The 130,979-nt window shown below is 63.6% G+C and overlaps 10 protein-coding genes, 1 long non-coding RNA gene and 2 pseudogenes across 35 annotated transcripts in view; 4 read left to right on the top strand and 9 right to left on the bottom strand.

Annotated features, from left to right (window-relative positions):
* Positions 1-7,368, bottom strand: part of STK11 (serine/threonine kinase 11) — a 13,747-nt gene extending 6,379 nt beyond the window's left edge. For 2 of the 4 annotated variants that reach the window (XR_001594625.2, XM_016126649.2), the window contains exons 1-3: positions 6,319-7,368; positions 745-828; positions 15-104 (exon numbers count right to left, since the gene is read on the bottom strand). Coding sequence is in view for 2 of the 4 variants with exons in the window: in XM_016126649.2 (XP_015982135.1) it covers positions 15-104; positions 745-828; positions 6,319-6,608 (464 nt within the window). In the remaining 2 variants the exon portion in view is untranslated. Of the gene's footprint in view, positions 1-14; positions 105-744; positions 829-2,461; positions 6,295-6,318 lie in introns of those variants that run through there. The other 2 variants (XR_004955008.1, XM_036234226.1) reach the window with 2 other exon arrangements.
* Positions 7,369-12,702: 5,334 nt separating this feature from the next.
* LOC118612723 lies at positions 12,703-12,818 on the top strand (annotated as a pseudogene).
* A 2,007-nt stretch (positions 12,819-14,825) lies between these two features.
* On the bottom strand, positions 14,826-16,496 carry RPS15 (ribosomal protein S15). Its single transcript, XM_016126629.2, has 4 exons — positions 16,429-16,496; positions 15,949-16,034; positions 15,061-15,295; positions 14,826-14,977 (listed from the first exon to the last, which is right to left on the bottom strand). The coding sequence occupies exons 1-4, from the start codon at positions 16,429-16,431 to the stop codon at positions 14,864-14,866; spliced, it is 438 nt and encodes a 145-aa protein (XP_015982115.1). The 5' UTR covers positions 16,432-16,496; the 3' UTR covers positions 14,826-14,863.
* A 2,497-nt stretch (positions 16,497-18,993) lies between these two features.
* On the bottom strand, positions 18,994-39,862 carry DAZAP1 (DAZ associated protein 1). 5 transcript variants are annotated; one of them, XM_036234222.1, is made up of 13 exons: positions 39,667-39,858; positions 33,503-33,543; positions 32,706-32,872; positions 32,359-32,424; positions 30,683-30,790; positions 29,541-29,589; positions 26,502-26,584; positions 23,904-24,057; positions 22,992-23,021; positions 22,752-22,892; positions 21,797-21,973; positions 19,892-19,948; positions 18,994-19,850 (listed from the first exon to the last, which is right to left on the bottom strand). In XM_036234222.1, the coding sequence occupies exons 1-13, from the start codon at positions 39,693-39,695 to the stop codon at positions 19,708-19,710; spliced, it is 1,245 nt and encodes a 414-aa protein (XP_036090115.1). In that variant the 5' UTR covers positions 39,696-39,858; the 3' UTR covers positions 18,994-19,707. The 5 variants fall into 5 exon arrangements, with proteins under 5 accessions (XP_036090115.1, XP_036090114.1, XP_036090117.1 ...); XM_036234221.1 differs by having other exon boundaries at positions 30,683-30,793; positions 39,667-39,855; XM_036234224.1 differs by having other exon boundaries at positions 18,994-19,948; positions 39,667-39,857.
* A 3,595-nt stretch (positions 39,863-43,457) lies between these two features.
* APC2 (APC regulator of WNT signaling pathway 2) lies at positions 43,458-62,424 on the top strand. Of its 3 annotated transcripts, none has more exons than XM_036234217.1 (15): positions 43,458-43,537; positions 49,640-49,798; positions 49,936-50,026; positions 50,150-50,330; positions 51,503-51,611; positions 51,720-51,836; positions 52,320-52,397; positions 52,594-52,692; positions 53,175-53,550; positions 54,054-54,149; positions 55,110-55,249; positions 55,663-55,740; positions 55,939-56,055; positions 56,427-56,641; positions 57,537-62,424. In XM_036234217.1, exons 1-15 carry the CDS (start codon positions 43,484-43,486, stop codon positions 62,422-62,424), a joined length of 6,798 nt encoding a protein of 2,265 aa, XP_036090110.1. In that variant the 5' UTR covers positions 43,458-43,483. The 3 variants fall into 3 exon arrangements, with proteins under 3 accessions (XP_036090110.1, XP_036090111.1, XP_036090112.1); XM_036234218.1 differs by lacking the exon at positions 43,458-43,537 and adding an exon at positions 46,615-47,015; XM_036234219.1 differs by lacking the exon at positions 43,458-43,537 and adding an exon at positions 48,765-48,941.
* Positions 62,425-64,754: 2,330 nt separating this feature from the next.
* CUNH19orf25 (chromosome unknown C19orf25 homolog) lies at positions 64,755-67,748 on the bottom strand. 2 transcript variants are annotated; one of them, XM_016126659.2, is made up of 3 exons: positions 67,620-67,748; positions 67,404-67,535; positions 64,755-66,219 (listed from the first exon to the last, which is right to left on the bottom strand). In XM_016126659.2, the coding sequence occupies exons 2-3, from the start codon at positions 67,531-67,533 to the stop codon at positions 65,993-65,995; spliced, it is 357 nt and encodes a 118-aa protein (XP_015982145.1). In that variant the 5' UTR covers positions 67,534-67,535; positions 67,620-67,748; the 3' UTR covers positions 64,755-65,992. The 2 variants fall into 2 exon arrangements, with proteins under 2 accessions (XP_015982145.1, XP_036090113.1); XM_036234220.1 differs by having other exon boundaries at positions 67,652-67,748.
* A 2,376-nt stretch (positions 67,749-70,124) lies between these two features.
* Positions 70,125-75,998, bottom strand: PCSK4 (proprotein convertase subtilisin/kexin type 4). Its single transcript, XM_036234203.1, has 15 exons — positions 75,804-75,998; positions 75,422-75,526; positions 74,096-74,188; positions 73,892-74,020; positions 73,735-73,811; positions 73,553-73,641; positions 73,119-73,291; positions 72,806-73,018; positions 72,387-72,487; positions 72,204-72,307; positions 72,017-72,134; positions 71,562-71,741; positions 71,350-71,474; positions 70,973-71,095; positions 70,125-70,853 (listed from the first exon to the last, which is right to left on the bottom strand). The coding sequence occupies exons 1-15, from the start codon at positions 75,996-75,998 to the stop codon at positions 70,342-70,344; spliced, it is 2,337 nt and encodes a 778-aa protein (XP_036090096.1). The 3' UTR covers positions 70,125-70,341.
* Positions 75,999-76,835: 837 nt separating this feature from the next.
* Positions 76,836-80,899, top strand: REEP6 (receptor accessory protein 6). 2 transcript variants are annotated; one of them, XM_036234216.1, is made up of 5 exons: positions 76,836-77,053; positions 79,541-79,634; positions 79,711-79,849; positions 79,973-80,141; positions 80,435-80,559. In XM_036234216.1, exons 1-5 carry the CDS (start codon positions 76,939-76,941, stop codon positions 80,542-80,544), a joined length of 627 nt encoding a protein of 208 aa, XP_036090109.1. In that variant the 5' UTR covers positions 76,836-76,938; the 3' UTR covers positions 80,545-80,559. The 2 variants fall into 2 exon arrangements, with proteins under 2 accessions (XP_036090109.1, XP_015982175.1); XM_016126689.2 differs by lacking the exon at positions 80,435-80,559 and adding an exon at positions 80,727-80,899 and having other exon boundaries at positions 76,839-77,053.
* Positions 80,900-84,898: 3,999 nt separating this feature from the next.
* On the bottom strand, positions 84,899-92,652 carry ADAMTSL5 (ADAMTS like 5). 12 transcript variants are annotated; one of them, XM_036234209.1, is made up of 12 exons: positions 91,508-92,652; positions 91,092-91,164; positions 90,891-90,982; positions 90,599-90,659; positions 90,336-90,444; positions 89,137-89,264; positions 88,523-88,634; positions 88,099-88,185; positions 87,810-87,973; positions 87,310-87,661; positions 86,696-86,964; positions 84,899-85,368 (listed from the first exon to the last, which is right to left on the bottom strand). In XM_036234209.1, exons 1-12 carry the CDS (start codon positions 91,561-91,563, stop codon positions 85,354-85,356), a joined length of 1,518 nt encoding a protein of 505 aa, XP_036090102.1. In that variant the 5' UTR covers positions 91,564-92,652; the 3' UTR covers positions 84,899-85,353. The 12 variants fall into 12 exon arrangements, with proteins under 12 accessions (XP_036090102.1, XP_036090101.1, XP_036090099.1 ...); XM_036234208.1 differs by having other exon boundaries at positions 86,696-86,866; XM_036234206.1 differs by having other exon boundaries at positions 85,329-86,866; positions 87,310-87,381; positions 87,463-87,661; positions 91,508-92,649.
* Positions 92,653-94,107: 1,455 nt separating this feature from the next.
* On the bottom strand, positions 94,108-98,649 carry LOC107500894 (annotated as a pseudogene).
* Positions 98,650-100,789: 2,140 nt separating this feature from the next.
* LOC118612487 lies at positions 100,790-105,321 on the top strand. Its single transcript, XR_004955007.1, has 3 exons — positions 100,790-101,586; positions 103,153-103,390; positions 104,193-105,321. It is a non-coding gene; the product is annotated as an uncharacterized LOC118612487 (long non-coding RNA).
* A 2,825-nt stretch (positions 105,322-108,146) lies between these two features.
* On the bottom strand, positions 108,147-115,199 carry MEX3D (mex-3 RNA binding family member D). The gene is made up of 2 exons (XM_016126688.2): positions 114,536-115,199; positions 108,147-109,646 (listed from the first exon to the last, which is right to left on the bottom strand). The coding sequence occupies exons 1-2, from the start codon at positions 115,062-115,064 to the stop codon at positions 108,259-108,261; spliced, it is 1,917 nt and encodes a 638-aa protein (XP_015982174.2). The 5' UTR covers positions 115,065-115,199; the 3' UTR covers positions 108,147-108,258.
* Positions 115,200-118,564: 3,365 nt separating this feature from the next.
* Positions 118,565-126,945, bottom strand: MBD3 (methyl-CpG binding domain protein 3). Of its 3 annotated transcripts, none has more exons than XM_016126632.2 (6): positions 126,674-126,945; positions 122,024-122,183; positions 121,419-121,556; positions 120,765-120,855; positions 120,289-120,466; positions 118,565-119,371 (listed from the first exon to the last, which is right to left on the bottom strand). In XM_016126632.2, exons 1-6 carry the CDS (start codon positions 126,781-126,783, stop codon positions 119,179-119,181), a joined length of 870 nt encoding a protein of 289 aa, XP_015982118.1. In that variant the 5' UTR covers positions 126,784-126,945; the 3' UTR covers positions 118,565-119,178. The 3 variants fall into 3 exon arrangements, with proteins under 3 accessions (XP_015982118.1, XP_015982119.1, XP_015982120.2); XM_016126633.2 differs by having other exon boundaries at positions 126,770-126,941; XM_016126634.2 differs by lacking the exon at positions 126,674-126,945 and adding an exon at positions 124,218-126,314.
* Positions 126,946-130,979: the final 4,034 nt, after the last annotated feature.

The following is a 130,979-nucleotide window of genomic DNA, read 5'->3' as shown; positions in this document are numbered from 1 at the left end:
GCGGCCGCGCTCACCCGTGAGCCTGGCACACAGGGAACCGCTTCTCGGGCACGCTGTCCAGCATCTCCTGCATGCCGCACACGCAGTACTCCATGACCATATACGTGCGGCGCTAAGGAAAGCACAGCCCGGCCAAGGCCCACCCCAGGCAGCGCCTGCCCGTGGGGAGCGCACAGGTGCTCATGGGGACAGCTGGCGGGAGGCCCCGGAAGGTGCTGGCAGTGGGAGACGGGGACCGCGGGGCCAGGAGAGCCGAAGCGGCCGCGTCTCTAGGGCCAGGGGGAGGAGGACCGCAGGGCTGGGCCCGGCAGCCCAGGGTCAGGCCGAAGCCCCGCCCCTGGCTGTGTGTCCACCGGGGACAGCCCCGAGACAGGCACGGAGCGCTGCCTTGCCGGGAACCCTGCCACAGCACCAGCGGGTCAGTGCTGGGCCTCTCAGTGGGACCTGGGCCCCATGCGCCGCCTCTGGGCGCCGGAGCCAGCCAGGGCCACATGCTCTGGAGGAGCTGTCCCCTCAAGAAGGGCCAAGACCAAGGACATTCCCGGGTTCCCCTAGAATGATGAAGCTCCCACCCCCACAGCCCGGGCAGGGGCCGTCACTGAGACTGAGGCCGGAGAGCATCCCCCCTGCAGACACGGCACCCGCGGCTGGCCGTGTGCCACAGGGAGAGGAGGGGAGAGTCGCCCCCGGCCGGCTCGGGAATGAGGGGACCACGGAGCGCAGGGCCCCCGCCGCCAAGGATATATCTTCTGCTTCTCCTCATTGCACAGCACGTCCACCAGCTGGATGACGTTCTTGTGCCGCAGCCTCCGCAGGAGCTGGATCTCCCTGCAGAGGGGAGCAGGCGTCAGCCAGGGCCTGGGCGCGTGCGGCCCGCCCTCGGGCCCCCGAGCACCCACGGGCCCTGCCGCTGCTGTGCCTCGTGCTGGTCTGAGCGGGGGCCTAACAGGGACACGTGAATCCACTGCAAACACACAGCCTGCTCTGCAGGAGGCGCGGCCACACGGGACAGCAGCGCGAGGGCCTCTGTGCGGCACGTCGGGCTTGCAGGGCCGTCCCGGTCGCCAAGGGCTCCCTTCCTCTCCTGGCGCCCTGCGGCCCTCGCTGCCCCGGGAACAGGTGTGGGGAAAAGGCAGCCACACCAGCCCCGTCAGAGATGACACCACCGTGCCCCACCCACCCGGCACCAACCACACTGCCGGCCTGCGGCCAGGGCCAGGCCCAGCGCTGCCTGCTCTGCTCGTGGCCTTCCAAGCACTCTGAGCGGGAGAGAGGCCCACAGCCGGGGCAGCTGGTCGGCGGCGCCTTGGAGGCTGAACAGCCACCAACTGACCCAGCAATTCCGCTCCAGCTGCGTGCCCAGGCGGGCTGCACGCACACAGCAGAGCGCCCCACGTGGGAAGCAGCCACGTGTCCGCCGCGGGGGGCAGGCCCGCGGCCACGGCGGCAGTGGCTCCACGCGGTACACACTTCCCAGGACCACGCAGCTGCATAGGCTCTGTGTCCCCAATTCCAGAGACAGCCGAGGCCCAGAACCATCCCACGGGCTGTGTCCCCCTCTGCCCACTGTCACCAAATTCTGACGCAAAGCAGAAGATGATGCACTGTCCCCTGCAGCAAGACAGCTGAGCACCCCTGCTGACGTCAGTAAAGCGTGTTCTTAAAAAGAAGAACAACAGTCCACAGGCTTCGTGTGCCGCCCAGAGGGATGGGGGTGGGCAGTCCCCATCCAGTCCCCGGATCAGAGCACTCTGTGCGCATGTGCGAGCCCCGGCGCTTACACCGGGGAAAGAGGGACATGCCGTCGACCTCGCGGAGACCCCGCAGTGGTGGGAACCACGTGCCCTGGCGGCGGGACTGTGTGTGCAACCGGTGACAGTGACCGGCAGGGTCACTGGAGACTTGGAATCAGCGCGGCCCGAGGCGTGAGTTAACCCAGAGGCAGGGGCGCGGAGGGGCCTCCGCTACCATCTCCACGCTGCCGACGGCTCCTGGGAGTCGCCCCTCTGACCAGGAAGGGAGAGCGTTTGATGAGAAACGGAAAGCCGAGCGGCTGGCAGGAAGCGCGGGGGGCAGCGGGCCTTCCGGGCGGGAGAGGCGGCGGCGGCGGCTGCTGGTTCTAGGGACCTGCCCGCGGGCAGTGCCCCGGCCAAGGTCTGTCGGTGACTCAGCGACTAACCAGAGGGAGACCGCAGAGCCTGGCCATGAAGCTGGTCACACACGCGGAGGCGTAGAAAGTGGCCGCCTCCCCGGCCAGCCAGGGGAGACGGGGTCCCCAGGGCCGGGAACCACCCACTCTGCCCCCTCCACCCAGGGGCAGGCCTGGGCTGATGGCAGCTCTGGCGGAGGGACACTCAGCAAGACGTCCCCATCCCCGCCGCTGCGGCCGCCCTGCTGACGCCTCGAAACACAGGGCACGGGGCCCTCGAGGCCGGAGGGGACTAAAATCAGGGGAACTCACGTAAGCACAAGCCAACACAGAGCCCTGCCCGCGAGCGTCCACACCGACCGAGGCGGACGCGGCCCGTGCGTCCATCCTCGGTCCACCGCGCCGCCCACAGGGGGCAGCGTCACTCGGCCATGAAGAGCAGAGGACGGAGCCCGCACACAGGACGCTCGGGAGGAATGCTGGACGCACGGGCCCTGCGGCGAGTGACCCCGCCTGCGTGACACGTCCACGACAGGAAGTGGGCGAGTGGTTGTCGAAGGCGGGAGGGGGTGGGGTGGCTGGAGATGAGGGTTCCTTTGGGGTGATGGAATGTTCTGGAACAAGGTAAGCGTAACTATTTCACGATCCATGAAAGTACCAAATGCCACCAAATTGGATGCTGACGGTGAATTTTATGCCATTTAAATAATATCTCAGTAAAGCCATTAAAAAAATAAACTAGGATTCAGCCGCAGGGCGGACGTGGGCTAAAGGGCAGCCCCAGCTGTGACATCGAGCACACGGCACGGGGCCACCGCCTGCACACGGCCACACTCGCTCCACGTCAGGGAGTGTCGCCCCCCCGCCTGCCGGGGGGGCCAGCACCTGCGTCAGCTGCCAGGACCCGAGGGGGGTGAGCCGTGCCCTGCTGCTGCTGCCCGTGGCAGCTGGCCCGTCTGGCATCCCAACACTGGGACCTGGTGGCGGCCAGTCCGAGCCTCTGGTTCTCCACGTGCTGAACCCCAGCCATTCGCCACCCAGACCCAAGCACCCGCCAATCAGCAAGGAGGTCCCAGCCTTTGCCAGGCCCAGCCCGGAAACTAGTGTCCTCTCACAGAGCCACCACCCCTCTGCCAAGGACCCGGCCACACAGGAAGCGGAGCAGCCGAGGGGAAGGGACGGCCCGAGTGGCCGAGCACATCGCTCTGCGTGGCTTCCCAGGCACGGACGGCGGGCAGGAAACCAGGAAACCGGTCTAACCGGGAAGGGGTGGCGGGGAGACACAGCTGCCGCCAGCGCCGGTGCACGGGCTGGGGGGCCGGCGGTCTGGACAGACAACGTCAGGCGCACGCACACGCCCTCTGACCCAGAAACTCCGCTTCCGGCGCCGTGCCCTCCAGATGCCCTTGGGCCTGTCATCCGAGTGGCACACAGCAACTCGCAGATGCAGCAGACGCGTCCACAGCACAAGGCGGGTCAGACCCACCATGGGACAAAAAGACAGGTCCGCTCAGGCTGCGGGACAGGCAGCCCCAGGACTTCGCAAAGCCCTGAGTGGGAGCAAAACTCTTTCACATTTCTAAACAGTCGATGAAAAAACAAAAAACCCCAAACCACAAAGACCTCCGTGTGGTGACCCCGGAGGGCTCTGCACACCGAGTTTGGGCTGTGGTGTCTGAGCAGCTGTCCTGCGGCCCAAGCACAGCCTACAGGGCTGGAGCCATTCAGCCTCTGCACCCCGAAGCAAGCCCACCTGGGGGGGAGCCCCGCTGCTCCCCACACGAGGGAGTGGGGCAAGCCCACCAGACGCCCGTCACAGCCTGGATGTGTGCGTCCCCACTGCTCATCCGAAAAAGATACAGACACGACTTATTTTTTAAAGGGACTTTTAGGGCCCTCCCGGAGGCCGACTGCAGCTTGCATGGGGGGTGGGGGCGCCGTCAGGGTGGCTGGCAGCGCTGCGCCAGGGAGCCAACGCTGCTCCCCCTCAGTGCCAGGGACTTCTGTAGGTGGCACAATGGTCCCAACCTTGGTTGCGAACCGGGTGGACAGACCGTTCAGGGCCCGCCCTGCGCCCCGAGGGGCCCCGGGACAGGGGGCCCCCTGCGCACAGGTCCAGACGTGAGCTGGAGCTGGAATGGGGCGCGGGCACAGTGCCCTGCTGCTGCCAGCCACTGGCCTCCCTCGCCTCAGTCTCCCTCCAGTTCTTCCCATGGACACTGAGGGACCCAGCTTCATGTGGCCCTGACATCACACACCGTGCGTCTCTACAGGCTCCTGGGACCTCTGCTGATCCTTCGGGAGACCGGGAGCCGGACGCCAGTGCTCTGTGGCCCTCTAGCTGGGTCTGGCCATTTGTGTCTCCAGTGGAGCATGAAAAAGCTCTCAGTGATGAAATGCCCTCCAACCTGACCTTGGCGTGTGCAAACTGCGCCTCAAGAATGGGTGCCTTCCTTACAAGCACAGTACATGCTAGCAAAGCGGGCTCTCGCCCGCCCGACACCACTCCGTCATGGCAGGCTCTGGGACCTCCGGGACCCGCTGCTTTGCTGCCGCCCATCAGCGCTCTGGTACAAACCAGGCCTCGAGGCCCCCAGGTTGGCCAGCGGGGTGGGCTTGGCTCACTAGCTGCACAGACCGACCACTGCTGGAACCCAGACCCTTGGGTGGGACTCTGGGGCCACCTTGGGGGCTGCTCCTGAAAGGCTGGGGCCTGGCGTGCACGGCGGCATGGTGTCACGGGACCAGCACCAGAGCTGACGGACCGGCGCCCACTCTCAGCCAAGTGAGAGAGTGGATGGAGCCTGTTCCGGGAGCTGGGGGTGAGGCCTGGGAGGAGCCGGGGACAGGGTCAATTTCTGGGGGCAGCACCCCCGGGGCAGGAGCACGCTGTCCCCACCGAGCGCCACAGCAACCCCACGCGCTCCTGGCTCATGTGGACACCTGACTTAGTCAAGCGGGGCTTTCTAACTTGAAAGTGAGGCTCACTTGGCCCTCAGGAGGACAGCGGCTTCTCAGGGCCCCACCTCACAGGGGGAGAGACGGGCCCAGAGCGCTGACGCACTGGCCCTCGGGCACCGGCCGGCCGCAGGAGTGCTGTAAGAAGGCCTCACTGTGCCACCGGCCCCGCCCACTGCCTTGCCCACCACGAGGCCCACCTGCTGGAGCCCAGGCAGTTGGGCCCCAGTTCTCCACTCTGCCCCCCACTTCACCTCCCGGGAGGTCCCAGAGCAAGTGCAAATGGCTCAGCTCGCCCTCCAGCGGGGAAGAGGGAGGGGAAGGCAGAGCCAGTGAACAGCTCCCAGGATGGGCTTGGCAGGCGCTCAGCTGTCCAAGGTCACAATCAGTCCTGCGCCTGGCTCCTTAGATAAAGCCCTCCTGGGAATCTAGAGGCTGGGAGGAGTGCGGGTGTGGGCAGGGCGAGGCCCCACACCGGGCAGCAAAAGGAGGGGCGCCCCCATCCTGAGACCGGTGAGAGGAAGGCGGCAGGGCGCCCACCGCACAGACCCTAGCCCCTCTGAGGCGCACGGGAGCTGCCGGCACAGGAAGAAGTTTGTGTAGGAACTTCGCCAGGACACAAGCAGCTCCTCTCTGGGAGCCGCCAGGCCTGCAGTCAGGGGTGTGCAGGTCACACCCCAGGCCGCTGGAACGGCAGAGTCAGCCGAGTCCCACCCCCTGCGTCCTCATAAGCCGGTGCAAACAACTGCTTTTGGCAACCGCAGAGCTCCCCCACAACAGCACACACAAATCGTGTTTCGCCTGGCGCTGGTACCGGCCGCGGGCTGGGCGGAAGACCTGCCGGCCGCCAGGGTCATATCCGGGCAGAAACTCGGGGCCAAACAAGCACCGACTGGCTCCACGGGACACCTAAGTTCTTTGGTCAGCTGGGAGGGCGAGGGGGGAGCAGGCGCACCCCTGTGGAGGAGGGCTTTGACACTGGTGCCCGAGAACCCAAAAGCACCAACACCCAGCACCAAAGAGCTAGCTCACTTCCTTCCCTAAAGTACTTAAACAGGTCCCAGCCACACACTCCCCAGCGAGGAGCACACAGGAGCCAGCTGATCAACTCCGGTTCAGAAAAAAAGGAGAAAAGAAGGGAGGGAGAGAGAGAAGAAGACAGGGAGGAAGGGAGGACGCCACTGGCACCCCCCGCCCCAGCCCACACTTACTTCTTCACGTTGGCCTCCCCATTGGGGATCCTCCGCAACTTCTTCTTCTTGAGGATTTTTACCGCTCTCCGGCACAGCGTCTCCGAGTCCAGCACCTCCTTCACTTTCCCGTAGGACCCCTCCCCCAGCAGGTCCCCCATGAGGTACTTGCCAATGAGCTTGGCCCGCTTGCGGCGGGGCTGATAGATGACCTCGGTGGAGTCGATTCGGTGGATGAACGTGTCCATGCCCACCGACATCAGCTCGCCCTCTGTAAACATGCCCAGCTGCTGCGGGTCCGCCACATCCATCCTGGACCAGAGGCCACCGACTCCGGCCGCCGGCGGTCCCTTATCCCCTTTATGAATTCCCCGGTGAGCGGTTCTTCTTGTCTCCCCCAAATTCCCTTCTCCAAAAGAAAGTCAACGAAAACGGAAGGAAAGAAAAAAAAAAAAAAAGAAGAGGAAAATCCTTTTTTTTTTTTTAAAAGAAGCGATTGTACTAAACGTGAGTTCAAGAAGCGTGCCTGATCCGGGGCCCGCGTACCCGACGGTGCGCAGCGTCACAAGTTTGGGCGCCACCCGGCCTGGCAGCTCCCGGTCGGGCCGGCGCGTCCACGGGGGCCCTGGAGAGGCCGATGGGGCTGCGAACTGCTAGGTCATCCTCCAGGGACCTTAGACCCTCGGACAAACACGGACGCGGCAAAGCCAAGTCTTCTCCGGGCCGTCCATTCCCGGCCGATCACGGTGCGCGCCCGGAGTACCGCGACGGCCAGTCGTTCCCGGGTCTCCCAAAGCAGGGCAGACGAGCTTCGCAGGGAGCCGGGGCGTCTGCCGGCGGCCCCGCCGTCCTGGGCGTCCCGAGAACCGGCAGGTGCCTTTCCGGCTCAGTCTGCTGCCGCCGGCCCCGGGCGCGCGTCGCGCGGTAGGGAGGCCGCCCGGGGCCCTCCCGCCGCAGGGAGCAACTTCCGTCGAAGCCGGTCTCCGAGGAGCCCCCAAACCGGCCTGGGATGCCCGAGCGACCGCGCGGGCCCGTTGGGCGCCCCCCGCCCCAAACGGCAGCCGGCGCTCGCTTTCCGTCCCGAACGCCGTCGGCTGCGGCCCTCGGGGCGCGGGGAGCCCGCGGAGCTTTGGACGGCCGAAGCGGCGCAGGCCACAGGCCCCGGGCCGGGGGTTCCCGATGCCAACGGAGCCCTGGCGGCGCGACCCCCGCCGCGGCCGCCGCGCGCGTGGAGCAGGCGGGGCGGTGCGAGGGCCCAGCCCATGCAAGGCGGCCGCGGAGCTGCCCGGCGCCGCCGCCGCTGCCGCCGCCGCCCGCGCCCCGGCCTCACTCGCGGGCGTCCCGAGCCGCCTCCCCCTTCCGCGCCCGACACGCCGCCGCCATCTTGTTTACCTCCCGCCCCCGCCCTGCGCCGCCGCGCCGCCGCACGCACGCCGCGGGCCCGCCCCTCGCGGCGCCGACGTGCCCGGCCTTTGGCCGAGCCCACGGGCCCGGCCCCGCCCCCTCCCGCACCGCCGCCGTCGATTGGCCCGTTTGGAATCTACCCCCCCCCCCGGCTGGCACCCGAGCGGATTGGTTGCGCTCGGCCCCACCCCGGGGGCAGGTACGGCTTTGTTCATTGGCCTGCGGAGAAGCCCGTCAAAGGGAGGGGCGGGAAGCGGGCGTTGGGAGGTGAGGCTGTGGCATTGACCTCAGAGGGGTTTGGGACTGGGGTCGGCGGCCGTGAACATCGACGGCTTTCTCCAAAGGGCCGTGGAGTGGTAGGTGCGGTCCTTGATATGGGTTTAGCCTTCGTGGGCCAGGACAACGGCTCGGAGACCCATCAGGGTGCCTGCCAGGCCCGCTCCCTTGGTACCCCTCCTTGAGGTGAGCTCAAGGGTCAAAAAGTAGCCCAGGGTGGCCAATTTATTGCAGAAAGCCTCGATTAAGCATCTCCCGGGCCGGAGCGGGAGAGGTGCGCGCTTGACGGTTTCTTTCCTAAGGAACGGGGGTGGGGGGGGACAGTCCCAGCAAGGTGTTTTAGCTGAAAGACAAAAAGTTGACCAACTGCAGCTTGATGAAGTTGAAAATACCTCCTTTGTAACAGGCTCTTTCTGCCTTTTACCGCTAGAGTATTTTGCTAGTACAAACTGTTTTGTGTGAAGCTCTTGATTCACAGTAGCCGAAAAGCGAAAACTAGAAGCTGACAAATCATATTTGGGTTCCAGGTTGGGGATTCTGAGCCTATGACCTGTAACTCTCTAAAACTGTGCGAAATTGAGTGTGCCCATGTGCATAGTGCTGGAGACAACCCTTGAGTCTCATCGGATTCAGAAAAGAATGAGGCGATTGGTGTGGCGTTGGGAAGAGTAGGCGGCACCAGCCGCACCAGCGAGCCTTAACCAGAACACGTGGATCAGCGCAAAATTCCTTTAGAGAGGTAAATCACAGAGATCAGGGCAGAAAACAAGGAAGTAAAGTAGAAAAACAGAAAAATCAATGAAACCAAAAATTGTTTTTTTGAGATCCAAAAATGTCTGCAAAACTGTAGGTAAACTGGCCAAGAAAAAAAGACCACTGATACTAGGAATGAAAGAAAGGATGTCAGTCGCCACAGACCGTGCAGATATAAAGGAGCTAAAATACTAGGGACTACTGTATGCCCATAAATTCAACATCCTACTTGGAATGGACCAACACCTTGAAAGACACTCAAAACGAAAGCTCACTCAATAATAGATCGTCTGCATAGTCTTACATCTATCAAATCTGTGGTGAAAAATCTTCCAACAGAGACAATCCTCCACAAAAGGTTTTTCTGCCAACAGGGGAGATAGTCTTTCGTGGAAACTGAGAGTGGGCTCCCCAGAGCCCGAGAAGCTGACATACGGTGAGAAGTTCCCGCCCCTGGTCCCTGATTGGTCCATTTCTATGCAACTGAGAACTCCCAAATTCTCACATTTTGATTGGTCCAAATAGCACCACCAGGATATAACTGTGCAGCTCTGGTTGGACAGGTAAAGTCTGATTCCTTCCTATTGGTTGAATTTTGATCCTAGGAGCTCACTTATAAAGGGGCTTCCTTAGGCTGGCAGCCCTGTCTGTAGCTTTTCCCTGGTGTGCACTTTGGGTGAGAGGCTCCTGTGGACAGCGGCTGCTGGCTCTATGAACTTGGACCCAGTAAACCACCAGGAGTCTTTCTTGGCTGGTATTCTTCTCTGGGTCAATGCAATTAAGACTCGGATGGTTTCATTGGTGAATTTCCACCAAATGTTTCAGAAAGAAATAACACCAGTTCTAAACAATCTCTCCCAGAAAACAGAAGAGGAGGGAATGCCGCCCAACTCAAATCCTTTTGGTAACTTCTCATTTTTGGATTGCTGGCTTATGCCCAAACTTCTTGGCATCTGGGGACCCTGCTCTCCTTCCTTTACAGTGCCACAGTTCCTCTGCTGATATGCAGAACATACAGAAGGGACTTGAGAAACGTCAGGTAGCCATCGCAGAAAGTCCTTGAAGGTGAGATCTGCCCAGAGGCCACCTCCTCCAAGAAGCCCTCCTGGTCATTCCCTGGAACTTAGTCCCTTTCCAGTTTGATTTTCTTCTTAACTGCTGACACTATTAGAAATTATCTCATTTATATATTTCTCTACCCATTTTTATTCTGTCCCTGGCACTAGCCTGAGAGCTCACTGGGGCTGGGTTTGTCTTGGTCACTGCTGTTCCCTGTGCAATGAGAGTTGTGCCACCCAGCATAGCAGCCACTGCCACATGTCTATTCAGCTCTTGTAATGTGGCTGCCTGGATTAAGACGTGCTGTGAGTGTTAACTACACACTGCGTTTCAAAGGCTTATCATGAAAAAAATATATACCAACATATTAATAACTACAATGAGAAAACACAATAACTTACATGATTGCATGTTGAAATGACATGATTTTGGATATATTCGACTGAAAGAAGTATGTGATTAAAAATTAACCACTTCATACCCAGAAGGATGGCTCTAATTAAAAAATGGACAATAACAAATCTTGATAAGGATGTGGTGAAAGAAGAACCTGAGTAGAAAACATGCAGCCGTGAGGGAAAAGTCACATGGCTGCAGTGCTCCCGTGCGGCCCGGCAACGTCCGCACGAAGACTTGTCTCCAGATGCTCACAGCAGCAGGGGTCAGGGAGCCAGACGAACCCATGCGTGCACTAGCACACACACCGTGCCCACCCCCAGGGGCACCACTGGGCCCTGAAGAGGGGGCAGACGCTAACACTCGCTACGTGGACAGACCTCGCACACAGCGCGCAGCCGCAGGCAGACAGCGGGTCTGTGGCGGCAGGGCTGGTCTTCAGGGTGGTGGGCTGTCCCAAAGCCCTCCCTCCTGTGCCCTCACAGGCAAGCAGACCGAGAATGGCGGAGGGGAAGCTACCTGCCCACAGCCCTGGTGACGGGGGACCTCGTGCCCAAGTGCCAGCCTGGAAGTCCCCAGGAGTCCTGTAAGGGTTCCAGCACCATCTGCTCAGGGTGATGCGGGCCTGGGGGCGCCCACCTGTCCTATCTAGCATTCATAGCAAGCAGGCCGGACCAGCACAAAATATTTTGGGGGCCCTTCCCATCATCACAGGGCCTGAGACCCCTGCGGAGGCTGCTCCAAGTCTCTCTAGGGACCCCTTCACTGGCCCCAAGCTTCCCCACAGAGGCCCTGTTAGGGGGTCCTGGTCCCACTCCGTCTCTGCAAGGGGGGATTAGCAGTGCCACATGCCATCGCTTGCGAGGCCACAGTAATGGCTGCGCCACTGCTAAAGGAACCACCAGAGGCAAAAACCGAGCAGCCGGCAAAGACGCTCTGGGCGGCCTGACCTCTGGGAAGGCAACTCAGGACAAAGGGGACTCGCCACAGGAGCGGGCGGCAGTGACGTTCACGACAGCTCTGGGAAAGAATCCTTCCCTGCATTCTCTCATCTTCACCTACCTGCAGATTTGTTAAGTTCCAAGGTCACAGGTGGGGCCCTGGGCCACAAGTGGCTGCTTCACATAAATGGAGGAGCCACGCATAGATGCTCATGTCCAGCTGACCCCAGACACTCCATTTCCTTGCTAACCCTTTACTTGCTTCAGCTCCAGTGCCAAGACCGCCTTTAGCCTTCCCTGCTGAGGACAGGGAAAGCCAACAGTCCTCCTGGCCTCGCCTGGCCTGCTGCCCCGTGTGGATCTCTTCCCACTTGGGGTGACTTCCTGGCCCCAGCACCAGCTCAGGCCTGGCCCCACAGAGTGCAGCCCCCAAAACAAGGTCCACCCCTCGGAGACCCAGCCCTGGTTGCAGGATAGGATGCAGCCAGGAAACTGGGGGGTCCGTGCGGACATGTGACCGCCAGGGAGCAAGCAGGGAAGGAGGCCCGGGCTCCCGAGGTGCACGCACGTGCACACAGGCTGAGTGATCCTTGAGACCCCGGGATTTCGAACCCACATACGGTCCCTCAGGGCAGTGACACCTGGATTGTCAACATTGTATGTTGCACCTTGTCAGAGATACAGTGGTGATGCTGACTCCCAGTCACCAACCCTTCACTCTCGGCTGGGTCCCGCATCTCCCACGTGGGGTCCAGCTCACTCTGTGGGGTCCTGAGCAGCACCCGTGGCCCCCCCACTCGCCGCCAGGAGCACCCCCAGTCGTGACAGCCACAGATGTCCCCAGACATCTCCCAGTGGCCCGAGGGAAATGTCACCCATAAGTGATACCTCTGGTTTAAATGTACATGAAAGTATGAAGAAAATGACATTTGGAATTTTGCTTCAGGACACTCCTGGACGTCATGCGTTTGGGAGCAATTGTCCCCATGCAGCCAGTGGGGTTTTAAAGCATCCCTGAGTTGAATGGTAACGCCCAGGAGATGAGTACACCCAGGTCCCCAGAACCTACGACCGTGGCTTCGCCAGAAACCAGGGGCCTTGCAGTTGTCACGGGAAGGTTCTTGAGATCGTGATTTCTCGGGTGGGCCATGACCCAACGCCAGTGTTCTTGTAAGACACAGAGCCACGTGGACGCAGAGGCAGACACTGGGGCGACTTGGCCACGTGTCCAGAGACACTGGCACCCAGGGAAGCCGAGAGAGGCAGGGAGGAAGGACCTTCCCCGGCAGCCAGCCCAGCAGGATCTGGATCGTGAGTCCGGCCTCCGGAGCGTGAGAGGATCGACCGTTGTTTTAAGCCATGCAATGTGGCCGCTCGTCACTGCTGCCCAGGGAGCCAACGCGAAGTTACTGAGAACAACTTACGACGTGAAGATGCATTCTTACAAAAACGTCTCTGTAATCACTACCATGATCAAGAAATAAAGTATTGGACCTGGTTCCAGTGTAGCAGTGAGCACGTCTGCTTTACATGCAGAAGGTCCTGGGTTCCTGTCCCAGTGGAGCCACAGTCCACAGTCTACGACTATACCACACTGAACAAGCCCGACATCTGATCTCGGAAGCTAAGCAGGGCTGGGCCTAGTTAGTATTTGGATGGGAGACCACCTAGGAAGACCAGGTGCTGTAGGCATAAATAATGAAATATATACATATATATATTTTTAAAAAGGCGAAGTTTGGTGCCTATAGCTTGTGCTCCATGTGCTACGCAGCATAGCTCCCTTGAGCTCTGTGCTCCTTGCTAAGAGCACCCAGGGCCCCTCATTGTGCACCCACAACAGCCCAGCTCTGAAGTCAGCTTTTTACCTGCTCACCAGCTGAGGGACATGGTTGCTTTTGGCGACTGATCTGTGCTGCGCTGCACACGTGTGCGGGCTGGCGTGTGGAGTTTTCGCTTGCATAACGCCCGCGAGCGGAATGGCTGGGTCGCACGGCCGCCCTATTTAACGTTCTGAGAAACTGCCACACGGCCCTCCGCAGTGGCAGCGCGGCGCCCAGCAGCGCCTGGTCCAGCTCGAGGTCCTCGCCAGGAGCCGGCTCGCTCCACTTCTCCGCGATGTGAACGGGCGGCCGTTTTAAACGCGGCACAAGCTCGCACACGTGCACGCGGAGTGACGGATCCTCCAACGTGCTCAAACGCAGTAAAGCGTGAACCACAGGACCCGGAACTAGAATTCAGTTTTTATCACAAAACCCCTTCAACTCTTCTCCACATCTGAAATGTTCACCAATGAACGCTAGGAAAACAGCATTCGGGGAGGAACAGAGGTGAAGCAAGACTGGCCAGGAGTGACATCACGGTTGAGGCAGGTGCGGGGTTCTGCTGCTTCCTCCTGCGTTAGAAACTCTGTGACATAAAGGAGGCCCACCACACTTCGCAACTATGAAGACAGCTACTATCAGAAAGCAATGAAAAAAAAACCCCACCACAACAGACGAGAAGTATTGGCGAGGACGTAGGTCTGGAAGCTCGCACCTGGCTGGTAGGGCAGCCGCCGCGGAAAACGCTACAGGTTTCTCAAAGAATTAAACAGAATTCTCATTCCATCCAGCAATCCTCTTCCAGGAACACAATCTACAAGAATCAGGAGCAGGACCTGGAAGAGAACTCCATCCGCGCATGCCCAAGTGGCATGATTCATAGCAGCCAGAAAGTGTCCCCTGTGGTGACTCCAACCTTCCACTGCTCAGGCTGAACCGTGGGTGTGACCCCGACTCTCCCGCACACTCAGGGACTCTTGGAGCCTCCCAGCTGCCTGGACAGTCACCACCTGGCTGGCTGAGGCATCCACAATCTCCCCTGCTCCCCTGCTGGGTCTGCACATCTGGCCCTCGCAAAGAAACGGATGGAATTAAGATGCTTCAGGAAGGAGGATTCTGAAGGACCCTTCTGCAGCACATCCTACAGGAGTGGCAATGTAACCCCACTCAAGCGACACCCTAATGCGTCCTGGCTAAAGCTCAAGCTAAGGCCAGGGGCTCCCGGGTCATCGGCTTTTGGTTGCTAAGACCATGTCTGCAAAGAGGAACACATGCAGGCAAGCGTGGTGAGGGTCAAGAGCACTCAGGGAGGCTGGGCAGGTGTGCACGGCGGGGGGGGGGGGGGTGAAAGGGGATGAGAATTAGGCCATGCCAAGGTTCCTACTGTTCATACACTCCAACTGTAGAAATCCACCAAGACCAGACAGCACAGGGGTCTGCGGGGCTGGGAGTGGCCACCATCAGCCAAGCACTGGCCGCCACGAAGGGCAGGACAGAGGCAAAACACTGAGCGGCGGAACCTGCCAGTCTGAGGTTAGAGGGTCAGAGAAAGAGACACACAGGCAGCACAGAACCCTGGCCAACCCCCTGACTTGTCACAAGGCCCTAGGTACTCGAGAGGTCCCAACTCCCCACTCCCCCTGCTAACAGCCAAGAGCGAGTGCATGACTGTCACTCTACCTACAGCAGAAAACTCAGGGACAGTCACGACTCAGCAGTGAGACACACCACACAATTCAAACCCGACCCGAGCGAGCATCCAGGTACGGCGAACCAGGCCTAGCCCCTTCTGGGGGGGCGGAGGGTGGGGTGGGAGGGTTGTTAAGACTCCCCCCCGCCCCGCAGAGCCCCAGACACTTGGAAGGAGGCGGCAGACTTGGACTAGAGGTGCTGGTCCTTTATTGGCCAAGCAGACTACTTGAGGGGAATGAAGCGGGAGGAGTGGGTGGCTCCGATGCCAGGCCGGCCATGCTTCACCGGCTTGTAGGTGATGGAGAACTCGCCCAGGTAGTGACCGATCATCTCGGGCTGTGGAGGTGAAGAACGCGCTGGTGTCAGGGGACTAAGGGTGGACAGGCCCCCGCCCGCCCAGGCAGCGGGGCTCCACGCACCTTGATCTCCACCTGGTTGAAGGTCTTGCCATTGTAGACGCCCACCATGCTGCCCACCATCTCGGGCAGGATGATCATGTCCCGCAGGTGCGTCTTCACCACCTCGGGCTTCTCCATGGGCGGCGCCTCCTTCTTGGCCTTGCGCAGACGCTTCAGCAGCGAGTGCTGCTTCCTCCGCAGGCCCCGGTTCAGCCGCCGCCGCTGCCGGGCGCTGTACAGCTGCATCAGCTGCTCACTGGGGACAGGCGGGAAAATGAGGGTGGTCCCGGCCCTGGTGGAGTGCCACCGCGCACCTGCATAGTTCCCGAGGTCATGCCAAATATTCAAGATGAACCCCGCGAATGCAACAACCCCCATATCGCCATCTAGAGATGCAAACACGACGTGGGAGGACAGGAGGCTCAGGTGAGCCGTGGCCGCCTGCTAAAGCCCCCAGAAGCCCCAGCCAACGGCAGCCTGCTGTGTGCCTCGGAAGGCGGGGCCTCCACGCCAGGGCCCACGCACACCAACCGGAGCTCCCCGCATCTGGGGGCCCGACCGCACCTGCCTGCCCCCTGGAGGAGCAGAGTTTTAAGAAGCACAAAATCAGACCCCCAGCGCCCCGCTTAGAAGCTTCAAGCTCCGGCCAAATCTTAGACTCAAGATCAGCAAACTCCTGCTCTCACGCCTAACCGCTGCCCGCTGCTCGGCACTGTTAAGACTCGCGAGCTGCACACATTTACGTTTCCAAACATAGAGGTGTCGACAGAACACGTGCCAATTACGTCAGTCAAACCTAAGCGTCTCCAAATTACGTTTTGCCGCCACGCATTCCCACCACCCGTCGACACTCGGTGTACGGCCGCAGGGCCCCTTCCCGCGGCCACCCCTCGCCGGGTTCCCTCTTACTAGGACATGTCCAGTAGTTGGTCCAGGTCCACGCCGCGGTAGGTGAACTTGCGGAAGGTCCGCTTCTTCTTCTGCTCCACTTCCGCCTAAGCAGGCCCGGGACAGGATGAGAGGGAGCCCAAGACCCGCTTCCCGCGGTCGCGGCGGGGTCACCGGGACCCAGGCTCCCATCGAAAACTGCGCTGCACCCGCCTGGGTACGGAAGCACGCAGGGACACAGCAGCTCGCGTACGCCCCAAGGCGGCACTAGCGGATCTGGGTTACGGGGGCTCGGCTGGGACACGCGAGCCGGTCCGGGCTTTCCCCGCCCAGGGCGTCCCGCCCCGCAACATGCCCGCCCCGCGCCCACATATGTGGCGGTCCCGGAAGCGTGCTGAAGGCTCCCGCAACCGTGCAGCCTAACTCCGGCCTCTGCGGCACGGCCAGAGCTCGGATGGCGGCGGATCGGTGCACACAGACGCGCCGAGGCACAGCACTCACCATCTTGTCGGGACTCCGGAAAGGACCGCCCGCTGTGCGCCTGCGCGGTTACCGCGAGCTCGCCGACGTGCCCCGCCCCTCGGCCGTGCGTGCGTGGGCGCTTCCGCTCGGCCCGCGGAGGACGCGCGCCCCCTGCCGTCCGGAGGCCAGAGCGCAGACTCGGAAGACAAAAGCGGTAGGAAGGGAGGCTGCGCTTTTGTTAGGGGCTTAGCCCGTCTGCAGGTTGGGGCGGGCCCGCTGGGGTTTGGGGCCCCTTCCTCAGAGTCACCGCCTGTTGAGCCTCATATTCGTGCTCTGTAATCTCCATGAATGGAAGCCGCCTAACAAGTGTTTATGGAACACACCTACTGCTCGCAGGAGATACCGTCAGGTAGGGTTCGGGTCCAGGCCTCCATGGCTAGAGTTGGCGTTCCAGACTGGGAGGCAGACAGTAAGGGACAAGGTCACACAGATATCAGAGTCAAGAGTTAAAGCCAAGAGAGGTGGGACACTGGCTTCTAATGCATGGTCAGAAAAGGCGTCCCTGATAAGAACCTGCCAGCCTTTCTTTAATAGACAAATAGAGGCAATAACAGTAATAGCAAGAAAGGAACAAGGGACCAGACCTAAATTGGAGTCCTGTTCCCATCTGTATACACTGGGGCTGAGTTAGTGTCCATCTGAAGGTGACTCGGGTACAGAAGTATATGATCCGACCCAGCAGTCCCACTTCTGGAAGTGAACCCCAAAAAACTGAGAGCAGCGATGACCATCTTTAGCACACGCTTGTCCACAACAGCAGGATTCATAATAACCAAGAGGTGGAGCAACCCTAGTGTCCATGGACGGGTGATGGACAACACAATGAGGTCCATCCACACAGGGGAATATCATTCAGCCTTGAAAAGGATGCATGTCCTGACACCTGCTCAACAGGGGTTGAACTGTGAACTTGTTATGCTCAGTGATACAAGCCAGACACATAAGGACACATCCTGTGTGACTCTACTCCCCAGAGGTCCCCAGAGCAGTCAGATTCAGAGGCAGAGTGTGGATGGTGGAGCCAGGGACTAGGGGAGGGGAGTGAGTGTGTAATGGGGACAGAGTGTCAGTTTGGGACGATGAGAAAGTCCTGGAGGTGGACAGTGGGGACAGCCGCACGACACGTGAATGTGCTTAAGGCCACTGAGCTGGGCACTTAACAGTGGTTAAAAACGGCAAACAACCAAACGGATATATAAACTCTCAGGGCTCTCAGATTTTCTAAGAAAATCACTCAAAAAATAAAGTGAAAAAAAAAATCATTAAAGGGACTAAAACGCTACACTAGAATATACTGATTTAATGCAGAAGGAGGGATTAACGGGGCATGAAGAACAAAAAAGACACATGAGACACGGTGAAATGACAGAGAACAACACAAGTGTGTCAGTAACAAGGTGAGAGGCTGGAGGAGCCACCCAGCGCTGCCAGGGTGCCTCCCCAGAAGAGCGAGCGGGTTGCAGAGGTCCTGGGGTAGAGACGAGCTGGGTGCCGGGTGCCGTTAAAAGAAAAGGCCGGCCCCACCCCCCATTGAGTCTCCCTCCAGTTGACAGGGGTTGGCTTGCAGCAGTGGCTTTGTGGGAAGATGGGCTGGCCTGGAGAGAATGGAAGTGTTCAAAGAAGCCGAGAACCTCCTCAGCCATCTCCACAATTCTGGGACAGGAGCCGACTAAACTCCACGCAAAGGAGGTGTCCCGCCCTGTCCCCAAGGGAGTACACCCTGTTTGGGGCTACAGGGTGTGACATGAGCTCCCGAGAACCCCTGGCCAGCTGGAAATTCATTGTTTGCACAATGGCCTGTACCAAGGCATTAATTAATTAATTTTGCTAATTTTACTAATAAAAGGAGCCAAGCAGGCTCCTTCCTGCTCCTTCTGTGAACCTGAGAACATGTTTTCAGCCCATTTGTGGTGGTCGGTCCCAGAAGCCACAGGACACCCATGGCACCTAACAAGGGCAGTCCTGCATGGGAGCAGGCTGACCCCCTCCCTTCTCAGGGCTGCAAATAGGGGCCTCGCTGAGCCCCGAGCATCTGGGGTTGCGAGGTCCCGGCATCAGTGGCTAGGAGGGCTTTGCTGGCCAGGCCCATGTCAGAACTCCCGGCCCCCTCCCCCCTCCAAGCCCCCATTCCTCGTCCAGATCTAGGGTCCACCCTTGAGGACTAGGGCTCAAAGGCCAGGAGTGAGCCACCCACCTCGCTGCCTGACACTGCCTCTCGGGCCCCACCAAGTGCCCTTGCCCCCAAGCTGCGTCCCAGGGCCCCGACTGGGTGTCCTACCGCCCACACCACCCACGTCAACTGTCCAAAGGTGAACAGCCTGCCCGAGGGCACAGTCCAGGTATCACCCTTGCAGGGATGGGGGAGTCCTGGCCAATCCCCACCCAGATCTGTCCAGCTGCCTCTTCCTCGGCGCTCAGTGAGTGGCCATGAACCCCGGAAACCGAAGCCCCACCCACACCACCCTACAACGCACACGTGCCACAACCCCGAGGTCCCTAGGCGGGCCACAGGTGGGCAGGGAAGGGACAAATGACACAACTGGGTTCTAATCCAAACGCACTTCTTTATTCAAACCAGGGTCCAACTGGTCAGCGGGGACGCCCTGAAGCAACGCGCATGCGGTCGGCTGCCGGGGCCTCCGCGCCGAGGTGCCAGCCGCGCCCGCCGCACACGCGGTGCGGGCAGGCTGGGCGGGTGCGGCCCCCACGGCACACCTGCGACACCGCCGGGCAGGTCAGTCGACAAAAGCAAGGAATAAACAAAAACAAACACACTCAGTAGACTGCTGCTTTGAGCTCCAGAGTTTCTGGACCAACGAGTCCCAACCCTCAAAGCCGGGAGCGCGGGGACCACAACGCCCCTCGCTCCCACCAGTGCCGACGGAAACCCTGTTTTAAATTAAAAAATAAGCCAGTATACATCGTAGAAAATTTCTCTTAAAAATCTCACAATTTGTAAATGTATATTTTTTCTTTAACATAAAAGTTTACAATATACGGTAAAACAAAAGGCTCAGGAAAATAATTTCAAAAAAAGGAAGAAAAAGAAACCTGAAGTTTTGAATTAAAGCTGAAGACATATTTTTTTAACCCTGTTGTTGAACCAGTGACTTTTTTTTTTATTGTGCTGATGGGTTAGAGAAAGAAATATATTTAAAAACTTCAGTCCAGACACCCACAGCCGCCTCCAAAAGCCTCGTGCCCGCCCCTCCCCCCAAGGTTGAATCTCGATTTTTTTTTCTGCCAAGTTTGTGATTGTCACGAGGTCACAAGTTTCGTATCCTGGGTCCCGCTGTCCCGCCGTCCTTTCGCGTGGCTCCGGCCGGCTAGCGTCGGTAGGGGTGGAACCCTTGCACGTTGTGGTTCTGCCCGCGTCCAAAGCCACTTCCGCCGGCAGGGGGCCCCCCTGAGCCAGGCACTGAGGGGCCCCCATAGGAGGGGGGCTGCTGGCTGGGGTCTGAGAAGCCCTGGCCAAAGCCAGCCAAGTCCTGTCCATAACCTGCGGGGTGGGGGAGTGTGGTGAGCGGACAGGGGCGTGGCCATGCCAGTCACCGCCGACAGGACCCGGGGTCCCGCTCACGCCTGGCACCGCCAGACCTCCAAAAGCATCTGTGTCCCGGAAGCCCATCCCCAAACCCCAGCAGGACCCTGTCTCCACACCGAGAGGAAAGAGGCTTCCTTTGAGACCTCACGGGCCCTCGCTCTGTCCTCTCTGCTCTCGGCTGTTCCCCGCCCGCCCTCACGTACTCAGTGGGGCCCTGGCGGCAGAGCTGCGGGCAGGAGAAGCCTCTGCGCTTGGGGACACATATCGCCCGGCCTGGCAGGTGGCCTGTGGGCTCCTGGCAAATCTGCCCTCGGGTGCAGTGCAGGGCGGACTCAGGTGCAGCTCTCCGGGCTGAAGGAGACATCTGGATGGCCCTGGCCTCCCTCCAGGATGCGCCCCAGACGCCAGACAGTCCTCCCTGCAGAGGTGGCCCACCCTGGTGGCTTCCATAAAACTATCCGAGTGGCATGGGGATTGGCGGCAACTGCCTATGAAGCGCGAGGCCTCAAGGACCCAAGTCGGCCACACCTGAAGAGCCTGCTAGGGCGGGCAGGTCCCTGCTCTGAACAGCTCCTGACCCTGCCGCTGACCCGCAAGGGCACAGAAGTGCTTCTGGGAAGGGGACAGCGCTGTCCTCAAGCCCTGCCCACCCAGACCACACGCTTCGGAGCAAGGCCTGAATTCCCAATCGGGAGCCAGCCTGAGCAGGGAGAGCTCCTGGGCCCGTCCCGCAAGGCCCTGTGGGTCCCCCCACCCGGGACGGCAGAGGAGGCCGTGTCCGCTGCGCGGGTGCCCACGGGTGGGGGCCGTGGGCGAGGAAGCGCCACCTACCTAGGCCACATCACTGCTCAGCCTGACCATAAGAGTGTAAACAAAGTATGGGCCCGAAGCCCGCCGGGTCTTGAGAATAGGAACCCAGGCCTGGCGAGAGACGAGACAGGGTGACTACCCCAGGGCGGCCCTGGCAGAGTGGGACAGACAGGGAACAGGCTCAGGCCCACACACGCCCAGCCCGGCCCGGCCACACGCACGTGCCTGGCACCGACACGGCCGCCGCAGGCCCAGCGGGGAACCCGCCCGCTGGCGAGCTCAGCCCCGCGAGGCCCCAGGGGAGCAAGAGTGCGACGCGGGGAGCCGGGGCACGTGGTCAGCCAGCGGGGACCACATTCGAGGGCAGAGCGGCTCGCCGTGCGGATGAAGCTGGAAATGCAGGCGAAGCTCTCACGGGAGCCCTCGGGGCCCAGGCCCCTCACAGCCAGCAGCAGAGGGACCCCAGCGCGGGGAGCCCCGGGCCATGCCCTTTCCTCTCGCGAGTTCCCCCACCTGCAAGGCCGCCACCCTGAAGACCCCGGCTGAAAAGCGCCTGCCCCACAACCAGCCCCTCGAGTGAAGCACGAAGCCAACGCCAAAGCCAGTACCTGCCCCGGCGCCGCCCCGCACGGCCCCGCGCCTGCTGACGCGCTGTCCGTGCTGCGCGTCGAGAACCGAGGCGCCCAATGGACCGGCCCGTGGGAGGTGCCCGAGGCCCCGCCGGTGACCGCAGCCCTCACACCACCCTCCTGGGGGCCCGGGCCTGGCCTCAGGGTCCCAAACCCACAGGCCTGGAGACACCGGCTGCTGAAACCACGCCTTCCTACAACTGACGTCCTGGCAAAAGCCCGAGCAACCGAGACCCTGACGAGTGTCCGACGCTAGGTCACATGATCTCACCAACAACCCGCCCCCTCCAGCATGGACCCCCAGAGCCGGAAAGGCCTGTGGGAAGCCGCCTGCGAGAGGACAGCGGGCAGCGCGGCCACTCACCGTACTGGCTGTAGGGGAAGTCCGGCTGCGCCGTCGGCGGCTTGCTCATGTCCGGGGCGGCCTGTGACGGGGGCGGCGGGAAGGCCAGAGGTGCTGCCCCCGGAGTGGCAGGTGGAGGGGGCACCCCCGGCGGGGCAAACTGGTCTGGCGGTGGAGGTGGAGGCCCGTAGCCAAAACCTGAAACGAGACAGACAGACACCACCCTCGCCCACAGCCCGACCACCGGGAGCCGCTGTGGGCCCCACCCACGGCAACGACCGACAGCAGCAGCGGCGAGCGTGCGAAGTGGGGGCGGCCGGGGCAGCGGGGTCGCCGCTGGGGCTCTTCACGACGGGGGCCGACGGCCCCGCAAAGGCCACGGCCGACCGCGCGCTGTCTGCGCTGTCCTCGGGCTCCGGGCGCCGTTTCTACCCACCTCTCAATCTGTCAGAAGTCAAACTCGAACTCGAGGTGACACACCTTTTCTGCGTAAGGCCACTGGTGGTCACGTCACGTGGCCCTGGGGCGGGCCACAGAACTGAACTGCCGAGCCCTGGGCCACTGGCCACTGAGCCTGCACATGTGGCCGGTCTACACTACGGCCTCGAGTGACAAACTGGGACCCAGGTACACAGCAGAACACAGGCTGTGGGAATGATGTGTGGCCAACCCGGGCCAAATGAGGGGACTGTGCTGTTGGAGACCCTCCCAGACATCTGCAGGAGAGAGGGGTAGGGGGCGTGCCCTACGCGGCGGGCTGGGCGGCAGCCAGACCCCCCTTCCATGAAGCGGGGCACAGAGAGAGGTGAACCGAGGCCTCGGCCCCTCAGCTCTCAGGGATCAGGTCCCGACGTCAGCAGACACAGCCACACCCCTCCTGCTCCAGGCAGAGGGGCCGAGACAGGTGGCGCCCCAACGACCCCCCACCCCACCCCCGTGTGGCGCCGGGCGGAGACTCCTAGGGCCTGGGACTCACTGAATTGCGGGGGGGCGCCGTAACCCTGTGGGAAGCCCTGTGGAGGGGGGAAGCCCCCGGGCGGGGTGGACACGATGTAGGACGTGAACGGTGGGGGTGGCGGCGGGGCTCCTCTTCCCGCGGGGGGCGGTCCGTAGCCACCTGGAACACAGTACGCAGGGTGAGGGCGCGCACGGCACGCACGGCACGCACGGCGCCCGCCCGCCCGCCCGCCACACTGCGCCGCCGCCGCTCCCTTACCGATTGCCTGTCCTGCCGGCACCCACATTCCTAAAGCGGGAAACAAGGAGGGTGGCGCGGCGTTAGCCCCACGCCAGGGGGTGAGGGCGACCCCGTCCTCCCGCCCCCAGAGCACAGTCCCCGTGCTGGCAGGGCCCTCCCGGAACCCCACGGGTGGACACGGTGGATGTCCCAGCCCCAGGACCGCCAGGGCGGGCCCAGTGATGTCTCGAGAATGCCAGGTATCGGCACAGGGCTTGCTGTCCCTGTCCGTCCGCAGCGAAGGCTGCCGAGAAAAGCCCTCTGGTCTGATGGCCCCAGCTTTTGAACAGTAATGTCGGAGGGGACAGAGGGGACGCCTACGGATCAGGCCTCAGGTAAAAGCGCGGGACCTCAGCTGCAGGCCAAATACAGGTCCTGCACCTGGCTGGGCGCAGCAAACGCTTTCACATGCTGCGTTTCATTCTACGGCAGAATGCAGGTTTTAAAAAGACAGCTCTAAAGACTGGACTAAAGCCTCAGGGCCATGCGGGTGGCCCTGCAGGCTCAGGGGGCACAGCTGCCCAGGACCCAGCAGGCCCACCTGGCCACTCCTCTGGGTTTCTCCCGTAGAATCTGGAGGGGATGACCTGAGCCTGCCCCACACCCCCCAAAGGACCTGCTGGCCCTGGCATCGGCCCGCAGCCCACGCCCCCGCGCCTCGCCGGAGAGGCGGCGCTCCAAACCCCGCCCTCCCTGTGGGCTGTCCGCCCCGTGCTCACTGCCAAGGACGGGGGTGACAGTGACAGTGTCTCGGTGCTCACTGCAACTCTGCCGGTCCCCAAGCTCACTGCCGAGGGCCACACCACCCTCGAGATGGGCCGGGCGGTGACCCAGGACCCAGGGAGCTGGTACCCACCCGCTAACTCTGGAGGAGGGTGCCACTGGCCTTACCTTGCGGGCCATATCCTTGCTGCCACGTGGGTGGGGGCTGGCCTGCCCAGCCATTGGCGGCGCTGGGCACAACCCGGCTCCCCCACTGGCTGGCCCCTGGCTGTCCGGGCGCCTGGCTCTTGTTGTCCCGGGGCTCGGCCCGTTTAACCTCCACCTAGACAAACCAAGCTCTGGTTCAGGGGGCCGCGGGGGTCCCGGGCCCCTTCCCCTCAGACACACCCTCAGGTAGCTTACGACTACACTTAGCATCTTATTACAACTTAAAACTAAATACTTAACTCTAAACCTTATTTAGGCTAGTAGTTTTTCCTTTAAAAAGTTTCTTTTGTAGTTTAATTACTTTATTTAAAAAATGTTTCTCAGGTACAACAGATGCGGCCGTGAAACGCTAAGCCCTACACGCTGCAGAGCCGGGAGCGAGGGCCGGGCGCCCGTGAGCGCTGGCTGCGTGACGAGGGGCTCGCGGGCGAGTGGAAGCCGCAGCGAGCGTCCTCCTTCAACGGCCTCGCACACCCGGGGGCAGAGACCAGGGCCGTTCCGACAGTCGCAGTCCTCGTCACAGGGAGCCCGGGGACCCCAGGGGGTGGTTAGGGGACCTCTGCAGGGCCCACCCGCCCTGCCTGCGCCTTCAGCTCATACCTGAGAAACACAGTTGGTTTACTTAGGTTTATTTAAAATGTCTAAAGGAAGATAAAAACTTACCTTCCCCAGGCTAACGCTTAGAGAATCTCAACTCAAAATAACGTCAGAGGGAATGGATGTGATAAAGAGAATCTTACATTACATCTAACGAAAAGTAAACAAACATGCAATAAAATGGACATTTGAACCAGTAAGCAATCTTCATACTGTGTTGGGTCAGCGGCCCAGGACTTCCTCTTTGGACCTGGCAGGAGCCGCAGCCGGGCCACGGGCAGGGGCCGCAGGGGCGGAGCGCGCGCCGCTACGCTGTGCGCTGACCGCCTCTCCTCGCGGCTTGACCACAAAAAGGTGCCCCGACGCCAGGGCCGCCTCGGCAGCTAAGAACTCGGGCCTTTTCTTGCTTCTATAGATTTTAATGAGACCACGAACCTGCCAGGAGTCACCTTTGGGGTCTCAACCTGGTGACCTACACATCAAGGACTCTCTAAAACCCCTTCCTCTCAGAGAACAAACAGGAAGTGGGGCAGAGGCTCAAGCACCCACACCTTCCTGACACCCCACAGACGGGGGGAAAAAATCTCCCTTAGCCCAAGGCAGCGGGACAGCGGGACCACGGGACAGTTTCCAAAGGCTCAAGTTAGTGAATCTGCACACATTCTCCTTAAGGGAATCTGGTTCCCGCTAACAAAGCGAAGCAAGCCTTGTAATTATAAAAATTCCTCTGCCCTCTTCTTATGGGTACACGGTGTCATCATTCTGCTCCGGGTTCAATTACAAGGGGACCTGAGCCCATTAGATAGAAGTCCCCAACGAAGAGCCAGCAGGGACCAGTGAAGGTCGGGCGACAGGAGCCAGGCTCCCGCAGGCGTGGGAAGCCATCTGTGCCCGCTCTGAGCAGCCCAGACAGCCTACGTCCCACAAAACGGGGCCGGAGCGGTGGCCCGGAGCGGACGCAGAGCTGGGCACAGAGGAGACCCGCCTGCCCCGAGGCAAGACCACGCTGCTTCTGAAGTTTAAACGCAGCAGGGACTTCAACTATTGAACGTGGGCTCCCATGACCTCGCGCTCATCGTTGGCGCGCATGCTCGAAATCCGCACGCTGCCTCTAAACTGGAAGCTTCGCTGCACGGGAGTGACACGTGTGCCTCCCACGTCCTTATGTCTGCACGGAATTCGTCTAGTCTGCACCCAAACCTGAGCCCCCGCAGGGAGCGGGGACAGCCCTGGCGCCACTCTCCCTCGCGTCTCAATCAGAAGGGCTGGGCGCGCTGAGCCAGACGAGGTACGGGTGGCACGCACCGCCAGGGTGCGCCGGGCAGGTTTCACAAGGACCCAGACTGGCATCCTGCAAAAATGTGGACCCCCAAGGCTCTGCTAACTGTGAGAAGTCCCACGCTGCAGAGTCCCTGCCAGCTCCTCGTCCACAGTGACTCCTCCAAAGCTCAAAGGGCCCGGGACAACGAGGAGCTAGGGGCGGCTCTCTCACAGTCACCTCCGTGGCAGCAACACAGTATGAAGATGGGACAACCAGAGGTCACTTGACTGCATGGAGTTAAGTACTACTGAGAGCATGTGGTTGGTACCGGGGTTTCACAGTAAGTGACCCAATTGAAAACAACCAATCCTTCAGGATGTTTACGTTTCTTTCAGTTTTACGGGGAACCTCTCCTCGAAGGTTCTCCACCCAGCACGGGTCGGATGGAACAATCGGGAATATGGGACAGACATCTGAAGGAGTGGTCACTGGAACCAAGCCTGAGGCAACCCGCAATTTCACTGGAGGCCCGCCCGGCCCGCCCGGCCCGCCGCCCGCCGCCCGGGCGCGCTGCAGGCCCAGCCCCACAGCGGCCACCCGCCCGGCTGTTTTCTGGGAAGGAGTCATCGTTTCCAGTGAAATCCCTAAGTTGCCTGAGACTTGGTTTGGTCTGAAGGTAAAATAAAACTACCACTACACACTTTTTTGCCCATGATGTCGTGAAAATGCATGTTGACAGCCTGGTCCACTGATTGTTCGTCCTCGAAAGTAATAAATCCAAAACCTAGCCAACGACGAAGAGTGAATCAAGGTAGCAGGGTGTTGTGACACAAAACAGGGTGATGAACAGTATCAGGGGCGGGCCGAGGGATCGCCCGGGGCTGCAGCGAAGCGAGCGAGGGCGGCGGCCGCGGGGCCGGCCTGGCGAGCGCCCCGGGAAGGGAGGGCTCCGCCGGACGCCCAGGGCCCAGCTCGGGCCGGGGCTCCGCGGGGACACTTTGGAACAGCCGGGGCATCTCTTAGGGAGTGGCAGCCCGGACGGCACGACGGCGAGGGCCGTAAACAAGGCAGGGAGCCGCACCAGTGCCAGAACGTTCTGTGGAAGAGCAGGGCGGGGCAGGTGGAGCGCTCCGCCTGGGTGCCGAGGGTGCTGCTCCGCTGAAGCCCAGGGTCCTCCCCCTCGGCTCGCAGTCCGCCTCACAGCCAGTGCTGACAGCAGCCACGTGCTGCCCTAGCGCGTTAGCGTACGTCTCTACCGCAGTTAGTGCCTCACTAGGCTTATCCAACGCCGTTGGGTAAGCCCAAGGAGTCCTGCCAAGGTCACATACGCATGTACACAGGTACCTATCTGTACGTATCTACGTAATAAAATACACAAAGATACAGGCCACGGTGGGTTCCAGCAGGCCAACTCTGCTGTCGGCAGCAAGAGCAAGAGGCACCATGTCCTCGAAAAGAGAATTTTAAAGGAAAAAAAATTTAGCATTTCCCAAACACAAGGAAGTGGCAGTATAAACGAAGTTTGGTTGGTCTGGGTGAGCGCGCCCGCCCGGCTAACGTGGCGCGTCTGGTCCTCAGTCCAGTGCGCCGGCTCCCGGGGCCCGCCTGCTGTGAGCACGACAGGACGCGCATGGCAGACAGCTGCCAGGAGACCCCGGAGGACGACAGATGGGCCGGAGGAAGGGCTGAGAGCTGACGGTGGGCGTGGGGGCAGAGGGCCACAGGGGCGGGTGCCGCGCGGCAGGCCTGTGCTGGACGGGCAGGGCGGCCATGCCCAGACCCCGTGGAAAGGGGGCAGGCGAAACCACAGCAGAAGGACGGAAACGGGAGAAGGCGGCTCGGAAACGCGGGGGACAGACTGGCGGGGAGGGACGGCTGGGGTTCGGGAGCCTTCAGCCATGTTCCCTGCACACGCAGGCACGGAAGCTACGCCTGGCGCGGGAGAAATGGAACTGTGAGAGCAGGGTGAGAGGGGCTGAAGCTGGGGGCGGGGCGCGGGGGACGGGCCGAGGTGAGCACAGGCAGCAGCGGGCGGGGCGGGCACAAGTCGGGGGCTCGCTGTCCAGCAGACGCACGCAGCACTCGGGCAGGGACACTGACTACGCTAACCCAGGGCAGGGCCTCCGAGCGGAGAAAGTGTCGGGGAAAGTAAAGTAGGCGTGAGCCCTGGGACACCCGCGGACCAGCCACTGCTCTGGGTGTCGCTCCCACCCTCTGCTTGCCTAGCGCTCCAGGGGACTCACGGGGACCCGCACAGCCCGACAGCTGAGGATGGTGTGCGCCACACAGGAATGCGGGCCCCAGGGCCAAGCCCGAAGCAGTCTCCCGGCCAGCCCGTGCAGCCTGCGCCCCAAGCCCCGGGCCCAGGGCAAGGACGGCAGGGGGCTGGAGGCAGGGGGCTGGAGGCAGGGGGTGGGGGGTGGGCCCAGGGAATCTAAGAGCTGCCCTCGGGGTCCCCACATCCTGAGGCTTCACAAGACCGGAGGCAACGGTGGAACACGGCACGGGTGATGAACGCATGTTACAAGGTAACGTTTTTCTCGGGGTGCAGGAGTGTCTGAAACCACGGGGCTCACACAGTCCATTAGGGCGCAAGAGGCGGTGACTCGTGCTTAAGGAGCCTGGGGCGGGGCGTCTAGGGACGCGTCTGTGTCAAGAGGCGACATCAGCACTGAGGAAGCGGCACAGAAACACACTGAAACTTCGTTTACACCCCACTGGAGCGAAGCCCGCTCCCTCCTCTGACTGCGGGATGGCCTGTACCTGTGTGATATAATTTAGCACCTGGAGAAGAGAAATCTAAAGAGAGATCGTTAATCACAAAAATTCACAGAGAGAAAGGAAAAACAGCTTACTTAACGTTACTGTATTTACTACGAAACACTTACGTATGTCACTAAGCATGTACGGCTACGTTAAAATTAAGACTAAGACTTAACAGCTTAACCGACATGAAGTGAGGAGACGTTACTTAAACCGGGGGTAGGAGGGTGGAGGTTCAAATGGCAAACTATTCTCCAGCATGGCGGGCGCACGCTGCGGGCAGGCGGGCGGCCCCCTCTCGGGGCCTCCGCGGGGCAGGGGCTGCCGAGCCCGGACTGGGCCCAAAGCGGCTGATGAACCACAACGGATGAGCGAAGGGGGGGGGGGGGGGGGGGGGGGGGAGGGGATGCGCAGCAGCCGCCACGGAAAAAGAAAAAAAAGGGCATGGAGATCGGGCGCCCACTGTCCTAGCTCCAGACATGCGGGGGTGGACAGCGTGGGGAGCCCTGGTGGGGACCCGCCTCCCGCCAGCCCCACTGACTGAGGGGAAAAATCAAGAAAAACAGGAAAAAAGCATGGGACGGGGAAAGGAAACTCCACGTTCGAGCTGAGCGGGCGGACTGACCTGACTGCTGACCACGGGGCGTGAGCTGAGGGTGGGGCACAGTCGTGACTGGGGAGGGTCACGGGGCAAAAGGACCACGGGTCTTCCAGGGCACAGTGAAAAACAGAAGCCATGTTAAAATCAATGTCAAGTCGAAAAAACTTCAGAAGAATGAGCCAGGGGGAAAAAAAAGATGGTAACGTCTGACCTTGGGAAGCACAGACAGCGGGGGCTGCACGGGGGGAGCCTGTGTTTTAATCATTTGTCTCCAAATCACCCTTTCCTGAGGCAATGCTCGCTACAACCACCACCTAATTGTGAGATAGTTTGCCATCTGAGGGGGAAGGTCAAGGACAAACTCCATCTCTTTTACCTCGAGGCCTCTGCTTCTCCGCGTCATAGATCATGACCACTTCTGTGACCTGCAAGAGAAACGGCCGTTTGAGAACCTGGGAGCCACGGCGGCCGCGAGCACCACTGGCTCCGACGACACTCGCGAGCCGGTCGCCTGCTGGCATGTGCCTAGTCTGGGGAGTCCCAGAGCAAAAGGCTGGCCCTTCGGTGCCAGGTCCACAATGCACAGGGCCAGGAGGCGGCCAAGCGCCCCTTTCACCCCCCAGGGCTCCCTCTCATTCTCGGATGCCAGGACGGAATGACACAGAGCGTCCCCATCACCCTGCTGACCTGGCCCTCCTGGCCTGTAACCCCTGCTGGCCGAGCGCGCCCCTGACCATACGCCCTGGCAGTCCTGAACCCGGGCCCCGGCCCCTGCACACGCAGGAGCCGCCTCGCACACACACTGCAGCACGCGCACACAGGGCCACCCTGCCGACAAGGCGTGCGAGTGGCGGAAGCCTGGGGTGCCCGTGCGGAGGCGCCACGCAGGCCGGCCCCACTAAAACCAAACTCCCTGTATGAACCCGATTCACTGCAGCCCCCACGAGATTCTAGAGGATTTTATCCTCTTCCAGAAAAACAGCGCCCTCGGGAATTCTGTGTCACAGAGAAGACCTGGGCAGGACAGGGCCAAACACCCTGTGTGGCGGCTGGCGTCCTTCAGGGCAGGAGAGCCGCCAAAGGGAGCATGGGCAGAGCCAGGGCCCCGGACAGCGGTGTCCTTGCTGCTGGTACAGGACCTGGGAACAGTCTCCGCTCTGGGACTCCTCCGCTAAGCCAGGCCAGGCTCGCCCCACCAGTGTGGGCACCTTGTTTTGGGAGCCGGGGCAGGTGGCCCTGGTCTAGAACATGCCCTCCTGCGACCAAGGGACAGCAGGCCAGCTTCTCCCCAACACTGTTCAGCGCTTTACACCACGCTGGTCACAAGCAGCCAGAGGGCCTCCCCAACACCGGCCTGGTGAGTTCCGTGACCACTGTCCTGGATGGTAACTGACCACAAGGGGGATGGGTGGGGCTCTGGTCCATTCTGGTCTGGGGGGTACGGGCCGAGAGCACAGAGCTGCCAGGCCAAGCCGCCCGGTGGACACGCGGCTCAGCCGCTCCCCAGGGGGAACTCACCACTCCGAACTTCTTGAAGTACTCCCTGAGCTCTGTCTCACCACAATTGTGAGGGATTCCACCGACAAATATCTTATTTGATTTACTGTTATCGCTCCTGGGTCCTTTCTGCTGTTTTGAGAAGAAAAAAAGGTTAGTCCAGGCGGGGAGCCCTCGGGGTGCTCCCGGGCGCACGTCTTGGCTCAGGGAAGCCACCTAATACTCTGCAACTCCACTGAATCCACAGGGGACCCAAAGCAGGCTCCCAGAGACCAGGACACCGGGCCCAGGTCACGGTGGCGCTCGCTAGAACCCCAGCAAGCTTCAGACCCGAAGGCTCAGCACCGTGGCACGGAGGGTTTCAGGACAGTAAGGAGGACGCGACGAGGAGCCACCCTGATGGAAACCGGCAGAGCTGAGGCCGCCTCCCTCGCTGGTACCCGACGATGACACCGGGACGGCCTCCTAGCAGACGAGCCACACCGTCGGGCGCCTCGTCCTCCACCTTCCCCGACCCCTGCAGCCTGAGGGACGGCCGCACACCTCGGAGGGAAACGCTCGCCCCGGCTGGTCACTCGGGGCAAGTGCGGCGGGGAAGGACCAGTCTGGCCTCGTCAGGTGGACCGGAACCTCAGCTCCGGCCCTGCCGCCCCTCCCAGAACCCCTTCTCCCTCCTATAGGTTCGGTCGCCCCAGCCGATCTGGGGGTGCTAAGGGCTCCCCACACGTGTGCAGGCCTGTCTTGCTAAAGCTGCTTCGAGCGCAGGACGTTAACACCGAACAGAACCCGAACGCTGCTGGAGTGCAGCCCGAAGGGCCATGAAGGCCGCCTGCGAGACGGCACGAGGACGTGCGCACGGCTGTGTGGCCGCGGGGACGGGCGTGGGGCCCGTGGGCGGTGGGGCCTGGAGAAGCTCCGGGGGCTGAGAGCGGGGCTCGGGTGCAGCCGGCTGTGAGGACGGCAGCGTCTGGGTGGCGCCCAGCCGTGCGCCGCTCTGGCCGTCCCACCGCTCATGACGCAAAACCTTTCCTAACAGCACGAAGCAGCAATGAAGGCGGTTCCGAGTGTCTAAGGCCCTGTCCCCCAGCAGCAGCTGAGGGTCCTGTTGAAATGCAGGTTCACGGTCCCCAGCCCTGCGGCCCAGATGAGGCTGCCGGGACCTGGGCCTGGTGCCAGAGCAGCTTCGGCCTAGTTGGGCCCAGCTGGACTCGGCAAGGACACGGGCATCCTGGGGGATGGTCTTCTCTGAGAGCTGGGAGGGGGAGGGGGCAGTGTGGGTGCTGGGCGACAGAAGACAAGATCTGCTCCCAGGGGCCCAGCACCAAGGGCCACACGTGGCTCCCAGGGAGTCCCCACATCAGCACAATATGTTGTCTGAATGAGCAGGCCCTTGGACTCAGCTGTCAACTGTGTGCCTGGACAGCGCAGCCCAGCCACCTGGCAGAGGGGGGAGCTGCTTTGGCCTTGAGTGGGAGGTGTCATTGTTTTTAAGGTAGACTAATAAGAACCGTCTCCCTGGCTATGAGACAATAAACTCACAGCACTGGATAAACCTGAACAATCCTCGGCTGCTCAAGTGTCGAAGGAGAAGGGCTCCTGTCGCCCTCAATGGCCGTGAGAGAGGCGGCAGACCAAAGGCACATGTGTCCTTTGAACTGGCTGCGGGACAGGAAAGGCTGCCCCGCCCGGCCCCTTACCCAGCCTTCCTTCGGCCGCGTCCGCTCCGGCTGCATCCCCCGAGGTGTGCATGGCTTTGGGTCGATCTGCAGGAAGTTTCAAACGAGCCAGTTGTGACTACGAGGCTATTTCCTCTGGAAGAAGGGTCAGCGACCACAGGCGGTGGCATAGTGCACGAGCATGGCACGCCCCCCCCCCCCAACAGTCAGTTCGCCCTCAGCAGGCCGCCTAAGCTCTGCGCCTTAATCCTTTCCAGTGAATCGAGGCCGGGGAAACATTCTTTACCAGGATCACCACTGACGCCGGGGCAGCAGCTTCCCAGGGCCAGTGAGGACAGCAGGGGAGCTCGGCTGGAGGAGGCACTTACATTTCGGCCGTCCAGTGTGTGCGGTCTGCTGGCCAACACCGTGCCCACACAGTTGGGGTCTTTAAACTTGACAAAGCCGAAGCCTCGAGACTGGTTGGTGGTCTTATCTTTCATGATCACGCAGTCCACGACCTCTCCATACTGGGAGAAGTAGCTGCGGAGAGTCTCTGCTCAGAGACGGGGGCAAAGCACAGACACACACGCCAGAGTGTGAACAGAGTCGCAGAGGGTGTGCGCGCACGCCGCTCTCCCGACTCACCGGCCTGACCTGGATGTGTAAACTGACTAGCAGGGGACAGGAGACACACAGGGAAGGACACACGATGTCTGCATGCAGACTAGCCAGGCTGCGGCTAAGGTGCCCAGGACGGGGGAGTGCGAGGGAACCGGACCACAGCGTCCAAGGCTGGCTGGGCCGCCAGCTTCTTCCTGCTCCATGGGAGCATCCTGCCGCCTGGCCCCGCCCCGCCCCGCCCCTCGCTCTGCACTGCACAGTCCTGCCTCAGCGACCTACCTCGGCCTGGAGCTAGGGACCCAGCCTTGAGCTAGGGACCTCCCGTATAACTCTTTTCCCTAACAGCTGCGAAACATCAGGACAAAATTAACCGCTTCAACGCCAATGTTGAGTGCCCTCTGCCCCTACTCACCCAATCGAATGTCCCCCTCCCCAAAAATCAAGGAAATAAATCAATCGAGAGTCAAAGAAACCCAGGGTAGTAGCAAAAGACAAAGTCACATAACTTGAAGGCCAAGGTTGAGGCCACCTGCAGCCCTTGGCAAGCGGCTGCGACACCTACCTTGGGTGGTGCTCCAGTCAAGACCGCCCACGAAGAGCTTCCTGCAATTCAACAAGAAAACATTGAGGGTCAAGGCGGTTCCCACCTTGAAGATGAGGCCCATCGGAGCCATCCCATGGCAGTAATCCACGCCACGGAGGGCGTCCGCACAGACGTGCTGACGAGTGTCGCGCCCATCGCCAGGCCTTGTCGGTTGCAGACAAGAAAAATGACTCCAAGGCTTGCCCGCAAGGCGGGGGCGAGTACTGTAACCCCCAGTGAAGAGCAGGTGCACGCAGACCACCCCCGCAGCGGGAGGGCATGCCTCGCGAGGCGACAGGCCTCGGCTTGAGGCTGCAGAGTGGATCACGCCTACAGTCAAGATCTGAGGCCACACATGACAAAGCAGAATGACCGCAGGGGCAGAGACTGCAGGGCGAAGCCCAGGCACCATGAGGTCACGAGCTAGGACCCACAGTCACTGGGAAGGCCCCTGGAGCTCCGGACGCAACACCGAGCCCCAGCCCACAGCCCACACCCCCACTCCCAGGCGGCCTGGGCTGGCCTTTCGGGCAGACGCACTAGAACTTTCGGGAAGAACCCCACCCCTGCGGCCTGGGCCCGGAGGCAGGCATGACAGAGGACGCGGGAGGCAGGATTCAGCAGCAGCAGCTCTCCGATCTGTCTGCCCTGTAGACTAAAAGGGGACACTAACACTGTCACCCTTGGAGCTGGGTCCAGGGGCTAACTGGTACTTCTGCAGACACCAGGGTGTGGTCCAAGCTCAGCCCCACCCCCCCACACACCGCCCCCCCCACCCCAGACGCAGGGACCCTCAAGGCTGAGCGCACTGCTGCTTCCTGAGGCTCCAAGAGAACGGCCAGACAGGGCGCCCCACCCTCCGGCTGAGGACAGACCCCGCGAGGCAGCAGGCGCACCCAGTACCTCTGCTCCATCTGGGGACTACAGCCTCAGTGTGCCAGCCACTGGCAGAATGCCTGCGACAGCACGCCTGTCAGGGGCTCAGTGCGACCTGCCTGTCCTCTAAGCAGGGGCTGTCCAGATTCAGTGCGTGAGGGACACTTCCTGCCACCAGACAGGTGCCCACTGCCATCCTCGAAATGCCAACACACAGGCCACCCCCCGCCCTGGCTGGGAGGCTGGAACAGGACCCAGGACATGTCTGGCCGTAGCTCTGTGAGCTCAGGCGGCAGCGGCCACGCCGACCGAGGCTCCCCCTCAGGCTTCCTCCCTCCCAGCGGTCTAGACTTGGGCCGCCAGCTGGGCCCCACTCCCCAAGGGCGGTCAGGCGAGGCCCACAGCAAGCGGTGACTCAGGGCCTCCGGTGACAAGGGCCGAGGCAGGCTGGCACCACGGAGGAGCTCCCCATTAGCCCAGCCCTGCCGCACGAGAATGACAAGGCTTTGCTGTAAAAAAGCAACTCCGTGCAGAAAAGAGACTCAAGCATTGTCAAAAACAAAAACAAGACCAAATCCAACCCACTTAGAGAAACCGCAGCCTCAACTTAGCGCTGTGTCCAGCCAAATGGGAAGGTCAGAATCTGGTGCCCCACCGAGCACCCCAGCCGGTCCAGGTTCCAGCCATCGTTTCAACTTTGAAATGAGGCCCTAAGGGAGAGACTAGAAACGCCACCACCGGCACAACCGACAGAGCAACAAGGCATCGATCGCCACTGCACTGTGTCCACGCGAGAGGATGCTTCTTAGAAGACGGGGCGCGCCCGCGCAGGGGCACCGGGCACCAGCTCCTCTCCAATGCTTCGAGAAAGACACACGCGTCCCCGGACAAGATGTGAGTGGCTGCTGAGTCCGGCCGGGAAGCGAGCGCAGGGACCTCCGTCACTGTTCCGTAACCGCCCCGAGTCTGGGGTTCTGGAGGGCGGTGAGTGATGATGTTGTCGTCACTGAGGCCATTCCAGGACTACGTTCCAGGATAACAGTCTCGCCACGCAGGACACCCGAGACACACGGGAGCCGTGCCTCCAAAGTGGCCGCCGGCCAGCGTGGAGCAAGACCCCGCCCCGCCCGCAAGTGCCTTTCACTGCCGCTTCCACCCCGCCTGCTTGGAGGGCGCACGCTCCTGGTCCACACACAGAAGGTTCGGAGAGTCCCAGGAGGCCCCACTGACTCGTGGTGGCCGGTGCCCCTCAATGCCCCAACCTCTTGGGACTCAGGTTTTGTAATCAACAAAGCCAGAAGGGCCCTGTGCCAACCTCGCCACGGTGAGAAACGGGTGCCCCGGCGCCCCAGAGACTTAATGCCCCACCCCCCACGACGGCCCGACGGGCTCCTCACTGCCCCGCAGCAAGACCACAGCTCGCCGACACGCTGCGCAGCCCCTGCGCGCGTGAGGCCTGCTCGCCCGCCGCCATCCAGGGGCGGCCCTCGCGGACCTGGCTCCGGGGCGCTGGCGGGCGCGAACACACAGGCCTGGACAGAGGAAGGGCCTGGCCAAGCACGCCAGCCCCCGCCAGCCCCGCCCCCTGCTCAAAGCGAAGGGTGTCATGAGCCAGCTGAAGCTGGACAGAAGGGCCCCACAGACTCTGCAGCCCACACACACACACAGGGCCCTCCTGGCTCTATCGGGCCCTCCCAGGTGACCCACAGTCAGGTGCCTAAGTGGGAAACAGGCAGAGCCACCAGTAGGGGCGGGGAGGGGGGCCCGAGAGAGCCCACGGGCCTCGCCCCAAAGGCTACCCGAGCCCGCTGCTGCCCTGGGCACTCAGGCTTTCCACCTGGCACCTGGGGAAGACCTCTCCCTCCCAGAGGACTGTGGGGCCACATGACACACGGGAAAAGCCCAGGACCCACTCTGCTAAGGAGTGGGAGGGCCCCTCCACCTGCCTCTCCCAGAGAAGCCCAGTTCCCTCCCCAAATCAGGGCCTGTGAAGCAAACCAGACGGTGACGACGCCCCCCATCTCCCATCGCGTTGGGGCTCAGCGCAAACAGGCACTGACAAGTCCCCATCCCCCTGCTCAGGCCCGGCCGGAGCTCAGCTCCGTGTGTCCTCCAAAGCCTCTCCGAGAACCCCTTCCAGAAAGACCAGGCAGGCCCTGAGCGCTCCGCCTCGGCCTGTTCCACACGCTGCAGGCGGCCTCCACCCTGCCAGGCATCATGCAGCCGGCACTGGGACGGCAGGCGCCTGAGGTCACCCGGCTGTGGCCCTCTGGCTGAGCACCTGTGGGCGCAGCCACGTTGCACTGCATCTTTCCGCAGAGCAGCCAAAACGCTGCTTACGTCGCGCCTCCAAGTCCTTCCTCTCCCTGCGACTTCCCCCCGGTGAAGTGCAGGTGTCCCCGCCTCACCAGGCGTCGGGACGCAGGAAAACTACAAGTGCCAGACAAATTCTTCCTCGCTTCTCTCCATGCCTGTGACCCAGCGCGGCTGCCCCGGAGATGGTGCAACAAAGCGCCTCTGCGTGCCTGTCCCGTGGTAACCAGAGGGGGCCTCGCCCAGCACCCGAGAGCACCAAGGTGGCAGGTGCCCGCAGGGGCACCCCCCACAGACCCCAGCAGACAATGTGAATCAGGGGACCTTTCTCCCAGTTGACTTCCCACGGTCACGGCGAAGGAAGAACTCGAACCCATCCGCTCAGCAGACACCCCAGTGAGGTGCGTGCCTGTTCCCACGGGGCCGCCCCAGAAGGGGGGTCATCTGCTCGTCTGTACAGCGGCTACGAATGGCCACACATGACTACACCGGACACCCACTGCTCCTGTCGGCCCTCTGTCCTCACTCCACTCTAGCCGACTGTGCCACTGAGAACGCTGGCAGCGGCAGCGGCGGCCGGCGGCGGCCTTCTCCCACCCCCATTCTCCCGTCGGAGCACACACTCATTTCCGAACCCACCCAGGTGCGGCCAGGGCCCGGGGAAGCTCTTCCTTCAAAGACAGACCGGGGCAGGAGCCTGGGCATCCGCACACCTCCCGGGGCCTCCCCACTGCACCCATACATGTGCCTGGCAGGCAAAGGGGACAGGCCCCTGTCAAGCGCTCCCCCACCCCGGCCGCTCAGGCGGGGCTGACCGAGACCAAAGAAGAGGAGGTTGGAGGTGAGGGCGCGTGCCACCCCAACAGTGTCTGCCATCTCTGGGATTTGAGCACAACACACCTCCCACGTGGTAACACTCCAAAGTTGCAACTGTATCCCCACCGGAAACGGCAGGCTGGGCTGTCAGGGAGCCCAGCCAGGCCGCCCTGGCAAGGAGGTCAAAGTGGACCGGACTCCACGGCCGATTCAACAAACACAAAGTTCCCATGTGAGACAGAAACCTGCCAACGCTTTCTGGCAAAAGATTTTTATTTGCAAAGCCATCAAAGGCTTCGGGGACACCTGTGATCCACGACTTCAAAGCTCGGGCCAGGGTGGGAGGGGAGCACAGCCAGGCAGGGGCCCCAGCCCCGCTCCTGGTCCTGCTAATCGCTCTGCGGCCTCCCCACACTGCCCACGGGTCTGGACCCTCCAAACCCCAGCCCGGATCCCGGCTGGGATCCAAAAGTAGGCACAAACTGAAATAACAGGCGCCCCCTCTGGCTATCTCCTCCTGGGCATGCCTGAGGGGCAGGCCTCGCGGGACCTCCCCTCCGCCCAACCTTCCTCTCTGCTCTCTCGCGGAGGAAGGCAGGCAGCTCAGGCCCGAAGACCCTGCTCTCGGCCGCCGCAGCCCTGCGACCTCCGCCAGAAGCCTCCCCCGCCCCACTCCGTTCCCAGAGGTGCTGCAACTTCGCATTTACCGATCACAGAATGTGGTCTTCTAATGCCTGGCCACGAAACAAACCCACTGGAGCTACCTGCTTTCTTCCTGATCCTCTGAATAGCGTGGGGTTCTGGGGACGGGAGCCCACAAACTGCATTTTACATCCACACGTGTAACTGTGACTGAAGCCAGATGGGGACGGAGTGAGGCCAGCCTCCCACAAGCAAACAATGAGTTGCCAAATCAATTATTTGATAACCACCACCTCTGCTCGAAGCTAAGGGCACCGAGAAATGAACGCAAGGCCACCGGCAGCTGGGACTGTTCTGCCTTTTTCTTCAGAGACTTAAACTATAAAATCGCACTGGTGCTAGAGGAGCCTCGTCTGCGAGGGAAACTAGAGCAAAGCCCTCCACCAGGGCAGAACTGCCTTTCTAGCTCCTTCGGGATCGCTTCTCAGATCTCGCTCCTTCTCCATTGGGCAAGGCTATAATTAAAGGGGAAACTCAGCTACAACAAACCTCCTCTCCCAGCCCCGCCACGGAGAAAGACCTCGGAAGCCAGGCTTTCTGCCCGCGTGGCCGAGTTTCCCTTTTTCTTTATTTTAAAGACACCCCTGGGGGCTTAGGTGCGGCTGGGCGGGAAGGGGCTCCATCAAGATAAAAACAGTTGCAGGTTCGGGCGCGCTGAGAGAGTGGTGGACACGGCGGGGTCCGCCGACCGGGACCCCCCCCCCCGCCCCTCCTTGGCCCGACAACTGTGTTTGCGACTCTCCCTTCTGAGCACTTTGGGGGGAGAGATAGAGGGGAAAGGAGGCGACGCTGCCTGGAGTCCCGGGTGGAAGAAGTTGGGGGGCGGCAGAAGCGGAACCCCCGCGCCGGGCCCGCCACGTGCGCCGACCCGCCAAGTTTGTGCGCGGGCTGGGGGCGCCGCGGAACCCGCCAGGATCCCGTTCCGGGTCCTCCGGGAGAAACACGGACAGGGGACCGCGGGGCACCCCAGATCCTCCGGGGTCCCCTTCGGGACCACCCTTGCGGGAAACCTAGGCACAGGGAGAGACGGGGCACCCGGGACCCCCGAGCTCCCATTCCGGGGGTCTCCCCGCGAGAAACCCAAACGCGGGGGTAGACAGGGCGCCCCGGACCCTCCGGGTTTCCACTCTGGGTCCCCCAGCGGGAAACTCAAGCGCCGCGAAGACCCCCCGGAACCCCTAGGCTTCTGTTCGGGGTCCCTCCAGCGGGAAACTCGGGCGCGGCGGCGGCGCGTCCCCTCCGGGTCCCCTGGGCTCCCTTTCGGGGTCCTCCTGGCCAAAAAACACGGAGAAGCCCCAGGGTCCCGCCGGAGGCGCTCCCGGCGGCCAGGAAGCGGCGGGATCCCGGGCTGCGGTCCCGCGGCGTGACCTTGACGGGCCGGGCGGCGTCTGGGCGGGGGCCGGCCAAGACGGCGGCGCGGCCCGGCGCGTCCTCACCCGATCTCGTCGGCGCCCGAGTTGTTCATGGCGGCGGCGGCGGCGCTCGGAGTCCCGGGCCCCCTGGCTCGCTCCCGCCTCCGGAAGGTCACTGGCCCCGGCGCCCTCCCCACAGCCGCGGCCCGGATCTGCGCAACGGCGGCGGCCGCGCTGCCTCCTCCCCTCAGCGCCAACGGTCACCGCGCGCCTCCGCGCCCGCGCCGCCGCCCTGCGCACGCCGGAGCGCGCTCCCGCACGGGGCCTCCGGGGGCGGGGCCAGGGGTGACGCGCGTGCGTGCCTCCGTGCGTGCGTGCGGTGGGCTCCGCGTCGCCGCGGCTCGGCCGCCGCGGGTCGGACTTCCTCCTAGGCGGCGGCCCGCGTCGCCACTGGGCACGCTGGGAAGCGGAGTCCCGCGCCCAGGCGTCGGTTCCGCCCCTCGGAGGGGGCGCGCGGGCCGAGCGCGTGCGTGCGTGCGTGCGTGTGCGCGCGCGGCGGCGCGCCGAGCTAGGCTCTGCGGTGCGCACGCGCCGTTGCGGCTTCCTTGTTCGTTCCATCGCGAGTGGGAAGTAGTAGAGGCGCGCGGCGTCCGCTGTGGCTAGAGGCCCCGCTACACCCCGCTGGGCCACGCGCGCCGACGACGCCACTGCCTGCCCCTGCGCTTTGGCCGCTCCCCGCTGTCCGCATCTCGCAGAAGATACCGAGGGTCAGAGCGGCTCAGTCACCTGCCCAAAGTCATTGACTCAGGGGAAGAACTGGAATCAGATCCAAGAGTTGGCTGAAAACTCAGTGATTATGAAAACATTATGAGCCCCTACTATATTGCCAAGCATTGCTCCTGTTCCCGATTGTTCACATTAGTGGGTCTCATTCGGGGTGATTCTGCCCAACCCTCCCCTACAGTCTGGGGGCTGGCAGCCCATTAAATACATAGAACACTTTTAAGTTCTCTCGTGGACAGCCGCCTGATCCCAACCGGGCTTTAAACATTAGAAACTTTTCGGTCCATCACGTGACATTTTTAACATGTTTGGAGCGTTACATGATAAATCATTAACTCGAGTAGGTCAGGACTTCGTGGTTTAATGACCTCTGCTGCCGACTGGAAGGTCCGCGAGACACTGGCCAACTTCACTTCAGTTGGAACAGCAGACGCTTTTGTGTGACCCGGACCTCCAGTGAACTGCCAGCCCAGGCCCAGCAAAAAAGAAAGGCAAGGGAGGAGGACTAGGTGAGGGTTCATGGTCGTCTCTCTCAATTGTATATTTTTGGAATTTTCCTCATTTAAAAAATGAAATTGGTGAAATAGAAACAAGTTTTTCACATCGGATTGGCAAGGGCGTGAAGGAAATCCAGGGCAACTACTCCACTTTACTGGAAGGTGGTTTTTGACCCTGAGCTTGAAAAGTGCGCTTGGAACTTTTTTGAGCCCTTCCATCTTGAAGGGGGTGAGGGATGCCCTGGTGGACCCGGGACGTGGGGACTGATGTTTGCTCATGGGGTGAGCAAACTACCGCCCTCTTGCCAAAAGGCCAGCCATCTGTTTTTGTAAATAAAGCTTTATTGGCACACAGTCACTCCCATTCGTATTAGTGGTGCTTTCACAGCACAACGGGCAGACACTGGCCCGCACAGCTGCAGTTATTGACTGGACCTTTAACGAAAAGTTTCTTGGGTTCTGTAAAAATGATCTGGACTCTCCCTGGAATAGCAGCCCCCATCAGGTCCCCTACGGTGTGTCGTCTTTTAAGCCTTCGTTGAAAACTTCCAGCCTGGCCAACAGAGGTCACCTGCGTGGACTCAGGGTAGGGGTGGCCAGTCATCATCGCTTTCTCTACTCTTCTGCAGTTTGAGTTTATATAACAACCAATTACTTATCATTAGGGGAAAATGCATATTAGTATTATGAACGAAGCGAAGAGTGTGTCCTATTGGGCGCCCGCCACCAGGTGACGCCCTAGTCCAGGAGTACTTTCGGGGAGTCCAGGGGGCGGGGAGGAGTCTTTGAACCCCGGATGTCTCACCACACGGCCCCTCCCCCCTCTTAGAGCCCGCGCCCTGCCTTCAGACCTTCCGGCCACATTTCCACCTATCCGTCCAGCCCCTCCCCAGTGTGCCCCTCTGGTCTCTCTCCCGGGCTACGTTCCCCAAACCTGCCCCGCCCCATCTCCATCTCGGTCAGGCAGCTTCCCCGCCCCCCCCCCCGCCCCGCCTTTCAGTCATCAGCTGCCTTCAGAACCTGTCCTGGACCCAGCCACTTCCCACCGCCCGCACTGCTGTCACCCTGGCCAGGCCTCCATCGTCTCCCATCTGGACATTAATTTGAAATAAATTTTTTAAAAATCTCCCCTACGGTGTGTCATCTTTTAAGCCTTCATTGAAAACTCCCACATTCCTCGCATGACCCAGGAAGCCCTGCCTGCGCACCCCTCCTCTCCTCGCCCACCTCGCACGTCTCCCCGCTGCTCTCCAGACTCTCCCAGCTTGTCCCACCTCAAAGCCTTTACTTGGACTGTACCCCCTGCCAAGACGCCCTTTTCATGAATGCGTGGCACCTGCTCGCGGAGGCCTGCCCGCACCATCCCGACCAAAGTAGCGTCTCCTTTCTCTTCTTGCCGCTTGTTTTTGCCTTCCCAGGACTTAGCACAGTTCACAATAACTCCTCTTCGCGACCCCCACCATCCCTCCCCGGCCAGAGCAGTGCCCTCCGCCCTGATTTCCCGGCACCGCCCACGGTCCGTTCTTCAAGGCAGCCACCAGAGGGCGCTTGTGAGCACCTGAGCCAGGTTTGACCCTCGTACCCCACAGCCCGTCCTCTGGAAGCCACCAGAGGGCGCCAGTGAGCACCAAGTCGGCACGTCCTACTCTGCCCACCGTCCTCTGTGGCTACCATGTCCTTTGGGGTAAAAGCCCAAGTCCCCCCGCGCCCTCGAGACCCTGCACGACGTGCCCCCTCTCTTTGCGCTGGGTGTTCCTTCTGCCAGGACGTTCTTCCCACGTGTGTCATCACTCCGGTCTCTGTCCAAATGCTCGTCCAAGCAGCCTCGACGCCCCCCCTCTCCGCTGTCTCCTCAGCGCTCAGCAGGAACACGGTGTGCTCCTGTTCGCCGTCCACCCCTCCCCTCGATGTCGGTGTCCCACGTGCAGGGGTGCTTCTTTGTTCATCGCACAGGGCCCAGCACACAGTAAGTGCTTAATAAACGTCTGTCACATGACTGTTTACATGACATGAGTGTTTAGGTGTGTTGCCACCGCATCAGCCCCTTCCATGCCCAGTGCCCAGCTCAGGGCTCGGCAAACAGCAGGCACGCAGCCAGTGTTTGCGGAATGACTAAGGAACGGAGCGCTCAGCCCCGGCCTGGGCGGCCTCGGACGAGGTGCCCGGGCTTCTGCAGGACACTGTCCAAGCGGGCAGATGACTACTGCCGCAGGGCAGCGCCTCCCTCTGAGATCTCCATTCCCGCGGGACCCCTCCTCCCCAGGTTCCCCCTTCCCCACACCGGACCCCTCCCCACCTCTCAAGGGTTCCCCAACCCCGTCTGACCCCTGCCCCTCTTTGCTCACTCTGCTCAACCGCCCCCCCGCCCCCCCCCCCCGCTCCCTCGGGATCCCCTTGCTCCTCCCTCCTCCCCACCCAGGTCATCAGTCCTGCGACACTCCATTCCCCCGCCCCTTCCAAGTCCCCCAGACCCCCTCGTTCGCCCCCTTCCGGGAGGAGTCTCCATTCTGGCCTGCAGAGTGACCCTCCCCGCCCCCTCCGCGCAGGCGCAGGGAGTGCCAGCCGCCCCCACCCCGCGGCCGAGGGCGGGGCGCGGGCTGGTCCGAGGCGGCCGCGGCTCCATGGGGCTCTTGGGGCTGCTGAGCCTACTGCACTCAGCCTTCTTTGGGGACCAGGTAGGTTGCTGGGGTCCCAGTTGCTGGGGTGGGGGACGGTCCAGCCCTGGGAGCAGCTGAGGGGCGCGGACCGTGGGGACAGAGGTTTCGGAGGCTGGGAGCGCACGGGCACGGGCCCGAAGACTTGACGGGTCTGGGGTCTCGCCCAGTCGCCGTGGAGACCGTTGCCAGGGAAACCGCCTCAGCCTTTTGGCCGGCTGAGAGCCCCTCAGCCGCGACGCAGCGACCCCCCTCTCCTGGTTCTGCGCAAGCGCGGCCTCGCCGGGCCCAGCCCTCGGCCTCAGAGACCCTCCTCAGACCCCGACCCAAGTGCGCAGATGGGAACACGGGCTGGGGCGGTAGGCGCTGCGGTGGAGGGCGCTGTGCCTGGGCTCGGTCCTGCATAGGCTTGAGATGGGGGTCCGGGCCACGCCCTGCCTCTCTGCGGGCCTCAGTTTCCCTTTCTAGGCGCCTAGTGTAGGGTCGACCCCGAAGTTCTCCGACGCTGATGTTCTTCGTATTTGTGTCCATCTCACGCGGCCCGAGCATTTCGCCGGCCTCTGTTGTCGTTCCGAGTCCTGGGCTGTGACACCCCTACAAGAGGAAACTGAGGCTGGGGTGCAGCGGAAAGCCCAAGGTCACGCCCCGAGCAGGGCCGGAGCCGGAGTACTCCGGGCGTAGGCGCACTTAGAGGATGCGGCTCGGCGGCCATAGGGAGCTGTCCGCGGTGCTGACGTGGCTGCGCGCCCGCCCCATCCCCGCCCGGGAAAATGAGGTCCAGGACCCTGGTCAGGCGACCCGCCCCGGGTCGGCCAGCCCCACCCCACCCCCACCTGCAGCGGCAGTCACTGGGCCCTCACCCCGTCTGTGGTTGCCTGATAACCTGGTGCTCCTCTGCTTCCCTCTGCCCCCTACCCAGCTCCGAGTGGGGGACGCCCCTGGTTCTCCCCCTAGGACCTGGTGCAGTGGAGAGGCTCAGTGGGGAAGGATGGGGCGTGAAGGGGGAAGAGACACCGAGGTCACGTTCAGAAGGCACAGATTTGCTTCATGAGTGACCCTGCTTTGTGCCAGGCCATGTGCTGGGTGGGATTGGAGGGGGAAGAAGTGAGCCCCTTAATTCATCCTCCTCCTCCAGAACTCAGCAGCGGTGGGGTGGGGGCTCGAAAGGGGCCCCGCTCGCCAGGCCAGGGCACTGGGCAGTGAGGGACCCTCTCAGCCCCTCGAGATCGAATTTGAGGTGTTAGGGGGCTACGAGGGTTCCCAACGCTCTTGCGTTTTTAGAAATTCCAGAGGTGCCTGAGTCTGCCCGTGGCTCAGGTATTTGCAGGGTCAAGGACTTGGGGTGTCAGGGACGCGCTGTTGCAGAGAGTTGCAAACAAGGGCATCCTGCGCTGCAGTCTCAGCCCCCATGTACCCTCAGCCTTCTGGGCCCCGGCCGCACCCAGATGGGTGAGGGACAGAGGTGTAGGGCCCAGTGGGATGCATGTAGGAACTCGAGTGATGTGTCCTTGGCCGGAGCAGCAGTTTCCCCTGTGCATGAGGACAGGGCTGGCCAGAAGACCCCCTTAAGCCCTTGCTGGCTCCCAGGCTCTGGCTGAGACGGGCCTGGGAGCAGTGGCACCTGAGACTGGGTGGGGACGTGTGACTTAGTTCCATGGGAGGTGGGGGCAGGGATTCTCCAAGCCACCTTCCAGTGAACAAAACGGAAAACTGAGGCTAGAGAGGGACATGCCCAGGGTCATACGAGGAAGGCAGGCGGAGCTGTGGCCAGGGCCCTGGGCTCGGCCCCTCCCCGCCTCTGTTACTGCTTTGCCCAGTTGCCCTGCTCTAAGCCCCTCGTGAATCCCCCAGCCCAGCCCCACCGCCCCTGTACACCCCGGCGTCACCAGAAGTTCATGTGCCCTGGATGGGCACTAGTCTCTCAGAGCTCCACGCACTACACGTGCTGTTCCCTCAGACCGGAATGCCTCCCCCGCCCCCCTAACCGGTCCTGCGGCCAACTCTTATTCATCCTGGGGAGGCCCAGCACCGGCACCCCCTCTCAGGGCAGCCTTGCCAGCCTCCAGAAGGGGACCCTCTGCCCACACACCGATGCTTCGACTCCACAGTCCGGGGGACTGCTGTGTCCAGCTCTGGAGGTTCTAGGACATCAGACCCAAGTCCCCTGGGGTCTCCGGCATTGTTGGCCCAGGACAGCACACAGGGCCTCCTGCAGTTGACCTAACCAGAAACAGTGTGGTCCTGTGCCCCTGGCTGCCTGTCCTGTTGTCCCTGACACCAGCCTTCGCAAAGCCTGCAGGAGCCCCCTCACCCCTTGACAGAAGGGGAAAGTGAGGGTTAGGTGAACAATGTACCTCGGACCCTCGAGCTGGGAAAAGACAGAGGTAGGCCCCACACCTTTGTCTCCCGGGCCCGTTGCCGCCTTCCCCGTCCTTTGTCCTTCGAGGTGGTGCACGTGCCAGCAGCAGGAAGATTGGGCAGCCGCTGCAGGTTCCGGTCCTGGGGGTTAACCCCCCAGGGGGCCTCCGGGGACCCAGTGAGCATCTGGAGATGTATAATCCTGGGACCCCAGGCCGCCCCTCTTCTGGCTCCCCTTCTGTGAGGGTGAATTAGGGCACAATAATAGGCAGAGACAGAGACTGAGAGGGATTGAGGGGTGTGGGGGTACACAGAGTCACAGCAGATGCCCATGGGGGAGCTGAGGCTCTGCCAGAGAGACAAGGAGAGAGAAGGGAAATGCAGGATCCCAGGGGCTCCCCGGTTTGCCTGCCCGATCTCAGTGCTTCCCCCTCCTCCACCAGCCAGGACTCCGAAGAGGGGAGGGCGTCCAGCCCGGATCCGGAACCCTGTCCCACCCTGACCCATCGGCACAAGGCCAGGCGGGATCCTAGGGGAGGGGGCTGACCAGGCCGCTGCCCCTGCCCCGACCGTGGGAGCTTCCCACACCCCACCCGGCCCCACAAGATTCTGATGTAACACCCAAGGCTGGATGTTTTAACGCAAATTCTGCAGATCCAGCCGCAGGAGGTTCTAAGAGGCGTTTCACCGCGAAATGAAGTGGGGGACACGGGGTCCTTGTCCTCGGGGACGGGGTGGGGGCGCTTCACCCACCGCACACGCAGTCCCTGAACCGTCGCGAAGGCCCATGCCTGGCGGCGGCCGCCGGGCCCCGCCCCGGACCGCCATTGGCTGTTGCCATGGCACCAGCCCGTCTTCCCGCGCTTCCATTGGCCGCAGCGCCTGCATCCCGCATCCTCCCCCGCTAGCGGTGGTCTCGCCCAGCGCCCTGAGCCGCGGTGTTGCCTGCCAGGCCTGCACCGGGCTTTGTCCGCTCCGGAGCCCCTTGCCGGCACAGCCGAGACCCCGGAGCCCCGGAGCCCGCGCCCCGCGGCCGCCCTGGCCCAGGGGCGCCGGGATCTAGGGCGGAGCCGCCGAGCTGCGCCGTGGGACCAGGACCCAGCCCGTGGCGCCTCCCCCAGCCCAGCCAGAGTGAGATAAAGTAAGGGGCGCGCTCTCCCGGGTGGAGGACAGGGGGCGCGGCCTCCACCTCTGCAGGGGGTCTCTACCCCCACCCCTTCTCTGCCACACAGGTCCGCACACACTCTGGAGCCTCCGTTTCTCCAGGGTGGACCGAAAGAGAAACCGAGTCCCAGGGGGGTGGGCGCCTGTCCCACTCACACACCCACTCACAGGCTTCAATACCCGGACCGCCCCGAGTCTGCGAGCAGGCCTGCTGAGTGCCTGGGGGTGGGGCGCTGCACCTCTCTATGAAGTGGGCATCTGGATTGAAGGAAAGAGAGGGGCCCCTTTGGGCTACACCTGCGCCTCCCCTGGAACCTCCAGCTATTGGTGTTTTTCCTTTGGTCATGGGACTATCTCGGGGAGTCCCCAGGAGGTCCCCGATGCCATCTGGGGGTTTGGGATGGCAGGAGTCAGGAAAGGTGTTCCAGGTAGGAGGACCGCGTGTGCAAAGGCCTGAGGGGTCTTGGAGGACTCGGGTCTCGTGCTGAGGGCACCGGGGCGTGTGGCGGCAGGAGGCACAGTTTCCTTCATCCGGGCGTGAGGAGTGGACTGTGGGAGGCCGCGAGGCTGTCCCGACAGGAGTGTGGGGAGCTGGGGGACAGAGGGTCCGGCTGGGTGGAGCTTTGAGGGGCTGGTGAGTGTGTGGAGTTGGGATGCCAGGCTGGAATGAGGGGCAGCCCTGGGGGCGGCCCTGCTGCCAGGCTCCATCCCATGAGGACATAGGACTGACTGCCAGGTATCGGGAGCAGGCGAAGGGGGCTAAAGAAGGGGGCCTGGGTTTGGGGGCTGGGAGGGGCACGCAGGGGTCTGCGCTTCACCTAGCGCTCCCCCTGACTGTGCACAGTGCGGCGACCCCAGCCAGTACACAGCCTCCAGCCAGACCCCAGGGATCTGGTCACAACCCTGGGCCTGATCCCCAGCTGGGACCCCTGACTGAGCCCGGAGCAGGATCACTACTGGGGTGGTAGGTGAAGGCTGTGGTCCCCAAGCAGCTGGCCTCCGCCACCTGACACGCCGTCTTCCATTCCGACTGTCCCCTCTGCCCTGTGACTTGTGTTCGCTCAGCGACCAGTGGCCCTGCTGACCCTCACATCAGCCCACAAGACAGCCTGGCAGACCGAGTCGCCCTAACTCCTCAGATAGGCAAACCGAGGCCCGCAGAGGGGGTGGGTCCTGTGTGCCTCCTGCACTGCCTGGACTTCTGGGTCCCAGCCATGCCTTGTCTGAGCCCCAGGGTCAATTTTGTCATCTGGGAACAACCTAATGGTGGCCCCCAAGACCCGTGGCTGTGACAAGGAAGCCAGATGACAGAGCCAGGCATGCGCTAGGTCCTCTGAGCCCATTAGGATGGCCTGACACATCCCCCACTTGGGGCCAGTCCCCTACCCCTACTCCAGCCTGGCTGTGTCCTCAGCGACCCCAGGGTGGGTGGGGGCCATCTCAGGGTAGGAGAGAGGAAAATAAATGAGCAGGTGAATGAATGAGTGTGGCCAGGTTGGGGAGGGAGGGGGAAGAAGGGGTGCCCCCTGTGGGAAGGGGAGTGTTGTCTGATTTTGGGAGGGGGCTCAGGTGGGCAGGAGGAGGGGCCCTTAGGGGGAGGTGGCGGAGGGGATGGGCTGCCATTGGTGCACTTCAGACAAAGGAGGCGGGAGGGGGAGTGCTGGCGGGAAGGAAACAAAGAGGGAAGGGGCGCCGGGGGCGGGGCGGCTCGGCAGGAGTGCCCAGCTCCCGGGGGAGGCTCTGGCCAGCTGGACGGAGGGCGGCCGGCTGGGCCAGAGGGAGGAAGGACAGCTAGACACACAAAGAAGCCGGCAGCAATGGCAGAGCCCAGGGACTGGGCACGGTGCGCCAGGGGCCGCGGGGGCTCGCAGAGGGCTGACCGCGGGGCTGCTGGTCCACAGAGGTAGCTACCGGGCCCCGCGCTGGCGGAGGGGGTGTGGAGGCTGCAGAGCTTCCAGGTTCTGCACTCCCAGGGGGCGCAAGGTGGGCTGGTGTCAGTCTGCGGCCCCACCAGCAGCCTGTCCATGGTTTCTGAAAACATTCATGACATTCTTATTGTTCATCTGCTGGGCCTGCTGGTGGGCTGTCCCCCCCCCCTGCCCCCCCGCCTTGGGCAGCGGCACTGCTGCAGGGGAGGGGCTCGGCTGTCCACCTGTCTCTCTCTCTGGCCGTGAGTGTGTCTGTGCGTCTGGTGGCACCGGGCTGGCCAGTCCGTCTGCTGGGTTAGACTGCCAGGGTCTCGGCTGTCCATCTGTCTGACTCTGGCCATCGGACGAGCACCTGTGTCTGGCAGCCCAGCTGTGAGTGTGGACGTCTGTGTCTGTCTGTAGATCAGTTGGGCGATTGGGATGTCTGCCTGTCTGAACACTCACCTGACGGCTCTGCCTCTGTCTCCCGTTGTTCCTGCCTGTGTCTGTCACTCCCTCTGCCATGCCGTCTGTCCCCCAGGTTCCCGGGGCCAGCACTGTCCTGCCTGCGGCAGTGCATGCCGGCCTCCCCGACCCGGGGTCCAGCCCCGGGGTTAGGTGGGAGGGCTCAGGCTTCGGTCCCAGGCTGCCCCCTCCTCAGAGCCTCTGGGAATGCTCTGACCTGTGGTCTCAGGAGCTGCAGGAGCTGAAGATGACGAGCTCTGTGGCGCCCTACGAGCAGCTGGTGCGGCAGGTGGAGGCCTTGAAGGCCGAGAACAGTCACCTGAGGCAGGAGCTGCGAGACAACTCAAGCCACCTGTCCAAGCTGGAGACGGAGACGTCCGGCATGAAGGTGTGGCAGGGGGCTGGGCGGAGGACAGGGACAAACGCCAGGGCGCCGGATCCCAGAGATGGATGGACAGGCAGGGCCTGGGGCAGCCCGGGACAGTGACCATGCCAACTCGCACTGTGCCCTGCCCCCACCTCCAGGAGGTCCTGAAGCACTTGCAGGGCAAGCTGGAGCAAGAGGCCCGAATGCTGGTGTCCTCCGGGCAGACCGAGGTGCTAGAGCAGCTGAAAGGTGAGGGGCCGGGCTGGGGGCCCCCTTTGCACACTGGGGCGACCCCGTCCGCTCCCACAGAGAGCCGGGAGGAGGAGGGGCGAGGGGGTGCTGACCGTCCCCTCTCCCTCCACTCCCATCCAGCCCTGCAGGTGGACATTACCAGCCTGTACAACCTGAAGTTCCAGCCCCCCGCCTTGGGCCCTGAGCCCGCTGCCCGGACCCCCGAGGGAAGCCCAGTCCATGGCTCCGGGCCCTCCAAAGACGGTTTTGGGGAGCTGAGCCGTGCCACCATTCGGCTGCTGGAGGAACTGGACAGGGAACGGTGAGACAGGGGGGAAACTGACCGCTGGCCGCTGTCATGTAGCCCAGCGCCAGCCAGACTCCACCCCCAGCATCCTCCTCCGCCCTTTGACTGGTCCACCGCCAGCGCGGTTCCACCCACTGGGTCAGCCCCGCCCACCTGGGAGCTGCCGCTTTGGGCTCTGGCTTTCTGCCTCTCTTGGCGCCCCTATCCTAGCACAGCTGACCTTAGCTGGAGGACAAAAGGGAGGGGGGTGTTCCTAGCAGAAGGCAGGAGTCTTAGGGGACGTCCCCAGGGGTCCCCGACACCCAGGCATCGTCAGGGACAAGGCTGTGCCCAGTGCCAGGGCTCAGTGTTGGGCTTGGAGCCAGAGGGGCTCAAGGCAGCCTTTGTGGAGAGAGGTCTGTGGCCCAGGAAAGCTGGGCCGGCGGCCAGCAGAGCGGAAGGCAGGGTCTCAGCTTAGCTGGGTCATGTGGGGTCAGATGGGGCAGTTCCAGACAGGCCTCGAGTTAGGTCCCTGCTCTGCTGCTGTGTGACCTCAGGCAAGCCCTCTAGCCCGGCGGTCCCCAACCTTTTTGGCACCAGGGACCGGTGCTCCCATGAGATTCTAATGCCTGAGGATCAGAGGTGGAGCTGAGGCGGTGATGCTAGCGCTGGGGAGCAGCTGGCTGCACACACAGACGAAGCTTCATCTCCCGCGGTGCGGTGCGGCTCCTAACAGGCCACGGACCGGCACCAGTGTGCGGCCCACGGGTTGGGGACCCATGCTGTAGCCTCTGCCAGCCGCAGACTTCGGCTTTGGAGAATGGGGAGGAAGGGCAGTGTCTGCCCACAGCGCGTTAAGAGGGAGGCGGCTGCAGCGGAGCAGCCCAAGCCTGCAGCCGCCTCAGTGTGGGCCGGAGGGAGATCAGCCCGTGTCAGAGCTGCTAGGGGCAGAACAGCGCCTTCAGGGTCCTTCTCTGCCGACTGGAGTTTACAAAGGAACTGCCTTTTCTTTTTAATTAACTTTCTGTGCCCGACCCACCCACCTCTAGTGCAGGGGAGCACCAAGGGCAAGACTTTGCCACGCTGCCTCTTGAACCTGACACACGCTAGGCACCCAACAAGCGATTACAAAAATCAAAATAAACCGCCACACGCACCCATGGCGCCCGGTCTGCGAGCCTGGGCCCACCTAGCTGCGCTTCCCCCAGGTGTTTTCTGTTGAATGAGATTGAGAAGGAGGAGAAGGAGAAGCTCTGGTACTACTCCCAGCTGCAGGGCTTGTCCAAGCGCCTGGACGAGCTGCCGCACGTGGAGACAGTGAGTTCCGCGGGGGTGCGGCGGCTGCGCCCTGCCGCGGGCGAGGGGAGCGGCGGGGCGGCCCCCGGCCCCGGCGCCCTTTCACCGCGGCCCCTCCACCCCTCCCAGCAGTTCTCCATGCAGATGGACCTGATCCGGCAGCAGCTGGAGTTCGAGGCCCAGCACATCCGCTCGCTGATGGAGGAGCGTTTCGGCACCTCGGACGAAATGGTGCAGCGGGCGCAGGTGCGGCGGTGGGCGGTGCCATGCGCCGATGGGCGAATCAGAGGGGGGGCCGCCAGAGGTGGCTAAGGGCTGCGCTGGGCTCAGAGGGCAGAGTCCGAGGGGCGATCGGTGGGCTTGACTGAGTGAGGAAGCCAAAGGAGCCATGGGCGTTGACTTGGTCAGTGAGCGGGGCCATACCAGGGAGTGAGCGGAGCTGGAAGGATGGGTCGGGTCTAAATAGGGGTGGGGCCAAATAAGCAAATAGGCGGGTCTGGAGTGGGTCCTAAGTGGGGGGCAGGGTTAGGAGAATGGGGCGGGGTCTAGGCAGAAAGCAGGGCCCAATCAGGGCGTAGGTGGAGTCCGAGCCTGGGGTGGGGTTTGGACGGTGGGTTGGGCCACACCACAAAGTAGGTGGAGTTAAGTCCGGGGGTGGGGTCCGGAGCGAGCAGTGGGCGGGGCTAAAACGGGGGCTGGTCAGCCGCGACGTTCGCCTTTCTCCCTTAGATCCGCGCTTCGCGCTTGGAGCAGATCGACAAGGAACTGCTGTCAGCACAGGACCGGGTGCAGCAGACCGAGCCTCAGGTACTGGGAGGCGTGGGGTCACGGTCCTGGGGGTGGTGATAGCGCCAGGCAGCCAAGGGACCCCCGAGAACCCTGCCCGGAGTGCTGCGTAGGTGGATCCCCCGCCCTGTCCACATGGGAGTTTCCGTTGGCATCGGCAGCCTGGGTACTTTGCGGGGTGCCTGCAGAACCCCCAAGGCTAGTGTTCTCCCCGCAGGCCCTGCTGGCGGTGAAGTCAGTGCCATTGGAGGAGGACCCCGAAACTGAGGTCCCTACGCACCCTGGGGACGGTGCCCCTCAGCCGGGCAACAGCAAGGTGAGCGGGTGTCCAGGTGCGCTCCCAGAGGCGGGGCGGGGTGGTGGCAGCCGGCTGGGTCGGGGCACGTGAGGCTACTGAGGCCAACCTGTGGTCTGGGGCCTGGCGAGCTGGGCAGAAACACCTGTCCTGTGTGTTTGGGGGATCCTCTAGATTCAACGTAGGGGCACCTCAGGAGCGCCCAAAGAGGCCAGTGGGGTGGACATTTGGCCTCATGTGCTGGGGGCATCTCCACAATTACTAGCCCCATCCATCTCCCCAGGAGTGTGTTTTGGCCCCTGTAGGGGGTGCGAGGTGACGATGGTGGGGTGAGGAAGCGGTTCTCCTGAACTAGGGGTCATGGGATACCCACTGTGCTTAGGGCAAATCACCCAGAGTGTGGAGGCTGCCCCTGGCTGGGGATAAAGGCAGGCTGGCGGAGGCCAGGTGTTTAACGAGATGGGGCTCCCCGCCCTGCCTTTCCCCTCACCCTGCTCCCCCAGGTGGAGGTGGTCTTCTGGTTGCTGTCCATGCTGGCGACGCGTGACCAGGAGGACACGGCGCGCACGCTGCTCGCCATGTCCAGCTCTCCTGAGAGCTGCGTGGCCATGCGCCGCTCGGGCTGCTTGCCGCTGCTGCTGCAGATCCTGCACGGCACAGAGGCCGAAGCTGGGGGCCGCCCCGGGACCCCCGGGGCGCCAGGAGCCAAGGACGCGCGCATGCGCGCCAACGCGGCCCTGCACAACATCGTCTTCTCCCAGCCAGACCAGGGCCTGGCGCGCAAGGAGATGCGCGTCCTGCACGTGCTGGAGCAGATCCGTGCCTACTGCGAGACCTGCTGGGACTGGCTGCGGGCCCAGGACGGCGGTGCGGGCGGCAGTGAGTGTGGGCCTCGTCCGACCCCCGGGGCGCAACGGGCACTGAGCCGGGGCCTCCCCGACGACCGCGGCCAGTGGCCTTTTCTGTACATCTTTTCTGGGCCACACGCCAGCTGAGGACTTGTACTGACCTTGTCATGACGGAATGGCAGAGGGACAGCCACAAGCAACCAATGCTCTAGGTGTAGGGTAGCTCAAGAAACAGACAAGTGAATGTGTGGACAGGTTGTGGGTGCAGACTTTGAGATTCCTAGTTTTGGCAGCTGATCAAAAAGTTATCCTATGACAAAAGCACCAGTAAAAGGTCCTGGGCGCCCAGCATGGCCTCATCCCCCATCCCAGCACGGGGTGAGGGAGGGACCTCCTTAGGTGCCAAGCATGCAGCGATTTGCATGCGACGGGTCTTTACCAGCCTTTAGGGTGGAGAAGGCAGGGAGGGGCGGGACCCACCAGGGGCCGAGTCCTGGACTGGGCGGGCTCTGACCTGGTCCCCTGGTCCCCCAGGCCCCGTCCCCATCGAGCCGCAGATCTGCCAGGCCACCTGTGCGGTGATGAAGCTGTCTTTTGACGAGGAATACCGCCGTGCCATGAACGAGCTGGGTGAGTGCCCCCTCGCCTTGCCCACATGCCTCCCCCCCAACCCCGTAGCCCAAGGCTCTGGGCCTCATTCAGCCCTGGGCAGGCCTCAGAAGACAGGGGGATGGCTGGGAAGCCAAGGGCAAAGGGGAGAGGTCCGGCGCAGTACACAGAACCCGAGCTTTCGGAACCTCCCAAAGTTGTAGGTTTCAGAGCATCGCAACATCTCCTCATGTCAAAGTCACAGAAACGTGCAAAAAGGAAAGGCCCAAGGCCAAAAACCTCACCCGAGTGCTCAGTTTTACTCCAGTTGTAACAAAACAAGATACGGCTTCTCACCTGGCAGGCGGCCAAACACTGAAGGCTCAGAGCAGGTCTCACTGTGGTCGGCGGCCGGGGTGCGGAGCGCGCCCCTTCTCAGTCGTCCCTTCCCGGCTGGGGATTTACCCTCTGGCTGGGTTTACAGAGGAAGGTGCAGAAAATCAAGGAAGGCAGCAACCAACCCGAGTAAAAACCCAGATCCGGAAGCCACATGAGTGCCCCGACCGCACCGGCCACCGCGAGCACCCGCGGCTTTGGCTCGGTGAAGGAAGGGCGCCTCATGCCCGGGTCACGTTCCTCCCCCCTGCTCACACTGACCACGCCCCCCACGTCTGCCTGCTCTTGGTCAAGTGAAAACCCAGCTGTCCTAGTGCGTGGAGGGCTGCGTGCCAGGCCTCGGCGCCCCCTGAGCAGCTGCCATCCACACCCTGCCCCGGGTGCAGTAGGCACGGCCCAGCCAGCCCATGCCGGCCTGCAGCCGGCTGCCTGGAGGAAGTGTCCTCAGAGTTGGTCCTCAGAAGTGGACTTGAGGAAAGCTGATCTGGGGCGGGATGGGCAAGGCAACTAAGTAGGGGAGCGGTGTGGGCTGGGAGGAAGGTGGGGGCTGCCGAGGGGGCCCCGCCTGCCCCCAGCCCCGCCACGCCCACTCTCATGTCCCCACAGGTGGGCTGCAGGCCGTGGCAGAGTTGCTGCAGGTCGACTATGAGATGCACAAGATGACCCGGGACCCGCTCAACCTCGCGCTGCGCAGATACGCCGGCATGACCCTCACCAACCTCACCTTTGGGGACGTGGCCAACAAGGTGCCCGGGGCGGGCGGGGTCAGTGCTATCCTTTGGTCTGAGCCTCCCTCCACCTTGTCCTGACCTTGAAACAGCCCTGAGGGGTGGGGACAGTTGTCCCCAATTTACAGGCAGGTGGACTAAGGCCCAGAGGGGGCTGTGAGAGGAGGGGCTGGGATTAGACTCGGATGGGCAGGCCACTGTCCCCTTGGCTACTCGGCTGCAGTGCATGGGGCCTCTGGGCTGGAGAGGCTGGGTGTTCATGCCCGTCTCAGCCTCAGTTTCCTCATCTAAGCTATGGTGGTGAAGATGGGGGTGCTGAGGCTCCAGCTCCGCCACACAGTAGGTGCTCAGGGAGGGAGCTGGCAGGTGGAGCGTCTCCCTCATGCCCCCTCCCCTGCCCGCCATGGTGGGACTCTCCTGTCGCCCCGCAGGCCACACTGTGTGCCCGGCGGGGCTGCATGGAGGCCATCGTGGCCCAGCTGGCTTCTGAGAGCGAAGAGCTGCACCAGGTACAGGGGGAGGGGAGGTGGTGGGGTGGGGGGGGGAGGGGAGAGCCTTGCGGGGGTGGGGGGAGTGTCCCCCAGCCCGAGGCCCCTGCGAGGGAGCCCCCGAGCCCACAGGCGATGGCCATCCCCTCCGGTCTGGAGCCCGCCGCGGGTGGGGCTGAGGGGGCACCTGCCCACCGTGCCCGCCCCGCGCCCGCCCAGGTGGTGTCCAGCATCCTGCGCAACCTGTCCTGGAGGGCCGACATCAACAGCAAGAAGGTGCTGAGGGAGGTGGGCAGCATGACCGCCCTGATGCAGTGCGTCCTGCGGGCCTCCAAGGTAGGCACCAGCGGGTGCGGCGGGGCGAGGGGGACGCACCCAGGAAGAGGGCACCGCCACCATCGCTGTCCGATGCCAGCCACAGGGCGGGGGACACTGGCAGCAGGTGGCGAGTTCCCCGTGTTGGAGGAGATCAAGCCAGAGGACCCAACACTTCGCTCGCAGGTCGTTGGCCTTCAGCCGGCTTGGGGCCCCCGGCACTGCCCCTGGAGACCCCGTCGGGGCTGACATGATTGGCTCCCACTTTTATTTGAAGACGTCCTTGGGGGCCTTTCCCTCCAGCTTTCTGTCGCATCTAGGTGGGGAGGGCCGAGTGGGTGGGGCTGGTGCCCAGCGGGTCCCCTGACCTCTGCCCTCCCGTCCGTGCCCAGGAGTCCACCCTGAAGAGTGTGCTCAGCGCCCTGTGGAACCTCTCGGCCCACAGCACGGAGAACAAGGCGGCCATCTGCCAGGTGGACGGCGCCCTGGGCTTCCTGGTGAGCACGCTCACCTACAAGTGCCAGAGCAACTCGCTGGCCATCATCGAGAGCGGCGGGGGCATCCTGCGCAACGTGTCCAGCCTCATCGCCACCCGCGAGGACTACAGGTCAGCCCCTGCCCCGCCCGTCACTGGGACCCCCGGGAGCGGGCTGGGGCTGGGGGTGGCAGATCCCGCTCTGCTGTGAGCTGTCGCTGAGGCAGCCTGTCGGGCCTCCTGTGAGGGATGTGCCCGATTTGTCCCAAGGGACTAATTCTCTTTCAGTGTAAGTCTCTGCCAAATGTTGCATGGGATAGACTTATACTAAAGGTTAACTTACTGAGATAAAAATGTGCATTATTTTCTCACCAATATGAGTCAAATATGTTTTCTTATTAAGACATTTACTAAACAATGTTAATAAATAATACCTGTTTGTTAAAATAAGTGTTTCCTGTTTACTAGGTAATATCAATGATAAATAATGCTTCTAATGTTTTGAGATGCATAACATTTCTTTTTTAGTATATGTCTATCTGAAACATCACATAGGATATACTTGTGCTAAAATTTTATTAAAATAAGTAAAACATTGATTAACTAATGCTAATAATAAATATACTTGGCATTTTTTAAAGCAGAATTTATCTTTAGTATAAGTCTATCCTAAATATCACATGTGATGTGTTGAGATATACGAAATTTTACTTTAAAGTATTATTAATGTATTATAAGTATTACTTTATAAATGCTTTATTTATTAACGAGTAAGCAAATTTAGCACAAGGATACCCCAGTCAGTATTTGGGACAGACTGGTCCCACCGTTCATTCCTGTCTCTGAGACGCACCGCCAGGCCTCCCATCTTCATTTGCTAAAGGCGGACCCCTGGCTCCCGCCCCCCACCCCCTCCCGGTGGGACAGGGCTGCGGCCTGGCACAGGCTCTGCCCCGCCCCTGCGGGATGGAGGGGGCAGCCGGCCCTACGCGCCCCTCTGCCTCCTGACACGCCCCTCCGGCCGCAGGCAGGTGCTGCGGGACCACGGCTGCCTGCAGACGCTGCTGCAGCACCTCACCTCGCACAGCCTGACCATCGTGAGCAACGCCTGCGGCACGCTCTGGAACCTGTCCGCCCGCAGCCCGCGGGACCAGGAGCTGCTGTGGGACCTGGGCGCGGTGGCCATGCTGCGCAACCTGGTGCACTCCAAGCACAAGATGATCGCCATGGGCAGTGCCGCGGCCCTGCGCAACCTGCTGGCCCACCGGCCCGCCAAGCACCAGGCAGCGGCCACCGCCGTGTCGCCCGGCGCCTGCGCGCCCAGCCTGTACGTGCGCAAGCAGCGCGCGCTGGAGGCGGAGCTGGACGCGCGCCACCTGGCCCAGGCGCTCGACCACCTGGAGAAGCAGGGCCTGCCCGAGGCTGAGGCCGAGGCCGCCGCCAAGAAGCCGCTGCCGCCACTGCGGCACCTGGACGGGCTGGCCCAGGACTACGCCTCCGACTCCGGCTGCTTCGACGACGACGACGCGCCCTCGCTGGCCGCCGTGGCCGCCACCGCCGAGCCCGCCAGCCCTGCCGTGATGTCGCTCTTCCTGGGCAGCCCCTTCCTGCAGGGGCAGGCGCTGCCCCGCGCCCCGCCTGCCCGCCGAGGCGGCCTGGAGGCGGAAAAGGAGGTTGGCGGGGAGGCGGCCGTGGCGGCCAGGGCCAAGGCCAAGCTGGCTCTGGCAGTGGCGCGGATCGACCGGCTGGTGGAGGACATCTCGGCCCTGCACACCTCGTCCGACGACAGCTTTAGCCTCAGCTCCGGGGACCCTGGGCAGGAGGTGGCGAGGGAGGGCCGCGCCCAGTCCTGCTCACCCTGCCGGGGCCCCGAGGGCGGGCGGCGGGAGGCTGGTGGCCGAGCGCACCCGCTGCTGCGGCTGAAGGCGGCCCACGCCAGCCTCTCCAACGACAGCCTCAACAGCGGCAGCACGAGCGACGGGCATGGTCCGCGGGAGCATGCGCAGCCCTGCCCGCTGGCCGCGCTGGCCCAGCGTCGTGAGGGGCCCCCACGTGGCCAGGCACGGCCCAGCCAGCTTGACCTCGGCCTGCCCGGCGGCCGGGCCGAGCCCGCAGCCCGGGAGGCCCCGCCCACCGACCCGCGAGTGCGCACCATCAAGCTGTCGCCCACCTACCAGCACGTGCCGCTGCTCGAGGGCGCGGCCAGGGCGGGCCCGGAGCTGCTGGCGTCCGGGGCCCGCAAGCCGGCGTGGCTGCCCGCGGAAGGCCTGGGCAAGGGGCCGGAGAAGCTGGCGGCAGAGGCCGGGCCGCTCTGCCTGTCCCGCTGCAGCTCCCTGTCCTCGCTGTCCTCGGCCGGCCGCCCGGGCCCCAGTGAGGCAGGGGACCTGGAAGACAGTGACTCGTCCCTGGAGGGACTGGAGGAGGCAGGCCCCAGCGAGGCGGAGCTGGACGGGGCCTGGCGCAGGCCAGGGGCCACCTCCCTGCCCTTGGCCATCCCAGCGCCCTCGCGCGGCCGGGCCCTGGGGGTGGAGGACGCCACGCCGTCCAGCTCCTCGGAGAACTGCGTGCAGGAGACGCCGCTGGTGCTGAGCCGCTGCAGCTCGGTGAGCTCGCTGGGCAGCTTCGAGAGCCCGTCCATCGCAAGCTCCATCCCCAGCGACCCGTGCAGCGGGCTGGGCAGCGGCACGGTCAGCCCCAGCGAGCTGCCCGACAGCCCCGGGCAGACCATGCCGCCCAGCCGCAGCAAGACGCCGCCGCTGGCCCCTGCCCCGCCCGGCGAGCGTGAGGCCACCCCGTTCAGCCTGCAGTGGGAGAGCTACGTGAAGCGCTTCCTGGACATCGCGGACTGCCGGGAGCGCTGCCGGCTGCCGCCCGAGCTGGACGCCGGCAGCGTGCGCTTCACCGTGGAGAAGCCGGACGAGAACTTCTCGTGCGCCTCCAGCCTGAGCGCGCTGGCCCTGCACGAGCACTACGTGCAGAAGGACGTGGAGCTGCGGCTGCTGCCCCCAGCCTGCCCCGAGCTCGGCAGCGGCAGCGCCGCTGGCCCCGGCCTGCACTTCGCCGGGCACCGCCGGCGGGATGAGGCCAGCGGCTGCGCCGAGGGGCCCCCGGCCGCCGACCAGGAGCTGGAGCTGCTGCGGGAGTGCCTGGGCGCGGCCGTGCCCGCCCGGCTCCGCAAGGTGGCCTCGGCGCTGGTGTCCGGCCGCCGCGCACGGCCCGTGCCCGTCTACATGCTGGTGCCTGCCCCAGCCCGGGAGGACGACTCGTGCACCGACTCGGCCGAGGGCACGCCGGTCAACTTCTCCAGTGCGGCCTCGCTCAGCGACGAGACGCTGCAGCCTCCCAGGGACCCACCCGGCGCCCGTGCAGATGGACACAAGCCTGCGGGCCGCGTGGCTCCTGCTGGGCCAGCCGCTGGGCACAGGCACAAGGGAGGGGGCACAGGCAAGAGCACGGAGCCGGCCCAGGGGGCGGGCGGGGGCCGGGCGGGGCTGGGGCGGCCCGCCCGCAGGCCCCCGAGTGCCGGTGCCGACAGGGACGGCCCCCACGCAGGCCGGGCGCGTGCGGAGGGGGCGCTGCCGTCCCTGCGCCTCACCACGCCCACCGAGGAGGCTGTGTACTGCTTCTGTGGCGACGACTCAGATGAGGAGCCGGTGGTACCGGCCTCGGCACCGGCCCCCCGGCACACATCCGCCATCCCCCGGGCGGTCAAGGGGGAACGCCGGGCTGGCAGGAAGGAGGCGCAGGCCACGCCCAAGGCCACAGCGCCCAGCCGGGCACAGCCCAGGCTCATCGCCGACGAGACGCCACCCTGCTGCTCCCTGAGCTCCTCCGCCAGCTCCCTCGGCGAGCCGGAGCCCGCGGGGACCCAGGACGTGGGGCCCGGAGCCGGGCGCCGGGGCTCCCCTCGCCCACGGGCCGAGGCAGAGCTGCTGCGGGGCTGTAGCAGCTCGGCTGTGCCCAGGCGCCGGCCCCAGGCGTCAGGCCCGCGGCGTCGCCGGCCCCGAGCGGCCCACCCGGAAGAGCGGCCAGCAGAGGGGCCACGGGGACGGGGACGCAGCGAAGAGGCCCTGGGGTCGGACCACGCCTCGGACCTGGACAGCGTCGAGTGGCGCGCCATCCAGGAGGGCGCCAACTCCATCGTCACCTGGCTGCACCAAGCGGCGGCGGCAGACACCCGCGAGGCCTCTTCCGAGTCCGACTCCATCCTGTCCTTGGCATCGGGGCTGTCAGGCTCTACGCTGCAGCCCGCCCTGCGCAGGAGGGGGCCGCGGCCGCGGTCAGAGGGCCAGGCGGGCAGCGCCGCGCGGCCGGAGAAGTGGAATGCGACGGCGGCCCAGCGCAGCGGCGGTCCCCACTCACCCTGCGGCCCCGAGAGGCCACGCAGCGCTGGGAAGACGGTGTCCGGGGCGCCGGCCGCACTCCGGGGAAGGACGGTGCTGCACGCGCCCAGCCTGGCCCCACGCGCCCCGCCCGGAGGGGCCCCCGGCCCCCGCCCCACGCCCGCCAGGATGGGGCCCCCGAGCCACGGACGGCCAGCAGCCCCCAGCAAAGTCCCGGGCCCTGGGCAACGGTCTCGGAGCCTGCACCGGCCCGGCAAGATCTCGGAGCTGGCGGCCCTCAGCCCGCCCCAGAGGAGTGCGACGCCGCCCGCCCGCCTCACAAAGACGCCCTCGTCCAGCTCCTCCCAGACCTCCCCTGTCGCCCAGGCCCTGCCCAGGCGGTCGCCCTCCACTTCCAGGGTAGCCGGGTCCTTGCCCAGCCCCGGGGCCTCGCCAGTGCCCAGGACGCCCGCACGGGCCCTGCTGGCCAAGCAGCACAAGACACAGAAGTCGCCCGTGCGGATTCCCTTCATGCAAAAGCCCGCCCGGCGGGGGCCACCGCCCCTGGCCAGGGTGGCTCCAGACCCGGGCCCCAGGGGCCGGGCAGGGGCCGAGGGGGCACCAGGGGCCCGAGGGAGCCACTCGGGCCTGGTGCGCGTGGCCTCGGCCCGCGCCAGCGGCAGCGAGTCGGACCGCGCAGGCTTCCGGCGCCAGCTGACCTTCATCAAGGAGTCACCCGGCCTGCCGCGCCGCTGCCGGTCGGCTCTGTCCACTGCTGAGGGTGCCGCCGCCACCCCCCCGAGCAGCTCGAGCCGCCGCAGCCGGCCCGGGCTGCCCGCCGTCTTCCTCTGCTCCTCCCGCTGCGACGAGCTACGCACCGCCCCCCGGCGGTCCCCGGCGCCCCAGCGGCTCCCCACGCCCCGGCGCCCCAGCTCCGAAAGCCCATCCCGCCTGCCCGTGCGCTCGCAGTCTGCCCAGCCCGAGACGGTCAAGCGCTACGCCTCGCTGCCCCACATCAGCGTGGCCCGCAGGCCCGAAGGCGCCGCCCCGGGGCCCGCGGCCGAGGCCGTCCGCCGCAGCAGCGACGGGGAGGGCCAGCCGCCACCCCGGGTGGCCGTGCCGGGCGGCACGTGGCGTCGCATCCGGGACGAGGACGTGCCGCACATCCTGCGCAGCACGCTGCCGGCCACCGCGCTGCCACTCGTGGGCGCCGCGCCCGCGGAGGGGCCGGGCAGCCCCCTGCAGCGCAAGACCAGTGACGCCGTGGTCCAGACAGAGGACTTCGCTGCCGCCAAGACCAACTCCAGCACGTCCCCAAGCCTGGAGAGCAGGGGGCCCCCGCAGGCCCCGGCCAGCGGCCCCGCGCCCCTCCTCGGCAGCGATGTGGACGGGCCGGGGCCCGCCAAGGCGCCCGCCTCTGCCCCATTCGTCCACGAGGGCCTGGGGGTGGCTGCGGGGGGCTTCCCCGCCAGCCGGCACAGTTCCCCCAGCCGCTCGGTCCGAGTGCCTCCCTTCAACTACGTGCCCAGCCCCATGGTGGCGGCTGCTGCCGACTCGGCCGTGGAGAAAGCCCCTGTCCCCGCGGACCTCTGAGGATAGCAGCCCGAGCCAGTCTTCTGGAACATTCTTTCCAGCCAGGGGCCCTCAGGCTGCCCCGAGAATGGTCCGGGACCTGCCTGCCCACTGGAGTCCTGCCCTCGGAGCCCCACCCCATCGCACGCTCGCTTCTGAGCCGTGGGGGCTCAGGGAGGGAACACGTCCAGGCCTTGCCCACATGCAGAGACCACCCTCCCAGCCCCCAGCGTCCCGAGCCCAGGCCTCAGCATGAGAGGGGGAGCCAAGGGAGGTGACAGAGCCCGCCTGCGGTGGGGACGGGGCTGTGGAGGATGGCGCCACCGAGCGCCTGGCAGCTGGGCCGGCTCCGAAGCCTGTAATCACAGCGGCCGGTAATCAGCTAATGACAGCTCTGCCCGTTTGTTTGCCTTTCAGCCCCAGCTGTGGGAGGGGTGTGGCTGAGCCCAGAGAGACAGCACCCCCGCCTCTGACGGCTCTGGCTAGGGAGCCTAGAGCCCTGAGACCTGGCGGGGGGAGGTGCCAAGCAGGGGCTGGAGGGCAGAGGGGGCGCTGTGGGAACTGCCTGCAAGGAGCCAGGAGGGAAGCGCGAAGGCAGCGGGTCTGGGCCGCCCCGCGGCCCCGTGCGGGGGCACCGCCGGCCGCGCCAGAGGAGAGGAGGACCAGGGAGCTGAGCGGGGTCTGGACCGGCTGTGGCAGCGAGGTGCAGTGGCAAGGAGGACGAGGGTCACCGCATGGCGACACAAGCCTAGATCTGCAGGATGGCTCGGCGGCGGAGACGGCTGGGGCCGGCTTCCAGCCTCCGGAGGCGGTGCGGGGCCCGCAGAGGCGGAGAGCCGCAGGGCACAGGGAGCCCGGGAAGCGGGCGGCCCACCGCGCCCCTGCCCATGTGCCGGGGGCTGCTGGTGTCGCCGCTTGGGGACCTCGGGTGCAGGCCCTCCCGCAGAGAGAGCCAACAAGCTCTTTCCTGTGGGGGCCCGGCTCTCCGCCCGTGGGCCTGCGGACACAGCCTCGCTGCAGAGCTGCCCCAGAGCGCCCCGGGAGCCGATGCCGTCAGGGAGACTGACTCTGCGAAGACTCCACGGCTCCCCTCCCCTACCTGAGCGGCGGGAAGTGCAGAAGGAGCCCCGTGCCCGCCCACGGGCAGCAAGCGCACTGCCGGACCACCCACGTAGGCAGGAGCTGAGCCAGGGGCGGTTCCTCCGGTGGGGCCATGCTCAACTCCTGGGACCCGTGGGCCATGCCGATCCCAGCCCCGTGGACACAGTGCTGCAGCTGCATGCCCATCTGGGTCATGTTGTGTTACAAACTCTAGAACACCTTGTCCTGCCGGACAGTGCCGGGGCTCTGCCAGGGGCCACAGGCAGGACAGAGGGGCTGCTGGACACACCAAGTGCTCCTCCCGTGACCGAAAGACAAGCTGCCGTGCAGCAGACCGTGGCGACGACAGCTGGGCAGGGCTGTGCACAGGCCCACGGCTGACTCCCAGGGACACACGGCGTGAGGACCTCAGACGTGTCTGAGAAATCGTCAGGCCCCATCCCCGTCTGTAGCCTAAAGGAGTGGGACTGGGTGCAATTCTCAACGCCTTTTTGGGCGCAGGGGCTGTCAGACTCTCGCCCTTGCTTCAAGCCAGCTGCTCCTCAGAATGGCCTAGTGTGAGAGGAGGCGACAGACACACCCCAGGTCCCCTGGGCAGTGCTCCCAGTGCCCTGTGCCTCAGTCTCCCCATGTGGGCCGTGGGGAGAACTCCTTGAGCTACCTCTCCAGCGAACGCAGTAGCCGCCATGACTGGGGGAGAAGCCCCCGTCCTGCCTACCCCTCGTCCAGCCCAGCCTGAGGGGGCAGCGTACACCTTGGCCACGCTCAGGGAGCTCGTGCCCTGTCCACGTCCGGCTTCTCCGTCCCCCTGTGGCGCAGGCACAGCCACACCTCACAATGTGGCCTGGCCCTGGTGTCCTGGAGTCAGAGGACTAGTCTTAGGACTCAAAGGATGTCTCCCGTGAAGCCTTGATCCCCTTGGGGCTGCTCAGCCACCTGGCCACACCGAGGGGACCCGGTCTGCCTCCAAAGCATCCCCTACCCGTGGCCTTGGGACACCACCACCAGCTGGGTGCTGAATTTGGGGCGAAGAGCCCACAGTGCAGCATTACCTCACCTCCCCGCCCCATCTGTCTCCCGGCCAATGGCCACAGCGCCCAGCCCGGTTGTCTTGGTCCGTCCGCCTCTGTCCCCCTGCGTCTCTGCCCGGAGTCCCTACAGTATTCTAGGACACGTGTAAATATGTATAGCCTATGCCCCAACTCGACCCAGAGCCTCTGTCTGGCGGAAGGAAGGCGCGAGGCCAGGCGTCTCCTGTGCACCTTTAATAAACAGCTGTCGCACCGCGCTCCACGGGGCCGCTCCCGGGGCAAGGACGCGGTGGGCTGGGGGTGCCGCCCTGGGTCCACGTGCCACAGGCGGAGTCGGGCTGCAGGGCTCACACAAGGAGCGCATTCGGGAGGGGCGGGCACACAGGGGAAGGAAGCAGTCCCCCAGACTCAGGTGGCCCTACCTGGAGGCCAGGACCAGGCAGGAAGCCAGGTGGTCCAGGGGTACCTGGACAGGGTGGCCTTGGTGTCCGCTACCCCACCTGGAACCTAGTGGCATTTTCTGAACATTTGTGTCCCCGGGGCCTCAGGGGTCACTCGGGCCAAGGCAGGCGCCCATTCTTCGGGCCAAAGGTCTCCTTGGATGCTGGGGTCACCTGTGTCAGTGCCCTGCCTGAGGGTCCCGGCACTTCCCTGATCTCCCGGAGACCCCTGCAGAGCAGCAGCTCACAGAGGCACTGTGCAGGTGGCCAGCAGAAGCAGAGACTTCATCTGAGGGACTCGGTGGGGACACCCACGATGGACCTGTCCTGCCAGAATGGACATGGCCGATGACTCGGGGTGGGTGACTGAGCGGCTCGTCCTTTCATGGAAGCCCGGGCCTGCGTTCCCATCTGACGCATCCCATAGCCAACAGGTCGGTCATGAACCAGACAGACAAGTGCTCCCTGGGAGATTACCACGCCTTAGATTGGGGTGCCTGGGACCACTGGAGGCCCAGGTCAGAGCTAGGCCCTGCTGGGCAATCATTCCTCACGTGGCCAGGGCCACAGAGGCAAATAAGAGACCAAACCCCATCCTTTTGCGTAACTTCTGGGGCCCCCAGTTCACAGTGAAATAAGCCGAGTCTAATGGGTGGTCAGTGAGGCAGGGCCAGCGAAAGGGAGGGGAGGGGGCCAGGGCCGCACACCACGTCCAGTCTGGGCTGACGGCCATTGGGGCCCAGGAGACAGGCCAGGGGGGTGAGCAGCATGCACAAGGCTTGACCCGACCCTCAAGGGGCAGATGACAGGGCACTGTCCCTGCTGCCACCACACACTGGGCAGGCTCTGTCCCCGGGGCCTCTGGGTACCAGGGTGCGGCTGGGCCCTGGCACGGCGAGCCCGGCTTCTGGGACCCAAAGGCCCTCGTCTGAGATGTGCCAAGCCAGGTGTCAGGGCGAGGACCACGAGTTCCAGGGTCTGGAGCCCGCGTGGCTCAGGGCGAGCCCAAGGGCTGGGTTAGCCCGAGGAGGCGGCTGCAGCCCCTGGCAGCACCGCCTGCTTCACCTGGCCCACGTCCCGCTCCAGCTCGCGGCCAGCTTGCCGGAGGTCCTCACACCGCCGTCTCAGCTCCTCGCCCGCCTGCTGCAGCCGCTGGTTGGCAGCCACGTAGGCCCGGCTCTGCTGGTAGAGCTGCTCGCACTGGGCCTCAGGGTCCTCAGGCCTCCCGGAGGGGCCTGGAGTGTCTGGGGACAGGACATGGCCCTCTGGTCAGGGAGGGGGCAGGAGCAGACTCATTTACCCCTTCCGAGTAAAACATGTGATGGGGGAGGCACCCACTCCTGGAAAGGGTGCTGACCCCACAAAGGGACCGCTAAGCAGGCTGGCCCTCATTCCCGCTCTTGAAGCCCAAGATGCAACCTCCTGTCCCCCAAAAACTGATCCCGTGGCCATGTAACCTTGCAAAACCCAGCCCTCACCATCGGGAGGCAGGACAGTGTGGACACGATGCTAGGTGACCCCAGCTCTTAGTAACAGTGTGCCTGGCAGAGGGATGGGCAGGGCAGAAAAAGCACAGCTTTAGGGTCACCCGGAGACATGGCCAGGTTCTCTCCCCACTGCCTGGTCCCGTGTGCCAACGGGGACAACATGACCTGGAACTGCGAGCCCAACCTCTGGCTGGGGCCCTAGAAACTCTGCTCTTTGACTAACGATCGCTTTTTTCCCACCTGCCTTAGTAACAAGGTGGGGACGGCAAGTGCACACGCGGGGGGCCGAGGCGGGGAGGGGGGGGGGAGGTGCAGTCCTAGGTGAGAACACGGGCCACAAGGAGAAGACCCTCTCCCTTGAGGAGGCCCCACCACTACCCGTGCCTCAGTTTCCCTACCCTCCGAATGCTGGCCAGCCTGCCCATGATTCTTAAGCTGCGGCTCGAGCAGCCTCGACGGACCCAGGCTGTGGATAAACGCCGCTTCGAGGTGACTGAAAAGTCCTTCATAGGAGCTGTCCAACACAGCAGCCACGAGCGCCCGAGAGCTTGAAACGTGGCCACAGGAAGCAAAGAACTTTTTGACTGGTGCTTAATTTAAGAAATGTTTGAATCTGGATTTCGTGCCCTTTCCATTCATCCAGATAGTCTCCCCACGGAATTAAAAAAGGCAAAAAATGCAAAATGCGTTCTTAGTTAGCTTCCTGGCCTTACGAGACCAGGTGGTGGGCAGGATTTGGCTGCGAGCTCCCGTCGCAGACGCCACTCTGACAAGGTGGCCCGCTTCACAGGTAAGGGGCGGCAGTCCACGCTCGCAATCCCACGGTTTCCCCATGCCGGCTATTCGGGGCTGGAGCCAGGGTCTGCTTCCCCCCACCCGCCCGCCCTTGCTGCGGGGGTCCCGGGGGACCCTCTCCCCTGCGCGGCCCGGGCTCCCCGTACCTTCCGGGGCCAGGGAGGTGAAGACGGGGTCCTCGGCGGGCGCCCCCCGCACGTCCTCCAGAATCTGCTCCACCGTGGGGGGCGCCGGGCGGGTGGGCAGCACCACGCGCTTCCTGGCCTTGGAGCCCATCCCTGGAGGCGGAAGAGGGGAGCGTTGACGGGCGCCCCCTTCTCGACCTCTGGGCCATTCCTCCCGCACAGCGAACCCCGACCCACCCTCGGGCTCGCCCGTCAGCGTCTGGCTTCACCTGTGCCTCAGTTTCCCCGCGGAGGCACGCAGGGCCGCAGGGAAATTGCCTGGGCGCACGCCCCGGGACGCGGGGACCGCGGCGCAGCTGCTTCCGCTTCCGGTCGGAGCGCGGCCCCGCCCCCAGGCCGTGAGGCGCACTTCCTCTCCCCGCCCACCACCCTTAAAGGGGTCGCGCCCCGCGCGGGGTGTGCGGTGCGGGCGGGTCCCGGTGCGGGCTGGGAGGAGCTGCAACCTCAGCCTCCTAGCACGCAAGGGGTGGGCGTCGGGTCGCGACCCGGCTTCCCGAGCTGTGTAACAAAGCATCCGAAGCCCAGCTTTCTGCAAGTGGGGGACACAGCCCACAACCCACGTCGCTGTCGTGGGAACAACGTCCCCGTCCACGCAAGGTGGCCCGACGCACAGTGTGCGCTCAGTGAACGCCAGTTACTGGCGAGGTGGCCAGGGACGCAGGATGCGTGCCAGCATCTCAGCTGCAGGATCTGGGTCAGGGTCGCCTCTCTGACCTCTAAAACCCCCTCCCTACTGATGAGTGGTGCTTGGCTCCTCCTCCGCTCTTGGGCAGGATGGGAAGACAGGCTCGAGCCGAAGACAATTTTCATGTTTTTTAAACAGCTTTATTGAATGTAATTTGCATACCATCAAGTCCCCCTGTTTAAAGTGTAAGATTCTGTGATTTGGGGACATACATAGATTCACAGGTTGTGAGTTGTGCAACCACCACCGTCTAACTCTAGAACATTTGCATCGACCCCCAAAAAAACCGTCCCCATCAGCAGTCACACCCCACACCCCTCCCCAGCCCCTGACATCCACTCACCCACTTCCTGTCTGGATGTGCCTGTCCCTGGACGGGTCACGTAAATGGAATCACACAGTGTGTGGCCCCGTGTGCCTGGCGTCTCTCACTGAGCGGCCTGTGTTCAAGGCCTGTCTGCATCGCGGCGATGTCAACGCCTCCCCCCTTTTCATGGCCGGGGGACACTGCCCCGTGTGGCCGGACACACTGTGTGTGTCCATTTCTCTGTGGATAGACACTTGGATTGTGTTCACCTTTTGGCCGTTGTGAAACCCAATGCTGTGAACATGCGTGTACAGGCTTTTGTGGGGACGTCTGCTTTGTTTTCTTGGATAAATACCTGCAAAATGGAATCCTGGGTCACATGGTCACTATGTTTAATCGCCTGGGAAACTGCCCCAAGCAGGCACATTTGGGGGGCTTGCTGGGCACCAGGTGGGAAAACCGCCTCTGGTGATCCTCGAAAGTGTGTTGGAGAGACGGATGGTCCTGCGGCACAGCCGAGGCCACGGAGCGTCCTGGACATACAGCCTGGCCCTGCCAGGGTCGGGCTCGAACTCACGCCTGAGTCCAGAGCTGGGGCTGAGCTGGGGTGAGGCTGCAGCAGCGGAGGAAGCCCTGGGCCGGCAGCTGGGCCGGACGAGGTCGGCGGATGAGGCTGCCTCCTCCCCCGCAGGCCACCTGTACCAGGGTCTTCTCCCACAGGCAGATCTAGGCCGGGGCCCTCCTCCTGTGTGTGGTCCCAAGTGCCGAGGCATCGGCCTCCGCTGCCCAGCTGCAAGGCCCCAGGCAGAGCCACACTCCTTTTGAGGCCTGAGGTTGTCTAACCTGAGCCCGGTGGCCAAATTCCCAGGTTCCCAGCCACGGGAAGGGGGCTTTCTCTGGGGCCTGTGGGCTTCTGCAATAGGCGAGGCCTGCCTCTCTGAGCCCAAGTGAAGGCCGGTGATCAGGGGTACAAGCCAGCCTACACTTTCTCATGGAAATCCCCGCCCCGCTCTGAAGATCAAGACGAATATGTCCCCACCCCACTGGTGTGTGTGAGGACCGAGCAGGGGCATTTCATAGCTTCCTCTGCACCCCTTCCCGCCCCCGAACCTCAGGATCCTTTCTGTTAAGGAGAGGTGGGGGTGGGGGTGGCGCAGCGAGATGGACGTAACCCCAGCCTGTGATTCCTCCGGCCTCCCCCAGGACCCTCAGGGACTGCAGTTTAGTTGTTGGAAGCTTGTTAATTCTCGTGTCAATGAGAAGGGAGGGGACAATGTGGGGAGCCAGGGAGGAGGTGGGACTGCAATGGCCCAGGCCCTAGAAGCATGTGGGCATCACTTGGGACGCCCCCCCCCCCGCTCCCGCCCCCCACAGCTGGGGTATCTGGGCGCTAGGCTGAGCCACTCAGTGGGATGCTGGGTCCTCTGGGGGTCGATGGCCAGGGAAGGCAATTCCAAGCGGGATGCAGGGAACCCCCCACTCATGCTGGAGGGATAGGAGGGCCACCTGTGCCCCAAAGGAGCCTGCAGACTCGACACCTCCTATTCAACCTTTATTTGCAAACTGTGAGGTTGGACACGGTGCCCGAAACTCTGGATGTTGTCGGTGGCTTTTCCTGCACCTCCCCCCCCATCCCCCCAATTCTGGGGCAGGGAAGGGACGGTGGTCAGTGGTCGTGGTCACCATCGTGGCCTGGCCTCTGCCCCATCCCACACACCCCACCCCAACTGTGTAAACTCGACGTCTCTCTCTTTCACCTGGACCTGCCAAGTCCAGGGTGCAGGATTCCACAGGAGCCGCCCGAGCCTACGGGCCCCAGTGGCCAGCTGGGGCCTTCTAGGGGCCGGTTCCCACCCTGGGCACTGGTCTGGAGTGAGGGAGTTGAGACAGCAGTGCCTGCTGGGGGCCTAGGCCAAGGCACACGTCGGCTCCCCCAGCTGGATGTCTTCAGGCTGGAGCCGGCAGATGGTCCTGGGGTGGTGACTGGGGTGGCCTCTGGTACTGGAGGGGCTCACACACGGGGGCAGGCAGCCCGCGGAGAGGACGCTGCAGAGGAGGGGGCTCCCGAAGGCCACAGCCAGCAGGGCCAGCACCAAGGCCATGGCCTGGGCCGGGCCCAGGCGCTGGCGGCAGGGGTGGGCGGTTGCGGTGGGCTGGGGGCGGCCGGTGCGGGGTGCAGGCCGTGAGCAGGAGCCGAGACGCTCGTCCAGTGTGTAGGCCGGGGGGCAGGCGGTGCAGTCGAGCGGGGAGCTGCCGCGGCACGTGTAGCAGGAGAAGTGGCAGCTGGAGCACACGGGCAGGGCGGGCGTGGCCGGGCGCCCGGGCCCCGCCGTCACTGCCTGGCGGGTGCGGTTGAAGTACCGGGGCGGGCAGCGGGGGAGGCAAAGGCGGCCCACGGCATGGGCGGGGCCGTTGCATTCTGCACGGGGGACGCGGACACGAGGGTGACGCCGCGGCCCGCCGCCCCCGCCCACCCGCCCGCCCGGGGCCGCACACGCACACTGCCAGCAAGTAGGCCATGCCGCGCCGGGCACTCACCCTGGCACGGCCCCTCTGTGTCCCGCTGCACACACGCGCTGCTGGTCACCTGGAGGCCTGTGGGCCGCGCGGTCATGTCCTCAGCTGTCCCGTAGAGCAGCAGCGTGTAGCGGAACAGCGTCCCTGGGGTGGCGGTGGGCACGGGGACGAGGGGGAGAGGCTGTTGGTGGCCTGATCCTGCCATTCTGGGCCCCGCTCCCAAGGCCTCCCACCCCACCCCAGAGCCCCTGATTCGGACAGTCCCCGGCCACGCAGCACCCACTGCAGGCTGGTAACCGGACACCTGCCGGGCACCAGACACATCTGCGCCGTCTCTCCAGGGAGGCCACTGGCAGGTGGCCAGGCTGCCGGGCCCCCGGCCTGTGCCCGCCTCTCACCCGTGTTGAAATAGTAGCCCTTGTTTTCCAGGCCTAGGATCCACAGGCCCCGCGGGTCCTCGTCCCAGAAGTGCGTGGACATGAAGATCCAGTTGTTGTAGCCTTGGCCGCTGATATCCAAGGGTCTGGGACAGACCGGGGCAAAAGGCTTCAGAGGCACAGCGAGCGTGGGGCAGCTCGGCTGGCGCAGGCGCGGGGCCCCTCCCCCGCACCTGATGGCCACCAGCGTGGAGCGGGTGCCCATGGGGCTGGTGAGCGAGATCTCCAGGTCCCCGCGGCGGCTGTAGGACAGTGACAGCTGGACCTGCACGTGCTCCAGGGAGCGGATGTAGTTGGCGCGACCAGCGCAGGCCGACACCTTCTTCCTCACGCGCATGGACGGCAGGATGGGGCTGGGGGTGGCAGCGGGGTCAGGGCCCCTCCAGCCCACCTGCTGGGGGTTGGGCGGCCGGCACGCAGGGTCTCGGCTCGGATTCTGGGGCCCGCCCTTGGACTTTACAGATGGGTAAACCGAGGCCTTGGGGCTCACCTCCCACACGTCCACCACCTGGATGTTAATGACAAGTGTGGGGGAGGGCTGGGAGGTGACAGGCGTCGGGAGGGCTGGCAGGTGCAGGGGAGGGGAGGACAGGTGTGCGCAGTGGCGGGGGCCAAGGACGGCGCTCACGTGGGCGTGTGTAGGACCCGAACAGCGCATTTCTTCTGGGGCTGAGTGGGCAGCCACGTGCGAGCCAGGTCCACCAGCAGTCCTGCATCCAGGAGCCCGTAGCCGTAGTGGTGGCTCACTGCGTGGACGGGGCTGTCACTGGGCCCGCAGGCGTGGCGCCCCCGCCCCCCGCCGGGCCCCGCCGCACCTTGGCGCCCCACGCCGTTGGTCCTCCAGTCCTCCGCCTGCAGCTGTGCCTGCCTGGACGCTCGGACCACCAGGTGCTGCATGTCCCTCCACGTCAGGAACGGGCTGGAGGCGGGGCAGGGGCTCAGCAGGGGCCGTGCCCGGGGGCCAGGGCAGCAGGTGAGAGGCCCCCACCATCACCTACTTGGCTTCCAGAGCCAAAGCGATCATGCCTGCGGCCAGCGGGGCTGAGGCTGAGGTGCCCGTGTGCTTGTCGGTGCACTGGTGGTGCAGGTCCGTGGTGACCTGGGAGCAGAGAGGGGGACTCGGGACCTGGGCACGTGCACACCCGACCCTCGTTCGCAGAGCAGCAAGGACTAGAGAAGGCCCCGCAGAGCGTCGCGATGGGCCTGGAGCCTGGGCACTGCCCAGGCCGCGCCCCGCAAATGAGGGCCAGCAGGTATGAAGAGGCGACAGCAGGGCCCAGGGCCGGGCTCTGTGCCCGTGCTCCGGTTGCTCCGGGGGCCACCCGTGGGAGGAGGAGAGATGGGGGGCACAGGACGGAAGGCGGGGAGCCCGGCGGGGCTGGGCGGGGCGGGCGCAGCCACAGCGTCCGCTGCTCACAATCTGGGGGTCGGTGACGATGCCGCTGCTGTAGGTGGTGGTGAGGGTGGAGGCGCAGGCCTCGCTGTACCAGGGCACGTGGCCCTGCCGGGTGGTGCTGCCCACGGACAGCGTGTGGATGCTGTTGGTGTAGCCGTCACAGTTGCAGTCATCGTAGTGCAGGCCGCCATTGCCCGAAGCCCAGATGAAGAGTGTGCCCAGCCCGCCGCGGCCCTGCAGATGGCGACAGGCGCAGGGGCAGGGGCAGGGCCAGGGGACGAGGCGTCAGCCTGGCACGCGGGTGCGGGCCCGCCGCGCCCGGGGCCCCGCTCACCTTGGTCACTCCGCGCTGGAAGGCCTCGCGGGTGAGGATGCCGGGGCCGTCCACCGTGCGGCCGTCGTCCTCCGGGCCCCAGCTGGCGCTGTAGATGTGGATGTGCTGCGGCTGCAGGCTCAGGGACTGGGCCTCGATGATGTCGGTGATGGTGCCGTCCAGCATTCGCACCCCTGCACAGGCGGGCATCGGGCCTCTGGGGACAGCCCTGCCCAGGCTCCGGCCGGTCCAGGCCGCTTTGGCCTGGCCCTCTCTCACCGACCGGGACTGGGGGGTGTCTGTGCGGGACTCTGAGGCTGGGGCGTCCTCATTGCCCGGCAGCAAGGGCAGGGGTGCTGAGGGGCTTCCTCCCCTGGCTGGTCTGCTGACTCGCCCTGGCTTTCTCAGCCACCCAGTGCCACCCCACCCCGCATGACTGCAGTGGGCCTCAGTACCTCCAATTCGGGCATTGTAGGCGACGCCTGTGCCACAGAACCTGTTGTTAGCGACAGCGGCTACTTCCCCAGCACAGCGGGTCCCATGCCTGGCACAGGACAGAGAGGGATTCCAATCACAGGCCTCTGTACACCCAGAGGGAACAGGGCCACTCCCAGGCCCTGTGGGACGCTGGGCTCACCGGTTCTCATCACTGGCCGAGTATCGCGGCTGAGGGTCTGGGTCATAGTCATTGAAGTCGTAGCTGGCCAGGGGGTCCTGGGAGTGAGGTGTGGATGTGAGGGGTTGGGGCAGGCTGTGGGAGGTGGCGGCCCCCGCCCCGGCCCCTATCAGCTCACGTAGTTGGCCCAGAGGTCCGGGTGGTCCTTCTCGATGCCGTCGTCCAGGATGGAGACCACGATGCCCTGGCCGGACAGCCCCTGCCTCCAGACCTCCAGGATGTTCAGGTCTGGCCACACCTCGTTGTTCTGTGCCAAGCGGGGCGGAGGTCAGCGGGCCCCAGCGTGGCCTGGCCCGCCCCGCAGCCGGCCGAGCCTGCTCACCATGTACCACTGCTTGGAGAACCAGGGGTCCGTGGGCACCGCCAGGGAGCGCTTCACGCGCCGCCGCAGAGTCTGCTGCTCGAACCACCGCACCTGGGGCGGGATGCGCGCCGAGGGAGGGGCTGCACCCCCAGGGCCGGCCCGCACCACCCCAACTCTCCTCACCACTATCTGCCTGGGGGGCCCTCATGGTGTGGGACGGGGTCTGGGACCCCGTGTTTGCTGGGTCCCCATGTGCCTGGGGACCTGCCCATGCACGCCCCCCAGTGGCCATTCTCTGTACTACCCCCAGCGGAGGGCAGGACACGTCCTGCATACCCACCTCCTCCCTGTCCTCCCGCTGCCAGCCCTGCCCCTTGTCAGCTCTCTGCTGAAATCCTCCCATGGCTCCCCACCACCCTCTCCAGGGCCCACGGCGCCCTGCCTGTCTGTCCCTCACCAGCCCCTCTCTGCTGTGGCCGCAGCGGCCACCTCGCCTGGGCCTTTGCACATGCTCTGCCTGCCCGGGGCTGCTCTTCCTCCTTCCTGGTTGATCTGCCCCCTGTCCCCACGAACCAGCTCATGTCTACCACCCCCGTGTCAGCAGTCGGGGCCAGTGTCTCCCCATTGGCTCTGCTCCCATCTTGAGAGCCGGCCCTTAATCATCTCCCTCTGTCCCACACGTCTAACCCGCGGTCAAGCCCTGGCCTCCTGCCAACCACGTCTCCAACCGGCCCCTCTGCTCTGTTGCCACCCCTCCAGGGGGGCTTCAAACAGTCAGGCTTTTAGCTTCCTCAACCCTCTCCTGGCCCACACCCCTTGGTGAGCTTGCCAGACTTGACCTCAAATCCTCAGCTCAGTGGCTCAGGCCTTTTCCCCATCTACCTGTCATCTCTCTGAGGGTCTGGAGACGGTTCGGGTCCCGGTTCAGTCACGGTCTCATTGGGTGACTTCAGGCAGGATTTCTCCTCTTAGGAACCATTTCCTCCATCACAAACTGGGCCACTTCCCCTCCCTCCACTCCATGAGCTAGAATATTATCTGCCCCTCTTTATGGGGTACCTGGGAACCTTAACCTTTCAGAGTGAGGTAGAGGAAGGAAGGTGGGGTTGTGACAAGAAACGCAGGTGGCGTGCCAGGCCCTGGGGCGAGGACCACATTCACCTGTCACATGTCGCTCTCCGCGTAGCTTCCCCATCTGGGTCCCCACTGTAAAGACTGGGGAGCCAGGTGAAGACTGAGACAGAGAGAGCAGGTGACTCGCTAAGGTAACAGCCGTCCGTAACAGTCCTAAGAACAACAGGAGGTGGCTAAGACCCCAGGGGGCGGCCTCGAGGCCAGGCTCACCTTGGGGTCTTTCTTCAAGCGCAGGCGGTGGCCCCAGTGCGGGCTCAGGGACTGCTGGACCACGCCCCGGTGCCGCAGGTGGAAGTACTGTCCGTCAGGGAATATCTGGGAATGTGGGGGGCAGCTGCATCGCTAGGACTCAGCTCCTGCGATGGAGCCCCCGCAAGACAGGCGCCGGCCTCCTTTGCTTGCTTCCTGCCCCAACCAGGTGCCCAAGTCAGGGCTTCAGGGCTTTCTAGGGGTCCTAGAATCTGAAGTTGGTCGAGGTAGGGGTGGGCTGGAGGTTCCCGATATCCCGGGTGGGTGCCCTCAAGTCTGTCAGGGTCTGTGGTCCTGGGCTGTTCAGCTCCCACCCCCTCCTGTCCATCCGGGTCCCACCCACCTGCCCCAAGTTGACGAATCCGAATTTGCGCGCTAGGCGCTCGGCCTCCCGGTAACCCTGGGACACACGCACGGCCCAGCTGCTGACATATATGGGGGCCCGGGCTGAGGCCCACCCCACAGCCAGGGGGCCAACGAGGTCCAGACCCAGGGGCAAAGCCACGCACAGCCAAAGAGCAGTCCAGACGGGACGCATGGCGCCGGGGGCGGGGCCAGGGCGGGGCCTCAAAAAGCCCCTCCCCAAACCGCCGAGTAGGCCCAGGCTTTAGCCCCGCCCCCAAATCCATAGCAACCCCCGAAAGGCTTCAAGTCCCAGGGAGCCTTGCGATTCCCTCATGAGGGGCGCGAAGATCAGACAGAAATGGGTGGGAGGACACACACCCACCCTAGTTTTCTGTAGACGCAAACTGTCTGACTTCTCAGTCTCCCCATTTGTACAATGACCCGAGTTTTCTGACCCAAAATAATGAGTTCACGGTTGCTATGATTGACCACGCCCCTTTATTTAGCCCCGCCCGATTTTCTACACACCCCTCCCCATAAAATCAGCCCTGCCTCCTCTCCAGCCCAACCAGAATTGTCCTTTGAAGTAAGTCCCACCTCCTCCATTCAGCCCCGCCCCATCAGCGTCCTTTCGATCCGTCCTGCCTCCTTTATGGTCGGCCCCGCCCCTCCTCTGTTCTCGCCGTTTCTCTGTTCCTTTCCGTTTCTCCAATCAGCTCGGGCCTCACTCCGGCCCCTCCCTCAAGCTCCGCCCACCTCAGCACGCTTCTTTCCTCGCTAGCTCCACCCACACAATGGCTCAGCCAATAATCCACGGCTGTGACACGCCCCCTCCAATCAGCTACGTCCCTCTCCCTCTCGGCCAATTGGCGCCTTCAGCCGCCGCGCCCCGCCTCCTTCCTCCGGAGTCGCGGCTGCGGCGGCTGCGGCCCGCCAGAGGGCCATGCGGCGGGGGAGAAGGGGCAGGCCCTTCCTCCTTTGTCCGCCCTGCCCTCCCATTGGCCTGGGGCCGGAGACCCGCCCCGTCGTCTTGCGGTGCGGCTTGCTCCGGGGGAAAGAGGCTCGCGTGCGGCTGGGCCGGTGCGCGCGGCTGCGGTCAGTCTCGGGCTGCCAGCGTCGGGCCCGCCGGTGCCATGGACGGCCTGCGCCAGCGATTCGAGCGCCTTCTGGAACAGAGGAACCTGGCCACCGAAGCGCTAAGGGCGCTCGAAGCCAGGACCGGTGTCGACAAGCGGTACTTGGCCGCGGGTGAGCCGTCCAGGGGCTCTCGGCGATGCCACCCCCGTTTCACCGACGGGCACACCGAAGCCCTGGAGCACCCCAGCCTCGGACCTGCCACCCTTCTGCCGGCCCCGGCTGCGGGGTCCGGGCCGGATGGCGGGGCGTGACCCGCTGTCTAGTGGGGAGATCCCAGCTAGGGGGAGGGTCGTGGACCTAAACCTCCGGTGTGCCAGCCGCCCCTCCCTTGCCCTCGCCGTGAGACCTCGGGCGACGGCCACCCCCTTTCGTGGCTCCCGCTGCACTCCCACTTAGGCCGTGGGGTCTGGAGGCCACCCTCCGCTCCTTCCCTTGGGGCACTGGGTGCCCGGCAGGGCAAAGTCCGGTTCTTCCAGTTGCCCCGCGACCTCGGGGGAGGAGAGGACAGATAGGCAGCTAGTGCCCTGAGTGTCGCCACGCTTTTCCCGGATAGACCTAAGAGCAAGCGTAGAGATCTCATTTTTCTGAGGGGATGGTCTCTGCCAGGAGGGAAGGGTCACAGTCCGTCTGTGCTCCCGCCGTTTTCCCGTTGGTCCCCCCATCCCTGGCCGGCCCTCTCCCCTCCCTGCTCAGTGGCTTTGGCCACTGCGCCTGAGTAGTTGAGTTGGAGCTGGGTTGTTCGTCAGCTGTGGCCGGGTTGGGAAAGGTAGGTCAGCCGCCCAGAAGAAGGGGGTCCAGCCACCCCTGCTGTAACTTCCACTCCGGCCCTCCTCTTCCTTTCCTCAGTTGTCCGGGGTGTCCCCTGCTACTTTCCAAAACTGTCTAGTAGGCACCGGTTAAATGCCTTCCTTCCCTCTTTGGCTGTGCTCCAGGCCCATCCACTATGCCACCTCTTCCAGGAAGCCCCCCTGGAATGAACCACGCGGGTGAGGGCGGCTCTGGGTGAGGACAGTGCCAGGCGTTTTGAGCACCTTCTGTGTGCAGCTCCTGGGAGTCCGCTTTTCTCCCAGTCGCCCACCAGCTGGGCGATACCCACACCAGGCAGCCCCGAGAGGGTTCAAAATCTGTGCCTCCAGCTTCCTGGTGCCCAGCTCATGCCGGCTTGGCCAGGGCCCTGTCCCCTGGGAGCAAGCCATTGACCTTCTGCCTAGCTTTCCACATCCCTGGTACCAGTGGGTGGGGAATTTAGGTCACAGAGCACAGGGGAGGGGCCTGCCAGGGATGCTGGCAGTCACAGGGAGGAAACTGAGGCCCAGAGAGTCAGGGGCCCTCTGGGAGGCTGCCCCTGCCACCTGTTCTGCCTGGAGTACCCACCCCTCCCCCCTCCCATCTGTCACCGATCTCAGGCTGTGCCCCCCCCATGTCCAAGGTCATCCTCCCAGTTGCTGAGGCTGCAAGAATGGGGATTGAGGGGAGGAGCGCCTTGGGGGGGGCCACGGCTGCCCGGCTGGCAATTTCCTGAGAAAGGGCGACGCTCCCTCACCTTCAGGTGCCACCTACCCCAGATGGCCACCCCCCTCCCCTCGCCCACGACAGGCAGGAACCTAGAGGAGCCCTGGGGAGGCCCCTCCCACCCCTGACTCTGGGAAGAAAGGTGCGGGGAAGCCTGCTGCTGACTGCTGACGCTGCCCTTTGGCCCTCCCGAGGCCTGTCTCTCGCTCCAGATGAGAGCCCGGGGGCTGGGTGGGGAGGCGGGAGGCTGTCCGCTCTCCCCAGTGGGCGACGGTAGGCAAGCCTCCCCCCGCGTGGTCACTCCTGGCCACCGCATGAGGCAGAGCAGGGACACACACAGGCAGCGCACTGCTCCCTGCTCCCGGGGCGGCCGCGGCTCCTGGCTGCCCCACCCCCACAGCCTTCTCCTCCAGCCTCACCTCTGGGGGCGTTTCCGTGCCCCGAGGCGCCTTGGCAACGTCCCCATCGAACCCCAGAACGACCCTGGGAGGCGGAGCTGCTACCAGCCATGCCGCCCCCTCAGGACACTTGGCGGCTTCTGGTGGCATGTCTGATCGTCAGACTGGGGGTGCTCCTGGCACCGAGTGTGTGGAGGCAAGGAGGCTGCTCAGCACCCCTCCCCCGGTCAGCAGTGCCTAGAACGAGACCCCCCCACACTGAGATACAGTTTGAAACAGTGCAGCTTTGCCCATTCTCCGGCAACCTCGCCTTGACCACTTTCAGAGTTTTCTCCCGTTACTTACATTCAAACACTGGTGTCTTGTGCCCAGACCCACCTATAGGGCCTGAAACGATCACTTATTCATTCAACAAACCTTTATTAGGCAGGACCTTGTACACACCTGGGCAGAGGTCCCCGCCTACCTTTGTGGATCCCTCAGTATCTTGGGGGAGACGGATCTGCTAGCCGGGTGCAGAGCCAAGACTCGGGGTTCAGGGCCTTAGCGGGGGGCGCACCCCAGTGCTGCGGGGGAGGCGTGCTGGGGGGGTTGGGGGCTGAGGCTTGTGGCGGGATGACGAGGGTGGGCCGGCGGCCAGGCGGCACGCGAGCCAGGCCCACACCCACCCGCCCGGCCTTCCCTTCAGGAGTCGTCACTCTGCTAAGCCTGTATCTCATGTTCGGCTGCGGGGCGTCTCTGCTGTGCAATCTCATCGGCTTTGTGTACCCCGCTTATGCTTCGTGAGTGCCCAGGGCTGTGCGGAGGGTGGGGCGTCGGGGGCTCCGCAGCCGCTCACCCCACCACGCCTCCCCGCAGGATCAAAGCCGTCGAGAGCCCAAGCAAGGAGGACGACACTATGTGGCTCACCTACTGGGTGGTATACAGCCTGTTCGGGCTTGTCGAATTCTTCAGCGATCTACTCCTGTCCTGGTTCCCTTTCTACTACGTGGGCAAGGTGGGCGCACGCAGGGAGCGCGAGCCGCGGGCCACCCCACGGCCCCTGGGGAGGGGGTGCCGCGCAGGGGCGGCCCAGGGCGCGGAGTCGGGGTGCGCGTGTGACCCTGCCCCCCCCCCGCAGTGCGCCTTCCTGTTGTTCTGCATGGCCCCCGGGCCGTGGAACGGGGCCCACATGCTGTATCGTCACGCCATACGCCCGCTGTTCCTGAAGCATCACGAGGCCGTGGACAGCGTCGTGAGAGAGCTCAGCGGGCAAGCCTTGGACATGGCGGCCGGCCTAACCCGGGACGGTGTGTGCTCGCGGCCGTGGGGCCGTCCATCTGTCCCCGTCTCTGTCTGTGGGTCTGTCCATCTGTCCCTGTCTCTGTCTGTGGGTCTGTCCATCTGTCTCTGTCTCTGTCTGTGGGGCCGTCCATCCGTCCCCGTCTCTGTCTGTGGGTCTGTCCATCTGTCCCTGTCTCTGTCTGTGGGTCTGCCAGCTCCCTGACTCCGATGCCGCCTCTGGTGTCCTGGTCGCTGGGACGTGGTGCTCTGCTTTCCCCTCTCACTGTCTGCCTCTCTCCCCCACGCTCTCGGGAACCAGTCCTGCGGACCCTGGCCCACGGCCGGGCTCTCGTCACCCCAGCGGCCGTGGCGGTGGGCCCCCCGCTGCCCCCGGAGCCAGCTGTAGGTAACCCCCACCCGAGGAAGTAGGACGTGTGTATGTGTGCACACGTGTGCCTGTGTTGAGCGCGTGTGGGTCACCTGCTCCTGCCAGGATGGCCGCCAGCCCCTTGACTGGACCCCACCCTGGCCCCCAGTGACCCTGCCTCGCTGTCTAGCAGCAGAGCGCAGCCTCCCGGTCACAGCCTCACCCCCATGGCCCTCTCTTGCAGCCAAACTAAACCTGAAGGAGCTGCAAAAGGACAAGTGAAGGCCCCGCCCGGCCCCCGCGCAGACCTGCCGGCCGATCAGCAGAAGGATGCAGAGGCCCCCAAGCCCCCCAAGTCCTCCACGGATTCCTCGACAAGCTCGCCAGCCGAGTCCCCCGCTGTCACCTCCTCGCCAAGCCAGCCAGCTCCTGAGAGCTCCTCACGCACCACCTCCCAGCCGCAGTCCCAGGCTCGCTCCTCGGCCACCAGCTCTGCCAGCGGCTCTAAGCTGCCCAGCAAGTCCCAGGCCGGACCTCGGTCACGCGTGGCTCGGTCGAGAGCCACCTCCTCCAGCCAGCCCCAGGCCGCCAGCCAGCAGCGCTTCCGGCCCTCTGCCACCTCCGTGGGCCCCTCCCAGGCGGCCCACCGGTCCTCAGCCTCCACGCAACATGCCAGCAGCTCCAGTCAAGAGCCCCCCACTGGGCAGACCCACAGTGGCACCTCCATCCCCTTGCAGCCCCGCAACAAGACCTCCAGTGAGCCAGGGGATTCAGCTTCGAAGACCTCCAAGTCCAGCAAACAGTCCCAGAAGGAGTCCCTGGCGCAGACCCCCACTAACAGCGTGGTGCTTGAGCAGCCGGGCTCATGCCAGTCCGAGTCTCCTCTGGAGTACACCTCGGAGTCCACCACTGAGGTCACCTGCAGCTGGCCCCGCCACCACCCCTGGCTCCGATACCTGCAGCACTGCTGGCGGCTAAAACACCTGGCCTGCTAGTGGAGGGTTCAGTAAAGCCCATCTGGCCCTACTTCTTGTCTTGGTCAGTCTCGGGTGGGGCCTGCGGGGAGGGCTTTGCCGGGCCACCCCATCGAATCAGGAGAGAATGCCGTGTGCCCCCCTTTTCAGGAGAGGAAACCAAGGCTCAGAATCAAGGTCTCGCCAAGTGGCTGAGATGAGAATTCAGGTTCAAGTCCTTTACTCGGGAAAGGTCCCAGAAAGCTGCCCCAGGGAGCAGGGACCTAAGATGGGGTGCAGAAAGAGCCGGAGAAGTGGGTGTGGCCCAGCCCTGAACAACTGTGGGCCCTGGGGCTCTGCGACCCTGTGTCCAGTGCACCCCTGAGGCTGCCTGCCCAGGTGCCCAGGGAGCCGGAGACCCCACCCCACTGCCGTGGGTCACAGAGAAGCCAGCGGGCTTCCCCAGCAGTAAGCCAAGAGGCCTGGGGGCTGGCACCCCTGGGAACCGGGAGGGGCCTGAGAACTCCAGCACCTTGTACTTGATTTCTTTTGTGAGCCCAACATGAGCTGGATCGTAGAAGCAGGCAGAGATGGGATACACAAGGACGGTGACAGCTTGGTGCACTGCTAGAGCCGCAAACGAAAATCTAAGGGAAAACTAGCAAATCCAATCCAACAGTAGGTAAAACAGAGACTGCCCCGTGCAAGCGGATTCCTGGAGACAGAGCCCGTGGAGGAAGCTGGGGCGGGGCGGGGCGGAGCTGAGCCAGGAGGTGGTCTCTGCAGGGCGGGTGGCTGGAGCGAGTTCCACCTTGAGCCTGGGGGCTGGACCTTATACCCCAGGGAAGGAGCTGTAGCCGAGGCCCCCGCACTGGCAGCTAGGGGTGGCTTGGGGTCCCCCGGGCCTGCCCCTCTCTTCACTTGGCTCCTGCCACCCTCCCCGCCTACAGTTCCGCTTCTCCATGTTTCTAGTTGGTCACAATTCCCAGTACAAACGCGAAAGGTGGGCCAGCTGAATGAGGCACAAGCCAGGCCCTGCAGGGGTCCCCAGGCTCCTCCCGACAGACCGACCCCTGCGATTTTGTCCCAGAGACGCTGGGTGATGTCTGGAGACACCTCCATCTTATGCCCAAACACATCACATTAGCCACATCACACAGGCCTTTGGCACGTCCTGCCCAGCTCGTCCCCAGCTGATGGTGGCCCCGTCCATCTAACTCTCCTCGAAAAGGGGACAGTGCCACGCAGCCACCAGCACCACAGCCCTGGGGCCTCATCCTTGAGAACCACAGCAAGAGGCGGGGAGAACAGGGGCACAAATCGTTCATTCGGCCACTGAGCAGATGCTGAGCGCCTGCTGTATGCCAGGCCCTGCTCCAGGAGCGAAGGGCACAGCAATGACCCAGAGAAATGAAATTCCCTGCTCCCGGGGATTGGGGAGGTGACGGGTCACAATCAGCAAAACATACGCCACCTTGGAGGGAGGTGAACGTCATGGGCAGAAATGCAGCCAGGAGTTGGGGGGGCGGGCAGGTTGGGGTCAGAGAAAGGCCTCCCTAGGGAAGCAGCATTTGAGCAGAGACATGCAGGAGGTGAGGCCAGGTGTCTTGTGAAACTTCAGGGGGGGGGGGTGCATCCAGGCAGAGGGAAGGGCCTATGCAAAGGTCCCAAGGCCACACCCGGCAGGGCAGAGGAGGATAAGGAGGATGGGGAGGCCAGGCAGGTTGGCCGGAGTGCGAGAGGGGGAGAGAGGAAGTGAGTCTCCGGGGCCGGGCGTTGCAGGTACCTGGAAGGTGCTGGGGACTTTAGCTTTTACTCCAGGGTATGGGATCTGTGGGGAGGGTGGGAGGGTGGGTAATCATTAAAGAACCCCCAACGCGCCGAGAGGTCCACGTGGCATTGGGGATGGGGACCTCTGAATCCGCGGGTCGCTGGTCCGGCTGTTTACAGAACGGTGTGGCCCAGGCCGGCGGGGAGGAGATGTGTGTGCTGGGCTCGCTCCGCGCCTGGCCCTGCCTCACCCTCCGTCTTGCCGTTTCAGGGGACGGTGAAATGGGCCCAGCCGTGCTCCTTGAAGGCTGTCTCTGCGCCGGGTCAGCTCACCAGGGAGCATGGGTGGGGCGGACGCACACCTGTCTGGCCACGTAGAAAGTGACCTTTAGCCCTCTCAGACTTGTTTTCAAACATACAGAAGTGGAACCAGCGGCAGGGCCAGCCGCTCCGGGTCACTTCCCGCCCCCGAACGGAGCCCCCGGCGGTCAGCCGCGTCTCCCGCCCTGTCTCGCCTGACGCGCCTGCGCGGGGCAGGGGGCATCGGCTCTTCGGTCGGGGGGATCGCTGCCTTCCGCGAGGCAGACAGGGACAGGGACGGTGCGCCCCGTTCCCCTACTGGGGGGCATTTCCGTGGCTTTGTTTTTGGTTATTATGACTAGAGCTTCAAGGAGCATGCTAGAACTGGCCTTTGGAGAGCGCAGCTCCTGCTCCCCTTGGGCATCTACCTGTCAGAGACTGCAGGGTGAGCGCGCGAGTCCCTTGGGGCGGCCGCAACCAGTGACCGCAAACCGGGACGCTTAAAACAGGACGTCGCTCACATTCCGGAACCCGGAAGTCTGAGATCGAGGTGTCGCAGGGCCACGTGGCCCCCGGAGGCTCCAGGGGAGGGTCCTTGACGCCTCTGCCACCTCTGCCAGCTCCGGGGGGGTGGGGGGTGGGGACTCCAGCAGCCCTGGGCTTGTGGCCACGTCACCCCAGTCTCTGTCTCTTACCAAGACCCTTGTCATTGGATTCGGGGACACCTGGATAATCCAGAAGGAGCCCATCTCGACAGCCCGACTCACACTTGCAAAGTCCCTTTCCCCAAATAAGTTCCCACCCATGAGTTCTGGAGACTGGGACGTGGACATGTCTATCGAGCCCCCTGTGTGACTCGCGTTCACCTACAGCAGACGCAGCCAACCGGCAGGACGGTCCAGAGCTTCCCTCATCCCTCTGAGGGCACACGTGTCCTCCTGTGGGCCAGGGTCTGCTACAGGGTGAGAGAGGACAGGCAGCCAGCGGCCGACAGGGGGCGCGTCTGCAGAGAATTAGAAACAAGGAAAGCAGGACTGACCTCGGCTGGCGTTTGGAAATACTGTTGGAATCAGCCCTTCGTGGGGGTCACAAAACAGCCGCCGTCGCCGCTGTTTTACTAACACGGACGCACGTTCCAAACGTGCTCGCTTTCATTCCTCGTTAACGAGCGTCGCCGGCGGGAAGCCCGGGGGAGCCCCAGCTGGACGCGAGGACGCAGCCGCGCGAGCTTCCGTGCAGAAGCTCCCGACCCTTCCCGCTCTGCTCACTCCGGGCAATGTCGCCGTCTCTAACCCAGAGGGGCCCTGAGCATTCCTGTGGGGCCACAGTAAGTAATTGAAAAGAGCCTGGGACTGTGAAGACCGAAAACAGAACTAGAGTCACGATGTTCCCGCCATGCTCTGGTGACCCTCTCGGGAAGCTTTTATTCGTGCCAGTGTAAAACAGCGAAACAGTGTAACACTTTTGCTGGGGGAGTGCAAACTTAGTCCTGAACCACCATCCTGGCTTCGCGCATCTTTAGTACTGCAGTCTTTTACTCTCTCTTTAAATGGTTAGATCGCTTAAAAGCTAAAGGGCAAGGCAACGGGGTGTTTACTGCGCTTGTTATAAGATTGTCACTGGAAATGGTGTCGCCACATAGAGAGATCGGGCTAGGCAAGTCACTGCTCGGGTGGCCATCCTGCCAGCCAGAGCAGGCCCTGTGCAGGCCCCTCCCGGGAGCAAGCACCTCACCTCAGCTTGGGATTAGGTGGCGGGGCCCTGGACCCCGCTCCCCGACGTAGAAAGGCAGAGGCGAGTGGCAAGAGGCTTGGAGCTGTGGGTGGGTGCTGGCGTAAGGATGCGCTCTCAAGGAGGACAAGCCTGGGTAGGAAAGGCGTGTGTCTTGGAGGGCCTAAGCACAGGGCCCTTAGGGGCTGTAGGGAGCACTGGACGCCCTGACTCCCTTCTCCCCCCGTCCTGCCACCAGGGGGCGTCCAGGACCCACAGTTCCTTCCAGAATTGTGCCACACTTTGCCAGGGGAGTGGGGCATTCTCCAGCATCAGCCAGAGATGACAGGGCTAGGACAGCCCAGGGACTGTTGTCCCCTGACATACAGTAGGCGCTCAATAAATGCCTGGGAGAGGAATGCATGAATGATGAGAGGGGAAAGGGAAGGAACCAGGAAGTGTGATTCCCATGATCAGAGTCTGCAAGGGTCGAAAGGGTAGGTGTAGATGGGGAAACTGAGGCTGAGAGGGGGGAACAGGAACTGTCGTCCGCAAGGTCAGGCGCTGAGCCCAGGTCTGAGACGCACACACGCCCACGGCCAGCATCCTCGCCCGAGAAGGAAACACGATGGTACAGAAGAGGATAGAGTCCCCAATGGCAGCGTGAGCCTCCCTATCCAGGATGGGGAGGCAGATGGTGGCCTCTTACGGGTGCCCCACGGGGAGGCCGCTGGGCCACCCCACAGACACGCCCGATCGAGGTCTGCCCTCCTGCTGCAGAATAGGAGAACCTGCCCAGATCACATGAGGACAGGGACAAGCAAGGAGGCCTGGGACCTATAAAAGCCATGTTTACGCGCCACCCAGGGTCAGACATGCTGAGGGGAGGTGGGGGCTGGACGGGTGCGTGAGGTCACGTGTGTACGTACATGCATGAGAGCATGGTGCGCACCTGACAACCAGTGCATCCCACGTCTCCGAGGCCGAGAATGAACCCAGCCAGAAGGGCCGAAGCTGTCGAGGCTACCTCGGAAGGTCCCAGCAGCCAGAGCAGAAGGGCGACTCGCGCTACAGTGCGGGGCAAGGCGTGTCTTCTAGGGGGCGTGCCTGTTTATGACAGTGTCTCCGAACACATGAGGGCCTGTGGGTAAGTGCCAGCGAGAACACAGAGCACAGAGTGTCACGGTCTCAAGCAGCGATGAGTGAGAGAGGGAAAAAGAGTTAAAAGAGGCCATTCAGTGTGTCCTCAGCAGCTTGCGACAACGGATCTGACCACGTGCAGAGGCGTCTAAGTGTGTGTGAGGGAGAGTCACATAGCCGTAGGTGGGAGATGTCGCTGAGCTTCCTGGAAGCCAGGGCAAGAGAGGAAATAGGTTGAGTTCGAGCCTGGTCAGGTACGTCTTTCCTCCTGTGAGTGGTGGCGGGGGGTGGGGGCTTATCTCGGGGCTCAGGCAGGGCAACGTCGGGCGGCCAAGCGTACACGGCTGTCCTCCGCGGGGCTCCAGGGCCGGGCATAGCCAGCGTGGGGGAGCAGCAGCCGGTCCTGAGTGCCGTCGGGACTGACGATGCGCTGGGCAGCCAGCAAGTACTCTCGGTGGAGGGCCAGTGGAGGGCAGGGGCAGCGGCCCGGTGCCCACATGTACTCGAGGGCCTGCAGTGGCGAGCGGTTTTTGTAGACGAGCTGCACACGCACCTCGTAGCGGGTCTCCTGGGCCTGGCGGAGGCGGCCCAGCACACGAGCCCGAAACACTGTGGGCAGGGTGGTGCCAGGGCTGGTCGCTGCTCCAGCTGGACACCTCCCCCCGCACCCCATTGCCAGGCAAGGGAACTGGGGAGCGGGTGGGACATGGGGGCCCTGGGGGCTGGGGTTAACTGAGGCCTGGGGTCAGGGTCAGGTCAGAGATCCACGAGGACTTAAGGGGTCTACTTAGAGCAAAGCGTCAGATGAAGGAGTCACATTAGGGTTAGAAAGAGGAGCGAAGTTGGAGTCAAAAAGTCAAGGTAAAGTCAGTTCAGGGTCAGAGGTCAGCAGGACAGGAGCCAAGTTCAGGTCAGCTGGGGCCAAATGAGGGTTAGGGAACAGGGGTCTCTCACCGAAGTCGCTGCCACAATAGTGGAGCAGGCGGTGGGCGCGACCGCGGGTGTCCAGGCAGGGCGGGCAGGGGTCTGTGGGGGTGGGGTGCGGGGTGCAGTCAGGCACAGGCCTCACCTCCTTGCTTGTCCCTACCCTGGGCACCTCCGCCTCACCTGGGGTAGGGGTCGGGGTCCGTGGGGGGTCGGGAGCAGGGGCTGCAGCAGTCTCAGGGGGCTGAGGCTCTACCTCCCGAGGCTGCGGCTGCCGCAGGGACCAGGCCAGGGCCTGTGTCTGCTCCTGGAAGGGGCCGTAGCGTTCCCGAGGGAGCCAGAACTCAAACTCAATGCCAGGGTTGGGCTCCTGCAGGAGGACCTGGGTGGTGGGGGCGATGTGGCACACTAGAGGGCCGAACTCCTATCGGATGGCCCAGCCTCCCGGCTGGCCCCCACCCCAGACCCCCCCAGATCCTTTGCCGCTCCCCTCCACGTGCCCTGCCCTCCCCTGGAGGCCCGGCCCACACCTGCAGGAGTAGGTCTTGGGAGGTGGGCCCAGCCGCACGCAGCGTCTCCTCGGCCCCTGCAGCGCGAGTGTAGACTACGTGGGTGCCCGCCGCCTCGTACGTCCCGGGCGGGCTGACCGCCCAGTTCCCGTTGAGCACGTAGTGCCCGTCTCCCGCCATCAGCGCTGCGAAAGGAGGGTCAGCCCCGGCTTCCAGCAACCGGCCCCGCCCACCTACCCGCCCCGGCGTCCTCCCCAAGCCTCAGTCTGCAGACTGCACCCGGCGCCCCCCAACCCCCACCCCGAGATACCCAGGTGGTTACGGCTCCGGTGAGCGGCACGGATGTGTCTGGCGCCCTTTGGGATCAGGGTCACGTTCCAGTACCCCGCGAACGTTCCTAGGCGGGAGGGAGGGAGGCGTTGGGGCGAGGGTAGGGGTGTATGTGAGGGATGTTTAAGAATTAAGAGACACTGTGGGTAAGGATGTTAGCTATGGTCCTGGTACCCCCAAACTGCTCCATAAACGTTTGGGGTGACGATCGCTTAAGTGCAGCAGTGAGAGTTAAAACCCCATCTGTTCTAGGGAGGGCGGGACAATCTGGCAGCGACCAATCAGAATGATGAGCGAGAGGGCGCTGGGCCGCAGACCGCCCAATCAGCATGGGCCTTCGCTTCCGCCCCTGCTCCTTAAAGGGCCCGCTCTGGGCGAACGGAGAGGACGGGGCGAGCAGTCACCGGCGTCGCGGAACACGCGCTGCACCAAGAGGCACGAGTCGTTGGCACCGCCGCAGCGGCCGCAGTGGTCCTCGCGAGCGTCCGAACCCATCAAACCGTCACAGCCAGCGTTCTGAAGGGATCGGGAGGAAGCTCATCACAGACAGCCCCGCCTCCGCCCGGGGCGGTGGCTTCGGATGGGGGCAGGGCTCCGAGCACCAGGGGCGGGGCTTAGGGATAAGGGTATAAAAGAAATGGGCCTGGGAGTAAAAGGGAGGGTAAGGAGGGAGGGGCCTAGGGAGGGCGGGACCTGTGGAAGAGGAATGGACTTTGGAACTAAAGGGAATTGGGTTTGGGGACGGGGCCTGGAGGGAAGAGGCTGGGAGTGAGGCTTAGTGATCCTGGGGCCTGGACGGAATTGGGCGGGGCCTAGGGAAAAGAGCTGTACTTGGAAGCTATCAAAACGGGCTTGAGAGTAAAAGGGTGGGCTCTGGAGAGAAAAGCTTGGGGTGGAGACTACGGAGGAGGCAGGGCCCGTGAAGGCGCGGCAGGTGGGAGGCCCGGATAGAGGACTAAAGGAAGAAGGTCTGGGGCAGGGCCCAGTGGGAGGGGGGCGGGGTCTGGCGAGTCCTTACGAGGCAGCGGCCAGCCACGCAGAGACCCTGGCCGCCCTGGCTGCAGGGTGTGCCATCCAGGACGCGGCCAAAGCTGTGGTAGAAGGCGTGCCCCACGGCCAGGCAGTTGAGGTCGCACTGGTTGGGCGCTGGGGGCCGGAGGAGTCAGTGGGCCAGGGGTTCTTCCAGCCTAGTTGCAGACCCCGCCCCGCCAGGCTACCCCAGAAAGCCATCTACTTGGGCAGATGAGGCCGAGACTCAGCCAAAACCGCACATCAAGGCTGAGCGGAGCCATGAAGGATCTATGAGTTCTGCCTCCAGTCTTCGCCTTACGTCCTAGTATCAGAATTCTCTACGTGTGATCCGGGAACAACGTCGTTTTCTATTCATTCATTCTTTCATTCGCTCATTCTGCAATCAATGAACACCTACTATTTTACAGACAGAGTTCTAGGCCCAGCACCGGACAGAACTCACTCAGCACTTGGGCACTGCGCCCAGCAGGTGTCCGGTAAAAAGCATCCACTGCTGACTGCGTCCCACACAGCCTGGGTGTGTCTCTGGCCCTCGCCAGGACTCAGTTTCCCCCTCTGGCTGGCAGCAGGGTACAATGCGCACAGGCCCCTGACCCTGCTCCCTGCTTCTCCCGCTCATGGTCCCACCTGCCCGAGCCCGGTGGCAGACCCTGCCTGGAATGCAGCTCGGGCTGGCACGAGCCGGCCTCTGCAGGGGTGCAGGGTTTCTTCCAGTTCGTAGGGCAAACAGGAAAAACAAAACACTTAAAACAAAAAAAACCCAGGAGATCGACGGATGGAACTTTCTCCATTCTAGGCTTTTCTTATCTGTGTCTGCCCCCACCGTGGTGTCTGAAGCTGCCTTTCTCAAATCTGGAGGCACACGGCCCCGGGCACACGGTTACATAACTCGCTATTTTCAGCTGAATGAAGCGACACTTCCTGCTCCTAGGGTAGGTTTGAGAACTGCTGGCCTCTGCGACAGCTCCAAGTGAGTCCTCTGCGTGGCGCTGGACTCTGCAGAGCAGACACTGCCTCCCTCCACCCCAGCTACGCGCCTCGCACACAACATCACTCCACCAACTCCTACATACCCTTCAAAGCCCAAGTGCTACTGTCCCCTCCTCCTTACGACCCTCCAAGCCCCCACATCTCCCTGAGAGACCTAGAACTGTGTCTGGACCAACGGACAGGCAGGCTACTCACCGCCATAGAAGGGCACCCATTGGTAGGTCTTCTGGGGGCTTGGTACAGGGTGGCCATTGTACAGGGCACACTGGAGGTCTCGGAAAGGCATGGCACCTGGGGGACAGTCCTGGGGACAGAGATGGGTGTGTCAGAAGCTGGGACAGCCTCAGAGGAGCCCAGAGAAGCTGGAAAGGGGGCAAACATATTCGGGGGCATGAGGGCGGGGAGCAGGGGGGCTTTCCGGGGCACACTTGAGGGCTTGGGAGCAGGACGGAACTTACTGGCAATTGACAGAGGCGGTACTCGTGAGGGTCCCCCCAGCACAGCTCTTCCCCTGGAAACCTGTGCGGAGCAGGGCGGCCACCTTGCAGTCAGGGCCTCCAAGAACCCCCGCCCCAGAGCCCGCGCTCGGGCCAACCCTACCCACATTCCGGCTGGATCAACGGGATTAAAAGTCACAGCATGTGTGGGCAGGCAGAGGGTGTGGCCAGGGGCTGGGCTGGGCTAGGCTGGCAGGGGAGGAGGGCCAGGGACCCCCGGCCCCGCCCAGCCGAGCCCCAGCTCCCCACTCACCGGATGCAGCGCCGGCTTCGCACCGAGAGACCCCGCCCACAGGAGCTGGAGCAGTGGCTCCAGGAACCCCATGGCGTCCACTCGCCTGGACCCTACTTGGGGAGAGAGAGTCACAGTTAGCCTGGAGCTGGGGCTGGCACCCCGCACGGCCGGCACCTGCGCCCCGTGTTCCCCCCACCCCTGGCTCATGTTCCCCTTTACCTGAGCGGTGCCCCGCAAACCACAATTCAGGAGGGTCCACAGCAGAAGCAGGCGATCCCAAAGGGGGCGGGGCCTGGGGGGCAGAGGGTTTCTCTGCAGTGGGGCGTCAGGAGCCCAGCTCTGCCCTGACCTAAGACTTCCTTCTCATCTCTGAAAAATGGGGTGATAATACAGCCCCCCTGTACAGGAGAGCTGTGAGGGATCTGTGGGATCAGGTAAGAAAAAAGGGAGGCACAGAGCCTGGTATGGGAACAGAGAGTTCCAAGTATTATTATTATTGGTGGTTTATCGTCCTGCGATGCACACAGTAGGTGCCTGATCAGTGTCAGATGACAGAATGGATCATTCCAAGATAGTGCACAGGTGTCTCCAGGGTTGGGGCCCCTCACCGTTCTCCCCACCGTCATGGCTTCTACCTTCCTGTGTGGCCAGGGGCCAGCCACTCTGCTGCCCCCCGGCTCAGTTTCCCCATCTGTCCAGTGGGGACTAGCTGGGGTCAGTCCAGGGCTCTGAGACCTTGTAGAGGGCGTGGCCGGCGGGGGCTAGGTCAGTTCCCAGGCCCTCAGCAGCAGGGAGCCCCCCGACTGGGGAGGGGCAGCAAGGGGCGACCTGGCCCTTGTCCGGACGGCACCTCATGACCTCATGAGCAGAGGGTGTGGGACAGAGCAGCAGTGAGGTCTGTGGAAGGAAAGGGGCCACCGATGAAGAGGACTCAGGAATGAGGGAGGTGGCCGGGGGCGGGGCTGGGCTGGCGACATGGCCTCCCCTGGCCTCGGTTTCCCCACCTGTCAGAGGAACGATCAAGCCGCCTGCCACTCGCGCCCTCCGCGTGACCGGGACATGGGCAGAGAAAGGGGGAGGGAAGTGGCTACCTTGTGAGTCCTTTCTCGGGCCAGAGCCAGGGAGCCCAGCGGTCAGTGGTGCCCAAAGGACGCCCAGGACAAGCTGGAATCCTCTGGCCCCCGAGCTCCTGGGCACCAGATTGGGGGGGGGGGGCTAGTTCTTGCCGGACCCACGGCCCCTCTTGAGTCCCAGTTTTTCTGTACCTCAGGCCCTCGGGGCTCTGACATTTGGACCTGGGACACCCAGGGGTCTGGTGACTGGTGGCTCCAGGTGCTGGAAGCCTGGGAGACCCAGGGGGGTCCCTGTCCCTAACCGGAGCTGTGCAGCAATTGCATCTCAGCTGCTCTCTGAACCCAGCTCCCCCGCTGGCCTAGGAGGAAGTCTGGATGGGAGAGCAGAAATAGGGGAGGGACACCCCCTCCTGACTCAGCACTGGCTAGAAGCCGGGGTCTGAGTGATGGAGAACGAAGGGCCGGAAGGACCACCCTTTCGCTCCCCAGAGCCCCCTGAAGGAGGATACTTAGACCCTGTCTGGCTGCCTTCCCGCCCGCCTGTGGTCTCAGGGTAAGCCACACCTCTGGGCCTCAGTTTCCCCAGGAGGAAGTGGGGATGAGCTTGCTCCCACCCTAGCGAAAGCTGCCTCGCCACCACCCCAGCCCTACTGGGCCCAGGAAGCGGAAGGAGATGCCCCCGCAGGCAGTGGGGGGATAGGAAGAGGGACTTACCGGCAACGTCGAGCCGAGGCGGTGCGTCCTGGCTCCCCGGCGGTCGCAGGGCGAGCGGAAGCCGCGGGGCCGGCGGGGAGGGGCGGGGAGAGCCCAGGGCAGCCCCGCCCACCCGGCCTCCCCGGGCGCGCCCAGGCCGGGGTCCAGAGGGGCGGCGGCCCTGTGCGCCCTCGCGCGGCCGTGGCGCGCTTTAGCGCAGATCTGCGGCAGGGGACTGCCCCGTGCCGGCCCGGGCCCCCCAGAACAGTGGTCTGCTGTCCGACAGTCCATATCCCGATGACCTTGGGGGGGACCAGGGCTGGGGAGTCGCGTGGGGACGGGCCGCCCCTACCCCCACCCCCAGGGCTGCTATTCCGGGCGCCGCGCTCAGAGCCCGGGAATGTGCGCCAAGCGAGGTCGCCCTGGCCCCTCCTTCTGCGAGTCCCGGGCGCTGCCCCCTCTCGACCGACGTCCAGATCGCGTCCCCGCGAGGGTCCCCTTTCCCAGTCACTACCCCTTCCTCTGGTCCTTCCCTCCCCACCTCCCTCAAGGTCAGCCTAGTCAGAAACCCGCGCGCCTGGGATTCCCGCCCTAAGTCCCGGCCACCCCCAGCGCGGGGCCCCCAGCGCACTGGGGAGAAGCTCAGCCCCGGGGGTCGGGCGTGGAGCGCGGGGAGCCCCCTCCCGCCACGCACATTCCCGGGCGCTGTTGTCACCAGAGGACGCGCCCCACCCCGCCTCCCGCCCCCCGTGCCAGGCCTCCCCTGGGCAGCGAGCTGCGCCTCTGGAGCCAGACCCGGGTCCAGGGGGGCCCCACGCTGCGCGGCCGTGACCCCGCCCTCTCCGACCTGTTTCTCCACTCGGGTGATGTGGCCAGCAAGGGTCTCCACCAGACACTTCCAGAAGGACCTCGGCTCCGTGCGGACCACTGAGTTCAGGGTCACCCCAGGGCTACCACCACCCCTTTTCTTGCGCGCAGATGCCCCCCCCACCCTCCCCGCACTCAGGGACACAGCAGGCCTCTTTCCCCTCCCCCCTCCTCTGTCGCCCATGGTGCTCCCTGGGCAGCGCGTCCAGAACGTGGGCACCAAGGGGGTGATGAGTGTACTGCCCACCTGCTTCAGGGCTCAGCCAGGCTCACCTTGGGCGCCCCCCTCCTCCTGGAGGCTCATTCTGGGGGTCTCTCGGCCCTGGCACAGGGAGAGGCATCGCAGGTCCAGATCTGCCTGCAGCAGCTTGGGCCCGGCCTCCTGATGCCTTTCCTTCGGTCACCGTTTATCGAGCACCTGCTACGTGCTGATACAGTGGTGACCCAGCCGGTCCGGCTCGTGAGGGGGGCAGCCCCTGGGAAGGTACAACCACACCTGTAATCAGGGCACTGTAAGGAAACGGCCCAGGCTGGGGGGGTCGGGAGGCTGGCAGAGGGGCTGCCCCTGCCAAGGCCCTGGGGCCGGAGGTGGGGCAGGTAGAGCAGGAGGCCTGAGAGGGGGAGGGGATGAGGTGGGGGCAGCCCTGGGAGGCGGGAGGGGTGCTGGCCGCTGACAGGCTGACAGGCAGCAGCGGGCGGGCGGCTCCGGGGCAGGGCTGGCCCAGCTGCATGGCTCCCAGCTGTCTGGGAGTGGCTGACAGTCCCCTGGGGGAAGGTGCTGGGAAGAGGCGAGGCCGGAGGTTGGCCCAAGCAGCTGGCGAAGGGAGGCGCCCCGTTACTGAGGGGGACAGGCTGGGGGTGGCAGGGCAGGTCCAGTGGTCACTTCTGAACGGGTCTAGGGTCCCAGGGAAGAGGCTGGGAGTCCAGGGGTCGTGTCCGGGTGGAGATGGACATGTGGGCGTCCTCGGCACATGGGGGTGTTTAGCATTATGGGTGACGTCATGGGGCACAAGCGAACAGGACAGAACGGGGTGGGGAGGAGGGGGCTGGGCGTGGGCTCCCGGAGGCCGCTCAGGGCTGGGGGAGGGAGGCGTGGCCTGTGAGGGCAAGACGAGGACATGGACCAGTGGACTGGCATCGGCGGACGCGGTCGTGACCTTGGCGAGGTTGGGCCTGCTCAGACAGGGCCGGAGAGAGGTTGGTGGGACAGGGAGGGGGGATGGCGAGCTCCGTCTGTTGAGCACTGGCTGTGTACAGGCGGGGCCGGGCCGGAACGGGTGAGTGCACGTGGCTCCCAGGGGAGGTGGGCCAGCCGGGCTCCTGCCCCCTCTGAAGTCTCTTGGCCTTGAGGCTCAGGAAATGTTCCCAAGCGGATCCTGTGGCCCCTCATGCCTCCTCCCCCAACTCCCTGTGGCTCCCGTGATCCCTGAGGCCTGGACACTTCAGGGTCCTGAGCTGGCTGGGTGGGCGGGGTCCTGGAGCTGTCCAGACATTCCTGGGCATGAGCACAGGGAGAACCGGAACTGGGACCCACTATGGCCAGGGTCACCCACATGCGCCGGGAGAGCTGCCCCAGGGCCATGAGAGGCAGGAAGCAGAAAGGGCCCGATGTCTGAGACCAGTGCGTGAGTCCCTGGATCAAGCTGTGCCTGAAGTAACTCACCCGGTGCTTTTCACTTGAGAACTCTGGATTTCTGTGACGTCTAATCGGGGGGTCCCCAGGAATGGGAAGCAGCATCCTTTCAAAGCATCACCTCCACTCCGGACGGGTCCTGCTTCTCACGCCGCTGGTCCCACTGACTGCAAGTTGCCCCTGCCTGGGGGCTCCCACATCTGACGTGACACTCCCAACGGCCCCCGTGAGAGCAATCCTCACCCCCACTTTATGGGTCAAGACGTTGAGGTGCAGAGGGACCAAGTCACAGGCAGCGAGACTCAGAGGGCCTGGGACGGCTTCCCAACCACATCTGAATGGGTGCCCCGAGCCTCTCCAGGTGCGGGGTGCAGGGGGCACCTGCCAGGCCGGACCTGGAGCATGAGGGGCATGGGCCGGAACACGGGGAGGAAGGCGGTCAGCTTCGAGGCCAAGAGGGGCAGGGACGGTGACCCAGAAATGGAGAAATGGCAAGTCGTCTAAGGCAGGGGTCCCCGGCCTTTGTGGCACCAGGGACGGAGGCTCCTAGGAGAGTCTAACGCCTGAGGAGCTGAGGTGGGGCTGAGGCGGCTGGGGACACAGGCGGAGCTTGGCTCGCTCGCCCGCCGCTCGCCTCCCGCCGTGCGGCCCGGTTCCTAACAGGCCACCCACCGGTACCGGTCTGCGGCCTGAGGCTGGGGACCCCTGGTCTAAGGTACTCTGTTCGATGAAAAAAGTCAAAAAAATAAGCAGGTGTGATGCCATTTAGATCCAAGAGAAAGTACCCATGCCACTATAAACGCAGATAGGAAATGGGGTGAACGCCGAGCGCGGCCCACGGTGACCTCGGGGAAGTTATGGGTGACTGAGTTACTGCTGTAGTTACGGGTTTGGCTTGAACTTCTTGTAAATCACCTTCCAACTCTCGTGTTTTTTAAGATAAAATTTTGATTCCGAAATCATTTCAGATTCACGGAAAACTGCAAAAGTGCTACAGAGTTCCCGTCTACCCTGTCATCAGTAGTGTAAAGGGGCCTGAGGGACACGTCATCTCGCATGGCAGAAGGGACTTTGCAGACGGGTTAAGTCGAAGCCCCTGAGATGATGATGACTCTGGAGGTCCAGAGAAGACAGTGGTTCTAGAAGGTGCCAAGGACAGTGGCCGCTAGGAGGCCGGGAGAAGCAGGGACAAGCTTTGGAGCCGGACGAGCAGGAGCCAGCCCCCCGCCCCCGACGCTGGGCCAGTGGGAGGCAGTGCCCTGCCACAGTCATGGGGTTTCCGGGGCACAGTGGCGGGGCGTCCTGTCCCCAGGGGCTGAGCTCACAAGTACAGACCTGAGGGAGTCCACGCAGTTCAAAGAGAGTTGTCCGGAGCGGGAGCGAGTCACGTCCTACCCTGTGCCAAGGCTGAGTGCATGCCGGGCCCTGCAGGCCTCCCGCGGAGACCTGGGGGGAGGGGGCCCTGGCCCCCCCGTGCTGTCGCCACAGCTCCCTCCCCCTCCTGCGGCAGGTATTCTGAGCAAAGCTCCCCGCACCTCCGGGAAACCTGCCGGGGAGTCGGCCCAGGCCAGGGAGAGAGCCGACGGCTGGAAAGCAGTGCTGCGGCCTGGGGCGTGGGGCCTCGGGGGGCAGGCAGCGGGCCGGGGGCCACCTCGAGCCCCCCCAGGCTTCCAGGGCCCTGGCGGGGGTCAGCATGGGCGGCCGGGCGGCCCCGAGAGCCCTGCCGCCTGCAAAACCGTGACCCTGTGATCAGCTCCCTGCCTGCGCTTTGGTGTGCTCATCTGTAAAATGGGGTTTTAAGCAAGCCCCCCCAGGCTGTGTTTTTTGGGGGGAGTGGGGTAGGGAATCTAACGTGTTCTTCCTTTTTTATTGTGAAAAATGCACATAGCAAACTTCCCCACCCTAACTGCTGTTGGGGCGCCGCTCGGCGGCCAGAGGCACACTCACAGGTCACGCAGCCGTGTGCACCTCCAGGACCTCCTCGCCGTCCCGCGCCGACACCGTCCCCGTCACACACGCGCTCTCCTCCGCTCCCCTCCCTCAGCCAGGACATGTCCTTCTGCGTTGGCTCCTGAGCAGTGTCCTCCAGCTCCACCCACGCTGCAGCAGGCGTCCGGACGTGCTTCCTTTTCAGGGCTGAGTAATATTCCAGCATGTGGATGGACCAGATCTCACCCGTCACAGACACCCACATGGTTCCTCCTTTCGGCCACTTGAACCACGCTGTTGTGAGCAGCTGTGTTTCATCTTTGTCTAGGTTTTGTCATTCAAGAGTGCTGGGAGTGGAGGCCGCAGGCTGGGGGTGGAGGCCTCCCCAGCCCCGCGGCGGAAGCTTAGCCAGGAGAACCCAGCGGGCGGCCCAGAGGGGGGCCGGTGTCTGCAGAGGGTGTCCGCTGACTGGCAGGCTGTGGCACCCCGCCAGGAACTCTGAATCTCTTCCCTGCAGGAAGCCACTGGGGGTTCAGTGGGCTCAGCCACTTGCCTCTCCGAGAGGCCTGGGGGGACAGTTTTGGGGGTGGGGGCTCCAGACACGCTGACTTACCCTCTGGCAGGGCACAGCCACAGCCCAGTGCCAACTGGTGCCTTCTGGACCCTCAGTTTTCTCGCCGGTGACACGGGGCTTGGAACGGCACCTGCGTCCAGGACAAGCCACGGCCTAGAAGGGCCTGGCTTACTCACATCCACCCCGGAAGCCTCCCTTGGCCCCTACTCGGCGAAGTCGGGATGACCTCCTCGCAGCCTCGCTGTGCGGACGGGGCGGAGCCTCACACAGGTGCCCTTGTCAAACGCCCGAGCGCCGGCAGGTGGAGGGGTGCGGGCGAGGGAGAACCAGCTGTCCGCCCTCACGGATGCCAGGGCAGCTGTGACGTGAGGGCTCAGACTCACGGCCCCCAGCTGCCCGCCTTCTCTCACGGCACCTGCTTCTCATGAGCAGGGGACTCGCTCCTGGGTCACAGCCAGCGGCTCCTGCACTGGCCCTCGCCCCTCAGCCCCGACAAAGGTCCCCGAGTTTTGCCCTGCCCAATACACTGGGGTTCCACCTTGACGTGCCAAGGGACCAAGTGACAACTCAGAAGGCGTTTCCTGTCCCCGGTGGTGTGGCTGGGCGGGATGCAGACATCTGGTCTCTGGAAAATTCCGAGGCCTGATTCCAGCCTCCCGGAGCCTGCTAACCGGCCCCATCCTCTGCCTTATGTAACCTCCGGGGATTAGTCCCCGGGGGGCCAGAGCCAGCTGCCCACCTTCGAACCCAGCTCTGCCCCTCCGGGGCTGGGTAAGCGACTGGACCTGCCCGGGCCTCAGTGCACGGCCCTGCAGAGCCGGGACAGGCCAGTTCCTGTGTCCGGCATCGGCAGAAGGGAGAAGCGAGAGGGCACCAGGGAAGGGCCTGGAACTGAGGCTGGGCCACAGCTCAGATGCCCAGGGGATCCGGGGGCCCCGAGCCTGCCCGCTTGTCTTCCCATCCGACTGCCCCCGCTTCGACTCACGAGTGTCCCCAAATCCTGTCCATTCTCGCTGGCTGTCGAGCATCCCTCATGGCTGACGCCTCCCAACCCGGAGCCACGCCCCCTCCTGGGTCCCTGGCCCCACGCGCCTCCTCACCAGCCTCTCCCAGAGATGCTGGGCTTCCTTCTCCGCTGACCCCTGCCACGGCCCCCACGGCCCAGGTGATCCAGCCCCACGGTGTCACGAGTGCCCCGGAGACGCACCTGCAGGGAGGGCCCCCGCTCGCATGCGTTCAGAACGACTAGACTCCGGCGCCTCGGAGACAGTCCCTCTGGGCCTGAGGTTCCCGCTCGGTGAAACGGCCGCACGGACAGTTCGCAGCTCGGCGGCAGGTGCAGGATTGAAGGAGCCGGAGGACGAGGCCCACCGGGTTGCCGCTGGGCTGGCGAGCCGCGCGCCAGCGCCGCTCTAGCCGCTGGGACTCCCGCGGGCGGGCGTCGCCGCTCCACACGCCCGCCCCCTCCGCCCACCCCGGGGCGTCGGGACTCCGCCCTCTCCCCGCCCCCCGGCCAATGGGGAGCGCCCCGGCGGCGCGGCCCCCAGGACCGCGGCGCGGCGAGGCGCGAGGAGCAGCGGCTGCGCCAGTGGCGGGAGCGAGCCGAGGCCTCAGGACGCAGCCCGCGGGCCTCTGCGACGAGAAGGGACCACGTTGAATTGTGGCTCTGGAAGCCCGTCCTTCCACACTCCGGGGAGCCGGTGTGCAGTCCAGAGAGTGGGTTTTATAAAATATGGGCTGTGTTGCCACCAGATCTTTTAGAGAAGTCAGGCCATACATACCAAGCAGGTACTTTCGAAAGCGTCTTCCCGTTAGCACTGCTTAGCTCTGGCCCAGGGGGCACACACAGTTGCTGTTGGGAAGCAAGAGGCCGTGAACGTGCTGTTACTCTGCAAAACTAACTGCGCTGAAGACGCTGTGGAGAAGGCACTGGCCCAGGGTCCCGGACTTTGTTAGCAGCCTGCTTGGACTTGAGCCCCCGCTGCCAAACGACGCTCGCAGTGAGCCGGGCCTCCGAGGCGCTCACTGGGGACGTGAGAAGGCCAGCACATCTGGTCGGGGACCCGGGGTTTATGAGAAACATCTCATCCTTCCATCACTCCACCGAAGTCCCCCTCTGGACTGCACACCGCCTCCCCGGAGTGTGGACAAAGGGGGTTCCAGAGCCCCAATTCGACATGTTCCCTTCTCATCCCAAAGGCCCAGGCCTCGGCTCCCTCCTGACTTCTTCGTCTGACTTCAGACTTCTGGACAGGAGCAGAGGACGCCTCCTCCCCCACCTTTCCGCCTGGGCTGGTCGTCATAGGCCCTTTCTACTCATTTTGATGGAGAAAACTAAGGCTCAGAGAGGTGATCACACAGCTAATAATTGACAGAGTCAGAATTCAGACCCACAGCTGTCCGAAGTCTCCCAAAACTGCCCTCTTTCCACCAGTTTAAGGCTGCCATTTCGGCTTCTTCCTCGACAAGGATGGATGGGCGGATGGAACGATGGAAGGGTGGGCCAAAGCATCCCTGGGCACACTGGCCGTGCGTAGCCCTGAATGCAGCATGAGGATACAGAGAGGAATGAGACATAATTTGTACCCCACAAAGCTCAAGGTGACAGTGAGTGCTTCTCAAACTTCTGTACCCAAGTAACCGCAGATGACTAAACATTCCCTACAGAGCCCCAAGGTGCCGGGAAGCCTGCGCATTTGCCGCAAGCGAGACGTTTCTCGGAAGTCTGCACCTCTAGCCCACAATTCACGTGAACTGCGTGCGTTATCCCAGAGCTCCCATATATACATACGCGTATACATGTAGGGGATGTTCAGTCATCTGCGGGTGCTTGCGTACAGAAGTTGGACAAGCATTCACTGTCACATTGAGCTTCTTGGGGTACAAACTATGTCTCATATTTCTCTATATCCTCATGCTGAATTCAGGGCCACCCACTCCGCCGGCTCCATGTAGCAGCGAGAGGTGAGGGCGCTGGGGCTGAGAGGCAGGGCACCAGCGAGGTGGAGGGGTGCCCACAGCGGGGGGCCTGACCGTGCGCGCCCGCCCACCAACCCGCCTCCGCCTGCTGCGCTTCCTGGCTTCCCAGCAGGCCCTGCCGCTGCTCTTCAGCCTCAGGAAGGTGCCAGTGAGCTGGGCGCCAGGCTCGGCCGCGACAGCCCGTGACTTCTGCACCTAGGTCATACAAGAGGTGAGGTTTCCACCCCACTCTGTGGAAACACTCACTCTGGGGGAGCCAGCCACGCCGCTGTGAGGACACAGCGGACCGGGTGGGGGGTGGAGGGGACGCAGCACATGGAGGAGCCGAGGCCTCCCGCCAGCAGCCAGGCGAGGGCACCATCCGGGAAGGGGGTCCTCAGCCCGGCTCGCGCCTTCGGAGGAGGCAGCTCCCCGCCAACGTGTGCTCTGCAGCTTCCCAAGGGACCCCGAGCCAGGACCACCCAGCCGAATCACTTCTGAATCCCTGACTCACAGAAACGATGAAAGAAAAAAAAGGGTTTCAAGTCACTCCATTTTGGGGTGACTCATTGCCCAGCAGTAGTGGTAACACGGGGAGGACCCAGCTTCATTCCTGTCCAGAACACTGGTTTCTGGAGAGAACAAGACAAAGCATCCCCGGCCCGTTTAACTGCGTTTCTTGCAAAATGACCTACCTAGAGCGCTTGTTCCCATCTGTTTGTGGGCGTAGGAGCAGCAACGATCTGTGAGAATCGCCCACGATGGCGGTTTATTAAAAATAAACCACCCGTGGCATATATTAATTTTGTAACCTCCCAGACCGTTTCTTATATCTAGGTATGGGAACGTCGAGAGACGGCAAGGCACCCATACCGCCCTCACACCGAACGCTTCTGGAATCATCTACGGAGAGCGTCACTGTGCGCCTCGAAATGTTATTAACTTGCATTTTCTGGGTGCTTGCAAAGGTTGGCGGTTCAAGAAATGGTAATGAATTCACTCCAGGCCTGGCCAGAACCTTTTAAAATCGAAATGAATTTCTTTCTTTCTTTTTTTTTCTTTCTTTCTTTCTTTCTTTCTTTCTTCTTTCTTCTTTCTTTCTTTCTTCTTTCTTTCTTTCTTCTTTCTTTCTTTCTTTCTTTCTTTCTTTCTTTCTTTCTTTCTTTCTTTTTTTTAAGAAAACCAGTAAAGACACTTTTTAATTCTGGAGAATGAGGGAAAATTTTCTTTAATTCAGTTTCATGGGTTCCCCTCTGGACCACCTTCTCATTGGTCTGTGGGGGCACGTGATCCAGATGCCTTCCCCAATCACCAGCAAGCAAGGCGGGGCCAAGGCGGCAGCATCTCCGGTGGGCTGTTTGGCTGCTGCCATAGCAACCTGGTGTGACGTCACAAAATGAGGCGGGGTCGAGGTCCTGCCTGCAGGCGTCTGGTTCCCCATCCGCTCAAAGCCACCTGAGAGCAGGGAGCTTTCGTCTCCCCATTCAACAGACGAGGAAACTGAGGCACGCGGGTTGCCTCAACATATAAACTTCTAGAGGAAACGACAGGTGGCCAGAGGTAGGTTAACCGGGCCACCCCCGCCGCAGGGAATTCTTAAAGGCCAATGCCAAAGGTCACACACTGTAATGTTCCTTTTAAGTAACATTTTTGAAATGACAAAGGGGTTTGAGTTGGAAGTGGGTGGGAGGGAGGGGTCTGAGGTTATCACAGGGCAGCTCCAGGGGTCCTGCCATGGTTAGATGCACGAACCCACTCAGCTGATACAATTATAGACCCCCCCCCCCACACACACACACACTCCAGAGCAAGTGAAACTGGGGAATCCGAAATCTGGGTAAGGTAGGTGGTGAAATCCACGTCCAATCCTGGTTGACAGATTGACTATTGTTTTATAAATGCACGCATGGGGGAGACTGGGTGTAGCCCGCATCTTCTGTATTATTTCTTACAACTTCAGGGGAGTCCACTATGATCTCGATACAAATTTCAATTAAAAAAATTCTATTTGCTGCTTCCTTAATATGCTAAACACGGAATTACCACGCGACCCAGCAACTCCTCTCCTAGGGATATGCCCAAGAGCACTTAAAATAGGCGGTTTAAACACAATCGCTCCGCGAACAATCAGGGCAGCCCTGTTCACACGGCCCGAAGCGGGAACAGCCCAGATGTGTCAGGGTCAGGCGCGGATAAGCCCACGTGGTCCATCCGGGCAACGGACTATTAATTCAGTCATGAAAAGCGGGAGGTGCTGAAACTCGCTGCAGCGCGAACGCACCTAGAACACACGACGCTCAGTGAGAGACGCGAGACACACGGGCCGCACGGTGTGTGCGATTCCACTTACGTGAAATTTCCAGAACAGGCACGTTGGCAGGGACAGGAAGTGGGTTTGGCTTGCCAGGGGCTGGAGGGGGGAGGGGGCGATGGAACGTTCTGGGTGAGATAGAGGTGACGGTTCCCCAACCCTGTGAATGTACTTAATGCCACTGGTCTATTCTTTAAAGTGATTCAAATGGTAAATTGCACATTACCTGTATTCTACCACAGTTAAAAATAGATCCTGCTGCCGGGCGGCGCCCCCACCGCTTACCGCTGACGGAGGAGCTCTGGCCTCAGGTGTTTCGTAAACCCCGTCGTGCGCTCTGAGGCGCGGCCAGCGCTGGCATCCACCGGGTCACGTCCCAGACGACACGTCCTACGGAGGCGGAAACAAGCCCGCTGTAAGTCACGACGCAACACGCCGATGGACCGGAGGACAGGATCATTGCTCTCACGCATGACTGTCGTGAGTCAAATCGTTAAACGTACGCGGCGGCGTATGTCGGTTAGAGAGCAATAAAACTGGAAAAAAAGTTAGCGTGAATAGTTTTAAGCTAGTGACGCTGTGGCTGTGTGTTTCGCTAAGCGTCCTTGCAGAGAGGTGCACTGCTACGGAGCAATGCCGGCGGGTGGGGGGACGCAGACGGAGGCGAACAGCTGTGACTCGGTAGCCAGCTGGTCCCCACTCGACACAAGGCACGCTGAAGCCCCCGCTGTCCGCAGCTCCAAGGCTGTCGCTGGCAGAGTGTCATGTGCGTCCCTGGCCACACGGTGGCGACAGAGTACGGGCTATTCCGGTGGTCCGCCCCGGCTGCTGGTGAGATCCATCTGGGGAGGGTGCAGGGGATTTCGGGTTCACCCCGGTTCCTGCCGCAGGGCGAACCCATTCCTGGCCATGGCAACGATGCAGGCGCACAATCCACATCCAAAAATGTGTGTGGAGTTGATTCCGGTCCGTGATCCCCAGCCCCTCCCCAGCCGCGTCCTGTGAGCTTCGCCCACCTTTACCTGCCAGGTGGAGCTCTCGGCTTGTAATTCCCCCTGGAATCAGCGATCACTCTCTCTTCCCCTGCACCCCTCGTAGTTACCAGATTTGGCAGAAATACAGGCCGCCGGTTCAATCTGAATTTCAGATGAATTACCAGTCGCCATTGGGTGGAGGGGTGTCCCAGGCAGTGTTTGAGACAAACCTGTACTAAAAAAAAAAAAAAAAAATGATTCGTGGTTTATCTGAAATTCCAATAAAATGGGCGTCTTGTGTCTTCCAGGACGAGTAGCTTCACTCCACTGGGAGCTCTCTCAGCTGGTGGCTCCTGGGTCCCTCCGACATGCACCCATCTCTGTGGGGTCTTTTGAGCATGTCCTTATGTTTTGACACCACGAAATGTTCGGGATCACCTGCCTGCCCTGGGAAGGCCGGAGGATCAGCCATTTCTCCGAGGCGTCAGGGGCAGCTTTTAACGCAGCTGTGGGTGTCGTTGGCAACAATGACCACGAACTTGGTGACATAATGCAGAAGTTTTCTACGACAGGTCTGGGGTCAGGAGTCCCACACCCAGGTGTGAGCAGGACTGAGCCCTCCCGAGGCTCCAGGGAGAACCGTCTCCGGCCTTTTCCAGCTTCTAGAGGCGCCATCTCCCTCGCTCATGACCCCTGCCCCCTCGTCACACTCAGCAGGCGGCCTCGTCCATGTCTCTGACTGCGACCCTCCCCCTTACAAGATCCCTGTGAGGACACTGGGCCCCAGGGATGACCCAGGGTCACCCCTATCTCAGGGGCCTTGAATTAATCCCATCTGAAAAGTCCCTTTGCCGTGTGAGGGGACACAGTCAAGAGTCATGGGGCCCAGGATCGTGGCTGTTATTCGGCTGCCCACAAGCTGTCCGTCCTCTATGGCCTTTGTTGCTTTGGGGCCACGCTGGTCAGGGACCCAGCCACTGGCCAGCTCTGACGACCGCAGGGTGTGGCAGCCTGTCCACCGCCCTGGCTTCCTCAAACATTATTTCAAAGTCTGCACAGCGAATAGCCTCCCTCCCCGCTTTCCCTATCCATTTGCGGCTCTTTGTACTTACATTAAAGCCCACGAAAAGAAAACCTTCCGCCTCTCGGTTCCTCGAGCCACTTCTCGAGCTCAGTCACCCTGCGTGGCTGCTGGCTGCTCCTCCTCTTCACACTTTACCTGCAGTTCTACCGGACAGCGCTGGACTGGAATGTTCTAGAGAGATGCTGCCCAGCACAGGAACCAGAAGCCACATGTGACTATTTCTATTTAAATCCTGTTGGCCGCTGAAGTCCACCATGAGCCAGTGGGAGGGGCCCGGCTGAGGTGGGCTGCGTCCAGCCTTTGTGGACCGACAGAGATGGCCGACGAGGGGGCGAGCCGGGCTCCAGAAGGCTGGCCAGGCCTCAGCCCCCGGCTCCCCTGAGTACGCCGAGGCATGGCTAAGCTCTGTGCACAGCTGGCCAGGCCTCAGCCCCAGGCTCCCCTGAGCATGCCGAGCCACGGCACAGCTCTGTGCGCAGTATTTTTGCCCCCAAAAGCACTTCGCAGCTCCCTGGCCGGGGACGCGGTCCCTGTAGGGGGTTCCGAGTACGAGTTACTCCAGTTCCCAGGGGCTTAAACAGAGAGGAAGGCTCGTTGGCGCTCACGGCTGAGGAGATGACGGGGCAGCCTTCAGGCACGGCTGGACCCAGGGCCTCAAGCAGCGGGCTCCTCTTCTGTCCCCAGATTACAGCAGCGAACTGGCTGGCTGACTCACAAGGTCACTCTGAGACACCCCCCTCCCAACCCCCCGCAGACCCCAGACCAGCCCCTGCCCCCATCATGCTCACTCGCTTCGGGACCCTCGCTCAGTCCCCAGCGCCTGGCCCCTGGCCCTAGGCCCTCTCTCTCTCTCCCTCTCTCTCTCTCTCCCTCTCTCTCTCTCTCTCTCTGGTCTCACAGACTTGCCTCTCTGCTGCCTGCACCAACTCTGCAGTCCAGCGGCAGCCTGACCTCAGCCCAGGTCACCTGGGCCGCTGCCACGAGTCGAAGGAAGTCCAGCTGAAGCATGGGCCAGCCCGTGCTGAGCCCGCCCACCCGCCTGTGACCACCGGGGCAAATGACCACGAAGCAGGCAACCGCGAAGGGCAGGCGTGTCTTCTCGGTTCTGGAGAGCATGCCCGGGCAGCTCCCGGCTCGGGGGTGCCCAGGTGTCCCTGGGCTGTGGCCGCATCCCCGGCCTCTGCCTCCATGGTCATCATCGCACAGACCCCGGCATGTCCAAGCTGGCAACGTCTCTGAGCGCCCACCCTCCCCTCTTCCATCTTTTACAAGGACACCCGATGTCGGACGCAGGGCCATCCTGATCCAGGATGTGACATCGTCTCAAGATCCTCGGTTACAGCCCTTTTTCCAAAGAGGGAGCAATCATAGGGCCAGAGGACTCATCTTTTGGGGCCGTGATTCAAACCTTTGCACTTCCGAGCCTCACTGGAGCTGGGAGTGTGGGTGGGGAGCACCCCAACTTACACATGGGGATACCCCAAGCAGCGCTGAGCCGGAACCCCCATGCACACGGTTCCTCTCCGGAGACCCACCCTGTGGCCTGCAGCCTGGGCCGGGGTTCAGCCCTGCGGGCGCGCCCACTCTCAGCCAGAGGGCCCGATGTGGCCGCCACTCACTGGGTCCACCGTCCGCGGGGTTCCCCGTCCATCTGTGGCTGCTCTCTAGTCCTTTCCTGTTGCCCCACGCCCACTGCCTCCTCCCGGAAGCCCTCTGGGCTGTTCTACCACACCTTCCCAGCCTGCCTAGTGGGCCATCTGCCTGACCTTCTTCACTGCCTACTCCTCAGGGTGATCAGCCTGTAGGGACCCTGGTCCTGGGTCCCTCCCTGTCATTATGTCCCCCCTGCATTCCGCAGCTTCCTTCCATCCTTCAAAACTGGTGGCACCCACCAACTTCTGCAGGCCCAACTCCTGGTCCCCCAGTTCTCACCTCCTGGCCAACCCCAGCCCTGAGGAACGTCTGGCAACGCAATGGGCCCCATCCTCTGCTCCCAACTCGACCATGGTGGCTGGGGGTTGGTGCCTGTGGCTCAGCACCCAGGCGACCTTTGGGGCCTGGGAGGCAGTGGGATCCAGCCACAGAGGTGGGCCCCCCAACCTTTATCTTCCCATCTGTATTATGGTGGGTGGATCCCGCCCTATGGGGAATGGGGGGCATGCACGCCATGGAGCTGGATGGGTGCCCAGGAAGAGACAGCCTGGCACCCGGCACCGACACTCCTCAGTGGCCATGGCTGGCCCACACGATTGGCCATCTCCAAGGATGTGGGGGACCTGAGCCTCAAGAAAGGGGGGCCTGGCTGGATCATCGCCCCCTGCAGGCCAGATGCCTGCTAGAACAGGGTGTGGTGCCTGGCTCGCAGAAGAGCAGGAATTGGGGGTTCCCCGAGCCCTAATTTCTTTGTCTGGATGGGAGGAGCTGAGTCTGAATGCCCCTCCCCCACCCCCTCCCCAGTGCCCACCGCCCCACACCACGCCAAGGGCTCACGTGTAGTAAAAAGACTTTATTAAGAAGGCTTTGGAGTCAAAAAATAAAACTCTTGATACAATTTTCTGAACCCTTAAGTCAGCTCAGCAAATATATAATCAGTAATTTAGCTGTGTAAGATTAAAGGTCCGTTACTTTAAAATAAAATATATTTTAGTTCTTAAAATTTATTCCATAAAGTACATATTTCCCTATAAATCCGCTACATATACACAAGAGGTAAAAAGTAAAAGTTTAAAAAAAATTTAAAAAATTAAAAAACTGACAACATAAACCACAGCAGAAGGGGATTAATAATTAAAAAAAAAGTCAAAAGTTTCTGGTTGGGCTGCCCCTCGCCCCCCAACCCCCCTCCGGCCTGTGCGGGGCTCTTGTATAAAAGGGTGACTGGTTCGCCCCGAAAAGGGAGTAAAAATGTCACGTCCTCGCGGTGGAACTTTCTGCAGAGGGCGAGCCCCCGCGAAAACCCCGTCAGGTCTGAGTTCTGTTCCATAGAAAAGGAAAACCGATTGTTGTAAAAATCGTGGTTTGCTTATTTTTTCCTTAAAAAGATCACCCTGGGAGGGGGGCGGGGCATGTCTCAAATAAAAAGTGCAACAGACCTTTTCTCTCCGTTTATTTTAACCTGTCGACTCAATACTGTTATTTGCTAAGAACTGAGGTGCCACTGGGCCGCAGGGTCGCCGTCTCCACGCCTGGGACCGGAGTTAAAGCTCGTCTGTAAACACTGGCCACGCTGCCCGCGCCCACGGCCGCCCTCTCCCCTCCCCCCTCCTCCCCCGCCCGGGCGAGGTGCCCCGCTAGGAAAAGATATGAATGGCCTGGGTGGCGGGCGTGTGGCAGGCGGGGCACTCCGGCTGGCTCTTGCCACAGATGCGCACAGCGCAGTCCATGCAGAAGAGATTGTGGCCACAGGGCACGAGCGCGGCCATCACCTCGCCCTCGGCGCACACCACGCACTCGCGCGGCAGGGCGGCGGCCGCGGGCACCACGCTGGTCGCGGACCCCGAGGCCGCTGCGGCCGAGGGCTTGCGGCTGCTTTCGGAGGCGCTCGAGTCCAGGGGGGTGCACGAGGCGGCCGGCGAGCTGCTGGGCAGGGAGGTGGCCGTGGAGAAGCTGGCGCTCGTGGAGAAGGACGACAGGGAGCCCTGCGGCGGCCGCCAGGGCAGGGCGCCCACCGGGTCGGGCGCGGGGCGGCGGGCCAGCGGGAGCTCCAGGCCCAGGCTGCTGGGCTCGGGCAGCGTGGGCGAGTGTCGCGGGGTGCCGGCCCCGCTGCTGCGCCGGACGCCCGGGGCGGGCGGCGCGGGGGCCCCGTTGGCGGCCGCGCAGCCGCTGAAGGCCGGCAGGGGTGCGGCACGCTCGAAGGGGGCCCAGATGGTGGCCGCAGCGGGCACGGTCAAGTCCAGTGCCAGGAAGTCGAAGCCGAAGTCGCAGTCCTCGGGGGCGGGGGGTCCTGTGGGGGCCCCGGGGCCGTCCCCACCGAATGTGAAGCCCCCATTGCCTGAGCCACCGTAGGGGCTGGTGGGGTTCGTGTCCGGCACCGGGGGAGCCCCGCGGCTGCCGGGATAGAAGGCCTCGGGACCCCCTGGGGCGCCCAGGGCACTGTCCCCACGGAGACTGGCTGTGGGCACCGGCGGCCGCCGCCCCGGGTTGGGGGCCTTGGCCCAGAGGCCGGCGGCCGCGCCGAGGAGGTCCAGGCAGACGTCCGTGCCGTTGGCGTGGAAGTCGCTGTCGGGGCCGGCGTCGGTGAAGGCGCCGGTGCGCAGCGTGATGTGCGCCTCGATCTCCTCGCGCGCGCGGTCCACGTTCTCGGGCATGCCCGTCACAGCGAACACCGGCTCCTTGTCGCGGCCGGGCGTCACGATGTACGTGTGCGTCCGCTGCTGGATGCGCTTGATGGTGGCGCCCTTCGGCCCCACCACCAGCCCCACCACGCGGTAGGGCACGCGCACCTGGATGGTGGTCTGTCCGGGCAGGTTGGGCGGGCCCTGCGCCGCGCCGGGCAGCCCGCCGGCCTTCGTGCGCGTGGCGCGGATCACGGAGAAGTGCTCCGCGGCAGACAGGATCTCCCGCTTGGCCATCTCCACGTCCTCCTTGCGGCCGGTCACAATAAAGACAGGCTCCTCCCCGCGCACTGGCGTCTTGATGTACGTGTTGGTCTTGGCGCGCAGGGCCTTGATCTTGCACCCTGCGGGGGGATGGGCACATGGGTGAGGCTGGAGACCCCTGCCCGGGATAGCCCTTTCTGGGCAGTGGCTTCAGGGGCCAGCCAGCTGGGAGACCCCCACCTGCGGGCTGTACCCCCTTCAGGCTTTAATCTCAGACACGCAACCTCCAAGCTCAGGGCCTCAGTTTCCCCCTGAGCTGGGTGCCCCGTGGTTGGCAAAAACGCAAGAAGGCGAGGAGGACTCTGTCTTGGGTTGAAGAGTGTCCCCCAAATTCACGTCCAGCCAGAACCTCCGAGTGGGGCCTTATTCGGAAAGCAGCGCCCCACAGGTAATTCGCCAAGATGAGTCCGTGTTGGGGCGGAGTGGGCCGCGGATCCGATGGCCGGTGTCTGCACAGCTGGACACACGGACACACGGAAGATGGCCCGCGACCAGGGGGGCAGGGGTTGGAGTGATGCGGCTCCAGGCCAAGGGACACAGAGCACTGGTGGCAGCTACCAGGAGCTGGGGGAGCACGGGACAGATCGTCCCCTGGAGCCTCCGGAGGGAGCGCGGCCAACGCCTCGCTGTCGGCCAGCCCCCTCCGCGCTCCGGAGCCGAGAGCTCATTTCGATGATTTCAAGCCACCCGGTTCGTTTGTCGGCCCCAGGACATGAATGTGACCCTGACACCCACCCCCGCGAGTTCCTTCCTACCACGTGACCCTCATAGCTCCAGGGAGCTGCTGGGTCTCAGCCCGATGCAGATTCCCAGGCCCAACTCAGGATGCCCCCCAAGGTCCCAGATTCTGGGGGACACCTGAGGACACACAAGGAGAGGGCGCTGTGGCTTTGTGCTCGCTGCCTGGCCTGGGCTAGGGGTCCTGACCCCTGGAGGGGTGCAGGGGTGCCATGGGGGCGGGGCCAGCGGATTTCTGATGGGGCGCCCGCCCAGGTCCCTGATACCCCCACCCCAGGGCCTTTTGAGACATCCTGAGTCCAGGCCTAGGAGTCTGGGAGACACCCCAACCCCCGCTGTCAGGCTTGGGGGGGAGGCTAGAGGGACACAGGGACATTGTGTCAATGCAAACAGGGCAGCATTGAGAGGAGTAAGTGTTGCTAACTTCACAGCCGGAGGATACAAAGTTGGCAGGACAAGTCGGCCCAGGGAGAGATCAAGGAGACCGGGCCTGGACCAGGGGCCAGGGCTACCCCAGGTGGCCCCACCCCATGCCCAAGAAAGACAGGAGCTCCCTGATCCAGGGCTTGGAGCAGAAGCAGGCCAAGAGGATAGGGGTCTGTGACCTCCAGGGAGGAGCATGCCCCCATCTCCAGGCCCCACCCCCTGGGCCCCGAGCCACGCCCCCCACAGCCACATCGCCTCTGCGTCTGCCGGGAGGGTCCCCTCCCTCTCTGGCAGTTGAGGTGGAGGGTGGCTTTCAGATCACACACATCAGTCCTGTCCCCTCCCACAGCTCCACTGCCCCTTGTCCTTGTCCTCACAATCCGCCCCCCCCCACCCCGCCGTCCTCTCCCTTCTCTACATCAAATCACAGCCTGGCCCCCTCCTCTGAGAACCGCACCCTGAATGGCCGGGCCCCAGCACACAATTCCAGACTTTCTGAACTCCCTGAGTCTGGGGACTGCGCTCTGAGGGCTGGTGCCCTGGGGACTTCTCTGGGCCCTCGAGGGGAGCTTCCTGTGCCCCAGCTTCCTCACCAGCAAGAAGGGAGCTGAAACACCCAGCCTCACAGACCTGGCGAGGGACGAGGAAGACACCCTGCCCCCGTGACAAGGGCAGGGAACTGGAGGGCATCGGGCCACCCTGTGCACAGGTGGGGTGGTGGGTCTCATTCCCGGCACGTGTGCGCAGCCGGACAAGGCCGAAGCCGACCCCCTCGGGTGTCAGGGCGGCGGGAACCGTGAGCTTCCCCTGGGGTGGCCCCAGGCGGAGCCCTCACGGGCCAGGAGGACCCAGATTCACTGACTGTACTTCAGCTGTGACAATTGTTGGTCCCCAAACCACACTCATGCCAAGACCCTAAGAGGGGGCAGAACTTGGGGTGGGACTGCCCAGGCTAGGAAACTGGGGACCCCTGAGTGACCCCGTCATACCCTGTACCAGTAGGGATGGTGGGGTGCAGCAAGCGTGTGTGGGGACATGGGGCCGCGCCCCGCCACTGATTAGTGGGCACAGGCTGAAGGGCGGGCTCCTGGGCAACTGTCCCCAGGAGACCGGGTGACCCTGGGAGTGTAGTGACTGCTCCGGAGGCTGGCCCCTCCCCTCAAAGTGGAGAGGCTGAGGGTCCCCATGCGCACCTGGATGAAGGCAGCCCTTCACCTCCCTTCGCTCTGGGGGTTCTGGCTCCACCTATGGGCTGGGCACCCAGAGAACCAGGCCCTACAGGTGACAAGCCACACTCATGGAGGAAACCTCAGGCCGTGGGGGAGCAGGGGCCCTGCCTGGGAAGGAGGACGGGGGACTTGAGGAGCGGAGCCCCAGAAGCGAGACAGAGCTGTGACAAGCTCCCACAATTGGGCAGGGCCGGAGTGGGGCGCAGCCCTGGCTGGGCAGCGCACGGCTGGGGGGCCTGGGGAAACGGGCTTGTCTGTGACACACGGACACGGCAGGAAGCCCCAGCACAGGTCTACACTGGCCAACACAAAGGGCCCCGACTCAGGCTCGGGGACCTCCGTACGCCCCACAGTGGACAGACAGCACCGAAGCACGGACCCCAACACCCTGCACTGTCCCGGGTCACTAGAAAGAGTGCCCGATGCCCATGGGGCTGGGGCCACGCACAGGGGCACTGAGCACAGGAGACCGCTCCGGCCAGCGGGGCAGTCCCCGTCCTGTACCCGGTCCTGAAAACCCAGCGCCGCCGAGCCCAGCCCTGGCCACGGTCAGACGCGGACATGGACTCACCCTGGGTGCAAGGCATGGACAGCGAGGGGGAAGGGCACGGGCCCACAATGCGCACCCTCTGGGAAACCCCACTTCTCCTGCTGCCCCGACCATGGAGCTTTGGGAGGCGGGCCCGTCGGGACTGCAGTCCGGCCCTGCCCTGGCGTTCGGTGGAGGATGAGGACTTCTGGGCGCGAGGCACAGCCTGAGCCGTCGCAAGGGGCAGGCTTGGTGTCCAGGGCCCCACAGGCTGGACAGAGGGGTGGGTGACTGGAGGAGGGGAAGGGGCGGAGCTGGGCCCCAGTCTTCAGGGTGGGGGCCACAGACGGTTCGGAGCCAGGGCCGCGCCAACGGCACGCATGCATGCTCCTGTGCCCTGCGCCCCGCCTGCGGGGTGGCTGCCGCCTGCAGGTCGGGTCAGAACCAGCGCGACACCGAAGTCCACACAGAAAGCCTGAGGGGGCGCTGTCCCCCGTCACCGCGAGGGGCTCTCACAGGCTCAGGGTCACCCATTCTGCAGGCGGAGCTCCAGAGTCGGCCACGACCAAGAATCCAGGCTGGTCCCCAATGCCCCAGGCACCTGTCCTCTACCTGACTCTCGCCACCCGTGTGGCGAGGCCTCCCTGCAAGGACCCTCGGGCGCCAGGACACGCGTGATCACACGGAACGTGCCCAGCAGACCAGCCTAGTGACCGAGCGGACGGCCCCTCGGCCTCGGGTTCCACGCAGCCCACCCGCAGGCTTCTGGGCACTCGGCGCGTGGCGACTCCCTTGTTACGCCTTCCAGTGCCGTGATGGGGGCCGGCGGCCAAGGCGGGGGCTACGCGGGAAGGCGGCAAGAGGGCGGGGGCCGGCGTCCGGCTGCACCTGCCCCTGGAGGCGGCCAGCAGGACGCAGAGTGACCCGACTCCCCCACTCGCACTGTGCCCGACCCTCCCCGTGTCCACGCGTGGAGAGGACAGACGAATGACAGGGAGCTTGCCGGCCCAGCCACCCCACCCGCCCGGACCGGCGGGGCATCCCCGCAGCAGGGCTGAGGGCGACAGGTCGGTATAATTCGAGCCACCTCCGATCCTTCTCTGAGTCCTGTTCCTGAGAGCTGGAGGCCGGGACCCCCAGCGGGAGTGTCCTGCAGCCCCATCTCAAGCACCGCCCAGGCCCCACCCCAAGTTCTAGAACCAGGCTGACCACAGGCCGCCAGCAGGGAGCGGGGGAGGTGCGAGCTCGCAGCCCGGGGAAAGTTGGGGCCGGTGGGCAGCGGCCGCCAGGGTGGGTGGGTGTGTGCTGGGCCGGGCACTGCCCACCACCCTCCACCCGCCCCACAGCTCCAGGGCCAATGAGCGGCGGCCGGCCTGATGTCACCCTGCAAATCTCAGCCTGGCTCTCTAACAAAGAGAACAATGGGGCGGCCACAGGGACGCTCGGGCAATGCCGCTGCCCGGACCCCCACACCCGGGGCCTGCTGCCCGCCGGCCTGCCACGCCGCGGCCATGGGGTTAGACCCCAGGGGTCGCTTTCACAGCTGGTCCTTCCACACGCCTGCAAATTTTGGGCTGGCCCTGGGAGCAGGGTGGGACCCTCTCTCATCCTGTCCTGCACCCCACCCCCAGCAGGGTCTCCAGACTGGCAAGTAGAGATGTACCCCCTCCCTCTGAGCAAACTTCTCTTCCCAACCTGCCTGGGCGGCACCCCACCCCCCCAAACCCGAGCCTGCACGCCCGGTGCCTGTTTCAGGCGTGGAGCGCCCACCGTCCAGCCAGACCCGGTCCCCGGATGGCACAGCCCGCGGCGCGGGCAGCGGGGCCGCACTCAGGCCCTTCTGGGCTGGAGGTGCCCAGACAAAGGCAGCGACAGGCCGGAGCGCGGAGGGGAGGAGCGCGGGCTGTGCCCAACTTTTCCCCACGGCCGGCGGCAGGACAAAGGCGCACGGGCGGCCGCTGAGGCCCGAGTCCACGCGGGGCGTGGCCGCGGGCTGGACAGTGGCGCAGGGACCCCCGGGGCTGCACCCCCGACGGCGACCACTCACCCTGGCGCCCCACGATCTCCGCGACGTGCTCGGAGCTGGGCACGGGCACGCACTCCGTCATGTTCACGCTCTTCTTGCGGCTGCCGATCACGCTCATCTGCTCGGCCAGCAGCGTCGGGGGGCCCAGGGCCGCGGGGTGAGGCGCGAAGCCCGCGAACACGTCGGGTGGCGACGGCCGGGGCGGGGGGCTCGCTTCGGGCTCCGGCAGCGGCGGCGGGGCCACGGCCACCTCTGGCCCGTCGGGGGGCGCAGGCTCCGCGGCTGTTCCGCCGTCCGCGCCCCCCGCCGCCCCCTCGTGGTCGCGGCTGCTCAGCCCCAGCACCGATAGCTGATCCAGCGCCAGGCGCAGCGCGGCGGCCGCGTCGTCGGGCTCGGGCGGCGGCCGGGGCGCGGGCGCGGCCTCCTCGGCGCCCTCAGACGCGAGCGGCGGCGGCGGGGGGCCTGGGCTGGGGTCCCCGCCGGCCGGCGCCCCGGGCCCGCCGCCGCCCGCGCCCCCGCCGCCGTCGGGGTGGCCGATGGAGCCGGGCATGGCGCTAGCGCTCGGCCCCGCGCCCCTGCCTGTCGCCCGCCGGCCGCCCGCGCCGCCGCCGCCGCCGCCCGCGCCGCCGCCCTCCGCCTCTGAGAGCTCGGCCGCCGGCCGCCGGCCATCCAAGCGGCGGGGCGGGGCGGCGGGGGGCGCGGCGGCGCGGGGCTGCTCGGGGCAGGGGCGGCGCGACTCTGCTTCCTCCTCGGCGGCGGCGGCGGCGGCGGCGGCGGCGGCGGCGGGGCTCGCGGCGGCGGCGGGGCTCGCGGCGGCGGCGGCGGGGCTCTCGGCGGCGGCGGCGGCGCGGACGCTCCTTCCCTCCCGCCGCCCTCCCTCCAGCCGCCCGCCCCGCCCCGGCCCCGCCCCCGTGACGCGCACGCCGCCAACAATGGGGCGCCGGGCAGGGCGCACGCGCGGGCCGGGGCGCGGTCACGTGGGCGCGGGCCGCCGCCGCCTCGGGCGCCCGGGCGGGCTGGGCGCGCTGGCACGTGTGGGCGCGGCCGCAGGTAGGTTCCGGTGGAGCCGCAGGGCCGCGGGGCCGCCGCCCTCCCGCTGCCGGGGGCCCTTCTGTGCTCCGAGGCACCCCGCCCCCGTCCCCGCCCCAGGGCCCGGCCCCTCCTCCAAGGACGCCTGGCGACCCGGCCGACCTTCGGACTCCGGGCCAGTTCCCCCGCTCGGTCCCCGCACGCACCTGTCCCCGTGGGCTCTGGGCTTCTGGGGAGCTCACGGGCACCCACTTTTCCCAGCACGGAGTGTGCCGGGGCGAGACTGCGCCACGCGGGAGGCGCCTTCCCGGCTCGGGCCGGTTTCCGTGGGCTGGGGCCCTGGACTGTGAAGACCCCCGTGTTCTGCGGTGTCGGGCCCTGGCCTGCAGGCTCTTCCAGCAGCCCAGCGTGCCCAGCTCCAGTGCCACCCTGGCCCCGCGACCCTTCCTCCAGTTGCCTTTCTTCTTTGGGGCGAAGGAGTCTTCCGGTGTCCCCGTGGAATTCCTTGTGATAAGTGGGCTGGGAGTAGTCGCCGGGCCGCCCAGGTCCCTGGCTGGCTGCGGGCAGCCTGCTTTTTTGCCCCACACCGGTCCCTCCTACAGTAACTATCCACAGCCTCACCCGTCCTAGGCACCCCCCTCCCCGCCATGTAGTCCATCAGCCAGAGCTGTCCACAGGGCAGGACTGTCCTTCACCTCCAGTCACTTCCTGCCTATTCTAGCTTCCCTGGCAGGTGCCCACTCCCCTAATTAAAGCCCTCAGTCCTGTGACCTGGTCCCTGTGCCTGAGCCTTCTTCCGCACCTAAAATGACTGTCTGGATCCCAGGCCACGTTCAGCTCAAGGCCCCAGATATCTGCACCAGGATGCTTCAGAGTACTGTTTACTTTGCGGTAACTGCCTGGCCCCTCCCCTGGGACTGAACTCCAGAGGCAGGAGGCCAGATCTGGATCCCTCCTGCTCCCCGCAAGAGGCTTGGTACGCAGTGGGCGCTCAATTAAAATGCTTACCATGTGAGTGATGGAAGGAAGTCAGATGGTCCAATCCCAGGGCCTCGCTGCTCCTGCAGCCTCAAAGGCTGCAGGCGGTGTCCTGACCCCAAGGAGGACGGGGACGGGGGAGGTCGAATGGAGGGATCCTCTCCGTGGTGGGCTGAACAGTGAACCACGAAGACTTTCACCCCCAATCCATGGGACCTGCAGACATGTCGCCTCACGTGGCGAGGGACTCTGCAGGTGAGGGTCAAGGTCTCTGAGACAGGGACGACCCCGTGTCCCTGGGGGCCCAGTAGCCCACGGGGTCTTCATGAGGGGAACGCTCAGGGATGGACGAGGCCGTGCAGCTGGCAGTGACTATGAGACGGACCCGCCCTGCCCGCACCTGGATTTAACCCCACGGGACCCGCATTAGTCTCCCGACCCCAGAACCGTCAGAGGGTCACTGCTCGTGGTTCACGGTGACTTGTGCCAGCCACCACAGGAGGCTCGCACAGGCAAGGCGGCACCCCAGCGGGGTGTGGGGTGCTTGGGAAAGCTCTGCTCGCCTGGGGCTGGGGCAGCTCCGCGTCTGGTGAGGGCGCCGAGGCGCCACTGCCCTTGCGGCTGGGGGTCTCGCTGGGGAGGAGAGAGTTCACGAGGGGCTGTGGAGCTTGGAAGGCGGCTCAGTGCCAGCGTGGGCCGTGGTGTGGGGGCTGTGACGAGCCGAGGGCCCTGGGACCCGGGACCCAGGCCCATGAGTGCTCAGGGCCTTCCAGTGGCCAGAGGCGGGGGACAGCAGCTACCCGGACGCCAGTCACAGAGACCTATCTCGGGCTGGCCCCCCCCTTTCCAACTGGTGCCCCTGGGCAAGCTGAGTCAGGGCCTGGCATGGGCAGGGCTGACAATGCACGTGGAGAGGCCTGGGAAGGAACAGAGATGGACTGGGAGACCCCATGCAGGCAGGCGAGGGGCCAAGCGGCCAGTGGACCTGTTAGTGCTGGCCATGAGGGTGCATCACTGCGTGCCCCACCCCGAGGTGCCCCACAGTACACTGGGACTCCAAGCACTCCATGTTTTCTGGAAGCCTCCACACGTGGCTCCATACTAACTGCTGGGCCCTATACAGAGGCCTGAGCTGCTCGAGGCCACAGGTAACTGCACCCTCCCCAGTTCCCTGTCGTCACCAGCCCAGGACCAATGACACACGGGGCGCAGTGCCGGGGGGCCTGGGTGAGGCTGCTTCTCTCAGACACAAACACTGGTCTTCAGACGGAAGCGCTACGCGCGCCGGACATGGCTGTGTTCACCTGCCGCCCACAGCGGCCCCCGGCAGCCCTTTCATCCGGACCCTCTGCTCAGCCGGGGCCAGTCCTCACCTGGGGCTTCTCATGCTGAGAGCCTGTGGCCTCAGAGGAGGGGCCTTCCCGGGGACCTGTGGTGGCCAGACCCCCCGCACCGGCACCACGGCCCACACAGGGCAGGGCTCGCCACAAGCGCCCAGGCAGCTGTCACGGTTCTTGGGACTTGTGCTTCAACTTGACTGGGGGGGGAGCCGTCTGTTCAAACGCTTGCACCAGTGTCCTTGGGGAAGGGAGCTGGCAGTGACCCCCACACCTCAGGGCTCCCACATCACCCCTGCCCCAAATGCCCACCTGCAGCTTGACCACCCAGGTGTCCAGCCAAAGAACTTGGCAACCTGCGTCCTTGCCAACAGTCCCAGGCTGCTAGCCAGGGCACAGGGAGGACAGGATGGCACCCGTGGCCAAAGCACGGGGGCTCCAGGGGACTGAGAGCATCAGGCTCTGACAACCTCTGCCCTCCCGGAGGCCACTGTCCCTGGTACCCCGCCCTAGGGAGCGCTCAGCCGTGCAATGCACTTTGGGACAGAAGAGTCTGGGCCGCAGCGCCAGCGCTGGTCAGGCCAGGAGCAGTAATCCTCACCCTCCCCCGTCACTGACCCCCAGGCAGAGCCCGCCAGGCTGCAGACAGTGAGGCTGTTGGACTTGAAGGCCAGAGTTCACGTCCACGTGCAGCAAACACAAAAGGTCAAAGCAGATGTGGGACATCCAGCCCCAGGTGTACCACCGATTTATTGGAAACGTCTGGGTTGTGCCGTGTGCCAACAGACACGCTCTAAGCATCATGGCTTCGCCTGGCCGGGTGGGCATGTGGAGCGCTGCCCTGCACTCCCCTTCTGGAGGGTGACAGGCTGATGGCCTGTCCCTCGCTTGCAGACTGGGAGGCAAGATGCTTCAAGAACGTTTCTCTGGCCCACAGGGACCCTGTAGGCTGTCATACGAGGAGCTCAGGTGGTGACAGTGAGTCCAGGGGCCCAGCCAGCCCAGGCCAGCAGCAACGGGCCCTTCAGAGAAGAGCAAATGGGGGGGCCGTCTTCCAGCCATGCCCACAAGGTGTCCCCGAGGCCTGGGGAAGGAAACACCTGGGAAGGGTGAGGGGCACCTTCCTTCCCGCAAACCCAGTCCCCAAACAGGGGCCTCAGGGAAGATGGGGCATCAATGCCCCAATGTGGCCAGGCCACCCAGGCCCCTCTGGGGACACGGGAGCTCCCAGCACAGCTGCCACTCAGCGCAGAGCAAGTCCCCAGGATTCCAGGGCCGCCCCCTGCGGTCAGTGCTCTGTGGCCGAGCGTGCCCACCCCACTAGATGTGCTCCATGTCTGCGTCCTGGTCGGGCTCCTCGTCCTCGTCCTCATCCTCGTCGTCTTCATCGGCACCTGGCTTGTCCAGCGGCGCCTCGCCGTCCCGGGCCAGCTCCTCCACGTGGGCCAGCATGTCGGCCATCAGCGCCTCCTCCAGCCGCTTGCGGACCTGCTGCACCAGCTCCTCCTGCTTCCTGGGGACACACATGCGCGCTGGCAGGCCATGTCCTGTCTCTGGAAGACCGGGGCGCGCAGCCAGGAGGACGGGGCCCTGCCGGGGACGGCCTGCTGTCTTTGGGCCTGGTACCGTGGACCAGCAGCTGCCGGGGCCTGGCCCGCACGCCCACCCGCCTCCCTCGTCTGGAGCTCTGCGTCTTCGCGACCCCAACACGTGTCTGTTACCGGGTCTGGCGACTGCTGGCCTGACCCCATCTCGTCTTCCCATTCCCCCTCCCGCTCAGCCTCGTCTGCTTGGCTGGCCACTCATGTCCGCAGGTGGGACCGAACCCCCCGCCTGACCCGTGGCCCGAGCCCCTCGCTGCAGCGACTTCTGTCCCTGGAAGTTCTGCTCAGCCTCATGGAGCCACCGAGCGCGGCCGGGCAGTGCCGTCCTCTGACACTCTCCACCCCGCCCCGCCCTGCCCGTGGCTTCGTCTCCCATGGGGCACAGAGCTCCTTCTGTGCCCACCTGGTTCCCGACAGAAACCACCAGCACGCCCCGACCCCGGGCACCAGCGGCTGCTGTGCCCAGTCCCCTGAGGGTTCCCAGGGAGCCGGCTCTCTCGGCCGCGGCCTCCTGGGCCTCAGCGAGCGCACGCACCCTCCACACCTTCTAGACGTTTTCTGTCCAGTGCGGGTTCACGCCAGCACTTTGCCAGGACGCCTCCACGCCGAGTCCACCTGCGCCTGGGCACCACTGCCTCAGGCCCCGGGACATGACCAGCTCCACCTCTCACCCCCCTTGCTTCTCGTTCCCGCCATGCTCTGGAGCCCCCTCCCCTATTCCCAGCCACGGCCGGTACCCGACTCCTCAGCAGGTGCCTCAAAGGCTTCACACCCCCATGCTCAGAGACACACGGGCCACGCACGCGGGGGAGAGAATGGTGGCTACCTGATGTCCTCGTCGGTCACCATGAAGGCCTTGCAGAGGGGCTGCGCCGTGTTCAGCCACACCCCGGGGTTCTTCTCCACGGCAGCCGAGAGCTGCCCGGTGATGGGCATGGTGCTGGTGTGCAGGGCGCTGGCGATGGCCGACAGCAGGGTCTCGTCGGTGCAACCGGGCCCCACGCCTGCCGGGGAGCAGGAGGCGCGGTCGCCACCACGCACCGGCCTGGGTCCCTCGGCCTTGGCTTTTGTCCCCGCAACCCTCTCACAGGGAGGCGACCGCTTGCACGACAGCGAAGGAGCGCCGCGCGCCGCTCACGGCACAGGAGCGAGGCTGCGGCCCGGGCCCTCGGGGCCTCAGGACATGTGTCCTAGGAGTCCAGCCCCCACCGCACCCCCAGCTGCGCTCTGCTCCGAGGGGCCGTCTGGGGGTCCGAAGCACAGGCAGGGGGCTCCCTCCACCCGCCCTGGGGCCGGGGTTACCTTGCAGGCCCTTGGGGAGGTCCATGGTCTTCACGAGCTCCTCAGCGATGTCAAAGGCATTCAGACCACTCAGCTTCTTCTCCCAGAAGAGCTGTCGCCAACCAGACAGACAGATGTGAGACTCACGGCCAGCGACCCGGAGCAGATGGGACGGTCGGAGCCACCTGCTTGACCTGACCCCCAGACTGGCTGGGGCTGCTGGCGCCCCCACTTAGGACACACTGGGGGCACATCCTCCCAGGACAGAGAGACATGAACCCCGATTCTGGGCAGGATAGGAACCCAGGATATCGGACATGCCATCCATACTGATGGGTCGTAGTCCCCGAAAGGCCTCTGTCTGGCACACCCGCTGCCCAGCGAGCATCCAAAAACACGCCTGGACACACGCGGGTCCAACTTCTGAAGAGCGGGTCATGAAGCCACACACGCGCGCGTCCTGGAGACAGCCCCACAAGACGCAATCACCTGCTCGAGGACGCAGTGGCCCAGCGCCCGGCAGCTGTGAGCAGGCGGGAGCAACTCTGCTCCCCAGAGGACTCGGTTCTGGGGCGACCACGGCCAACCATGGCACTGAGGTAGAGGGACCCACCGCCTCTAAAGAGCGGGCAAGCTGGGGCGACTGAGGGCTCGAAGCGGGGCCCACACGCTCACCTGCCGGGGCTGCTCCACGGCCTTCTGGGGGTCGCTCTTCACCTTGTTGCTGGGATGGTTGGTGATCTTGGTCACCGGCTGCTTGAAGATGGAGGCCGTCTGCCTGACGGGGAGGGCCGTGTTCAAGTCAGGCTTGCCCTGTGGAGACACACGTGCTGCACCCGGGCCGCCCGGAGCCCGGCTCCTGTGCCCGCTGCCGCCACGGCCATGGCACCGTGGACCCAGAGGCGAGGCCAGGCCCAGGCCCTGCCCATCTGCTGCCCTATCCTTGCCTCCTGCACCTCGGTGTCCACGCAGCGTGGGCTCAGGGGCACTGCTGAACCTGTGTCCATCAGGGATCGGGGGGCACAGTGCCACTGAAAGCACCGTGCTGGGCGGGACGGTGCGACAGGCACGTCAGAAACAGCTGGGGACCATGCCAGGGCCGCCCCAAGGACAGAGTGACAGACGGTGCCTCATCTTTCTGCGTCTCTGTGGCCTCCAAACGCCTAGCAAACCGGCGCGACTTCAACAGCAGGACCAGCGACCGCGACGGTGCCGGCGCCCTCCTGGGCTCGGCGGGCTGCGGCGCTGCCCCGACCCCCGCGCGCCCGCCGGCCGCTCACCTTGACCTGGTTGGAGGAGTCGTAGCGCACGCGCTGCCGGCTCTTGTGCGCCTTGCTCATCAGCATCTTGCCCGTGCGGAAGTCGAAGGCGCTCAGGTCCATGGAGCCGCCCAGGTAGCGTGCCAGCTGGGGCTTGCTCCGGAACTTCTTCCCGCTCGGGCTGCGGGCAGAGAGGGCTCAGCGGCCGCCCCACGTGCTGCACCCCCCACCCACACCCACGGGCCAGGGAGTGGGGATGAACGCGCCCGGACCTAGAGAGGGGGCCTGGGCCTGGGGGCCTGGCTGACGTTTCCAGAACATTCCAGAAACAGTAGGCCCTGTTCTTGAGAAAACACCCAAAGCTATCAGGTGTTTGAGAGACGAGCCCTAACGGCAGCCTCCTTGTGGCTGCAGCGCCAGGGACCAGGGTCTCCGGGGGGGCTTGGCAGTAAAATCTCATTAAGATTCAGGCCAGGACCCCAAACAGCCACCCGACCGTGACAGAGCTGGGAAGCAGGAAGCACCGGGACCCAGCTAGGAAGCTCTGCGTCCCCCTCGGCTCCCTCGGTCACAGCGACACCGCGTGGCGCCAGCCCGCCACGCGAGCGCCTGTCCACGCCGAACCGCACACCCGCCCGTCCCCCACGGCACGAGTCACGACAGCCAAGAGGGGGACACAGCCCGAGTGCCCAGCAACAGACGGACGCGGCGCGTCACACGGGGCGGCGGCGCTCGGCCACGAAGAGCAGGGGGAGGCGCTGATGCGCGCCGCGGACGGGCTGTGACCACACGGCGCTCAGCGAGACGCCAGATGCACGAGGCCACGCAGCGTGCGACTCCACTGACGCGTCCAGAGCAGGCGCGGCCAGACAGGAAGTGGGCGCGAGGGGCCGGGCAGGGCCACGGCGGTGACTGCTGGCGGGCGCGGGGCTCTCTCTGAAACCTCTCGGAAGAGCCCCTCGTCTGCGCCAGCGCACGCTGCCCTCCCGCTGCCCTCCCCCATGTCCCAGGCCGGCTGGGGCCTGCTACGGCCACGAGGAGACCCGCTTCTGCAGGGACGCATGGCCAGCGGCGCCCTGGGCACAGGCGGCCCCACCAGGACCTCTTACTGGGCAAGGTCGTCGCCGGACCCTGTGGTCTTTCCCGCACCTGGCCACATCCGCTGGGACAGGGCGCCCAGCGGAGACCCCACTGCCTCGAGTTCTGAGGCGCTGCTGGAGACCCCACTCCTGGTGTGCTCCCTGCTGGCCAATGTGACACCAGCCACGTGCCCAGGGTAGCAGAGACCCTGGCCCACTCGGGCCTCAGATACAGCCACCCTGCTTCCTGTCCCGCCTTTGCAAACAAATGGGAACGAGGGACAGAGACAGAGGCGGATCGGCCGGGGCTTAGGGTGGGCGTGGGGGCAGTGACAGGCAAAGGGGCTGTGGCTCTTTTCGGGGCAATGAAGTTGTCCTAAAGTGTTGGTGGCCACGTGTCTGTGAATTTGCCCAGGCCACTCAACACTGTACACTGTAAGTGGGTGACTTGGGTGCTATGTGCACCCTGTCTCAATAGAAGCATGAGTGCCAGGGGCTCAGGAAGGGAACAAGGAGTGATGTTAACAGGCACAGGGGCCTGTTCTGGGGTGATGAGAACGTTCTGGAACTAGGCAGTGGTGGTGGTTGCACAATGTTGTGAAGGTACTAAAAACGGCAGAATTGTGCACTTTTAAAGGGTGAACTGCATGGCATGTTACTTACACCTCAATTTTCAAAAAAGGCTTTGCAGATCTGTATTGACATAGGAAGCCATCCCTGACATTCCCACGGCGGCCCTTCTCTGGAGCATGGGGTCCGGCTGGCCATGGGACAGGAGCTGACGCCCAGAGCCCAAGGGAATGATGCAGGACAGAAACTCGGGCTCGGCCCCCACCGTTCCACTACATGTACAGCTCATCTGTGGACGGGGCTGCCAGGAGGATGGCCCGGACCTGTGAGCAGCACCCACACCACGCCCCAGAGGAGGGCTTGTGACCCGCGTTGCCCAGTGAGGCCCAAACAGGAAGGCACAGCTGTCACACACTGACCCCAGCCTGCCGCCCAGGGAAGCGGGCTGACATGCTAAGCCCCTTCAAGTGCTTTTCCCAAGAGTCTTTCTACTTCTAAAATGAGATCTGGAAAAGTTCTCTGTTTTGCACGCCCCAAAGCATCACTCCTTAGGTCAGGGTACTCACCTCCCCCAGTACTCATCAAGCAGCAAGACTGTTTTCACAAAGAAAACACTGGATGTCGAGCAGATGCCTGCCACGCCCCCCCCATCCCCACTGATGCGGGGAGCAGGGTTCAGCCAGGTCAAGGCGGTAGGCTGGGGGGAGTGAGGCCCTGGTACTGCCTTTGGGGTCACTCCACCCATCTTGCACGGCAACCCTGCAAAGGACGCACTCCCTCCCTCCCACTCCACTTTCTGGACCAGGGAACAGAGGCTTGCGTGCCCGGAGGCAGAGCCTCGGCCAGGCTCCAGGACTCGGCAGCCTCCCCTCCGCACTAAGAAAACAGGACTCTCCTGCACTCCTGCCCTGTCACCTGGTTCAGCAGGGGGCTCCCGGGGGTGGCACGGCCAGGAACCGAAATTCTAGAAAGCTCGTCTCATACCACACATCCCCCAGACTTGCCACCACTGGGAGGGTGACACCCGGTGGGTCGGGGCAGACACCTGGGAGTGGCAGTAGACCCCTGGCCCCACGCCTCTCCCACCTCAGGCTCCTGACTCGGTGAAGCTGCGGGAAGCTGGAACTCGCACCTGTCCGGCCCTGGTCTGGAGCTTTCCCCACCTCCGGAAGTTCACACGAGGGGAGGGGCTGGGGCCTGAGAGGGTCCTGGCAAGGTAGGCACTAGAGGTGGGGGGATGACGGTCTCAGGGCCCCCCAGCCATGCCGGCCTTGGCCAGCCCCCGAGCTGGGGCCGGCTCTCTGCCTCTCCAGGCTGCTGCCTGGCTGCTCCCCACACCTCCACTCGTCTCAGCTGTCACCTCCTCAGACACCCTTCCTGACCTGCTCCAGCTCCAATCAGATCCCCGCACTTCTCAGCGCATCACTCGCTCATAACTACAGCAAGAGTGATGACTGATGCCTCAACTGTCACCCAGGAGGGGAGAGCCAGGGTCTCACTCCCAGCTGAACGACCAGAACCCAGCCGGTGCTTTAGAGGCATTTGTTAAATTAACAACGGGGCAGAGGCAGAAACCTGCCTCAGCCTTTGAACCTGAGGAAGCAGCCCCGAGCATGCCTGCAGGGAAACGAGGCAGGCAGTACCAGCCTGAGGGCTCCTGGCCGGCCCAGGAGGACAGAACTACGACCACTTAGTCTTTCTAAAGAGCCAGCAAGGGAGTGATGTCGCAGTAGCAGGTGGCAGAGAAAGGAAACGCACACGTCCCTAAGAAATGCGGCTGGCAGTGTCACTGTGTCGATGCTTAAAATACCGGGTCCAGCCAATTACGGCCACCATCGGGGGTCCACAGTTCCCCGAGACTTTTCGGAAACCAAAGCCTCAGCTTGTCCTGGGTGGGTCGCCATCCCTTTCCTCACTCTCTCTCTCAAAACGGGGCTAGCAAAGGCCCGTGGGGGCCCCAAGGGCTGGAGGATGGGCGTCGGTCCTGTCTTAACTGGGCCTCCCAGAGCCAATTTCTGGTTCCACCAACGGGAGCATATCCCCACTACCCGCTGGCCCCCTATGAGTGGCAGACAGGCATCCTGCGCAGTGTTTCACCTGGGACCTGAAGCAAAGGGGAGGAAGCCTTGCAAGCCGGCTCAAAAACAAGAGCATCCACCCCCAGTCTGGGAAAAAATAAGGCGGCGGCGGCGGCAAACAGCCGGCGGCCCGCCATCGGGACTAGGCCGTGGTTCTCCCGCTAATTGTTTGCTCCATGGAGGCGGTCCCGGCCACTTTTCCCAGGCCGAAGGCAATTTCTCCTTACAGTTTCGGGGTAATTCTGAAAATCCTCAGATCACCAATAACGGCAAAGAAAGCCGGGGCGTGCGGGGCTCACAAAATCTCACGTTCCGCGTCTCTCCGAAAGGACGGGACATGACCCACGGGGGCTGGCGCCCTCGGAACATGCCCACAGATGGGGATGGCGGCACTTCATAAACAAGCAGCCTCGGGCTCGGCCATCCGGGGAAAGGCTCAGGAACCTGAATTCCTAGGCGCGCTTTCCGCGGTCATCAGAGGAAACCCTGCTGCCTGAAACCTCGTGTCGCCACCCGCCTCAGGCTGCGCCCGGCCCTAACAGCGCCCACGCCGATCAAAGGGACAGCCCAGCCCCCACCCCCGCCTCCCAGCGGCGTCTGGCCCGCACCGGGCGCTCCCTGACCCGCCCGCAGTTTTGCCGCGGCCGCAGAACAAAGGCTGCTGCCCGACCGCCTGGGGCCGGTTCGCGAGCCATGCGGCCGCGCTGGGGGCGCACGCGCACTGGGCCGGGGCTCTGTCGCGCACGCAAGCGCACTGGGGCGAGGGGCCGTCGCGCGCGGGCACGCACGCGCACTGGGCCAGGCGCCCGCCGCGCGCCGGTACGCACGCACGCACGACGCACGCGCGGGGCCCAGGCCGCGGCCCGGGTAGGGGTGCCCCGGCCGCCGCAGAGGCCGCTGGGAGGCGCCCGTTGAGGCCCTACCCGGCCGGCACGTTCATTCACCTATAGTAAAAGACATCCCTGTGGCCGGCCGACAGCCCCGACCTTCTGGGCACTTCTTCCCTCTCCCAGCCCTGCGGGAGCGCCGGACACTCCCACCTCTTCCGCTCCATCGCGACCGGCTCCTCGGCCCGCCGCCGCCTCCGCCCGGACCCCCGGTCTCCGCCGGCACCTCAGCTCCTCCGTCGCCGCCGCCGCCGCCGCCACTTGCCGTGGCTGTGCTGGCCCGCAGGCCCCCTCCCTCCACCCCCAGCCGGGCGCGCGCCGGCTTTGCCGCCCTCTCAGCCCCCTCCCCGCGCTCGCCAGCCCCCGCTCGGGGGGCCCGCTCCGCCCACCCGCCCGCGCGCGGGGCCGCGTGCTGCGCAGGCGCCGCGGAAGCCCCGCCCCGCGAGGCCCGGGCCCACCCCTCGGCGGCGGCGCCAATCAGCACGCGGAGTGGGGGCGGGGCCTGGGGGCCGGGCGCCTTCGCCGTCTCGCGCCTGCGCCCTGTCACCGCGAGCGGCCTGCGGCAGCTGCCTTCTGTCCTCTGTCCCCATCTCCCCTCGCGGAGCCTGGGATGCGCATCCAGTGCCGGCCCTCCGTTCCGCCTGTCTTGTCTCCCGGCGTCCAGCTTCTTCACTGGCGTCTACATCCGGGGCCATCGTCGGTGACCACGGCCCTGCAAATTCCCAAGTCCCACCTAACGCTTTTCTGACGCCTCCGGGAATACGCTCCTCTCTCGCCTCCACCTTAGTTCAGCCACCCTCTGTCGTTCCTGGGGCTCCAGGACCTTAGGGAACCTCTCGTTCCCCCGAGTCCCCTGCTCCCGTAACCCGTTCCTGTCCCCAGCTAGAGGATCCAGGTGGCGCTTCCCCCTCAGTCCCTCTCCTGGCTGCATTACTTCCCCAGGGCAGAGCCTGGTTGGCCCAGGGCAGATGCTTAAGATTGTTGCTTGAGTGGACAGAGCTGTGGCCGGCGCCAGGAGTAGGCTGGACCTCCTAACGGCCTTCTCTGGGTGAGCGGGGAGGGTGTGGTGGGTAGACCACCCAGGAAGCAGAGGGGTGGTCTGCACACCAGGTTCTTCCCTGCAGGTGTCTTCCCAGCCCGGGGGCCATGATTTATGCTCAGGTTGGAGACAGATCCTGGGCGGGAAACCCAGGAGCAGACCGCTATCACTCAGGATTCCTTATGGTCCTTCCCTCCTGGGGTCCCCATGGGACAGCTGCAGAGCCCAAAGCTGACTTGGGTGAGCAGGGCTGCGCCGTCACAGAATGAAGGGCAAAGCGGCCAAGCGGGCACCTTGAAAGGGCGGTGTCAGGGTTACAGAGCTGGCTCGAAGCCTTCGACTCCTGCCTGCAGAGTTCAGGCTAAACCCCGGACTCCGTGGAGGGCGATGCTCCTAAGCACTCTGGTTTTCCCGCGTGCAGAAGATTTCTCACGTTAGAGCTTATGGCTGCAAGGAAGTACACATGCATTATAAGTAGTGAAACCACCTGAAGACAGAAAGTACTAATTCCTCTGTGTTGGGGGTCACAGAATCACCCCTACATCCTGCTTGCAGTCATTTTGGGTGTATGCATAAGTGGAATTCCAAAAATGGGGTTGCCGGGAACCACCATCCTGTCTACAGCTGCTGCCCCATTGTACATTGCCACCCGCGCATGAGGGTTCCAGTCTCGCCACATCTTTGCCAACACTTGTTATTTTCTGGGTTTCATTTTTGTTTTTGATAATAACCACCATGACGGGTATGTGGTGTTGGGGCACAAGACTTTGACCTCAAGGACAGCTGCAAATACACACCCTGTGTGCCCCCACCTTCTCAGGAATCCTGTCCTGGCCCCTCACCTGCTTTTCAGAGAATCTAGCCCAAGCCAGTGCCCTGGGATCACTCCTCAAGGGGCTGGTTTAGAGGCCCTGTCTGCTGGCATGTGACCTGACCAGAAGGGTGGACATGACCTCAGGAGGGAGGGACAGGGCTGTCCACTCACCCTCTTCGGCTGGGCCCTCCGTATACCTCCTTCCAGGCCGGCTGGCTCATTCCCCAAGCAGACACCCCCTTTTTGCCAGTCTCCGCAAAAGGAAAAGAAAAGTTAAACCAGAGGTGTCATATGAGGAACCTTTAGAATAGACTTTCTATGGCAGAGTCCCCCCTAGGCGCTGGTGACATCGGCAGGTCACACTGTGGGAGGCCACCGTGAGCACTGTGGGGCGATGAGCAGCATCCCTGGCCTCACCCACTCGATGGCAGGAGCGCCCCTAGTGTGACACCCACAAATATCCTCAGAGACTGCCAAGGACTCTGCAAGCTAAAATGAGGCTAAGGAGGCACTTTCCCGGGGCACAGATTTAAGGGGTGCCAAATACCTCAGTCATCAGAAAGAATGGTGTCTAATGCAATATTGTAACAATTCAAAACGAATGCAAAAAACTTCTGAACAAAATGTCAGAATTTTAAGTAAATACAGGATTGAACAGTGCTATACGAAGCCGCTTCGAAGGCCAAGACAAAATAAGAAATGTGCCCTTATATGTTTTTATGTCGTTCTTTAAATGGTTACCTTTTACCCCCGATTGTTAAAGTGGTTGAAAAAGTTACGATATCTAAGAGGAATTGTATTTCTTATTGTAAATTCAATTATTTAACTTATATATGCTATTTGTACCAAAACTTGGATATATTAGAATTTCATTTTTCTGGTTTTCACAGAGGTAAACGTATCTATTTTTTTTTTAATGTGTCCACTTCTAGATTTCTTAAAATTCAATTTATTGTGCACCGTTGGTTGACAACATGTGAACTTCAGCTGTACTACTCTGTCACATGATACCTGTGTGGTCCATGGCATGCTAGCCACCCAAGGCCCAGTGAGGCCGCTTCCATCACCTCCCATCTGACCCCTTCACCCCCTCTTGCTCCGCCCACCCTCTTCCCCTCTGGTAACCACCATTCTGTTGTCTGTAGCTGTGAATTTGTTTCTTTGTTTTGTTTTATATCCCACATGTGAGTGAAATCGCACGATTCCTGTCCTTTTCTGTCTGACATTTCACTAGTATGATACGCTCAAGACCCAGCCACGGTGTCACAAATGGCAGGATTTCATCTTCTCTTGTGGCTAAGTGATATTGCATTGTACACATGAACCCCTTCATCGAGTCATCTATCGAAGGCCACTTTGGTTGTTTCCAAATCCTGGCTGTTGTGAATAATGCTGCAATGAGTAACAGGTTGCATATACCTTTACAAATGTTTTCAAATTTGGGGGTAGATACCCAAAGAGGGATAACTGGGTCATGAGATAGTTCTACCTGTAATTTTTTCCAGATCTTCCATACTGTCTTCCACAATGGCTACAAGAGCTTACCTTCCCATCAACAGTGCATGCGGTTCCTTTTTCCCACAACCTGTGCGACACTTATTTTTGTTGATAACAGCTATTCTGACAGGTGAGGTGGCAGCTCTCTGTGGTGTCGATTTGCATTTCCCTAGTAGCTAGTGAGGCCGAGCACCTTTTCATATGACAGGGCCATCTGTGTGTCTTCCTTGGAAAGTGTTCAGGTCTTCTCATGTTTTAATAGGATTATTTGTTTTGTTGCTGTTGAGTTGTATGGGTCATTTATATATTTTGGATATCAGCCTCTTGTCAGAAATATCATCTGCAAATCTCTCTCCCATTCAGCTGGTTGCCATTTTTTTTACTGAGTGTTCCTTTGGCAGTGCAGAAGCTTTTAGTTCGATGTAATTCCATTTGTTTTCTATTTCTCTGGCTTTGGGGGTCAAGTTCACAAAAACTCATCTGAGACCAGGGACATTAAGTTTAGTGCCTATGTTTTCTTCTGTGTGTTTTATTGTTTCAGGTCTTACATTTAAGTCTTTAATCCACTTTGAGTTAATTTTTGTGTGTGGCGGGCTGGTTTCACTCTTGCATGTGGCTGTCCAGTTTTCCCAGAGTCATTTTTTGAAGACTTTCCCGGTTGTGTATTTTTGGCTCCTTTGTTGAAAATTAGTCCCCCTTGTGAGTGGGTTTCTTTCCAGGCTCGCAGGGCTCCCCCCTTGGTCTCTTGTGTTTGCTGCCAGTGCCATGCTGTCGTGAGTGTGGTGGCTTTGTCGCCCGGCGGGAAGTCAGGGAGTGGCGTGGCCTCGGTTATTCCCGGGGCCTGATGGGCGTTTCTCTCCCTGCGCACCCAACTCGGTGAACGCCTTCCTGACACCTGCTAGGCGCTGGCTTGCTCTCCTGGCCTCGCAGGTTACCAAGCCGACGTCTCTTTTCCTTCCAGCAGGTGGTGCTAGAGCGCGTTTTCTCACCTGCCTGAGGAGCACCTGCAGGAT

The sequence above is a fragment of the Rousettus aegyptiacus genome, unplaced genomic scaffold, assembly GCF_014176215.1.
Source record: "Rousettus aegyptiacus isolate mRouAeg1 unplaced genomic scaffold, mRouAeg1.p scaffold_m13_p_16, whole genome shotgun sequence".
Classification (NCBI taxonomy): Eukaryota; Metazoa; Chordata; class Mammalia; order Chiroptera; family Pteropodidae; genus Rousettus; species Rousettus aegyptiacus.
This window is presented reverse-complemented; position numbering and strand designations above follow the sequence as displayed.

Excerpts from the sequence above, each read along its gene's own strand:
- RPS15 (XM_016126629.2), bottom strand. Across the intron at positions 15,296-15,948 it reads CAACTACTGGACATGTCCTA|TGAGCAGCTGATGCAGCTGT; the intron begins GTAAGAGGGAAC and ends GCCTGTCCCCAG. Across the intron at positions 14,978-15,060 it reads TCAACCAGGTGGAGATCAAG|CCCGAGATGATCGGTCACTA; the intron begins GTGCGTGGAGCC and ends TCACCTCCACAG.
- DAZAP1 (XM_036234221.1), bottom strand. The coding sequence starts at position 39,695 with ATGAACAACTCGGGCGCCGACGAGATCGG. Across the intron at positions 29,590-30,682 it reads ACTTCAAGAAGTTCGGAGTG|GTCACAGAAGTGGTCATGAT; the intron begins GTGAGTTCCCCC and ends TTTCTCTTGCAG. Across the intron at positions 24,058-26,501 it reads ACGACATCATGGGCAAAAAA|GTGGAGGTTAAACGGGCCGA; the intron begins GTGTGTAGTGGT and ends TGGTTTGTCTAG.
- APC2 (XM_036234217.1), top strand. The coding sequence starts at position 43,484 with ATGGGGCTCTTGGGGCTGCTGAGCCTACTGCACTCAGCCTTCTTTGGG. Across the intron at positions 54,150-55,109 it reads CCGTGCCATGAACGAGCTGG|GTGGGCTGCAGGCCGTGGCA; the intron begins GTGAGTGCCCCC and ends ATGTCCCCACAG. Across the intron at positions 56,642-57,536 it reads GCCACCCGCGAGGACTACAG|GCAGGTGCTGCGGGACCACG; the intron begins GTCAGCCCCTGC and ends CTCCGGCCGCAG.
- CUNH19orf25 (XM_016126659.2), bottom strand. The coding sequence starts at position 67,533 with ATGGGCTCCAAGGCCAGGAAGCGCGTGGTGCTGCCCACCCGCCCGGCG. Across the intron at positions 66,220-67,403 it reads CACCTCCCTGGCCCCGGAAG|ACACTCCAGGCCCCTCCGGG; the intron begins GTACGGGGAGCC and ends TCCTGTCCCCAG.
- PCSK4 (XM_036234203.1), bottom strand. The coding sequence starts at position 75,998 with ATGCGTCCCGTCTGGACTGCTCTTTGGCTGTGCGTGGCTTTGCCCCTG. Across the intron at positions 73,642-73,734 it reads TCGGCCAGTGATGAGAACCG|GCATGGGACCCGCTGTGCTG; the intron begins GTGAGCCCAGCG and ends GTCCTGTGCCAG. Across the intron at positions 73,019-73,118 it reads TCCAGCGCGGAGTGACCAAG|GGCCGCGGCGGGCTGGGCAC; the intron begins GTGAGCGGGGCC and ends CGCCATCTGCAG.
- REEP6 (XM_036234216.1), top strand. The coding sequence starts at position 76,939 with ATGGACGGCCTGCGCCAGCGATTCGAGCGCCTTCTGGAACAGAGGAAC. Across the intron at positions 77,054-79,540 it reads CAAGCGGTACTTGGCCGCGG|GAGTCGTCACTCTGCTAAGC; the intron begins GTGAGCCGTCCA and ends CCTTCCCTTCAG. Across the intron at positions 80,142-80,434 it reads GGCCGGCCTAACCCGGGACG|TCCTGCGGACCCTGGCCCAC; the intron begins GTGTGTGCTCGC and ends CTCGGGAACCAG.
- ADAMTSL5 (XM_036234204.1), bottom strand. The coding sequence starts at position 91,563 with ATGGGGAAACTGAGCCGGGGGGCAGCAGAGTGGCTGGCCCCTGGCCAC. Across the intron at positions 91,165-91,507 it reads GCCCCTGGCCACACAGGAAG|GCCCCGCCCCCTTTGGGATC; the intron begins GTAGAAGCCATG and ends TCTGCCCCCCAG. Across the intron at positions 88,186-88,522 it reads GCGCGTGTTCCGCGACGCCG|GAACGTTCGCGGGGTACTGG; the intron begins GTGACTGCTCGC and ends CCTCCCGCCTAG.
- MEX3D (XM_016126688.2), bottom strand. The coding sequence starts at position 115,064 with ATGCCCGGCTCCATCGGCCACCCCGACGGCGGCGGGGGCGCGGGCGGC. Across the intron at positions 109,647-114,535 it reads GGAGATCGTGGGGCGCCAGG|GGTGCAAGATCAAGGCCCTG; the intron begins GTGAGTGGTCGC and ends ATCCCCCCGCAG.
- MBD3 (XM_016126634.2), bottom strand. The coding sequence starts at position 124,396 with ATGGGTGGAGTGACCCCAAAGGCAGTACCAGGGCCTCACTCCCCCCAG. Across the intron at positions 121,557-122,023 it reads ACTCCTCCAACCAGGTCAAG|GGCAAGCCTGACTTGAACAC; the intron begins GTGAGCGGCCGG and ends GTGTCTCCACAG. Across the intron at positions 119,372-120,288 it reads GTGACCGACGAGGACATCAG|GAAGCAGGAGGAGCTGGTGC; the intron begins GTAGCCACCATT and ends GTGTGTCCCCAG.